This window comes from Hemiscyllium ocellatum, chromosome 46 (assembly GCF_020745735.1).
Source record: "Hemiscyllium ocellatum isolate sHemOce1 chromosome 46, sHemOce1.pat.X.cur, whole genome shotgun sequence".
Classification (NCBI taxonomy): Eukaryota; Metazoa; Chordata; class Chondrichthyes; order Orectolobiformes; family Hemiscylliidae; genus Hemiscyllium; species Hemiscyllium ocellatum.
The window spans coordinates 13,076,542-13,203,319 of NC_083446.1; the positions used below are offsets into that span (position 1 = coordinate 13,076,542).

At 43.7% G+C, this 126,778-nt stretch overlaps 6 protein-coding genes across 21 annotated transcripts in view; 3 read left to right on the top strand and 3 right to left on the bottom strand.

Moving 5' to 3' along the window:
* LOC132836125 (zinc finger protein 239-like) overlaps nt 1–3,352 on the top strand; it is a 20,491-nt gene extending 17,139 nt beyond the window's left edge. Inside the window, exon 2 of the mRNA XM_060855430.1 lies at nt 663–3,352. Coding sequence (XP_060711413.1) covers nt 1,049–1,975 — 927 coding nt within the window. The 5' untranslated portion in view covers nt 663–1,048 and the 3' untranslated portion in view covers nt 1,976–3,352. The remainder of the gene's footprint in view (nt 1–662) is intronic.
* Nucleotides 3,353–13,966: 10,614 nt separating this feature from the next.
* Nucleotides 13,967–26,790, top strand: LOC132836204 (zinc finger protein 229-like; the record flags this gene model as incomplete). The annotated part of the gene is made up of 3 exons (XM_060855533.1): nt 13,967–16,238; nt 24,111–24,225; nt 26,553–26,790. A coding segment is annotated over one exon (1,218 nt), but the record flags the coding sequence as incomplete, so codon positions are not given.
* Nucleotides 26,791–28,655: 1,865 nt separating this feature from the next.
* Nucleotides 28,656–51,517, bottom strand: LOC132836118 (zinc finger protein 239-like). Of its 10 annotated transcripts, none has more exons than XM_060855406.1 (5): nt 51,438–51,490; nt 45,542–45,615; nt 43,017–43,235; nt 31,163–31,236; nt 28,656–29,947 (listed from the first exon to the last, which is right to left on the bottom strand). In XM_060855406.1, the coding sequence occupies exon 5, from the start codon at nt 29,920–29,922 to the stop codon at nt 28,795–28,797; it is 1,128 nt and encodes a 375-aa protein (XP_060711389.1). In that variant the 5' UTR covers nt 29,923–29,947; nt 31,163–31,236; nt 43,017–43,235; nt 45,542–45,615; nt 51,438–51,490; the 3' UTR covers nt 28,656–28,794. The 10 variants fall into 10 exon arrangements, with proteins under 10 accessions (XP_060711389.1, XP_060711380.1, XP_060711381.1 ...); XM_060855397.1 differs by having other exon boundaries at nt 31,054–31,236; XM_060855398.1 differs by lacking the exon at nt 45,542–45,615 and having other exon boundaries at nt 31,054–31,236; nt 51,438–51,516.
* A 10,633-nt stretch (nt 51,518–62,150) lies between these two features.
* LOC132836121 (gastrula zinc finger protein XlCGF8.2DB-like) lies at nt 62,151–102,599 on the bottom strand. 5 transcript variants are annotated; one of them, XM_060855422.1, is made up of 4 exons: nt 102,465–102,599; nt 94,924–95,089; nt 92,882–93,918; nt 62,151–63,764 (listed from the first exon to the last, which is right to left on the bottom strand). In XM_060855422.1, exon 4 carries the CDS (start codon nt 63,432–63,434, stop codon nt 62,364–62,366), a length of 1,071 nt encoding a protein of 356 aa, XP_060711405.1. In that variant the 5' UTR covers nt 63,435–63,764; nt 92,882–93,918; nt 94,924–95,089; nt 102,465–102,599; the 3' UTR covers nt 62,151–62,363. The 5 variants fall into 5 exon arrangements, with proteins under 5 accessions (XP_060711405.1, XP_060711407.1, XP_060711409.1 ...); XM_060855424.1 differs by lacking the exon at nt 94,924–95,089 and having other exon boundaries at nt 102,465–102,520; XM_060855426.1 differs by lacking the exons at nt 92,882–93,918; nt 94,924–95,089; nt 102,465–102,599 and adding an exon at nt 88,125–88,186.
* A 4,582-nt stretch (nt 102,600–107,181) lies between these two features.
* LOC132836289 (zinc finger protein 383-like) lies at nt 107,182–113,230 on the bottom strand. 3 transcript variants are annotated; one of them, XM_060855683.1, is made up of 2 exons: nt 113,131–113,230; nt 107,182–109,263 (listed from the first exon to the last, which is right to left on the bottom strand). In XM_060855683.1, exon 2 carries the CDS (start codon nt 108,956–108,958, stop codon nt 108,200–108,202), a length of 759 nt encoding a protein of 252 aa, XP_060711666.1. In that variant the 5' UTR covers nt 108,959–109,263; nt 113,131–113,230; the 3' UTR covers nt 107,182–108,199. The 3 variants fall into 3 exon arrangements, with proteins under 3 accessions (XP_060711666.1, XP_060711665.1, XP_060711664.1); XM_060855682.1 differs by having other exon boundaries at nt 111,991–113,230; XM_060855681.1 differs by having other exon boundaries at nt 111,898–113,230.
* LOC132836290 (zinc finger protein 239-like) lies at nt 112,992–115,601 on the top strand. Its single transcript, XM_060855684.1, has 2 exons — nt 112,992–113,351; nt 113,534–115,601. Exon 2 carries the CDS (start codon nt 113,872–113,874, stop codon nt 114,460–114,462), a length of 591 nt encoding a protein of 196 aa, XP_060711667.1. The 5' UTR covers nt 112,992–113,351; nt 113,534–113,871; the 3' UTR covers nt 114,463–115,601.
* Nucleotides 115,602–126,778: the final 11,177 nt, after the last annotated feature.

The window sequence follows — 126,778 nt, forward strand, 5'->3', positions numbered from 1 at the left end:
CTGGTTTCCCCCAGGAGATTGTGAATAACCATAATTGCACTGAAAGGCAGAACAGATTTTATGAGCCAACTGGCCGACTTCTGCCCCTACATGTTATCGTCCAGTCATTGAGACATTCTCACACCAAAAGACCCCTTCAGCAACTGACTCTTTGTATGGGGGTCCAGTCTCAGTAATCCATTCCCCTGCTCTGTATCCCCATTGCCCTGCAATCAGTTTTTCCTTGAAGTGAGTAACTAAATTACTAATTGGCACACCTTGAATGCTACATGTTCATGACTTCTCACAACCTGTGTGAAGTTCTTCCTCTTGTCTCTCTGTATATTTGATCAAGCATTTCAGTCCTGTGAATTATGTTTTGTCCATTAAAAGTGAAAATATATGGCTAGCAGCCTACATGAAAAATATTCAGGTCTGTGTCTGAGAGGTGAAATGGTAAGAATGAATTTGTTAGTCGGCATGAGCCAGTTGTGTCGGTGAATTGTGAAGGTATATCTCTACATCAGTCATGGCAGAATGAGAATTAAGGCAGACTGTTTCATGTGGAGAACTATAGCTTTCGGGGAAACAAAGAGGAATAAATGTTCTACAGAATCAAGAAGTGTCACTTCCACATTGCTACTCTCTATTTAAAGTACTTACCTTTGTAATACCTTTCACAGGTCATCAGAAGGGAACAGTTTTCAGACAGGAATCTCAAACCAAACATCACGAGGACTGACAGAATTCATCAGGATCTGAATATAATCAAGCCTGTAATTTGAAAAACAATTATTTAATCTGTTTTGTCAGCTTAAAACATCAGCAGGACTGGGACAGCACTACATCTGAGTTAAAGTATTCCAGTGCACTGCTTTAACCAGTTACACAGCATGATTGAGAATGTTCCAATGAACTCATTGTGGGAAAAGCTTTAACCAGTTACGCATCCTGGAAAAAAACATTGTACTGTTCACATCATTGACTGAACAAGTGTCCTATGTGAACAAGGCTTTGATTGGCTTCTGTCCAAGCCAGAGAGATTCAAAGACTTAAGTTCATCCACACTATGGAGAAACCATGGAAATGTAGAGTCTGTGGGAAGGGATTTTCTACACCATCTGCACTGGAAACTCATCAACGCAGTCACACGGGGGAAAGGCCATTCACCTGCTCTGAGTGTGGAAAGGCATTCACTCAGTCATCTTCCCTTCTGAAACACAGGCAAGTTCACACTGGGGAGAGACCATTCACATGTTCGGAGTGTGGGAAGAGATTTAGTAATTCATCTCACCTGCTGACACACCAGAGGGTTCATACTGGAGAAAGGCCATTCATCTGCTCTGAGTGTGGGAAGGCATTCACTCAGTCATCCAACTTGCTGATGCATCAGCGGGTTCACACTGGGGAGAGACCATTCACTTGCTGTGAGTGTGGGAAGGGATTCAGTGACTCATCTGCCCTGCTGACTCACCAGCATATTCACACTGGAGAGAGGCCATTCATATGCTCTGAGTGTGGGAAGGGATTCACTCAGTCATCCAATCTGCTGACACACCAGCGGGTTCACACTGGGGAGAGACCGTTCACATGTTCTGAATGTGGGAAGGGATTCACTCAGTTAGCTCACCTGCTGACACACCAGCATGTACACAGTGGGAAGAGGCCATTCACCTGTCCAGTGTGTGGAAAGGGGTTCATTCAGTCCTGCAACTTGGTGATGCACCAGCGAGTTCACACTGGGGAGAGGCCATCTATCTGCTCTGAGTGTGGGAAGGCATTCAGAGATTCATCCACTCTGCTGACTCATCAGCGAATTCACACTGGGGAGAGGCCATTCATCTGCTCTGTTTGTGGGAAGGGATTCAGTCAATCAACCAGTCTGCAGAGACACTGGCGAGTTCACACCAGGGAGAAACTGTTTACCTGCTCTGAGTGTGGGAACGGATTCTCTCATTTATCTAGCCTGCTGAGACACCAGCGAGTTCACGAATGATTACAGGGAGTGGATTCTGATGAAGCTGTTAATCACATCTGGGATTGAACCATGTTCATTCTGACAGTGAGTGAAGCGAGAGACTCAAAGGATTTCCTTCAGCTGGACTTCAGTAAGATTGGTCTTACTGCTTTACTTCTACTGGGGCTATTTGAGTTGGGGGTGCACCTTTCCACTGAACTGATTCGCAAAAGCTGAAGAACTACATGCATTTTGTCCTGGAGATAAAATAGTGTTTTTGCAATCTCTACAAGTAAATATAGACTTTTGTCCCTGAGTTATTGACTTTGCAATTTGGGGTCAGGCCAGTCTAGTCAGCTCCTTTGGTCTATGTCAGTATTTATGTTCCACCTGAGTCTCCAGGAACACATTCCCATCAGCATATCTATCTATTCCTTTCTCCCTCATGTACAGGGTGTTCTGGTATAATGTGACAGTTGCGTTCCTCTGCAGCCTCGTGCTATAGAAGATCACATTACAGAAAATCACATTGTAGAAGTATGTTATAGAAAATCACTATATCCGCTCAAACAGCATCCACAATTCGTTGATTGCATTATAGCCAATTCATGCTGATGCAACATGCATTATACCAGAATGACCTGTATCTAGCTTCAGCTATAATGTGCTAATTGTATTCAATGTCACTACTGGCTGATCAGCAATATCCACATTCCCACCACTCACTGCGAAAGAGACTTTTTCTCTCAAATTTCCTACTGTACTCATTTATAATCTTAAACACTGCCATCAAGACACCTGTCAATCTTCTCTTTTCTCGAGACATATGTCCCAGTCTATTCAACTTTTCTTGAGTTGCATGTTAATGCACTCAATTAATGCGAATCAGTGTTGCACCTTCTTCAATGTCTGTTTTCTTTTTCTCAGTTCGGCTCTTACAAATGTAGATAGTACTCCATGTGTAGGCTAAAATGTAGTTAAGACCAATGAGACACAGAAGCTGAAGTGGGATAATCAAATCTGGGATCATCAAGTGTAATCGGGGGTAATCTGATAATCCGGAACTCCATTTTCCTGCCTCTACTTTCCTCCCTTTAACCCTCGATTCCCTTACTGATTAAAAATCTGTGCATCTCAGTCTTGAATATACCTAATGACCCAGCCTCAATAGCCCTCTGCAGTAAAGAATTCCACAGATTCACTGAGCTCTGAGAAGAAGTTCCTCCTCTTTCTTAAATACATGACACCCTATTATGTCCCCTAGTCCTAAACTCTCCCACAAGGGAAACTACTTTCCCATACCCGCCCTGTCCAGCCTTCTACATAAATTGTCTATTTCAATAAGATTGCCTCTCATGCATCTAATGAAATGTTTGCTGATGCCATTCAGAATTGCTGACTGCACATATTCACCTCCATTTTAAAAAAAAATTCTATGTATGTGCATAGAAATAAAAAAGCCAATTTAAGAAAAGTTAACAAAAGAACCTAGTTGGCTTTACACTTTTTTGACATGTACAAATATATGGTTTACTTATATTCTTTTCATTTTTGTTTCCAAGCTTGTTATCATTTTTCAACTCTAGTTGATGTTTATTACTACCGTGGTGAATACTGTTGGGTGAAAGTGGATACAACCCTCTTCTAAGTGCCAGTCAGTACAGGCACAACCAGCTCAACCTCTCCTCATAAGACTAATATATTACATCCACTGGTTTCCTTTATCTATCCTGCTTGTTACCTCTTCAAAAATGCTAATAAATTTATGAGTCATGGTTTCCCCTTCAAGAAGCCATGCTGAGTGCTTGATTATATTGTAAGTTTCTAACTAATTATAATATCCTTTATAATAGATTTGAACATTGCTCTAAAAGCAGATGTTAAGCTCACTGGCCTACAGTTACCTGATTTTTCTTTTGTCTCCGTTCCTTTTTGAATAAAGGTCTTGCATTGGCAGTTTTCCAATTCTCTGGCACTTTTCTAGAATCCAAGGATTTTGGTGCATCTGTTATTTCGGCAGCTACTTCTTTTAACATTGTAAGATGTATCCCATGAGGTTCAGGGGATTTATTGGCAGTCCCATTAGTTTCCCAAGAGACGTCGATTGAGTGTAGTTAGTGTGTATTTCTTGTTTGGCCAAAGAAATATTTAGGATTGTTATCCTCTCCCGTGAAGTATTTATTCAACTCCTCTGTCATTTCCTTGTTCCCCATTATTTCCCCAGCCTTGTTCTCTATATTCACTTTGGCCTCTCTCTTCTTTGTTATATGTTTAAAGAAGGTCTTACTGAACATCTTGATATTTCTTGCAAGTTTACCCTCAGTTTATTTTCTCCTTTTTTTTCTGGTCATAATTGGTTGGTTTTGAATTATAGAATACCTACAGTATGGAAGCAGGTCATTCAGCCCATCCAGTCCACTCCAAAGAACATCCCACCACCCTACCCATGCATTTCCATGGTTAACTATGAGGCAATTTAGCATGGCCAATCCATCCCCTGCACATCTTTGGATTGTGGGAGGAAAATGGAGCACCCAGAGGAAACTTACATTGGGAGCATGCCCCAATGTCACACAAACAATCAACCAAGGCTGGGATTGAACCCAGGTCCCTGGCACTGTGAGGTAACAGTGCTGAACCACCAAGTTGCCCTATTTGAGCTTTGTGGTTCAAGGTCTGGTTTGAGAAATGGGTTCAAATTCATGGGACTTTCGTACCAGTCCTAGGGAAGGAGGGATCAGTCCCAATGGGATGGGCTCCATCCATATCATGCTGAGACCAGAGTCCTGGTGAATCACTTAGCCAGGGCTGGAGGTAGGGCTTTAAAAGAAATAGTTGAGGCGTGGATTTCAGTTGCATGGAAAATAATGGAAAAAGTTCAATGGAGGAAAGCTTGGAAAAGATTATGAAAATTTTCAGAACAAGTGATAGGACAGAGAGTTTGTTAACAGTCAGGAAGCTAATTTCATGCACAGCAGACTAGGGACAACAATGAGAAGGGATTGGTTAATGTAAGATTGAGGGCATTCTAATTAAATAGTGCACTATACAATATCTTGAGCAGTTTTGGACGTCATATCAAAGGAAGGATGTACCTGGCATTGGAGGGGGTCCAGAGGACATTTACATGAATGATCCTGGGAATGAAGGGCTTGTCATATGAGGAGGGGTTGAGGACCCTTGGTCTGTACTCGGAGTTTAGAAGGATGAAGGGGGAATGTCATTACCTGCAGAATACTGAGAGGTCTGAATAGGGTGGACATGAGGATGTTTCCATCAGTAGGAAAGAGGTTGAAGGGTAACGTTATAGAGGTTTATAAAATCATAAGGGACTTGGATAGGGTGAATAGCCAAGGTATTTTTTCCCAGGAAAGGGGAGTCCAAAGCTAAAGGCCATAGGTTTAATGTGAGAAGGGAAAGATTTTTAAAATGAACCTGAGAGGTAATCTTTTCATGCAGAGATTGGTGCTTGAATGGGATGAGCGGTCAGAGAAAGTGGAGGAGGCTGGTACAATTACAGCATTTAAAAGGCATTTTAATGGATATATGAATAGGAAGAGTTTAGAGGGATATGGGCCAAATGCTGGTGAATAGGACTCGGTCAGCGTGGACATGTTGGACAGAAGGGTCTGTTTCTGTGTTGTGTGACTAGGACTCAAACACATAGCCTCAGAGTGAAGGGACGAGAACTGAAATGAGGAGGAATTTCTTCAGCCAGAGGGTAGTGACTCTGGGGAACTCGTTGCTGTGGAAGCCAAATTGCTGAGTGTCTTTAAGATAGAGAGATAGGTTCTGATTAGTAAGGGGATCAAAGGTTACAGGGGATAGGCAGGAGAAATGGTTTGAGAAACATAACAGCCATGATAGAATGGTGAAGCAGTCATAATGGACCAAATGGCCGAATTAGAACATTGAACGTTACAGCGCAGTACAGGACCTTCGCCCCTCGATGTTGCGCTGACCTGCAAAATTAGTCCGATGCCCATCTAACCTATACCTTTCCATTATTATCCATATGTATGTCCAATGCCCATTTAAATGCCCTTAACGTCAGTGAGTCTACTACTACTGTTGCAAGCAGGTCATTCCACATCCCTACTATTCTCTGAGAAAATAAACTACCCCTGATATCTGTCCTAAATCTATCACCCCTCAATTTGAAGCTATATACCCTCATGCTAGCCTTCATCCAAGGAAAAAGGTTCTCATTTTCCACCATACCTAATCCTCTGATTATCTATACGTCTCGATTAAGTCACCCCTCAACCTTCTCTCCAATGAAAACAGCCTCAATTCCCCCAGGCTTTCCTCGTAAAACCTTCCTTCCATCCCAGGCAACATCCTAGTACATCTCTGAACCCTTTCCAAGTTTCCACGTCCTTCCTATAATGCGGTGACCAGAATGGCATGCAGTACTCCAGGTGCGGCCTTATCAGAATCTTATACAGCTGAAGCCCTTGGCTCCAAAACTCAATCCCCCACCAATAAATGCCAACACACCATATGCCTTCTTAACAACCCTATCAACCTGGGTGGCATCTTTCAGGGATTTATGCACCTGGATACCGAAAGCTCTCTGTTCATCTACACTGCCAAGAATTTTACCATTAGCCCAGTTCTCTGCATTCCTGTTACTCCTTCTGAAGTGAACTACCTCACACATTTCCGCATTAAACTCCATTTGCCACTTCTCAGTCCAGCTCTGCATCTTATTTATGTCCCGCTGTAACCCACAACATCCTTCGGCACTATCCACAACTCTGTCTACCTTAGTGTTATCTGCAAATTTGCTAACCTATCCTTCTACACCCTCATCCAGATCATTTATAAAAATGACAAACAGCAGTGGCCCCAAAACAGATACTTGTGGCACACCTCTAGTAACTGAGTGCCAGGATGAACATTTCCCATCAACCACCACCCTTTGTCTTCTTTCAGCTAAACAATTTCTGATCCAAACTGCTAAATCACCTTCAATCTGGAACTCCTTGGTTAGAAGCCATGTGCATTCTGCTTGAGTATATCATATATTTCGAAATGCAGCTTCGATTGGTTGGCTGTGCTACGTTGCCCTATAGTGTCCAGGAATGTGCAAGTGAGGTGGGTTAGCCATGTCGAATATGGGATAGGATGTGGGGTTTGGTCTGGGTGGGATGCTCTTTGGAGGGTCAGTGCAAATTCGATGGGCTGAGTGGCATCTTTATGCACTGTAAGGATTCAATGATTCATAAGGATTCTACACTTTCCAATCCAAGATCATTTCTTGCTAGCGTACTTATTCTAAATGGTACTAACAAAGCTCTCCACATTTTCCTTTCTGCTGTCCTTTTCAAAAGTCTAATTCCTCTGAATATTTAGTTTCCAGCTTTGATCTTTTTAGAATCATAGAATCCCCGCAGTGTGGATACAAGCCAGTCGGCTTATCGACTCCACACCAACTTTCCGGGGAGCATCCCAACTCAACCAGAACCCCTTTCCGGTAACCCTGCATCCCCCGTGGCTAATCCACTTAGAATGCACATCTTTGGACTATGGGAGGAAAACCAGAGCACCTGGAGGGGAGCCACACAGATACAGGGAGAATGTGCAAACTCCACACAAATGGTTGCCTCTGACTGGAATCGAATGCAGGTCCCTGGTGCTGTGAGGCAGCAGTGCTAAGCACTGAATCACCATGCCACCCCTTTGTAATCATGTCTATTGTTGTTCTATTAGTTTATCCATTTCATTCCAAAATTTGTGGGTGGCACAGTGGTTAGCACTGCTGCCTCACAGCGCCAGAGACCCGGGTTCAATTCCCGCCTCAGGCGACTGACTATGTGGAATTTGCACATTCTCCCTGTGTCTGCGTGGGTTTCCTCCAGGTGCTCCGGTTTCCTCCCACAGTCCAAAGATGTGTGGGTCAGGTGAATTGGTCATGCTAAATTGCCCGTAGTGTTAGGTAAGGGGTAAATGTAGGGGTATGGGTGGGTTGTGCTTCGGCGGGTGGGTGTGGACTTGTTGGGCCGAAGGGCCTGTTCCCACACTGTAAGTAATCTAATCTAATCTAGTACATGCATTCACATAATTGAAATTCAACTCTAAATTTGTCTTTTCAACATTTTTCCACCTTTAACCCAGTTTCCTGCTAAATTTCTGCTTGTAACCTCTGTGCTTTTCTGTTTATTCTGGGTATAATCCAATAGCTTCCCTGTAATACTGCTGTATCCTCCCACCCTGTAATCGTCTTCCAACTATTCACAACATCCACCCCCCTCAATACCCACCACCCAGTTAGTTAAAGCCCACTCCATTCTTGTTATTCAATTATCCAATACTATAATCCAAGCATGGTAGAAGTGAAGCTGAAAATGTGTTGCTGGTTAAAGCACAGCAGGTTAGGCAGCATCCAAGGAACAGGAAATTCGACGTTTCGGGCCAGAGCCCTTCATCAGCTAACCTGCTGTGCTTTAACCAGCAACACATTTTCAGCTCTGATCTCCAGCATCTGCAGACCTCACTTTTTACTAATGGTAGAAGTGAAGCATATCCCACCGAAACTCCCCCTCTACCCTAGTACTGGTGGTACTTTGCCATGAACTGAAACTCATTCCCCCTACAGTTACCAGGCAGGACAATAAATCATCTATGGCAACACCAGAAATATCTATGTTGTTATGCTCCCTGTGCAGAATAATAATCTCAAAAGTAACAAATTTACATTAACCCCAGTGAGATGAACTGAATGACAGGGTTAATTTTCTCAAATATTTGACTGTAATGGTTAAACTGAAACATTCATTGTTATGATCCCAACTGATGTTATTACTGGGAAAGTTAGATTCCAGAGAGAAATCCAGCTTAGGATCAGAGATGTACAGCCCAGAAAAAAAGGGTCCTTTGACTCATCACATCACGCTGGTTGAAAACATCCATCGAACTATTCTAATCCCATTTCCCAGCACTTGGCCCACAGCCTTGACATCTTAAATACGTCTTAAATGTTATGAGAGTTTCTGCTTCTTCTGCCTTTATAGGTAGAGAGTTCCAGATTTCTACCACCCTCTGGGTAAAAAAACAAAATTAAAAATCTGTCCTGGTTCACCCACTTGACACTACCGTCAAGAAAACACAGCAATGCCTCTACTTTATAGATGCACTATAGAAAGCATCCTATCTGGATGTATTATAGTGTATGGCATTTGCTCGTCCCAAGACTGAAAGACACTACAGAGAGTCATGAACATAGTGCAGTCAATCACAGGAACCAGCCTTCCATTTATTGATGCCACCAATACTTCCTGCTGCTTTGGGAAGGAAGCCAACAAAACCAAAGATCCCTCCCACCCCAGTTACATTCTCTTTCACTCTCTTGCGTTGCACAGAAGATATAAAAGTTTGTATATATGTATGAACAGATTTAAGAATAGCTACTTCCCTATTGTTGACAATTTTGAATGGACCTCTTTAATGTTAATGTCAATCTCTCTCTGCACCTTCTTGGCAGCTGTAACATTGTAACCTGCACTCTATTCTGTTCCTTTGATGCATGGAGTCATAGAGTCCCACAGCACGGAGACTGGCCCTTCGGCCCAAACTGGTTCATGCCAATGAAAATGTCCATCCACGCTAACCCCATTTCCCTGCACTTGGCCCATATCCTTCTAAACCTTTCCTATCCATGTATTTGTCCAAATGCCTTTTAAATGTTGTTAATGAACCCACCTCAACCACTTCTGCTGGCAGCTCATTCCATATGTGTACAACCCTCTGTGTAAAAACGTTGCCCCTCAGGTTCCCTTTTATTCTTCCTCCTCTAACCTTAAACTGATGCCCTCTAGTTCTCGATTCCCCAACCCTGGGAAAAAGACTTAGTGCACTCACCTATCCATGCCCCTCACTATCTTATACACTTCCATAAGATTCCCCCTCAGTCTTCTAACCTCTGAAGTAAAAAGTTTGAGCTTGTCCAACCTCTCCCTATAACTCAGACCATTGAGTCCTGGGAATATCTTTATAAATTTCTTCTGCACTCTTTCCAGTTACTGAACATAATACTCCAAGTGCGGTCTCACTAACATCCTGTACAACTGCAACATAACTTCCCAACTTCGATAATCAATGCCCTGACTGATCAAGGCCAGTGTGCCAAAAGCCTTCTTCACTGCTCTGTCTACCTGTGACTCCACTTTCAGAGAACTGTGCACCCAAACTGCAAGGTCCCTATGTTCCACTACACACCGAATGGCCCTACCATTCACCATGAAACTTCGACCTTGATTTGACTTTCCAAAATGCAAGATCTTACACTCACCTATATTAAACACCATTTGCCATTTCTTGGCCCACTTCCCCAACTGATCATGGTCCTGCTGCAATTTGTGATAAACCCCCTTACTGTCCATGATACCATCTATTTTTGTGTCATCTGCAAACTTACTAATCATGCTTTGTACATTCTAATCCAAATCATTGATATAGATAACAAACAGTAATGCACCCTGCACCAACCCCTGAGGCACTTCACTAGTCACAGGCTTCCAGTCCAAGCATCCTTACACTATTTCTGTCTGTTTCCTACCATCAGGCTAATTGTGTATCCAATTTGCCAGCTTCTCTTGGATTCCAGAGCAGCCTACCATATAGAACCTTATCAAAGGCCTTACTGAAATACATATAGAATTTTTCTACTGCCCTGCCCTCGTCAATCTTCCTGGTCACTTCATCAACGAACTCTAACAAACTTGTGAGATATGATCTCCCACGCACAAAGCCATGTTGACTGCTCCTAATCAAACCTGTCTTTTCAAATGCATATATATCTTATCTCTCAGAACCTTCTCAAGTAAATTATCTACCACAGATGTTAGGCTGACTGGTCTATAGTTCCCAGGTTTCTCTTTGGAGCCCTTCTTGAAAGGGGACAACATTCGCTACCCTCCAGTCTTCCAGGACCTTACTCGTGGCCAGCGATGATGCAGAAATATCAGCCAGGGCCCCTCCAATTCCTTCTCTAGCCTTTTGCTGTGTTCTTGGTTATATCTGGTCGGGACTAGGAGATTTATCTGTCTTCACATATTCTAAGACATCCTATACCTCCTCCATTGTGATATGGACTGTCCACAAGATATCACCGTTAACCTCCACAAACTCCCAGGTCTTCATATCTTTCTCCACATCTCCGTACACACAGACAAAAATGGACACCAGTTCAACTGGGACAATACATCCACCCTGGGACAGGCTAAACAAAGATATGCATGGGAATTCCTAGAGGCCTGGCATTCAAACAGGAACTCCATTAACAAATATGTAAATTTGGACCCCATTTACCAACCTCTCAGAAACAGAACCAGAAATGATATCACCCACCACAACAAACTGAGACAGATAAATAGCAAGTGGGGAAGAACACCCGTGCTTCACCGGAGGCTAACTGATGAAACCTAACATGGTGTCAAAACACCTGAGAACAAATGACCAACTATCACTGGTATCCATACACGCAGTGTTGGACTGCGGTGGACAAAGTTAAAAATCACACAACACCAGTTTTTCATCCTACAGGTTTATTTGGAAGTACAAGTTTTGGAGCATTGCTCCTTCATCAAGCAGCTAGTGTGGCAAGATCACAGGATACAGAATTTCTGATGAGACAGCAGCTGGTAGATCTACACTCTTGCCTTTATCAATGAAGCATGTATTTGGAGTAGATCAGTCAGTATGGGTTTCAGTGTCAGTCCTTGGTCACATAATCAGCAGCACTTCACCAAACCCCCACCCAGAGAATGGACCTCATTCCAGCTCCAGATCCTGCATACCTCTCTCTCCCTCCTTCCTGGGGGAGGAGGAAATGACACAAATGGTAGAGCGCTCACTTAGCACACGAGATAGCGTGATCGATGCCCACATTCTTATTTAAAAGTGGGACTGTGGCTGAGTGGTTAGCACTGCTGCCTCAAACACTAAGTAGGCAGTTTCAATTCCTCTGGGTGCTCCAGTTCCTCGCACACACAGTCCAGAAATAGGCAGGTTCGCCGCATTAACCAAGTGAAATGAAACTTGACGGGATGAGGTGCACTTCACAAGTCCGGTACAAACGTGATGAGCCGAATAGCCTCTATTTGCGCTGTAGGGAATCTATGTTGGACACAAAAGGGAGGTTCAGTGTTGATGGAGCTCCTGTGCTGTTTAAAGTCAAACTGCCTGACCTTGCAGCAAGCTGAAGGGAAATGCATTGAACAAAATCACTCTCTGAACTTCTCGCCTGACTACAGCGAGTCAGCGCAGCCCAGAACACGCGCGTTGCATGAGGCGGAGCCAGAGCCCGGTTGCCTGGAAACCCTTGCTCGAGATGGGAGGGAGCCTCATTCCTATTAGCTGCTTCAGACAGGGTCCTATTGTGACGTCGCAATAGAACTGATGCCTGGAGCATCAGATTGAAACTTCCTCCTTTGAGCAGCTTCCGGAAGGAAGGCAATGTTTATCCCCTTTCTTGGGTCTGACCTCAGCATGTGGTTAAATTCTTCACTTGAAGGAAGAGGAAGTGAATCCAGGGAAGCTGCAGAATCTGAAAAGGTTGGTCCAAGTCTCTCTCTTGTCATTCCTTTCTACTCTCTCAGCTTGACGCATCTATTTAGCTGGTGAAAATGATGGGGCCCTCTTCCTGAAATTCACGAATAAAGGAACGGTTCCCCGCATTTAAGGGGGCATAGTGTAGACTCATAGAGATGTGCAGCACAGTGATATTATAGGACATATTATTTACGGTTCCTACATAAAGTAGATTTGCTTTTATTTCAGGCCCTTGTAATATGGCCCTGCATATACTTCATAGAACCCCGAGAGTGCAGGCAGAGGCCATTTGGCTCATCGAGCCTGTGGCAACCCTCAGAAAAGCATTCAACTCAGACCCACACCCGCATTTACCATGGCTAATTCACACATCTGTGAACATAAAAGTGTGATTTAGCATGGCCAGTTCACTGAACCAGTTATAGTGTTATTTCCAGGTTACAGCACTGTTTCCACTTGTAGTTAAGACACAGGAGAAACCTAAATGGTGACATAAGTTCATGCTAAGCTCATGTAGAGCGATCCAATCAGTCCTATTCGCTCTCTAAATCCCCATAGCCTTGCACATTTATTTAAGTACCTGAGTAATTTTGTTTTGAAATCATTGATCATCTCTGCTTCCACCAGCTTTGTAGGCAGTGTTCCAGGTCATGACAACTCATTGCCTAAATAAAGTTCTTCTTTATAATCCTCATGTACCTCTAAATTGAGTAGTACAGTATTGTGGGAGAAAGTGAGGACTGCACATGTTGGAGATCAGAGTCGAAAAGTGTGGTGCTGGAAAAGCACAGCAGGTTAGGCAGCATCCGAGAAGCAAGAGAATCGATGTTTTGGGCATAAGCCCTTCATCAGTATTGTGTGTGGCACACAGTTTTAGTCTGGTACTACGAATATATGAGCTTCATATCTCTATGTATTGCATGGAGATGGTAACCATAGATCTGTCGATCAACTTGGGTTGTAATATTCAAGACACTTGAGACTAGGTGCAGGGAGTAAGAATTCAGGGAGAGTATGTGGTATGGAGACTTATAGCTAGGAGAATGAGAGAGGAAAGAATATTTAAAAGGATAAAGAACTGTATGCTGTAAATTTCTGTCCTGGACTAACAGCAATGACTTTTAATTAATTTTACAGAACATTAAAAGGGAAGGATTTGCAAACAAATCTCACACCAAACATCACCTGGAGATCTGATAGAGTCACTTGATTCATTGGGACTTGATGATCACCGGTCTTTAAGTTGGGAAGGAGAACTGATTGTATATTCACTCTTCAAAAAATTTTCGACATCAGAGTGGCTGTAAAATCAGTGAGGCACACAGACAAACACCTTCATGCACTCTTAAGTGAAAGTGCTCCAATGAAGCGACTGTGGAAAGAGCTTTAACCAGTTACGCATGCTTAAAACACATCGCACTGTTTACAGCAGTGTGAATCCATACACACACTGTGTGTCATCAAGGCTTCAACTGACAGTCCAACCTGGAGAGACACAAAGATACCAGCGCCACAGAGAAGCCATGGAAATGTGGGGACTGTGGGAAGGGATTCAAAGCCCCATCACAGCTAGAAACACATCGACGTGGTCACACTGGGGAAAGACCGTTCAGCTGTTCTGATTGTGGGAAGGGATTCACTCAGTTATCCAACTTGCATTTACACCAGCGAGTTCACATACGAGAGCAGCAATTCTCAGGCTCTGCGTGTGGGAAAGTATTAACGAAGGCACCTGACCTGCTGACACATGGATGGGTTCACACTGGGGAGAGACCTTTTACCTGCTCTGAGTGTGGAAAGGGTTTTGGTGCTTCATCCAGTCTCCAGAGACACCAGCGAGTTCACACTGGGGAGAGGCCATTCATCTGCTCCATGTGTGGAAAGGAATTTACTGTTTCATCCAACTTGCGGAGACACCAGCGATTACATGACAGGGAAAAGCTGTTCACCTGCTCTGAGTGTGGGAGGGGATTCAATTATTCATCTAGCTTGTGGAAGCACCAGCGAGTTCATACTGGGGAGAGGCCATTCAACTGTTCTGAGTGTGGGAAGAGATTCACTGATTCGTCAAGCTTGTGCAAACACCAACAAATTCACTCGGAGGAGAGGCCATTGACCTGTTCGGAGTGTGGGAAGGGATTTGCTCACTTATCCCATCTGCTGACTCACCAGCGCGTTCATACTGGGGAGAGGCCATTCATCTGCTCCATATGTGGGAAGGGATTCACTCAGTCATCCCACCTGCTGACACACCAGCGTGTTCACACTGGGGAGAGGCCATTCATCTGCTCCATCTGTGGGAAGGGATTCACTCAGTTGTCAAGCCTGTTGCGACACCAGATGGCTCACACGGGAGAGAAGCCATTCCCCTGTTCCATGTGTGGCAAGGAATTTACTCGATCGACCAGTCTGCTGAGGCACCAGCGAGTTCACACTGGAGAGAGGCCGTTCACCTGCGCCGCGTGTGGGAAAGGATTCACTGAGTCATCAAGTTTGTTGATACACCAACGCGTTCACACTGGAGAGAGGCCGTTCACCTGCTCAGAGTGCGGGAGGGGATTCATTGATTCATCCAGCCTGCGGAAACACAGGCATGCTCATACTGGAGAGAGGCCATTCATTTGTTTTGTGTGTGGGAAGGGCTTCAGTGAGTCATCCACATTGCTCCGACACCGTGGCAGCCACACTGAGTAGAAACCTTTTCAAGGCAGTGACCATGGGTGTTAGTTGTATCAACTGAGGTGAAGTATACACTAGTGGAGTGCATTGATTGGATGGTTACATGAGTGCATATAAAAGGACACTTAATGACACAATAGAATGAAGTCAGGAGAGAGATACCTCCAAAATTCCACTCTGTAAATAAATTGATTCCAAGTAAAGATTGGCTCCAGTTTCTTCCTCCCCCTAAAGTCTTTCAGGATCCCAACAGAAAGTGCTAGCTGAATGTTGAAGCTTGGAAATTAAAAGAAAGCAAAATCTCAGACAGAAATCCAAGCTGATTTGGAGAGAAATGGTTGATGAGCAGAAATTTTCAGGAGCTGATTGTTTGTGGAATCAGAGCAAATGAGTTAAATGTTAATCTCTGTGGCACATCTGCATAGATAATAGGGCTTAAAACTGGAAAAACATGCAGTAAATTTAGACACAATGTGAAACATTTTAAATCACGTCTTTTTCAATGCCAGATATTGTATTTTAAGAGTGAGTTTCTGATCAAGAAGAGGCAAGAGCACCATCAGTTCTAGAGTATCCTGCTGCAATACAAACAGTTGTTAGCAATTCAGAGTGAAGCAAGGCTGCCGAACTCCAGGTAAGTGGTCCAGTTATCAAATTGTTGTGGACAGCTAGTAACACCTTTCCCAATGGTCAAGAGAGAGCTGAGGGGTTTCCCAGAAGGAATTGGGACTTAGTTAGGAGTTTGCATTGCGTACATATGAACGTGCAGACATGAATTAAAAGCAGGATGGACCACTTGGCCCTTTTCAGCCTGTTCCACCATTCAATAAGCTTATAACTGAAGTGATTTTTGTATATTTCCATCTACCTCTGCGGTTTCATCTCCCTGCTGATTAAAACACTCTCTGCTTCTGCCTTAAATATGCTCACTGCCTTTTGAGGAAGACAATTCCAAACATTGACAATCTTCTGACAGAACAAACTTCTCCTCCTCTCTCTTCAAATGGGCAACCCATTATTTTGAAACCGTGACCCTCCGGCTTGAAGAGAACCTCCTGGGATTAGTCAGGTAAATCTTCTCTGAGCTGCTTCCAATGCATTTATATTCTCCATTAAATAAAGTGACTAATACCGTACACAATAGGACATTGGTGAGGCCACTTTTAAAATACCGTGTACAATTCTGGTGGCCTTTCTTTGGAAAGGATGTTGTCAAACCTGAGAGGGTGCAGAAATGATTTACAAGGACATTGCCAGGATTGGATAGTTTGAGCTACAGGAAGAGGCTGAATAGGCCAGGACTTTTTCCCCTGGAGCGTCAGAAGCTGAGAGGTGACCATATGGAGGTTTATAAAATCATGAGGATCATGAATAGTATGAATAACCAAAGTTTTTCTTCCCCAGGATAGGGGAGTCCAAAACTAGGGGGCATAGGTTTAGGTGAGAGGGAAAAACCTTACAAAGTACCTGAGGGGTAACCTTTTCATGTAGAGGGTGGTGTGTGTGCATAGAACAAGCTATCAGAGGAAGTGGTGGAGATGGGTACAATTACAACATTTAAATGGCATCTGGATGGGTATATGTTTAGAAAAGGCTTAGAGGAACATGGGTCAAATGCTGGAAAATGGACTAGATCAGATTGGGATGTCTGTTTGGTACAAATGAGTTGGACTGAAGGATCTGTTTCCATGCTGAATGATTCTCTAGTCCGGGTGTGATTTCACTAATACCTGTATATCTGATGCACAACCTCTTTAAATTTATCATTAGGCATAAACAAGCCAGCCGAATAGCAACCATGGTAACCACTGTTAATTGCCATAAAAACTTGTTTGGTTCACTAAAGCCCTTTAGGGAAGGAAATCTGACAGTTTTGTCTGGTGTGGCCTCCAGTTGACTCCAGACCAACGGCTATATGGTTGACTCTTCCTAGCCAACAGCTCTGTCATTCAATGATTTGAATTTGGAAAGAAATTCAAATCTTCTCAATGTTCTCTTATTCCATTGACATTCCCAATTACTTGCTGTGACTGCATACTGACCATCTGCAATTCATACACTAGGACATGCAGATTCACAGAACTGTAATATCTCATTATTTCAATGTTTTTAATACAATTCTCTTTGCTAAAATGGACAATTTCTAATTTTCCTAAATTTATTCTCCATTTTCCCACTCACTTAACCCATATATCCCTTCACAGCCTCTTCTTATCCCCTTCACAACTTATTTTCCCAACAATCCTTGAGTTGTCAGCAAATTTAGCAACTGTACCTTTTGTCCCTTCATCAAAGTCTTTTATTAGATTGTGAATTTCCTTTTTAAGTGCAGCACGTTACTTTTCCAAAAGGCTACCCTGGAAACTGGTTCAACACAACTTCTTTCACAGAACAATGTTGACTCTGCCTCACTATCTTGGACTAGTTTAACATCTTTCCTCTGTTTATTTTGAATAAGGAAAATCATTGTTCTTCATGGAAACCTCCTCAAATCTACAGAAATCTGGAAAATTAGAACCAACTCGTCAATTATCTCACCCGCCACATCTTTGAAGTCCCAGGGATGAAATCGATCAACACCTTGTTAACTGTGGTTTCAATGATTTCTCAGTTCCCTGGCGAATGCATTCTTCTTGAGTTCCTCCTTTTCATTTCCTAATCTACAACTATTTCTGGAACCTTGTATCCTCTGTAGTGAAGACCAAAGCAAAATGCCTGTTCACCTGCCTTTTTCTACGTTCCAGTATTAATACCCCAGACTTGCATTGAAAAGGACCAATGCTCACCTTGTTAATTCTTCCTTCTAAATTATCTATAAAAACCATATTTAAGCAAAAATTCTAACTAACTTTTTTTCATAATCTTAGCTGGTGATGTGGTGTCTGTAAAGCCTGCATACAATTCAAATTAAATAAAATACATTCAGCAAACCTTTGAATGTCAGGTTAAAGACAGCCCAGAGCAGGCATTCTCATCATGAAGCTGGGTGTAATTTAAGATTCTCTGGTTTTTGATTTATCTTGATGTGTGTTTGCTGAGAGAAATTAGTTGCAGTTTGGAGCTGAGTGTGTGCTGAGGTGGAAAATGTGCCTTCAGGCTATTATGAGAGGACCCATGAAGTGATAACTCAATGCCTAGGAAAACAGTTACGTACATCAAAAAGAAGCCCTGGGAACCATTGATTGCTCTGCGCAGTTGAAAGAAGCCCACAAGCAGTGTCTGCAGCTGAAAAAGATTGGATCTTCCAGAAATACATCAGCAGCTCACTGAAGCTAGACATTTCTTAAAGCTGAAATTGTGCTGATAAATACTTAGGATCAGTCTCAACAGTCCTGGGGAACCCATTGTCTGGGTAAGAAACTGACTGACCCAAGCAAGAGCAGTCCTTCAGCTTGTCCTAATCAGAGAGGCTCTGAGTGTATTTCAATGCCAGATTTTCAAAAGTGAAGATTTTAGAATTCCTTGTGAAGGAGATAAGACTTTTATTTAAATTAGGTGACCTACAGTATCACTTAAATCAGGGTGGAATCGGTCTTGACTGTATTGGCTAATTAACAAAGGGTGCTCAACCACAGTTGACCTGTTAACTTGCGTTCTCCTCATGTTGATATAAAATGTATATAGAATGTGAATGGCTTAGAATAATTATCTCACAGAATCATTGTACCTATTTTGCTTGTCTTAGTTTTCAGTGTGCATAGTAAAATTTCTTTTGTTTCCAATTAATCCTAGAGTCCTGTTGCTTATTTTCTTGAATTTAATTGAATTTTTTTACACATTATTTTCTTTGGAGAAATGGGATCTACCAAACCAAATCCTAAAAAAAAACCCAACTAGACTGTTCAGTATTCTTACAACACGGAATAGTCTTTGCTTGGAAGCTGTTTTCAGCAGCGAGAAATAAACACAAAAGCAGCAGTCAGTCGTTGAATAGTGAATGAATATGAGAGTGGATGAGGAATGGTTTTGGAATTCTGGGGCAGATAGAGACTGTACAAGGAGGACAAGTACTTTAGCAGGACTGGGACTAATATCCTGTTGGAAGGATTTGCCAGTGCTTATGGGAAATTATAAATGAGCTAGTCAGGGGGATGGAAATCTAAGAGGGAATTCAGATGGCATAAAAACAAAGCTGGAAGTAGAAAATCTGTAATTGAACTTCTTGAATCAAATAAAAGAATATTGTTAAAAAAGACAGAATTAAAAGCATTCTGTCTAAATACACATACATAGAACATAGAACATTACAGCGTAGTACAAGCCCTTCAGCCCTCGATGTTGTGTCGGCCTGTCATACCAATCTGAAGCCCATCTAACCTACACTATTCCATATACGTCCATATGCTTGTCCAATGACAACATAAATGTACTTAAAGTTGGCGAATGTACTACATACAATTTGAATCATATAGTGATTGGTGCTAGTAGAAGTAAATGGGTATGATTTTAATTGTCATGTGGCTGTGGCATGACCAAATCTGAGAAATTAGTATTAATGGGTATCTACGTTTAGAAAACTGGCAGAAAAAGCAAAGGAGGTAGGGTATCACTGGTAAGTTAAGGGGAACGGGGGTTGGGCGGGGGGGGGGAGATGCTCAGTGTATTAGTGAGAGAAGTTCTCTGATCAGGAGTGAAGTATATAGCAGGTAGAGCTAAGGAACAGCAAAGGACAGCAACATTGGTAATAGTGGTTTATAGGACACCAACCATGGCAATAATTTAGGACACTGTACAATTAAGAAATTAGTTGTAGGAAGGAGATTATAGTAACCAGGATGATGTCAATCTGCAACCAACTGACTAAAGGTAAACAGCACCAATGCTGTGGAGAAAATTCTTCCGGTATGTTCAAGATAGTTTTTCTGGAGCAATATGCTGAGAAGCCACAGACAAATTTAGTTCTCCTGTTATGCCACGAGAAAGGGCTTATTAATAATCTTGTTGAAGAAGAAACTTAAAGAAATAGTGACCAAGGTACAATGGAATTTTTGCACAAGTTTGAAAAAAAAAGTTCAATCTGAAACTAGAGTATTAAATCTAAACAGACAGTTATGAAAGTATGGCTAATGTGGATTGGAAAAAAATCATTACATGGTTTCACAGCAGATAAACAATGAATATTTTTAAAAGAAAGTTCAACAAAAATCACCAATGTGATCTGATGGGAGTCCCAAAACCAATATTAGCAAATGAGAAATCAATGATTTTGACCAAGTTAATTTTTAGAACTGATTTTGTCCAACATTGTTCAGTGCAAATTATATCTCCGAATAAGTTTTCCTTTTTTCATGTTTCAGCTGTTTGTTTTTAACTGCAGTAAATCCTAGCTGATTGAATGAATGTCTTTCGATGACATGAGAGATTTTGTGGGCGGCACGGTGGCACAGTGGTTAGTACTGCTGTCTCACAGCGCCTGAGACCCGGGTTCAATTCCCGACTCAGGCGACTGACTGTGTGGAGTTTGCATGTTCTCCCCGTGTCTGCGTGGGTTTCCTCCCACAGTCCAAAGATGTGCGGGTCAGGTGTATTGGCCATGCTAAATTGCCCGTAATGTTAGATAAGGGGTAAATATAGGGGTATGGGTGGGTTGCGCTTTGGCAGGTCGGTGTGGACTTGTTGGGCCGAAGGGCCTGTTTCCACACTGTAAGTAATCTAATTTTCTCATTTTGAAAATGATTATGGGTCAAGTTAACACAGGGAGCAGAAAACACTCCAAATGTTGCAAATCTTAAATAATAAAAATGGAGAACATTGAAATACTCAGCAGATCAGGCAGTAGTTGTAGAGTTATTTCCGCACAGAGACCTAGGAAAACTTGGAGAAATAGTGATATTTTGGGAGGTATCCATATTACAGAGGAGGTGGTGCTGGACGTCTTAAAATGCATAAAGGTGGATAAATCCCTGGACCTGATCAGGTGTATCCTAGACCTTTGTGGGAAGCTGGGAAAGAGATTTCTGGATCCCTTGCTGAGATATTTGTATCATTGATAGCCACAGGTGAGGTACTGGAAGACTGCAGGGTGGCTACTGGGTGCCATTATTTAAGAAAGGTGGTAAGATAAAGCCAAGGAACTAAAGACTGATGAGCCTGACATCAGAGATGGGTAGGTTATTGGAAGGGAATCTGAGGGACAGGATTTACATGTATTTGGAAGGGCAAGAACTGATTAGGGATAGTCAACATGGCTTTGTGCATGGTAAATCATGTCTCATCAATTTGAGTATTTTTAAGAAGTGGCAAGGAAGATTTATGAAGGCAGAGTGGTGGACATTATCTATATGGACTTCAGCAAGGTGTTCAACAAAGTTCAACATGGTGTACTGGGGTGAGCAAGGTTGGAGCATATGGAATCCAGGGAGAGCTAGCCATTTTTGGATAAAAAAATTGGCTTCAGTGTAGGACACAGAGGGTGGTGGTTGACGGTTGTCTTTTGAACAGGAGGCATGTGATCAATGGTGTACTACAAGGATCCGTGCTTGGTCCACTGCTTTTTGTTATCTATATAAATAGTTTAAATGTGAATATAGAAGAAATGGTTAGTAAGTTTGCAGATGATACTAAAATTGGTGATGTAGTGGACAGTGAAGAAGGTTTTCTCAGAATACAATGGGACCTTGATCAGATGGGCCGATGAGTGGCAGATGGAGCTTAAGATTTGTGAGGTGCTGCATTTTGGTAAGGCAAATCAGGGCAGGACTTACACACATAATGATACAATCTTGGGGAGTGTTGCTGAACAAAGAGATTTTGGGGTGCATGTTCATAGTTTCTTGAAGGTGGAGTCACAGGTAGATAGGGTGGTGAAGAAGGTGTTTAGTAAGCTTGCCTTTTATTGGTCAGTGCATTGAGTATAAGAGTTGAGATGTCGTATTGTGGCTGTAAGGACATTAGTTAGGCCGCTTTTGGAATACTGCATTCAATCCTGGTCTCCTGCTATAGGAAGGATGGGAAAGTTGAAAGGGTGTAGAAAAGATTTACAAGGATGTTGCCAGGATTGGAGAGTTTGAGCTATAGGGAGAGGCTGAATTGGACCTGTCTTCCCTGGAGCATTGGAGGCTGAGGGGGTGACCTTATAGAGGTTTATAAAATCATATGGGGTATGATAGGTGAATAGTCAAGGTCTTTTTCCCAGGGGGGAGAGGAGTCCAAAACTAGAGAGTAGTTCCTGTGTGGAATGAACTGCCAGCTGAAGTAGTGAATGCAGGTACAGTTATAAGTTAAAAAGCATTTGGATAAGCACATGAATAGGAAACATTTGGTGAGATATGGACCAAACAAAGGCAAAAAAAGTAGGACTAGTTTAGGTTGGAATCACTGTCGGATTGACTCATTATCCATGCTGTATAACAGGCCTAACGCAGACAGAGCAATAAATAGGTTCTTCTCAGGATGGCATGCTAATGAAGTGCAACAAGGATTGGTACATGAGCCCCAGCTCTTCACTATCTATGTTAATTATTTGGATGTGTCTCTCCCTCATCTTGGTAGTCAGCAATATTTTGCATGTAAAAGAATCAACTGGAAAACATGGGTGATTTAATGGTATTGCTTAAGAAGTGAAAATTATCACAGATGATTTGGTGGTGGAAATAGTTGTTCAGTTGTAAGTGATTAGCATTTCTAGATATATAAGAAAGAAAGATGAATGAAGGGAACAGAGGGCTGTTGTGGTGGAGTGGTAGTGTCCCTACTTCCGAGCCAAAAGACCAAGTCCTAGCAGCTCCAAAGGAATGTCATAATATTGTAATGCAAACTTAGTGGGAATGTGAGCATGAAAGACTTCAAGGCAACTTAAGATAGGCTAATTGGACAACAGCGCAGCACGGCAATGTGGAGGTGTGTGAGATTGTCCACTTTGGTAGGAGGAACAAAAGAGCACAGTGGCTGGAATGATGGCGCAGAGGTTAGCACTGTTGCCTCACAGCACCAGCGACCTGAGTTTGATTCTACACTCATGCCGGTCTATGTGGAGTATGCACATTCTCCCCCTGTCTGTGTGGGAGTCCTCCCACAGTCCAAAGATGTGTAGGTTAGGTGGATTAGCCATTGGAAATGCAGGATTACGGGGCTGGAAGTTGGGGGGGGGGGGTGCTGGGGATTAGTTGCTCTGGGTGGGATGCTCTTCGGAGGATTGGTGTGACTTGGATAGCCAGCTTCCACACTGTAGGGAGATCGGAGATTGATAAGTGTTGAAGTCCAAAGCGACCACTGGAAGGTGCAGATACAGCAAGCAAGGAAATGGAATATTGGTCTTTAAGGCAAGAGGATGTGAGTACAGCAGCTAAGAATTAAGATTCCTACAGTGTGGAAACAGGTCCTTCGGCCCAACAAGTCCACACCGACCCACCGAAGAGTAACCCACCCAGACCCATTCCCTTATCTGAAATTTACTTCTGAATAATGGACCTAATCTACACATCCCTGCATACTATGAGCAATTTAGCATGGCCAATTCACCCTAACCTACACATCTTTGCACTGTGGGAGGAAACCAGATCACCCAGAGGGAACCCATGCAGACATGGGGAGAATGTGCAAACTCCACACAGACGGTCACCCGAGGATGGAATCAAATCGGGGACACTGCGCTGTGAGGCAGCAGTGCTAACCACTGAGCTACCATGCTGCAGAAGCTTCAAATTGAGTAGAATACTCATGAGGGACTCTTGTGACACTGACACTATCCCTACCTTTGAGCTAAAAGACCTGAGCTCAGTCCCACCTGTTCCAGTGTAATAAAATCTCTAAACAGGTTGCTTAAAAAATATCTGGAACACTGGTGTGACTGTACCTGGATAATTGTTTGCAGATCTGTCTCCTTGCCTTAGGAACGTTATACTTGCCATTGAAGGAGTGCAGCGATGGTTCACCAATTCACTCAGCTTTCCTCACAATTCTACCTGGCCCCACCCTTCTCTCTTTCTCTCCAACACCCCAGGCCCCTACTCCCACTTGGGGGAACAGGCTTCAACTAGCCACACAATCACCAGAGATGATGGGCAGCCTGTCTAAAGGATGTTAGAGGAAATCCAAGCAACTTCAGGAACAGAATGGTAAGGGACTGCAAGGAGCAGAGGCAGCTGTTCAGATTGTCTCAATCTTAGCCAGAAAGAAACTCCGTGAGCTATTTGCACTTATTGTTGAAGGGGAGTCAGGGATAGCCCTTGAAATTGGGGTCTCGGGTCTGTGATCTGAACTAGTTTAGACAGATTTGAATAGATTTGGGGTTATGAAAATTCCCAGCAGATTTAAACACTTGCAGATTAGTGTCCGAGATCTTTAAATAAAATGTAGGTGAGGCAATTTGTTTAATTTTGGGGACTTGTGGTTGATTTTAAAATTGCTAACGAGATTCTGGGAGTTGAAGACGATTCTCAAATTTGCCAAGAAAGTTTAGAAGGAAAGGAAGGTCATACTTTTAGAATTAGCAAATAAGTTAGATTTGGGTTTAAACAAGAACAAAAGTAAAGTTGAAATTGTAAGGGAATTACACAAACATTTAGGTGTGTCAGAGAAACAGACAAGTGCAGTAGAGGTAGAAAATCTTAAATTACAATTGAGGAAATTGGAGTTAGAAGATAAACGTAGGGAAAGAGAGAGAGAGATGGTTCTTAGCTGAGCAAAGAGAGAGAGAAGAAAGGGAGAGAGAGAGATAAGAGAGAGAGAATTTGAACTTGAGAAGTTGTGACTTAGTCAGCAAAGTCAAGTTAACAGGATGGAGATTAAAAACGGTAGTGATGTGTGTGTGTGTTTGTCAAAACTCTGTCACATTTTAATGAGAAAGATGTTGAAGCCTTCTTTATTTCATATGAAAAATTGGCTAGGCAGATGGAGTGGTCCAAGGATTTATGGGTAATGCTAGTTCAGACTAAATTGGTAGGCAGAGTTAGTGCCGTATTGTCAGATGAGATGTCAAGAGATTATGAAGAGGTTAAACAGGATATTTTAAATGCTTATAAATTGGTACCAGAAGCATATCGACAGCAGTTCAGAAACACAAAGAAGGAACCAGGCCAGACTTATGTTGAGTTTGAAAGAATTAAACATAGTCAATTTGATCGATGTTTGTGTGATTTGAAAATAGATAGGACATTGGAGGCTCTAAGAGAGATTATTCTGCTGGAGGAGTTTAAAAACTCACTTCAAGAGATGGTAAGAATTCATGTAGAGGAACAGAAAGTTCAGGAAGTGAGAAGGATAGCAGAATTCACAGATGAGTACATCTGTGCATAAAACAAGCTTCCAGCCAGATTTCATCCTGTGAGGGATGAAAGTTGGGAGGAGGGGAGATCCTACACTACAAAACAAAGAGTAGAGCTCACTGGTAATTGTTTTCCACAGGCTAAAAAAGAAGCACAAGTGGGTGGAAAGGAAGTAAAAGCCACAAGTGTTTCCACTGTGGTAAAGTGGGACATGTAAAGACACAGTGCTGGTCGTTAAAGAAAAGCACTGTGGTAAAAGAAGCCAAGCTAGTGGCATTGTTGAAGGTAATAAAGGAGACCCCAAGAAGAGCTGAGGAGCTGCAGGACAGTACACAGTCTAGGCAGGGGCTGGGTATGGAGTTAGTATCTGATCTCTACAAAGAATTCACCTCTGTGGGTAAAGTTTATTCAGAAAGAACAGGGGGAGGACAAGAAGTTATTATTTTGAGCGATACAGGATCTAATCAGTCGCTGATAGTATGGGATGAGTATGCACGGTTTCTGATCTATTACCTGACAGTGTAGTAGTTTGTGGGATACTTGGACAGAAATTTGGCATTTCCTTCTGTAAGGTCAGGTTGGAGTGCCAACTTCAGACTGGGAAAGTTACATTGGGAGTGATTGACAAAGTGTCAGTTTGAGGAATTCGGGTTTTTCTTGGGAATAATTTGGCAGGATCCAAGGTGGGAGTGTTTTCCCAAGGGGATAACGTGTCAGTACTGTTACCAATGGTAGGAGATCCATTCCAAGCCAGGTTTAGTGGTCCCTATCAAACTGAGAAAATGTTGAGTCAGGTGAACTATTTAGTAAAGATGCCAGATAGAAAAGAAAGGTATTGGGTATGTCATGTGGACATGTTGAAACCGTATGATACTAGATAGAAAGAACTGGAGAAACAGATGTTAGTTACTGCCCCACAGAGTGAAGAATCAAATCCAGAGGATATGGATTTTGAGGTGCCTCAACAGAGATTAAAAAATGAAGAAATCCTTGAGGAATGGGTAGATTAGTAAGCTACCTGTCTCAGGAACATAGAATAGAGTTGAAAGATTTGTTTCTATAGTACAAGGACATATGTAAGAATCAGGTGGGGAGGACTAATGCTATTGTACATGAAGTAGATGTAAGGAATACTGTTCCAATAAAACATTACTCCTATCAGCTTAATCCTGTCAAAGCCACACAGGTCCATATGGAGGTGGAGGCCATACGCATGGAGGACATCATTGAACAAGCCACAGCACGTGGAGTTTGCTGATCAGCTTAGTTCCAAAACGCGATGGGACTCAACGATTCTGCGTGGATTATCGGAAGATCAACACCGTTACAAAATCAGACTCCTATCCAATTCCTGGATTGGAGGACTGCATTGAGAAAGTTGGACAAGCCAGTTACATCAGCAAGTTGGACTTAATGCGTGGTTACTGTCAGGTAAATGACAGGTGAATGAAATTTCTGCGTTTAATCAAAACGCGCTATATCAGTTTAAAGTAATGCCCTTTGGAATGAAGAACGCACCCGTCACATTCCAAAGACTCATGAAAAGAGTTGTGACTGGGTTAACAAACTGTGCAGTCTAATTGGACGATGTAGTGATCTTTAGTAAGTGCTGGAAGGATCACTTAGTACAGTTGGCAGAGCTCTTTGAACAACTATGAGAAGCTAAACTGGTGATAAACTCAAATAAAACGGAATTTGTGAAAGCAGAGGTGACGTTCTTGGGACATAACATCAGTCATGGAAGGTTGACCCCAAGGAATGAAAAGACTAAGGCCATCGAGGAATTTCCATGACCAACATAGAATAAAGAGGTGCTTCAACTCTTAGGACTCAACGGATTCTATTGGACGTTTGTTCCAAACTTCAGCAGTGTAGTGGCACCGTTAACCTATTTGCTGAAGAAGTTTCGGTGGACAGAACAATGCCAGGAGGCATTCGACCATTTGAAATCGATATTAACCATCAAACCAGTTTTAGCTATACCAAACTTTTCAAAACCTTTTCAAGTTACCATCGATGTTAGTGACATAGGAATTTGAGCTGTACTCCTACAGGACGATGAGGATGGGATTGAACTGCCAGTTGGTTACTTTTCGAAGAAGATCAACATCCACCAGAGGAAATACTCCACAATCAAAAAGGAACTATTGAGTTTGGTACAGGCCTTACAGAATTTTAATGTGTCTGTCAAGAATGACGTGTCGGACCCAACGTGTACACTGACCACAATCCCCCTACATTGTTAGAGCATTTTAAAGATAAGAATATGAGACTATTTCGTTGGAGTCTTATGTTACAGACTTTTAATTTTAAAATCATACATGTTGTGGGTCAGAAGAATGTAATCACAGATGCATTATCGTGGATTTAACTGATAGAATTTAGATAAGATTTTTTTATTTAATGTTTTATGTTCATATAGTTATATGGGAAGAAGTTAAGGTGAAATTATATGAAAGTTTTTGGTATGTTGGAGTAATGTATTTAAAAAGTTAAAAAAAAGCCATCATTTCATTATGATGGTTCATTTTTTCTTAAGGGGGGAGGTTTTATGAAGATGTGGGTATTCCTTCAAGAGAGTTAAAAGTAGCAAAACTATCAGACCCAGCATCAACTGTACTCAAAAATGGTAACAATGTAACACTGGGTCAAACAACTTGATGAGTTTGTTGCTTGGAGACAAAAACAAATTTGAATTTGGCCAATCAATTTAAATTAAACCCGAAACGTAACAAACTCCAATCAAGTTTGAATTGAGTATATTGGCTTTTAAGATGGTCAATGATACAATTTGATGTTCTGGAGTATAACAGTGGGGAACATTGAAGATTTGGGAGGAGAACTGCCATGGCCCAGCATGTAAACAGACTGCTTGAAAACAGGTCTCTCTTAAAAGTACCTTTTCGATCAGTAACCTGTGATGGAGAAATTCCAAAGAAGAAAAGACACAGTAAGTTCTGAAGACAAGAGCTTACAGCTGCCTGGTTTTGAGATAAGAAGTGTTGTTTTGTAAATATTAATTGGGAGTTTTATCCGACTAGTATAGAAGGGAGGGTAACAGATTAGAAAAAGAAATTGTAAATAATGATTAGTTAATTATTCTCTGTTATACTTTAAGAAATAAAGTTATTAATTTTTAATTTAAATAATTTTTGGCCACTCGATTTTTACAGATTACTACATGGGATTAACCTTTTCTGTGCTGCTGGTTTTAAATTAAGCAGAAGGATTTACTGATGTCGTAACAAAAATGCATGAGAGAAATTAAGAAAACTGTATACTTTTTGTGCGTAAGACAAAGGTTATTTATTTCATTTACACAGTATTATCACCCAGATTGGGTTGAGTTTATTTGCCTCAGGAGAATTAGAGTCCATTGAACATAGTTCAAGCCTGGATGTGATTGAGAGCAAACTTCAATCACTGTGGTTCCTCGTGAATTCGCTGGTGTGTCAGCAAGTTGGATGAACGAGCAAATCTCTTCCCACACTTGATGCAGATGAATGGCCGTTCCCCAGTGTGAACTCGCTGGTGTGTCAGCAGGTTGGATGACTGACTGAATCCCTTCCCACAATCGGGGCAGGTGAATGGCCTCTCCCCTGTGTGAACGCGCTGGTGATTTAGCAACGTGGAAGAGGTGGTGAATCCCTTGCCGCACTCAGAGCACGAGAATGGCCTCTCCCCAGTGTGAACCCGCTGGTGGGCCAGCAGATTGGATAACTGACTGAAGCCCTTCCCGCACTGGGAGCAAGTGAACGGCCTCTCCCCGGTGTGAATGCGCTGGTGATTCAGGAGGGTGGAGGAAGTTGTGAATCCCTTCCCACATTTGGAGCAGGTGAATGGTCTCTCCCCATTGTGAACTCGCTGGTGTATCAGCAGGGTAGACGACCGAATGAAACCCTTACCACACTCGGTGCAGGTGAACGGTCTCTCCCCAGTGTGAACTCGCTGGTGTGTCAACAGATGGGACGACTCAGTGAATCCCTTCCCACACTTGGGACAGGTGAACGGCCTCTCCCCAGTGTGAATTCGCTGGTGTCTCAGCAGGGTCGATAGCTGAGTAAATCCCTGCCCACACTCGGGGCAAGTGAATGGTCTCTCTCCGGTGTGAATTCGCTGATGCGTCAGAAGGTGCGACGACTGAGAGAATCCCTTCCCACACTCTGTGCAGGTGAACGGCCTCTTCCCAGTGTGAACTCGCTGGTGTCTCAGCAGGTCAGATGATTGAGTGAACCCCTTCCCGCAGTCGGGGCAGGTGAATGGTCTCTCCCCAGTGTGACTGCGCCAGTGAGTTTCCAGGTCAGATGGGCAATTGAATCCCTTCCCACAGTCCCCACATTTCCATGGTTTTTCCCTGTTGTGACCACACTGGTGTTTGGACAGGTCAGATGACTGGCTGAAGCCTCGTCTACACACAGAGCATGCATACAGTTTCTTTTCACTGTCAATGCTACTTTCTCCTTCCATGTTCAAAGGCCGACGATATTCATCTGATGAACTGAGCTCATCTGTCAGGTCTTGAGCTGATGTTTGGTTTGAGCTTTCCATTTGTAAACCCTCCCTTTCAAATTCTCTGGAAAATGAATTTAGAACAGGAAACAGTGAGCATAAAGGCTGCTGGATTATCAACAAAAATCAACTGGATCGGTAACATCCTTCAGCGAGGGAACATGCTGGTATCCATGGAGACGAATATGATGGATGAACAGAAAAAGGAAATGGACTTCCCCAGCTCAACTAGATCTTTGACAGAATCTCCCAAACCCACAACCCACAACCCACCTTGGCCATTTGGGCAAAAGCAGCTGGTGCACAGGATAAAACATCACTTATTCAAGAAATATAAGTGGGTTCACACTGGACAGAGACTGTTCACATGCGCCATGCATCTAATGGTAGGGCCTTGGGTAGCATTGTAGAACAGAGGGACCTACGGGTTCAGGTACATAATTCTTTGATGTTTGCCTCATGTATAGATAAAGTGGTTAAAATGACACTTCACACACTTGCCTCCATTGTTCAGTTCTCAAATATGGGAGTTGGGAAGTCATGTTGAGGTTGTACAGGACATTGGTGAAGCCTCTTCTGGCATACTGTGTTCAGTTCTAGTGCCCAATTAAAGGAAGGATATTAATAAGCTGGAGAGGATTCAGAAGAGAATGATCAGATGTTGTTGTGTGTGGAAGGTTTGAGTTGTAAAGAAACGCTGAATAGGTGGAGACATTTTTCACTGGAGCATAGGAGGTTGAAAGGTGACCTTATAGAGGTTTATAAAATCATGAGGGGTTATAGATAAGGTTAATGGTAGGGTGTCCTTTCCCTAGGATGGGGAATGTGAAGTGTACAGGGCACATTTTTAAGGTGAAAGGAGAAAGATTTTAAAAAAGGCATGAGCAATTTTTGTTTTTATTTCACACAGAGGATAGTTCGTGTGTGGGAGTGGTGGATATGGACACAGTTACAATGTTAAAAGACACTTGGATAAGTTCATGAATTGGAAAGGTTTGGAGGCGTATAGGCCAAAATCAGGAGTTGGTATAGTTTAGTTTAGAATTAATGTTTGACATGAATTGGTTGGACCGAAGGGTCTGTTTCCATGCTGTATGGTTCTAATCTCCCAAACTCGCACCGGTCAGAAGGTCAAGAGCTACTGGTGCACAGATTAAAAACATCACTTACACGAGAAACATAAGTGGGTTCACACTGAAGAGAGACTGTTCACATGCACCATGCATCTGAGAAGGGATTTGATCCATCGTCTGATCTGCTGAAAAAGCAGAGAGCTCACCAGTGTCTGCTAGACTTGGAGTCTGCTGTTAAAAACATCCAGGACTGAACCACTTCCAACCTTGACAGTTTCTGCTGATATATAAAAAAAAACCTGTAACTGGAATAGAGTTTAATATTCTGGCAATCAGTCAGTTTGCTTGATTTTGTACCCCTTACATTCCACGATTTAAAAAAAAAACTTTCTGGGATGCTGTTTCTAAGATTTTCAGAGATTAATTCAAGTATGTTTTGCTGTTTAGATCCTGTGGTCTCCTCTATATTAAGAACAGCAAAAAACTTTTATGGTACAACCTCCAGTCAGATTGCAAGCTGCCTCTAAGCTTCCAGTCACTTGCGATATTTGTCCTCCACCTCACTCTCACTTTGACCTCGGTCTCCTGCACTGTTCCAGTGAAGCTCAATGGGAGCTTGGAGGACAGCAACCCACCTTCCAGTTCAGTGTTTTACAACCTTCCAGACTCAGCATGGAGTTTAACAGTTTCTGCACCAACTGAAAATTGATAGGATCTGGAATACGCAACTTAAAAAAGATAATGAAAGTTGACTCGAAAAGGAATTCTGGAAGGGAGTTGACAGATTTCTGAGCCTGCGGCACTTACTGTATTACAACCAGCAGCTGGGTGTGTGTGACTATACAAAGTTGATCTTTCAAAGAGACAGCAAAAGCCAAAAGGATCAAATGATCTCCCTTCTGTGCTGCACATTTCTGCAAATTTAGCTCCTCAAGCTAGTTTCAACATGAAATGACATCCGCGAGCTGTGACCAAACTTTATGATACTGTCTTTGCCCCATGTAGAATCATACAGAATGGAACCAGATCCTTTGGTCCAACCAGTCTATGCTGATCATAATCCCAAACTGAACTAATCTCACCTTCCAGAGCTTGGCCCCTATACCCTCCCAAATATCTGTTATTCAAGTGCTTATCCAGCAGATTGGGAATGCAATTTGCAAAATATATTGCATTTGAAGCCTCCAGAGACACTGAAACAAAAGTAGGAAACATATGGTAGGTCAGAAGATTGCATAGATTGTTGGAAACAGCAAAGCTACTCAAGGAAAAAAGGATAAATCAGAGTATGAAAGAAAGGCACTGATGTCATGGTATTGCCATTGGACTGGTCTTGGTCAACCCCCACCACAGCAAGTTATTTAAAAATATTTGGAACAGAGAGCTAGTCATATAGAAGACTAATTGACTGTCATAAACTAATCTTGTTCCCCCATTTCCTTTAGGGAAGGAAGTCTGACCCCTGCAGCCACACAAACTGATTCGGCATGTTGTTGTGTTTAACAGTAGGGATGTTTTGCTGCAGTTGTGGGGAGTACTGGTAAGATCACAGCTGGAGTATAATACAGTACCAGACTTCTTATTTAAAAAAGGATATTATTGTTTTAGAAGCAGTTCACAGAAGATTCACTCAGTTGATTTCAAAGTTGAGGGGGTACCTCCTGAGAAAATTTTGTACAAGTTATACCAGTATACAGCAGAGTTTCAAGAATGAGGTGACTTTATCGTAAGATCCTGAGTAGATTTGACAGGGTGGATGAGGAGGAAACATTTCCAATTGTGTGTGTGTATATGTGTCAGGAGGGAGTCTTTAGAAATATTCAATTTTAAAATAAGTGGTCTCCTTTTAAGATCCAGTTTCCTTTGCTCTCAGGCTGCCATGAGTCTCCTACGCTCCCAGTGAAAAAGGTCCCGCCTATCCAGCCTCTCCTTATAATGCAAACCCTCCATTCCCAGCAACATTCTGGTCAATTTCTTCTGAACCTCTCCAGCTTCACAATATCCTTCCAATAGCAAGGCAACCAGAACGGGACACAGTACTCCAAATGAGGCTTCACCAATGTCCCATACAACCTCAAGATATTGTCTCAACTCCTATACTTAAACATCTGAGCGACAAATGCAAGGATGCTAAATACCTTCATAACCACCCTGTCTACATGTGATGCAAACTTCAAAGAATTCTGTACCTGGACCCAAAGTGCAGCAGGATCTTGATCAGATGGGCCGAAGAGTAGCAGATGGAGTTTAATTTACATAAATATGAGGTACTACATTTCAGGAAGGCAAATCAGGGCACTTAATGGTGAGGTCCTGGGGTGTGTTGCTGATCATGGAGACCTTGGATTGCAGGTTCAAAGTGGAGTCGCAGATAAACAGGATAGTGAAGGCGGCGTTTAGAAGGGGGGGGGGGTTGGGAGGGTGTTTTTCTGTCTTGCAGGCAGGATATGACAATCTAATCATACTCTGTAAACATTGAAGTTTAAGGAATAACCTAATCACACACTGTTTTAAAAGAATAACTTAACCACACATTGTTTTTGGGTGACATTTGACTATGGGGCAGGGGGTTGTGTCTTAGGTGCATGACTGACTGTGATGTAAAATCCTGTATAATGGGAGGACAGTTCCCTTGTTCAGAGAGCCTCGCTTGACACACTCCACAAACATCACGAAGAGTGTTAAGTGATCCTCCAAAAACTTGTACGTGCTTGGTGGCTGTTCCCAAAAGTTGGTTTATTGCAGTTGCATCAAGCATGAAACCTAACATTGGGAAAATCAGAGTTAGAGTGACCCACCGAAAGTGTAAGTAAAAAATTGAAACAAAAGTAGTAGTTAGCCTAACACAAATGATAGCACAGTCTAAGTAAATATTAATATCATATATTTTAATGAAATAATACAATAAATCTAGCACAAAGGGATTTTGGAGATTGCTGAGTTACAGTACTGTATTAAGAAAGGGGCTGAGAGTAATCAGCAGCATCATTACTTTCAGGTACAGGGTTACGACAAAAGAAAATATTTAGTCCAGAAGTGGATGGCTGTGATTCACTGTCCTCAGACTGTTTCTTGGAGGTTGGCTTAAAAAAGGCATCTAGTTTTTGCAGTTTTGTCATGTGTCTTCTATTGTGAAGGAGCTGTTCAGAGTGCCAGACAAGATTTTATGCCATGAGCTGCTATCCTACTGCATTCTGCATTGTAGTCATTGCCTTCTAAGAAGAGCTGTAACAGCTTCTCAACTTCCCTCAGAAGACAAAAGGGAAGTGGAAAGTTCTCGTGGTGCTGCATCCTGGACTTCACTGTCTCCATCTCGAGCTTCAATTTCTCCTGCAGCAACAAGTTGTTGGAGATCAGGCTCCGTTTCTTCAAATCCAACTTGCTTTGCAAGAGCGACACAATGTTCTTTGAACTGTCAGAGGAGCTTCCAGCAATTAACGCCTTTAAAATCATGAAGAAAATCTGGGAGAGGCCTGTGCCAGAATGCATGCAAGCAGTCCTTACTGACATCCCAATGATGTCCATAAGACATAGGAGCAGAAATTAGGCCATTCGGCCAATCAAATGTGCTCTGGTATTCAATCATAGCTGATAAGTTCTTGATTGCTAAGGGATCAAAGGTTACAGGGAGAAAGCAGGAAGATGAAAAACCTATCTGTCTCTGTTTTAAATATACTCAATGATCTGGCCTCCACAGCCTTCTGTGGCAATGAATTCCACAGATTCACCACTCTCTGATGAAAAATCTTTCTCCATATCTCCATTCTGAAAGGTCTTCCCTTTACTCATAAGGCTGTGCCCTCAAGCCCCCGTCTCTCCTACCAATGGAAACATCTTCCCAATGTCTACGGTCCAGGTCATTCAGTATTCTGTAAGTTTCCCCTGCTTCAATCTTCTAAACTCCATTGAGTATAGTCCCAGAGTCCTCATGTGTTAAGCCTTTCATTCCAGGGATCATTCTCGTGAACCTCCTCTGGACCCGATCCATACTTCCTGAGCTATTGGGCCCAAACTTGCTCACAGTACTGTAAATATGGTCTGACCAGAGCTTTATAAAGCCTTAGAAGTACATCCTTGCTTTTATGTTCTAGACCTCTTAAAATGAATGACAGCATTGTATTTGCCTTCCAAACCTCCAACTCAACCTGCAAGTTTGCTGTAACAGAAACCTGGACTAGGACTCCCAAGTCTCTTTGCACTTCAGATTTCTGAATTTTTTCCCCCATTTCAAAAATAGTTCGTGTCTCTATTCTCCCTACCAAAGTGTCTGCCACTTTCCCACGTTGTATTTCATCTGCCACTTCTTTGCCCACTCTCCTATACTGTCGAAATCTTTCAACAGCCTTCCTGCCTCCTCAACCTATCTTTGTATCATCTGCAAACCTAATCAGAATGCCCTCAGTTCTTTCATCCAGATCATTAAAATGTATAAAGTGAAAAGTTATGGTTCCAGCACTGACCCTTGTGGAACACCACAAGTCACTGGCTTCCATTCTGAGAAGAACCCTTTTATCCCCACTCTCTGCCTTCTGCCAGACAGCCAATCTTCTAACCATGCTAGTACCTTGTCTCTAACACTATGGGCCCTTATGTTACTCAGCAGCCGCCTGTGCAGCACCTTATCAATGGCCTTCTGTCAATAGCATTCTTAAACGTTCCTAAAAACATCAAAAATAAGGTCAAAAAAATTTGCCCCATCATCCAACCTCTTTTGCTTGCCCTGAAACAGACTGGACTTAAGTGGAATTGCATAATAGCCAATGGGAATTAATGTTTTAAAAAGTCGTCCCCCAATCTACCAATCGCCTTACAGCCAAATCACATCGATGAAATGCACGGTATAGGAGAATAAGGTGTAATTAGGGTAAATCTGCGCTGCTGTCCCAGGGATGTTCACACAGTACTGGTCTGAGGTAACACATGAGCTCCTCAGTGACTGCTTGGAGTCCATGGACTGGTCTATAATCAAGAAGTCAGCCGCCAATCTAAATGAGTACGCCACTACCATCAGATACTTCATCAGTAAGGTCTGCGTTCCAAACAAATTCATCCCAGTGTTCCCAACTGGAAACCACTGATGAGCCAGGAGATCCACTCCCTACTGAAGTCTAGGCCTCAGGCATTCAAGTTGGGTGACCCTGACCTTTACAGAAAACCTAGGTAGGATCTTTGCAAAGCCACCAGGAATGCCAAGAAACAATACCAGATTAAACTGGAGTCGCAGACTAGCCACAGCACCACACGTCGACTGTGGCAAGGTTTAATGATAGAATGGGCTACAAAGGGAGGTTGAGTAGAATTGCTGACAATAGTGCTTCCCTCCCCAATGAGTTCAATGCATTCAATGCTCATTTTGAACAGAAGGTGATTGAAATGATGTCACCTGTCCTGACAGCCTTGAGTGCACCTGTACCCACAGTCACCACCGCAGACTTCAGATTGGCCTTTTCGAGAGTGAACCCTTGGAAGCAATTGGCCTCGATGTCCCCAGTCATGCACTCAGATTCTGCGCGGACCAACTGGTGGGAGTATTCACAGACATCTTTAATCTCCCCCTACTCCGATATGAGATTCCCACCTGATTCAAGAAGACCATGATCATCCCCATGCCAAAGAGAAATCAGGCAATGTGCCTTTCATGAGTACTACCCGGTGGCTCTGACAGCCATCTTTATGATGTGCTTCGAGAGGTTAGTAATGGCATCAACTGCAGTCTCCCAGATTGCCTTGGTCTATTACAAATCGTCTACCACCACAGTAGACCCATGGCAGACGCCATCACCCTGGCCCTACACTCATCTCTGGAACATTTGGATAACAAGGACATCCACATCAGATTCTTATTTATTGACTTTAGCTCTACCTTGAAACACCATAATTCCAAACAAACTCATCTCCAAACTCCAAGACCTGGAACTCTGTTCCCCACGCTGCAGCTGGATCCTTGACTTGCTGACCCGCAGACCACAATCAGTTAGGATAAGGAACAAGACCTCCTCCATGATAATCCTCAACGCCCGTGCCCCTCAAGGCTGCATACTCAGCACCTTACTGTACATACTTATACACTTATGACTGTTTGGCCAAATTCAGCTCAAACTCCACTGACAAATTTGTTGATGACACCACTATAGTAGATTAGATTAGATTACTTACAGCGTGGAAACAGGCCCTTCAGCCCAACAAGTCCACACTGACCCTCCGAAGAGCAACCCACCCAGGCCCGTTCCGTAACAGAGTTTTACGTGATCTTCAAAATGACAGGGTGGCTGATAGTGCAAAACCAACCAGGAGTGTGTTAGGATTGTTTATGTTGAGAGATGACAAGAGTTTCAGCAGTTGATGAACTGAGACTAGGGGGACACTTTGCAATAATATTGAGGTGGAAAAGATGGTCTTGGTGATGACTGGAATATGTGGTTAAAGCTTATAGAGTCATACAGCACTGGTTCAGTCCAACCAGTCCATGCAGACCATAATCCCAAACTGAACTAGATTCACCTGCCTGTGTTTGGCTCATATCCCTCCAAATATTTCCTATTCCTATAGCTATTGCAGATGTTTTAAATGTTATAACTGTACCTGCATCCACTACTTCCTCTGGCAGTTCATACCACACACTATCCACTCTGCAAAAAAGACATGGAGGCAATTATTTGAAAAAAAATCTTTCTCTTCTCACCTTAAAAATATGCCCCCTATTGAAATCCCCCATCCGAGGGAAAAGACACCTGTCATTCACATTTTTAATACCCTTCATGATTTTATAAACCTCTATGGGGTCATCCCTCAACCTCCCAGCCAGTGAAAAAAGTCCCAGCCAATCCAGCCTTCCTTATAACTGAAACCCTCTATTTCCAGCAACACACTGGCAAATCTCTTCTGAACTCTCTCCAGGTTAATAATATCCTTCCTATAACAGGGAGACCAGAACTAGATACAGTATTTCAAAAGAGGCCTCACCAATGTCCTGTACAACCTCAATATAACATCCCAATACTTATATTCAAAGGCCTGAGCAATAAAGGTAAGCATGCTAAATGCCTTCTTAACTACCCTGTCTACCTGTGACACAAACTTCAAAAAACTAGGTACCTGAACTCGAGTTGAAATGCTGTGCACTCCGGTTCAATTTCAGACAAGGGTGGATGGAGTTGGTGGTGGGGAATTGGAGTCTATAGTGGGGTGTGAAGTAGATTGCTTCCGTTTACCCAATATTTAAATGAAGTGAATTTCTAATACTGGATATGAAGGAAATGTCCAATACTGGATGGGAGACAAAGAAGTCAGAACAGTCTATGACTTGTTGGGAGACTTAGAGGAATGGTCTTCAGAGATGCGGTTATCTAATCCTTCCAATGTCATGGAGGTTGAGGATTTGGGAGAGGATAAAAGATTTTTTGGCAGAGTTGTGCATCTAAAAAATCCCTCACCTTCATGTCTCTCCCACTTCTCTCTCTCTCTCTGTGTTTATGCCACCATACTCTTACGTAGATCCAAATTAGGTGGTAAGTTCACTTCACTGAAAGACCAGTTAAATTTTTTTAAAAAATCGATTCAGCACTTTCACGATCAATGTTTCCTTTGTCACAGCTCCACAAATGACCAGGTTCATTCAGCTCCATTTCACAACCTGCCTTTGTGTTTCTGTGAGTTTGCTCCTGCATTTTGTCTGTTTTAAATCAATGTTATAGAATATTAGAAGAGGAGAATTTGCAGTTGGGAATCAATTATCAGGGCCTGAACAAAACTGGATTTTAAGCATAGAAGGAAACATCACCGTTTACAGGTGGAGTCACACAGGGAAGAAACTGGAAACGTGGGCACTGTGAGGATGAATTCAGTTACCATCTGAGCTGGAAACCCATCGACACACTCACACTGGGGACAGGCCATCCATCTGCTCAGTGTGGGAAGGGATTCACTCAGTTATCCCATCTGTTGACCCATCATGAGTGAGAGACCAATCACGCTGCCAGTGTGGAAAAGGATTTACTTGTTCATCTCAACTGCTGACTCTGGGACGTGTTATAAAAGCTCCTGTGAACTGATGTGGCATAGATGTGCTCACACTGACGAGAGACCTTTTTAAATGATCAGACTGTGGGAAGTGCTATAAAAGTTCCAGCAATCTGATGCACCATCAACTTGTTCACACTGACGAGGAACTGTTCAGGTGCTCTCAGTGTGGGACAGGGTTCAAAAGATCATCTCAACTCACCATGCACCAGCCAACTCATATTGGGGAAAGGCTGTTCATCTGCTCAGTGTGGCAAGGGATTCATTCAGTTATCTGACGTCTCAATACACAGGCAAATTCACACTGGGGAGAGACCTTTTCAATGCTTGGACTGTGGGAAGTGTTATTAAAGCTATGGAGAATTGATGCTCCAACGATGTGCTCACACTGGGGAGAGACTCTTTCAATGCCTAACCTGCGAGAAATGTTTTAAAAGTTCCAGCGACCTGATGTCCCATTAATGTGTTCACACTGATGAGAGACCTTTTAAATGCCAAGACTGTGGGAACAGCTATAAAAGTTCTGCCGAACTGATGTGACATCAACATGTTCACACTGAGGAAAGACCGTTCAGATGCTGTCACTGTGGGACTGAGTTTAGACCATCTTCGCAACTCATTGTACACCAGCAAATTGACACTAGGGAGAGGCCGTTCACTTGCTCAGTGTGTGGGAAGGGATTCACTCTACCGTCAAATTTGCTCATGCACCAACGAGTTCATACTAGAGAAAGACCTTTCAAATGCACAGATTGTGGGAAGTGCTATAAAAGTTCCAGCGAACTAATGCATCAACACACTCCCTCTCAAGAGACCTTTTAAATGCTCAGACTGTGGGAAATGCTTTAAAAAGTCTGGGGACCTGATGTACCATCAGCGTGTTCACACCACTGAGACACCGTTCAGGTGCTCTCACTGCGGTACTGGGTTCAGGCAATTATCTCATCTCACTACACACCAGAGAACTCTCACTGGGGAGAGGCCGTTCACCTACTTCCAATGTAGGAAGGGATTTAGTCAGAAATCCAACCTGCTGAGACACCAGCAAGTTCACAAGTTACAGTGATTGCGTTCTGCTGCTCGTTACATCCTGAACCAAACACACAGTGGTCTATTGATGATGACAGACTGGCAGTCTAATTCTCAAGATTAATGTTTTTGTGAGCAGTCTTTCAATTAATCTTTTCCGTCCTTCAATGAAAAATGCAGTGAGTCCAGGGAGCTGCTTCCTTAGTCGTGTTTAGACAATGTGATTAGCTGCCTCTGCAGTTTGCCTCCTGTCTGAGACCTCACCGGGTCAAACTGTTGCTGAAGTCAGAACCTTGGCTGAGCCCTGAACCTGCACCTTTCTGCAGTATTCTCCACTCTCCCGTCATGCTCAGTGACAGCTCCTCTCGTCCAAAAGCCCCATGTTCCAGTCCCTTGACCTTCTTCCCAATAAACCTCCAACTTCATCACGTTAACTGATATTATTAGCTTGTCTTTTGAAATAAGTTTTATTTCTAACTGGTGAACTCTGATTATTAGGAAGACTATCAGGAGAAGCAAGGTTTATTGGTTGCAAGATTAATCATATTTGAAAAGCTTTGGTCAGTGGGCTAAAGAGTAGCAAATGGAGTTTAATTTGGATAAATGTAAGATATTACATGTTTGTAAAACAAGCAGGGCAGGACTTGGACAATGAAAAGCAGTGTCTTGGGGTTCACGTACATAATCCTTTGAAGCTTTAAAGCAAAAATTGGCCGTATAGTGGAAAGTGTAGAGAGTAGCTGTAAATCCAAAATGATAAAGATGTGTTGGTGGAGTGGGCAGGAAAATGGCAGATGGAGGACAACTCCAAGTGTGAGGTAAACAGTAAAAGAGAATTCAGGAGTAGGAATATACTGAGAGGGGTAGATGAAGTGAGAGATCCTGGTGTGCAAGTGCACAGGTCCATAAAGGTAGAGTTAAGGTAGATAACGTTGTAAAGAAGGCACAAGCTGTGCTATCATTCATTGGGAGCAAGTGAACGGCCTCTCCCCAGGTGCAGAATACAAAAGTAGAGATATAACAATGAAACTGTAGAAGACACTGGTAGAGGCAACAACTGGAGTATTGTGTGCAGTTCTGATCACATTACAAGAAAGACTTAATTGCTCTGGCGAGAGTGCAGAGAAGATTTACTCGAATGTTGCCACAGCTGGAAAGCTGGAGCTATGAGGAGAGTTTGGGGATGTGTTGCTTGGAACAGAGAAAGCTAGGATTGAGATATACAAAATTGTGTCAAAATAGAAGAACCTGTTTCCCATGGCAGATAGTTCAAAACCGAGTGATCACAGATTCAAGCTCAGTGACAGAACAATCAGAGGGGATGTGTCAAAAAGCTTTATTTTTTAAAACAAATCTGTCTGGAATTCGCTGCCTGAGTTGGTGGAGGCAGATACTTTTCAATAAAAACGTTTTAGAGTACCTGGATCTGCACCTGTATGTTACAGGGCTATGGGCTGTGTGCAGGAAGATAGGATTCAAAAGGGCATCTCAGTTGGCATGGACATGATGGGCCAAATAGGCCCCCTTCTACGTTGTATTATTTCTATTGTTTCTATGGTACAGCAGTATGTTTCCAGTCCAATGATAGTTTTTGAAAATGAGATAGGCCAAATGGATTAAAGGACTGATTCCTGATGAAGGGCTCTTGCCCAAAACATTGATTCTCCTGCTCCTCGGACGCTGCCTGGCCTGCTGTGCTTTTCCAGCACCCCACTGAAAATGGGAAACATTGAAGAGATTGTGATCATTGTATCATAGTTTTAGGATGACAGTTGAAAAGTATAATGAACAATCCAGTGTATGAATAACTAACAGGTGGAATGGGGAAGGAATAGTTTAAGTTGGTGTCAGAGGTTCACAGGAAAACCAGCAGCTGAACAGTGAGCTATGTTTTTAAAGAAGAATGTGTTTGATTGGGCACAGTCAAGGTATGAAAAATGTGCTGCTGGAAAAGCACAGCAGGTCAGGCAGCATCAAAGGAGCAGGAGAATCGACGTTTCAGGCATAAGCCCTTCTTCAGGAATGAGGAGGGTGTGCCAAGCAGGCTAAGATAAAAGGTAGGGAGGAGGGACTTGTGGGGGGGGGCGTTGGGAGTGCGATAGATGGAAGGAGGTTAAGGTGAGGGTGATAGGCCAGGGAGGGGGTGGGGGCAGAGAGGTCAGGAAGATGATTGCAGGTCAAGAAGGTGGTGCTGAGTCCGAGGGTTGGGACTGAGAAAAGGTGGGGGGAGGGGAAATGAGGAAGCTGGAGAAATCTGCATTCATCCCTTGTGGTTGGAGGGTTCCTTCGTCATTTCCACCACCTCCAAACAGACCCCACCCACTAAGGATATATTTCCCTCCCCTCCCCTATCAGCGTTCCGGAAAGACCACTCCCTCTGCGACTCCCTCGTCAGGTCCACACCCCCCACCAACCCAACCTCCACTCCTGGCACCTTGCCCTGCAACCGCAAGAAATGCAAAACTTGCGCCCACACCACCCCTCTCACTTCCCTCCAAGGCCCCAAGGGATCCTTCCATATCTGTCACAAATTCACCTGCACCTCACACACACATCATTTACTGCACCCGATGTAGCCTCCTATACATTGAAGAGACAGGCCGCCTACTTGCGGAACATTTCAGAGAACACCTCTGAGACACCCGCACCAACCAACCCAACCGCCCCGTGGCTGAACACTTTAACTCCCCCTCCCACTCCGCCAAGGGCATGCAGGTCCTTGGCCTCCTCCATCGCCAGACCATGACAACACGACGCCTCGAGGATGAGCGCTCATCTTCCGCCTAGGAACCCTCCAACCACAAGGGATGAATGCAGATTTCTCCAGCTTCCTCATTTCCTCTCCACCAACCTTTTCTCAGTCCCAACCCTCAGACTCAGCACCGCCTTCTTGACCTGCAATCTTCTTCCCGACCTCTCCGCCACCACCCCCTCTTTGGCCTATCACCCTCACCTTAACCTCCTTCCACCTATCGCATTCCCAGCGCCCTTTCCCCAGTCCCTCCTCCCTACCTTTTATCTTAGCCTGCTTGGCACACCCTCCTCATTCCTGAAGAAGGGCTCATGCCCGAAACGTCGATTCTCCTGCTCCTTTGATGCTGCCTGACCTGCTGCGTTTTTCCAGCAACACATTTTTCAGCTCTGACCTCCAGCATCTGCAGCCCTCACTTTCTCACAGTCAAGGTATATTTCCTTCAGAGGGAAAAGTATGGCAATCAACTCTAGCGTTCCCTGGATGAAATATAAAAGGAAGAAATTATGACAATGAAAGGAAACCATGCCTACGATGGATATCAGGTCAAAAATATGATTGTTTTTTCAGCCTGGTTTTCAATGTTCAGAGATGTGTAACCTGACATAAGAGGCACCAAGGAGGAGTATGAACAAAGTCTGGTGAATAACATAAAAGAATTTCTACAGACACAGGACATTTTAAGGAAATTAATTCCAGGGTGAGGTCATCGGTGGCTAGGCCAGCATTTCGTGCCCATCCCTAACTGCCCAGTCAACTATATTGTTGTGGGTTTGAAATCTCATGTAGGCCAGATCAAGTAAGGATGGCAGTTTCCTTCCCTGAGTTTTTCCAACAATTGACAACAGTTTCCCGCTCATCAATGGACTCTTAATTCCAGATTTAGTGGTGAAACAAGGAATGGGGCTGGTTTGGAGCCAAAAAAGGAGGATTTATATACGGAGGTACTTGGCATGGCTGAATTAGAGTCATAGAGATGTACAGCATGGAAACAGACCCTTCGGTCCAACCCGTCCATACCGATCAGATATCCCAACCCAATCTAGTCCGACCTGCCAGCACCCAACCCAATTCCCTCCAAACCCTTTCTATTCATATACCCATCCAAATGCCCTTTAAATGTTGCAATTGTACCAGCCTCCACCACTTCCTCTGGCAGCTCATTCCACATAAGCACCACTCTCTGTGTGAAAAAGCTGCCCCTTCGGTCTCTTTTATATCTTTCCCCTCTCACCCTAAACCTATGCCCTCTAGTTCTGGACTCACCCCACCCCACGGAAAAGGCTTTGTCTATTTATCCTATCCATGCCCCTCCACTTTGTAAACCTCTATAAGGTCACCCCTCAGCCTCCAACGCTCCAGGGAAAACAGCCCCAGCCTGTTCAGCCCTCCCTGTAGCTCAAATCCTCCAACCCTGGTAACATCCTTGTAAATCTTTTCTGAACCCTTTCAAGTTTCACAACATCTTTCCAATAGGAAGGAGACCAGAACTGCACGCAATATTCCAAAAGTGGCTGAACCAATATCTTGTACAGTCATAACATGACCTCCCAACTCCTATACTCTATACTCTCACCAATAAAGGAAAGCAAACCAAACGCCTCCTACACTATCCTAAACACATACTTTTATATCTATCTTTAATAAGGAGGAAGAAGCTACCCAGCTGAGAAATGATAGCTAGAATAGTTAAAATTGATAAGACGGAGCTATTCGATGAGCTATTTGTGCTGAAAGTGGCTAAGACACCAGGACCAGATGAGAACACTGAGGGAAGTGAGAACAGAAATTGCAGATGCAATGGTCATAGTTTTTCAGCCTTTCTTAGACTTTCAGGTGGTGCCAGAAGATTGATTAGGAACAAAATAAACATCCACAAGGACACCTGTAGATTAATTGAGGACAGCCAACATGAATTTATTAAAGGCCCATGTCTTTCACTATCTGACCAGATTGTTTTGGTGAGATCACAGTTATCATTATCAGGACAATGCTGAAGGAAGGTAGTGTAGAACCAAACAAGGCATTGATGAATTGGCAGATGACGTTCAATGCACCAAAGTATGAGGTGATATATTTTGGTAGGAAGAATATTGACGGAGGACAAAACAAAGGGTACTACTGTGAAGGAGCAGAAAGGCATGGATATATATGTACAAAAGTCATTAAAGGTGGGAGAACATATTGTGAGAGTAGTTAATAAAACATAATTATCCTACACTTTAATAGGGGCGTAGAGTACAAGAGGAAGGAGGTTCTGTTGAAAAAGAGCTGAAAATGTGTTGCTGGAAAAGCGCAGGTCAGGCAGCATCCAAGGAGCAGGAGAATCGATATTTCGGGCATGAAAGTTCTGGACACATGAAGACATCAGAGAGATTGCAGAAGAGGTTTAGAAGAATGAATGGTTCCAGTGATGATAAATTTAAGTAATGAAGATGGATTGGAGGTGTTGGAGCTGCTTTCCTTGGAGAAGAGAAAGCTATGGCAACTATTCTGCCCAGGACCATAATAAGAAACTACAGGGAGTTGTGAACACAGCCCAGTCCATCTTGCAAGCTAACCTTCCATCCATTGACTCTGTCTATACTTCTTACTGCCTTGGGAAGGCAGCCATCATCATCGAAGACTCTTCTCACCCTGGTTATAACTCTTCGGTCAGGAAGAAGATACAAAAGCCTAAACACGTTCCAACAGACTTAGGAACATCATCTTCCTTGCTGTTATCAGGCTTCTGAAATGGATCCCTCAAACTTTAAATCTAGTGTTGATCTTGCTGTTTGTGCACCTTCTCTGCAGCCATAACATTGTATTCCTCGTTCTGTTCTCGGACCCTAATACATTTTGTATGGTATGATCAGCCTGTAATGCACACAAAACAAAATTTTTCACTGTTCCTATGTACAAGTGACATTAATAAACCAAATCAAAATAATGAAATGACTGATCACATTAAAAGGGAGAAAACTATCTCACTCACGAAATTTACAAAGACAGGACACAGATTTAAAGTAATTAGTAACATAAAAATAGGAGTGTCTGGCCTTTCAAATGTGTTTGCATTCAATATGATCTAGTTGATCATCTAACTACCCTGTTCCTCCTTTTACCCCATACCCTTTCATCTCTTTAATCTAGGGATCAAGGTGAATGTAGTCCTAACCGATCCAGTCTCTCTTTGTACATCAGTTCCACAATCACAGGAATCAGACTAGTAACTCTCTGTGGGAGAAAGTGAGGACTGAAGATCAGAGTTGAAAAGTGTGGCGCTGGAAAAGTACAGCCATTCAGACAGCATCCAAGGAGGTGGGGAATCTATCTTTCGGGCATAAGTCCTTCATCAGGAATGTGGGGGTGGAGGAAGGGAGCTGAGATACAAGTAGGAGTGTGGTGGTGAAGCTGGTGGGGGAAGGTGATGGTGATAGGTCAGAGGGGAGGGTAGAGTGGATAGGTGATAAGTCTGTGCCACAGTCTCCAGCCAGAACATCCTTCCTCAGATAAGACAACCAAAACTGCACATACTACTCCAGTTTTAATCTCATCAACACCCTGTAAAATTCCAGTAAGACATCCCTGTTCCTGTACTCAAAACCTCTCGCTAAAGGCCAACATACCATCTGCCTTCTTCACCACTTGCCTGCTTACTTTAAGCAATTGGTATGCAAGGACACCCAGGTTTTGTTGTTCCTCCCTCTCGCCCAGTCTATCATTCAGATAATAGTCTGCTTGCCTGGTTTTGCTATCAAAATGGATAACCTCATTCATCCATATTATACCTCATTACTGTCCATCTGCCCACTCACATAATTGTCCATGTCATAGCTCAGAGTAAAAAGTGAGGTCTGCAGATGCTGGAGATCAGAGCTGAAAATGTGTTGCTGGTTAAAGCACAGCAGGTTAGCCCCTGATGAAGGGCTCTGGCCCGAAACGTCGAATTTCCTGTTCCTTGGATGCTGCCTAACCTGCTGTGCTTTAACCAGCAACACATTTTCAGCCCATGTCATAGCTCACCCAGCTTAGTGTCATAAATTGGTAAAAAGACAGAAAGGTGATAGGAGGAAAAGATGTTTCACGTTGAGAATGGTTGAGATCAGCAGTGCGCTACCTGATGGTATGGCGAAGCCAGGTTTAATCAGAAGGCAGGAGAATGGCATTAAGGGAAATAGTTGTTCACAAAGCACAGCCCGAAGGGCCAACGGCTTCCTTCTGAACATAAGACATAGGAGCAGAAATAGGCCATTCAGCCCAGAGTCTGTTCAGCTGTTTATTGGCTGATTTGATAACCTGCAACTACATTTTCCTACTTTCTCCCCATAACCCTCAAATTCTTCACTTATTAAAAATGTGTATTTTAAATGTACTCCATGATCCAGCCTCAACAGATCTCTGTGGTAAAGAATTTTAAAGCATTTGCTACTCCCTGGAGAGAAGTCAATTCTCCTCATACGTGTCTTAAATGCGGACCCTTTACTGAGATTTTGCTCACTGGTGTTGAACTCTTCCACAAGGAGTAACCACCACCTATCCATATCTGTCCTCTCAAGTCCCCTAAGAACCTCGTGTGTTTCAATAATGTCACCTCTCATTCTTCTAAACTCCAATCAGTAGAGGCTCAAATGTACTCAACCTCTCTAACCTATGCATCAAACAAATGAACATTCTCTGGACTACCTTTACAGTACTATATCATTTCTTGGATAGGGGATAATAACTGTATTCCAGGTGTGGATGAGTAGAAATATCCTCCAATACAAACCAGTATTCCAGTTTTCCACATTGTAAATTTTTGTGATTCAATATTAACTGTTACCCCACTTTCAGCTTTTAATCTCACCTTTAGATCAATTGTCATCATGTGCTGGGAAAGAAAAACCCTTGACCCCACCATACTTTCAAACTGCAGACCCATCTCCAACCTTCCTTTCCTCTCCAAAGTTTATAGAATCCCTACAGTGTGGAAACAGGCCATTAGGCCCAACAAGTCCACACCAACTCTCCGAAGAGCACCTCACCCAGACTCACTCCCCCAACCTTGTTCCTGTAACACCACACCTCCCATGGTAAATCCACCTCACCTACACTTTCCAAGACACTATGGGCAAGTTAGCATGGCCAATCTACTTAAGCTGCACACCTTTGGACCGTGGGAGAAAACCGGAGCACCCAGAGGAAACCCATGCAGACATGGGGAGAATGTGCACACTCCACACAGCCAAGATGTCGAAAGCTGGAATTGAACTCGCATCCCCGGCACTGTGCTGCCCTTGTTTACTTTTGCATACCCTATCCTGATCTATCCTCGGCCCTCCTATACTCAACTACATGCAGTTACTGCACGTAAACTGACAAGACCCGTTCTACCACACTACCATCTCTCTTCATTCTTCCACTATTGCTAAATTTTCAGTGACTATTCAGTACTGAATGAGTGGAAACACCCTTGAATCACAAATTTAGAAGACCATCGTTTTCTGTTGCTACAATAAATTCTGTTGCCCAGAGTCCATCCCTCTCCTGAATTGAAACTGAACACACTGTTCACAACCTTGGTCTCATACCCACACCATCACTAATACCACACATTTAGATTTCTGTAACATTGCTTGCCTTTACCCCACCTCATCTGCTGCTAAAACCCTCACTATGTCACTACTACCTTCAGACTTGACGATTCCAATACACTGCTGAGCATAAAGTCAGAGATGTACAGCAAGGAAACAGATCCTTCGGTCCAACTAGTCCATGCCGACCAGCTATCCTAACATAATCTGGGAGAAAGTGAGGACTGCAGATGCTGGAGATCAGAGCTGAAAATGTGTTGCTGGAAAAGCGCAGCAGGTCAGGCAGCATCCAAGGAGCAGGAGAATTGACATTTCGGGCATGAGCCCTTCTTCAGGAACTTAATCTAGTCCCATTTGCTAGCACTTGGCCCATATCCCTCTAAATCCTTCCTATTCATACATCCATCTAGATTCCTTTTTAAATGCTGCAATTGTACCAGCCTCCACCACTTCCTCTGGTAGCTCATTCCATACACGCACCACCCTCTGAAAACTTTGCCCCTTCGGTCACTTCCATATTTTTCCCTCTCACCCTAAACCTATGGCCTCTAGTTCTGGACTCCCCCACCTCAGGAGAAAGACTGTCTGTTTATCCTATCCACGCCCCTCATGATTTTATAAACCTCGTTAAGGTCACCCCTCAGCCTCTGACACTCCAGGGAAAACAGCCTCAGCCTATTCAGCCTCTCCCTGTAGCTCAAATCCTCCAACTCTGGCAACTTCCTTGTAAATCTTTTCTGAACCCTTTCAGGTTTCACAACATCTTTCTGATAGGAAGGAGACCAGAATTGTACGCAATATTCCAACAGTGGCCTAACCAATGTCCTGTATAGCCGCAACATGACCTCCCAAGCCCTATAGTCAATACTCTGACCAATAAAGGAAAGCATACCAAACACCTTCTTCACTATCCTATCTACCTGCGACTCTACTTTCAAGGAGCTATGAACCTGCACTCCAAGGTCTCTGTTCAGCAAACCTTGGACCTTACAATTAATTGAATCAGTGCTGCTAAGATTTGCATTTCCAAAATGCACACCTCACATTTATCTAAATTAAACTCCATCTGCCACTCCTCAGCTCACTGGCCCATCTGATCAAGATTCCATTGTAACCAGAATTAATGGGGAGAATAAGACCGTTAGACATAGGAGTGGAAGTAAGGCCATTCGGCCCATCGAGTCCACTCCGCCATTCAATCATGGCTGATGGGCATTTCAACTCCACTTACCAGCATTCTCCCAGTAGCTCTTAATTCCTTGTGACATCAAGAATTTATCAATCTCTGCCTTGAAGACATTTAGCGTCGCGGCCTCCACTGCACTCTGCGGCAATGAATTCCACAGGCCCACCACTCTCTGGCTGAAGAAATGTCTCCGCATTTCTGTTCTGAATTGACCCCCTCTATTTCTAAGGCTGTGTCACGGGTCCTAGACTCCTCGCCTAACGTAAAAAATTTCCTAGCGTCCACCCTTTCCAAGCCCTGTATTATCTTGTAAGTTTCTATTAAATCTCCCCTTAATCTTCTAAACTCCAATGAATACAATCCCAGGATCCTCAGCCATTCCTCGTATGTTAGACCTACCATTCCAAGGATCATCCGTGTGAATCTCTGTTGGACACGCTCCAGTGCCAGTATGTCCTTCCTGAGGTGTGGGGACCAAACCTGGACACAGTACTCCAAATGGGGCCTAACCAGAGCTTTATAAAATCTCAGTAGCACAACAGTGCTTTTACATTCCAACCCTCTTGAGATAAGTGACAACATTGCATTCGTTTTCTTAATCACGGACTCAACCTGCATGTTTACCTTTAGAGAATCCTCGACTAGCACTCCCAGATCCGCTTGTACTTTGGCTTTACGAATTTTCTCGCCGTTTAGAAAGTAGTCTATGCTTTTATTCTTTTTGCCAAAGTGCAAGACCTCGTATTTGCTCACGTTGAATTCCATCAGCCATTTCCTGGACCACTCTCCCAAACTGTCTAGATCCTTCTGCAGCCTCCCCACTTCCTCTATACTACCTGCCTGTCCACCTAACTTCGTATCATCGGCAAACTTCACTAGAATGCCCCCAGTCCTTTCATCCAGATCATTAATATGTAATGTGAACCCTGTGGGACACCACTTGTCACTGGCTTCCATTCCGAAAAAGTACCTTTTATCCCAACTCTCTGCCTTCTGTCAGACAGCCAATCCTCAATACATACCAGTAGCTCACCTTGAACACCATGGGCCCTCACCTTGCTCAGCAGCCTCCCGTGTGGCACCTTATCAAAGGCCTTTTGGAAGTTAGATAGACCACATCCACTGGGTTTCCCTGGTCTAACCTACTTGTCACATCTTCAAAGAATTCCAACAGGTTTGTCAGACACGACCTCCCCTTACTAAATCCATGCTGACTTGTTCTAATCAGACTCTGCTCTTCCACGAATTTAGAAACCTCATCCTTAATGATGGATTCTAGAATTTTACCAACAACCAAGGTTAGGCTAATTGGCCTATCATTTTCCATCTTTTGTCTTGACCCTTTCTTGAACAAGGGGGTTACAACAGCGATCTTCCAATCATCCAGGACTTTCCCTGACTCCAGTGACTTTTGAAAGATCTTAACCAATGCCTCCGTTATTTCCTCAGCCACCTCTCTCAGAACTCTAGGATGTATCCCATCGGGGCCAGGAGATTTATCAATTTTAGGACGTTTAAGAATGCTGGTAAGTGGAGTTGAAATGCCCATCAGCCATGACTGAATGGCAGAGTGGACTCGATGGGCCGAATGACCTTACTTCCACTCCTATGTCTTATGGTCTTATTTCTGTGGTTTGATTTGGCTGTGTGTAAAATCATTCTTCCTCACTTTGTGGCAAAAGGAAGATTGCACATGCGCAGTACTGCACCTAGCCCCATATAAACATGGCCGTTGCGCACACGTCTCACTGAATCCTGTCCCCCAACAAAGATGGCGACAGAGGCTTGTTTTCACCCCCCAAGAGACCCGCAACCAACTCCCGATTTCTGTCGAATATGGAATCTGCAGTCTCTAATTCGGGTTTAGAAGACTTCCAGGGGCTCGTGAAACCTCCGGATTCACAATAGCTCCATTACTATACTCATTAATCTCTCACCTCTCCGCTTCGCCCTTCCAAAGCTTCGCGCTGTCAACCCCTCTCGATCACGGGAACACTGCGCCTGCACGGCCCTCCTGGATCATGTGATTTTGTACGCGTTCCGATTGGTTGGAGGACCAACCAAGCCGACATGGTCCTCCAAACCCGCCCCTTATTTCTATTGGTCTGGATTCACTGTCAATCACGAACGCCGCCATTTTGTCAAGAGTCGATGGGCAATTGGGATCTGGAAGTAGGAAGAGAAGCTGTCAACATACAGGAATGTTTTGCGAGCTTCATTAAAGTAGGATTCTCATTCGGAAAAGTAAATCATTTACTTTGAGAGATGTTTTAGTGGGGTTGTGTGGGGTAAACGCAGGAGGTTGACATTAGGTAATGATACTTATTTGAAGAGCCAGTTCCGCTGTGATAGGCCAATAGCCTCTTGAGCACTTGTGTAATTCTGACTTTGTACGAACCCTCTCTCATATTATCCCAGTAATGTAAGCATGGGAGAAGTAATGAAGCATGTCTAACACAGAGATAATAGGATACATATAACTGAATTGAATTAGCTTTCCTGTCAAATGAACTCAGGCGAGTACACAGAAAAGTTCATCTTGCCATTAACAGGGCAAAAGTGAGGACTGTAGATGCTGGAAATCAGAGTCTACATTAGAGTGGGGTTGGAAAAGCACAGCAGGTCAGGCAGCATCCGAGGAGCAGGAAAATTGACGTTTCGGGCAAAGCCCTGCCACTAACAGTGCCATTTTAAGCTCAAAGGTATCCTGGTAAAAATCAATGTGTTTAACACAAATTTGACCATATTAAATTTCTGATACAGATTTGACCCTTTTGCCACGACCTCCCATTCACCTGTCTCCAGTCTAACCTCCAAGAGCATGTACACGGAGCTGGTAAAATTCTTTGTCGGTATAATTGGGACTATCATTTGTCCCTGCCACATTCCTTTCTTCCACTGAGCCAAATTGCCTCCAAATTCTTTTGTGTCTGCTTGAGTTTGTATCTTTCTCTTTCCCTAATTGCCATCCTGCACTTCAGACCTCATCTTGTTCTTGAGACCCACCTCCCTATCCATCAACCATATTCTTGTTAAACTACTGGGCATTCAACCTCCCCACGTTAGCTGATGTTGCTAACGGTGCTCCCTCCTCTGGTTCTAGCATTCTTGTCTTTAAATCCACTGTCATCTCACATCCTGAAGAAAACCCACTTGTAATCATATCATCCTCAGATAGATGATTCATTGGCTGGCTGGCAAAAAAATCAGCGAATGCATAAATTGGTCTTTGGCAGGAGTGGAGTCTCACAAGGATCTGTACTGGAATCTCAACTTTTTAAAAATTATATCAATTACTTAAATCAATTACCAAGCAATAGCATGGTAGCTAAATTTGCTGATGACAGTTTCCTACCTGTGGTGCTATGTTGTGACATAAGGGAGTTTTTAATTCACAGGATATGGACATTGCTGGCTGAGATTGTCCATCCCTAGCTGCCCTTGAAACGGTGGTTCTTGACAGTGGTCCTAGATTCTTGTGCAACCAACCCCTGGGTTATTGAGGGTGGATGGCAAAAAGCAACAGCTCAACAATGATCTTACTGAATGGCTTAAGTGACCAAATGTTTCAGTTACCATTTTCAGTGTTCATATGTAGGATTGGGATGCATTCCACAGAGTATGTTTCTGTGAAAATTGTGGAGAAAAACAAGGGTTTTAGAGGGAATTGTAACAACTGCTAGGGCATCTCTCTCCTTGCCGTCACAGGGAAGATCTTCACTAGGGTCATGTTTAAAAGACTCCATCTATTTGCAGCCTCAGTGTATTGAGAAGCACAGCATGGTTTCTGTGCTGGCAGATTGACAATGTCCAGGATTTTCCCTGTACACAATCTGCATGGAAAGTTTACAGTTCGTATTCAATGTCAAATTCTGCTGGTTTCTAAAAAAAATGTTCAAAATGTACTAAAATACTGTATTTGATTCCCACAGATAAGATTTAGCTTGAGGTTACCATGAAAAGATGAGAAACTTCATCCTCTTTAACTCTTTCCAGTCTAAGGAGGTCTGTTTTGTTTCCTTGTAGAATCAAACCTTCTTAATTTTAGAGTCACCGATGACAATGATACCCTTTTTGGACATTTATGAATCTCAGACTTTATAATTTTCCAAGAGAGTAAGAAAACATGTGGGAACTGAAATAATCAAGAGTAATTATTTCTTCTCTGAATCTGAAGGTTGAGCATTTAAATCCACAACCACGACCATGGACAGAACATCTAGGGTGATATTGTGATGCAGTAGTTATGAGCACTGCACTATCAGAGGTCCTGTCTTTCAGAGATGTTCAAATATGGCCCCATCAGCTATGTTGGCTGTTAAAGTTCTCATGAGGTTATTAATCTGAAGGGCAAGCGAGTTTCCCCTGGTGAACTAGGAAGCTGATGAAGAGTCTCCAAACTCAAATGTTAACTGTGTTTTCTCCCCAGAGATGCTGAGTCTTGCCAGCAATTTCTGTTTTTCTTTCACCAGGATGTTGCACTTTAGCTGTGGAAAGAGACTGGATGAGCTAGTTTATGAAGCTTATGAAGGGTTTATGCCTGAAACATTGATTCTTCTGCACGCATTACTGATGAAGAGTTTATGCCCAAAACATCGATTCTCCTGCTCCTCAGATGCTGCCTGACCTCCTGTTTTTTTTTCCCAGTGCCACACTTTTTGACTCTGGATGAGCTAGTAGTTTTCTTTGGAGCAGAGAAGGATGAAGGGGACCTGATAGAGATGTTTAACATTATGAGGGCATAGACAGGGTGAATTGAAAGCAGTTGTTCCCCTTAACTGAAGGGTCAATAACAAGGTGGCTTACTTTTAAAGTGGAAACAGAAGGTTTAGAGGGGACTTTTCACACAGATGATGGTGGAGGTTTGGAATGCACAACCTAGGAGGGTAGCCTCACACTCTTTATAAATTACTTGGGTGTCATAACATTCAAGGCTATGGGCTTAGTGCAGGAAAGTTGGACTACTAGAGTCTTGGTGGTACAGACTTGATGCGTCAAAGGGCTTCTTCTGTACTATATGATTCTATGAACTGCTCAATATTTATCCCTCAACAAACATCACTGAGCAGATTATCTGGTGAGAATCACATTTCAATTTGTGGGAGCTACATTTCCAACATTGCAAATGCTTTCACTGTTATAAAGAATGTCATTCGATGTAAAACACCATGGGGCATCCTGAAGATGTAACAAGCACTATATAAATACAAGTCATAGTGATGTACAGCATGGAAAAAGATCCTTTGGTCCAACTCAGACATGCCAACAAGATTTCCTAAATTAATCTAGTTCCATTTGCCAACATGAGGTCCTGTATCCCTCAAAACCCTTCCTATTCTTGTACCCATCCAGGTGCCTTTTAAATATCGTAATTGTAACAGCCTCCACCACCTCCTCTGGCAGCTCATTCCATATGGGCACCACCCTCTGCATGAAGACGTTGCCTCTTAGGCCTTTTTAAATCTTTCCCCTCTTACCTTAAACCTATGTCCTCTAGTTTTGGATTCCCTCACCCTGGAAAAAAGACCTTGTCTATTTATCCTACCCATGACTCTCATGACTTTATAAATGACCCCTCAGCCTCTGACACTCCAGGGAAAATACTCCAGCCTATTCAGCCTCTTCCAATAGCTCAAACCCTCCATCCCTTCTAGAGTTTAACTTGATCGTCCCAATAGTAGAAGAAAAAAATTTAACCACTTTGAACTCAGCACTCCTGCTCCATCCTGACTACAAGAGAGTCTTTCAGTTGAGTTGTTCCTTTCCAGTTCCGAATGAGGAGAAGATGAACTGAGAAAAGACCCAACAATACAACAACCAGTAATAGGACACCAGTCATATTGAGTATAAAGGAAGATGGTTGGAGTTGTCTCAGCTCCAAGTTATCACTGCATGGAGTATCTCAGAATATTGTCCTAGGCCCAGTCATCTTGAGCTGCTTCATCAATAACCATACCTCCAGCATTCAGTCAAACGTGGAGATGTTTGCCAATGATTGCACAATATGCAGCGCTGTTCATGACTCCACAGATACTGCAGCAGTACATATTCAGATGTGACAAAATCTGAACAATGGCCAGGCTTGGGGAGATAATTGGCAGTATTGTTTGCACGATAGGTGACGGCCTTGTGTATTACTGTTGGACTGTTAATCTAGTGACCCAGGTAATGTTCTGGGGACCTGGGTTTGAATCATGTAATGGCAGATGGTGGAATTTGAATGCAATAAAAATTTGGGATTAAGAAACTAATGATGACCATGAATCTGTTGTTGGTTGTTGGTCTATTGTGTTTAGGGGACTCTCTAGTCAGAGGCACAGACAGATATTTCTGTGGCCAGCAGCAAAAATTCAGAATGATGTGTTGCTCAGAGAAGGTGCAGAATGTTCTCAAAGAGGACAGGGACCAGCAGGAGGTCATTGTACACATCGAACCAATGACATAGGAAGGGAAAAGGATAAGATTCTGAAGGGACAATATAGAAAGTTAGGCAGGAATTTAAAAAGGATGGTAATAATATCTGGATTACTCCTGGTGCTACGAGCTAGTGAGGGTAGGAATACAACGATAGAGCAGATGAATGCATGGCTGAGGAGCTGGTGTATGGGAGAAGGATTCACATTTTTGGATCATTGGAAACTTTTCTGGGTTAGAAGTGATCTGTACAAGAAGGGATTGCACCTGAATTGGAAGGGATTAATATACTGGCAGGGAGATTTGCTTAAACTGCTTGGGAGGATTTAAACTAGTAAGGTGGGGAAGTGGGACCCAGGGAGATAGTGAGGAAAGAGATCAATCTGAGACTGGTACGGTTGAGAACAGAAGTGAGTCAAGCGGTCAGGGCAGGCAGGGGGAAGGTAGGACTAATAAATTGAACTGCATTCATTTCAATGCAAGGGGCCTAACAGGGAAGGCAGATGAACTCAGGGCATGGTTAGGAACATGGGACTGGGATATCATAGCAATTACAGAAACATGGCTCAGGGATGGGCAGGACTGGCAGCTGAATGTTCCAGGATACAAATGCTACAGGAAGGATAGAAAGGGAGGCAAGGGAGGAGGGGGAGTGGCATTTTTGGTAAGGGATAGCATCACAGCTGTGCTGAGGGAGGATATTCCCGGAAATACATCCAGGGAAGTTATTTGGGTGGAACTGAGAAATAAGAAAGGGATGATCATCTTATTGGGATTGTATCATAGACGCCCTAATAGTCAGCAGGAAATTGAGAAACAGATTTGTAAAGAGATTTCAGTTATCTGTAAGAATAATAGGGTGATTATTGTAGGGGATTTTAGCTTTCCAAACATAGATTGGGACTGCCATGGTGTTAAGGGTTTAGATGGAGAGGAATTTGTTAAGTGTGTACAAGAAAATTTTCTGATTTGGTATGTGGATGTACCTACTAGAGAAGGCACAAACCTGACCTCTTAGGAAATAAGGCAGGGCAGGTGATTCAAGTGTCAGTGGGGGAGCAGTTTGGGGCCAGTGACCATAATTCTATTAGTTTTAAAATAGTGATGGAAAAGATCAGATCTAAAACTTTAAAAGTTCTAAATTGGAAGAAGTCTAATTTTGACAGTATTAGGCAAAAACTTTCAAAAGCTGATTGGGGACAGATGTTCGAAGGTAAAGAGATGGCTGGAAAATGGGAAGCCTTCAGAAATGGGATAATGAGAGTCCTGAGTCAGTATCTTCCTGTTCGGGTGAAAGGAAAGGCTGGTAGCTGAAGGGAATGCTGGATGTCTAGAGAAATTGAGGATTTAGTTAAGAAAAAGGAGGAAGCTTATTCAACGCAAGGAGTATCGGAAATAAGGTGGGTGAACTTAAGGTGTGGATCGGTACTTGGGACTACGATGTTGTGGCCATCACGGAAACATGGATAGAAGACGGACAGGAATGGTTGTTGGAGGTTCCTGGTTACAGATGTTTCAGTAAGATTAGGGAGGGTGGTAAAAAAAAGGGGGGGGGAGGCAGGGGAGCGTGGCGTTGCTAATTACAAATGATATAATGGCAGAAAGGCAGTTCGAGGGGGATCTGCCTTAGGAGGTAGTATGGGCTGAAGTCAGAAATAGGAAAGGAGCAGTCACCTTGTTGGGTGTTTACTATAGGCCCCCCAATAGCAGCAGAGATGTGGAGAAACAGATTTTGGAAAGGTGCAGAAGCCACAGGGTAGTAGTCATGGGCGATTTCAACTTCCCGAATATTGATTGGAAGCTCTTTAGACCAAGTAGATTGGACTGGGCGGTGTTTGTGCAGTGTGTCCAGGAAGCTTTTCTAACTCAGTATGTAGATTGTCCGACCAGAGGGGAGGCCATATTGGATTTGGTACTTGGTAACGAACCGGGACAAGTGATGGGCTTGTTAGTGGGTGAGCATTTTGGTGATGGTGACCACAATTCTGTGACTTCCACCTTGGTTATGGAGAGAGATAGGTGCGCACAACAGGGCAGGTTTTACAATTGGGGGAAGGGTAAATACGATGCTGCAAGACAGGATCTGAGGAGCATAAGTTGGGAGCATAGGCTGTCAGGGAAGGATGTTGTTAAAATGTGGAACTTTTTCAAGGAACAGATATGACGTGTCCTTGATATGTATGTACCTGTCAGGCAGGAAAGAGATGGTCATGTGAGGGAATCTTGGTTGACGAGGGAGGTTGAATGTCTAGTAAAGAGGAAGAAAGGAGGCTTACATAAGGTTGAGGAAACAAGGTTCAGACGGAGCATTGGAGGGATACAGGATAGCCAGGAGGGAGCTGAAGAAAAGGATTAGGAGAGCTAAGAGAAGGCATGAAAAATCTTCGGCGGGTAGGATCAAGGATAACCCCAAGGCCTTTTATGCGTATGTGAGAAACATGAGAATGATGAGAACGAGGGTAGGTCCGATCAAGGACAGTAGTGGGAGACTGTGTATTGAGTCGGAAGAGATAGGAGAGGTTTTGAATGTGTACTTTTCTTCAGTATTTACAAATGAGAGGGACCGTATTGTTGAAGAGGAGAGTATGAAACGGACTGGTAAGCTAGAAGAGATACTTGTTAGGAAGGAAGATGTGTTGGGCATTTTGAAAAACTTGAGGATAGACAAGTCCCCTGGGCCTGACAGGATATATCCTAGGATTATGTGGGAAGTAAGAGAGGAAATTGCAGAGCCGTTGGCAATAATCTTTTCGTCTTCACTGTCAACGGGGGTGGTACCAGGGGACTGGAGAGTGGCGAATGTTGTGCCTCTGTTCAAAAAAGGGAATAGGGATAACCCCGGGAATTACAGGCCAGTTAGTCTTACTTCGGTGGTGGGCAAAGTAATGGAAAGGGTATTGAGGGATAGGATTTATGAGTATCTGGAAAGACACTGCTTGATTAGGGACAGCCAGCACGGATTTGTGAGGGGTAGGTCTTGCCTTCCGAGTCTTATTGAATTCTTTGAGGAGGTGACCAAGCATGTGGATGAGGGTAGAGCAGTGGATGGAGTGTACGTGGATTTTAGTAAGGCATTTGATAAGGTTCCCCATGGTAGGCTTACGTGGAAAGCCAGGAGGCATGGGATAGTGGGAAATTTGGCCAGTTGGATAGAGAACTGGCTAACCGGTCGAAGTCAGAGAGTGGTGGTAGATGGTAAATATTCAGCCTGGAGCCCAGTTACAAGTGGAGTTCCGCAGTGATCAGTTCTGGGCCCTCTGCTGTTTGTAATTTTTATTAATGACTTGGAAGAGGGAGTCGAAGGGTGGGTCAGTAAATTTGCAGACGATACAAAGATTGGTGGAGTTGTGGATAGTGAGGAGGGCTGTTGTCGGCTGCAAAGGAACTTAGATATGATGCAGAGCTGGGCTGAGGAGTGGCAGATGGAGTTCAACCCTGCCAAGTGTGAGGTTGTCCATTTTGGAAGGACAAATAAGAATGCGGAATACAGGGTTAACAGTAGGGTTCTTAGTAAGGTGGAGGAGCAGAGGGATCTTGGGGTCTATGTTCATAGCTCTTTGAAAGTTGCCATTCAGATGGATAGAGCTTGTAAGAAGGCCTATGGTGTATTAGCATTCATTAGCAGAGGGATTGAATTCAAGAGTCGTGAGGTGGTGTTGCAGCTGTACAGGACCTTGGTAAGGCCATATTTGGAGTACTGTGTGCAGTTCTGGTCGCCTCACTTTAGGAAAGATGTGGAAGCTTTGGAGAGGATGCAGAGGAGATTTACCAGGATGTTGCCTGGAATGGAGATAAGTCGTACGAGGATAGGTTGAGAGTGCTAGGCCTTTTCTCATTGGAACGGTGAAGGATGAGGGGTGACTTGATAGAGGTTTATAAGATGATCAGGGGAATAGATAGACAGTCAGAGACTTTTTTCCCCAGGTACAACAGAGTGTTACAAGGGGACATAAATTTTAAGGTGAAGGGTGGAAGGTATGGGGGGATGTCAGGGGTAGGTTCTTTACCCAGAGAGTGGTTGGGGCATGGAATGCACTGCCTCTGGGAGTGGCAGAGTCAGAATCATTGGTGACCTTTAAGCGGCAATTGGATAGGTACATGCATAGGTGCTTAAGCTAAGACAAATGTTCGGCACAACATCGTGGGCCGAAGGGCCTATTCTGTGCTGTATTGTTCTATGTTCTTATGTCAGGAAGAGACAAGATATTTCGAGTGAATCCTTAGAAGAGTAGAAAGGCAGTAGGAGTATACTTAAGAAGGAAATCAGGAAGGCAAGAAGGGGACATGAGATAGCTTTGGCAAATAGGGTTAAGGAGAATCCAGAGGGCTTTTACAAATATATTAAGAACAATAGGGTAACTAGGGAGAGAATAGAGCCCCTCAAAGATCAGCAAAATTATGTTTGTGTGGAGCTGCAGGAGATGGGGGAGATGCTAAACGAGTATTTTGCATCAGTGTTTACTGTGGAGAAGGACGAGGAAGTTAGAAAATGTCAGGAAATGGATGGTGACATCTTGAAAATGTCCATATTACAGATGAGGAAGTGCTGGATGTCTTAAAACACATAAACATGAATAAATCCCCAGAACCTGATCAATTGTACCCTCAAACTCTGTGGGAAGCTAGAGAAGTGATTGCTGGGCCCCTTGCTGAGATATTTGTACCATTAATAGTCACAGGTGAAGTCTCAAGGTTGGCTAACATGGTGCCATTGTTTAAGAAAGGTGGTAAGGACAAGCCAGGGAATTATAGACCAGTGAGCCTGATGTCAGTGGTGGGCAAGTTGTTGGAGGGAATCCTGAAGGACAGGATTTACATGTATTTGAAAAGGCAAGAACTGATTAGGGATGGTCAACATGGTTTTGTGTGTGGGAAATCATGACTCATGAATTTGATTGAGTTTTTTGAAGAAGTAACAAAGAGGACTGATGAGGGCAGAAATGGTGGACATGGTCTAAATAGACTTCAGTAAGGCATTTGCAAGGTTCCCCATGGAGACTGGTTAGCAAGCTTAGATCTCATGGAATACAGGGAGAACTAGCCATTTGGATAGAGAATTGGCTCAAGGTAGAAGACAGAGGATGGTGGTGAAGGGTTGTTTATCAGACTGGAGGCCTGTGACCAGTGGAGTGCCACAAGAATTGGTGCTGGGTCCACTACTTTTTATTTATATAAATGACTTGGATGTGAACAAAGAAGGTAAGTTTGCAGATGACACCAAAATTGGAGGTGTGGTGGACAACGAAGAAGGTTATCTCAGATTATAATTGGATCTTGATCAGATGGGCCAGTGGGCAGAGGAGTGACAGATGGAGTTTAATTTAGATAAATGCGAGGTGTTGCATTTTGGGAAAGCAAATCTTATTCACATAATGGTAAGATCCTAGGGAGTGTTGCTGAACAAAGAGACCTTAGAGTGCAGGTTCATAGCTCCTTGAAAGTAGAGTTGTAGGTAGATAGGATAATGAAGAAGGCGTTTGGTATGCTTTCCTTTATTGGTCAGAGTATTGATTTATAGGAGTTGGGTGGTCATGTTGCGGTTGTACAGGACGTTGGTTAGACCACTTTTGGAATATTGTGTGCAATTCTGGTCTCCTTCCTATTGGAAGGATATTGTGTAACTTGAAAGGGTTCAGAAATGATTTACAATGATGTTGCCAGGATCGGTGGATTTGAGCGATAGGGAGAGGTTGACTAAGCCTGTGGCTGTTTTCCCTGGAGTGTTGGAGGGTTGGTGGTGACCTTATAGGGGTTTATATAATCATGAAGGGCATGATAGGGTAAATAGACAAGGTATTTTCCTTGGGTGGGGGAGTCCAGAATTAGAGGGCATAGGTTTAAGGCGAGAGGGGAAAGATATAAAAGAGACCTAAGTGGCAACTTTTTCATGCAGAGGGTGGTGCATGTATGGAATGAGCTGCCAGAGGAAGTGGTGGAGACTAGTACAAATGCAGCATTTAAAAGGCATCTGGATGGGTATATGAATAGGAAGGGTTTGGAGGGATATGGGCTGGGTGCTGGCAGGTGGGACTAGATTGGGTTGGGATACCTGGTCAGCATGGACGGGTTGGACTGAAGGGTCTGTTTCCATGCTGTACATCTCTATGACTCTAAGTGGATTTTTAAAAACTTTGTGTCCTCTTAATTTGGAGAAGGCAAGAAATTTAGCAGTGTGCTTGACAAAAAGCTTATTTATTTAACCTATAATCCAGCATATTAAACTCCAGCCCAGTAACAGAGATGATTAACGTAAACTGAAATAGCAGCCAAGTGTCAAAATGAATATAGTTCAGTCTGGATGTGACTAATAGCAGCAAAAACAGCAGAATCCAACCCCTGGAATCACTTGTGGACTTGCTGCAATTTCTATAGGATGAATGAGTGAGTGAATCCTTCCTACACACACGGTTGACAAACGGATCACTCCACAATGTGAACTAGCTGTTCTCTCAGCCAGAGGGATGGGTGAATGAATCCCTTCCCACACTCACAGTAAGAGAATGCTTCCCTCCAGTGTGAACCTGCTGGTGAGTCAGCATATTCTGTTTGCTTTTAAAACTCTTCTCGCAGTCCAAACACTGAAAAGGTCTCATGTCAGAGTGAACGCGTTGATGTGAAGTGAGGTGGGTGAGCTGAGTGAATCCCTTCCCACAGTTCGAACAAGTAAACGGTTTGGCCCCCGTGTGAACTCGCTGGTGTGCCAGTAGGCTGGATGACTGAGTGAATCTCTTCCCACATTGTGAGCAGGTGAATGGCCTCTCCCCGGTGTGAACTCGCTGGTGAGTTAACAGATCCATTTTAGTTTTAAAGTTTTTCTCACATTCAGAACATTGAAAAGATCTTGTCTCAGAGTGAACACGTTGGTGTGATGTGAGGTGGGTGAGTTGAGTGAATTGCTTCCCACATATGGAACAGATGAATGGCCGCTCACCAGAGTGAATTCTCCGATGTTTGCATAAGCTGGAAGACTGAGTGAATTCCTTGCCACACTCTGTACAGATGAATGGTCTCTCCCCAGTGTGAACCCGCTGGTGATCGAACAGATTGCACAACTGAGTGAACCCAGTCCCACATTCGGAACAGATGAATGGTTTCTCCCCAGTGTGAACTCGCTGGTGTGTCAGCAGACTGGACAGCTGAGTGAATCCTTTCCCACATTCAGGGCAGGTGAATGGCCTCTCTCCAGTGTGAACCCGCTGGTGTGTCAATAGATTCTTCTTGCTTTTAAAGCTCTTGTCACAGGCAGAACATTGAAAAGGTCTCATGTCAGAGTGCACAACTTTGTGTGAGGTGAGGTGGGTGAGTTGAGTGAATTCCTTTCCACACTCAGAGCAGGTGAATGGCCGCTCCCCAGTATGAGTTTTCTGGTGCTTGTGTAAGCTGGATGACTGAGTGAATCCCTTCCCACAATCAGAGCAGGTGAACGGCCTCTCTCCGGTGTGACAGCGTCGATGAATTTCCAGCACAGATGGAGATCTGAATCCCTTCCCACAATCCCCACATTTCCACGGTTTCTCCATGGTGCTGATTATCGTTCAGATTCTGTAGGTCAGATGATCAGTTAAAACCTTGAACACAGAGCACATGTAAGGTTTCTCCTTGCTGTGAATGGTGCATTGCTTTGCAGGCCGAGTAACTGGTTAAAATTCTTTCCACACAGTCAGCGTACTGGAATATCTGCTTTCAGGTGTGTGTGTGTTTTGGTGCCTTTTCCAGTCACACTGATGTTTTTAGTATTTACCCACAAATAGACAGACAAGCATATCTCCCTCCATATTCAAAATCGAATGATATTCAGTGATTTGAATGGCACATCACATGTTGATCTGATGTCTGATTTGAGTTTCTGCCTGTAAAAGGAATTGACAGTGTCAGTATCACTATCAGGCCTAGACAGAAATTCACAACTGACCACTCTAATTATCATGAACTGCCTTTCCCTCCTTGTTCCAATAAACGTGTGGTTCAATCAAACTAAAGTAAGCCAATATCAGCAACTAATCCTGAAATAAGAAAATTAAACATTACCAGCTGAACTAGAATTTGTTCCCAGTATCCACGAGTCACTCTGACTCCCTCCACCCAAGGTGCCCTCCAGCTGTGGAAGGAGCATACCAGTGAACTCTATACACTTGACTCCAGGGGCACCTGGCCATGAGATGAATCATGGAAAACAGACCACCAGCCAGAGCAATCCCAAACTACACCCCACTCTCCCAGCACTCACCTACTTTGGCAAACACTGATCCTGGATTTACAAATGGCTGGGTGAACCATGACCAAGAGCGTGGTCCGGGAGAAGAAACTCTAATGTAACCCAGTCCCCTCCACATTTTACTGCTCCTCGGATGCTGCTTGAACTGCTGGGCTCTTCCAGCATCACTAATCCAGAATCTGGTTTCCAGCATCTGCTGTCATTGTTTTTTACCCCCTCCCCATCAGCCGGAAACAAGGTGTCACCAGCGTCGAGCAGCAGCTCCTTTGAGCAACAGGACAGGGGCTTCAGCTTCTCAAACTGAAAGAAAATATGGTCCCAGGGACAACCCGTTTTTTGGGGGAAATTTTTCAATTAAATTGAAAGAAAGATTGCTAAAACAAAATCTAACGACCGTCTACAAATATTTTTTAAAACTATCCATGAAGGGAAAATAATCAATCAAGTAGGTTTATTCTTTGCTTGCATATAACAGAGCGCTAAAATGCGCATTGTGTTGCTTCATCTGGAGTCAAAAAGAACTGACACCTTGTACCTTGCAGATTCAGCATTGAATTTCAAATATGTTAACGCAAGTGTTAAATACCTAACTAAAAGTTGAAAATAACCAAAGGAAACATTGCTTATTACAAAAAATATTGAATTTTTTTTGCATATTTTAATACTTTTTTAAACATGCCTGCGCTGACTGGGAAACCAAAGGCAGCCCCCTGTGTGAAAAAAAATCCCTCACCAAGATGGCAGGCGGCCGGTGACCAGGGTCATTCCTTTACCAAGATGACGGCCGGTTGCCTGGGTAACCCGGTCTCACCCCGGGAGGAAGCCCCGCCTTCCCCGATTCCCTCTCATAAGATGGCGGTCAGTGAGACCGCTCGCAGGATAAACGCAGGGCCTATTGGGTAGTCAGGTTCCCCCACCCCTGCCAGCCGGTAATTGATAAATCTGCCAGGCCGCAGCGCCGCGGTTTCCATTCCTACCATGCCTCCTCCCGCCACCCGAAATGTCCGCTCTTCCTCGAGCTGACCCCGTGGCGGATACTGAGCTTGCTCCGAGCACATGCCATTCCTGCGCCTGCGCTCTGGGCACCAGAACAATAGCAAGGGAGGGACTGGATGAAAAAGCCACCATTGACCTCATATGCTCAGTCACAGAGGGGTGTACAGCGAGCGTAATCCTAAATTGGTCAATGTTTTATAAACCTTTCATCTGTGGAATGAATCTAGTGAACGTTCTCTGATCTGCCTGCAATGCAATTATATCCTTGGGGATCAAAACTATACACAGTACTCCAGCTGCAGAATCAGAAATGTCCTATACAGCTGCAACAACAGGGGCGGTGCGGTGGCTCAGTGGTTAGCACTGCTGCCTGACAGGAGTTTGCACGTTTCTGCCGAGTGCTCTCGTTTCCTCCCACAATCCAAAGATGTGCAGCTTCGGTGAATTGGCCATGCTAAATCGCCTACAGTGTTCAGGGATGTGTAGGATAGGGGCGTTAGTCAGGGGTAAATGTAGAGGAATAGGTGAATAGGTCTGAGTGAGTTACACATCGGAGGGTCAGTGTGAACTTGTTGGGCTGAAGGGTATGTTTCCACACTGTAGGGATTCTATAATTCTACTTTTGTACTGAAGCATATTGTAGTTTCTCTCCAACAAATTAAATAAATGTGATTTCCCTCTGACAAAAACACGTTTCATGTGTCTGATTATCTTGATCTTATCCAAGTGCCTTATCATCATGCCTTAGGGATAGCTTCTAACATTTTTCCTGTGACAGATGTAAAATTAGCTGGCCTGTAGTTTCCTACTTTCTGCCTCACTTTTTGAATGAAGAAGGTACATTAGTTATATTCCATTTTAACTGTACCTTCCTCAAATATCATGCGTTTTATAAAAGTATAACTCATATATCAACTATCTCACCAGCTACTTATTTTAAGACCCTAGGATGAAATCCATCAGGATCTGCTGATTTATCGACTACTGTTCCAATGATTTACAGAGTATTGCTTCTATGGTAATTGTAATTTTCTTGAACTCATGGTTCAAGAGAAAAGAGCTGACGTTTTGAGTCTAACTGACCCTTTGTCAAAGCTTTGACAAAGGGTCAGTTAGACTCGAAATGTCAGCTCTTTTCTCTCTTATAGATGCTGTCAGACCTGCTGAGATTTTCCAGCATTTTCTCTTTTGAGTGCAAACTATCTGCTCAATTTGACCGCCATTTCTTTGTCCTCCATTACTAAGTTCAAGACTCATTTTCTACAGGGTAAAAAGTGAGGTCTGCAGATGCTGGAGATCAGAGCTGAAAATTTGTTGCTGGTTAAAGCACAGCAGGTCAGGCAGCATCCAAGGAACAGGAAATTCGACGTTTCGGGCCAGAGCCCTTCATCAGGAAATGATTTCCTGATGAAGGGCTCTGGCCCGAAACGTCGAATTTCCTGTTCCTTGGATGCTGCCTGACCTGCTGTGCTTTAACCAGCAACAAATTTTCAGCTCATTTTCTACAGGACCAATATTTACTTTGTTAATTCTCCTTTCTGAAGAAACTTTTCCTCATTGTTTTTATAATTTTTTGCTAACTTTTGTAATCTGATTTCTACCCTAGGTATTAATCTTTTAATAATGTTTTTTTTTTCTTAAGATCTTTTATATTCTGTCCAATCTTCTGACCTTTCATCTATCTTTACACATTGCATATTTTCTTTTACTTTGATTCTATCTTTAACTTTGTTATTTAACCACAGGTAATGGGTCTGTCCCTTAGAATTTTCTGTGCATATTCTGTGCTTTCTGGAATATACCTTTAAATATGTACCATTGCATCTTTATTGATCTAAGCCAAAACTTAAATTTCCAATTCACTTTCACTAGCTCTGCTTTCAAAGCCTCATAATTGCCCTTGCTTAAATTCAAAATAATAGTCTTGTACCCACACTTTTTACCCTTAAACTGTAAGTAATAATCAACCATACTATGGTTACTGCTATCCAGAGGTGTTTTCACTATGAGGTCAGTTGCAAATCCTATCTCCTTGGTCGAAACCAGGTATAGTTTAGCCTGATGTCTGGTTAGTGATATACAATGCTGGTCTTAGAAATTGATCTGACAATATTTAATGAATTCCTCATCTGGATTATATGTTTCCATCTGAATGTTCCAGTCTATATTTACATTAATTTACCCCATAATTGTTGCTCCCATTATTTCTTCTTTGAAACCTTGTCCTACCATGTAGTTATTGTGAGGGGACAGTACACAACTCCCATAATTTACCTCTTGCCTTGATCATTCCTCACATCTATCCAGACCGCTTCTATAACCTGGTTTCCTGAATTTAGGTCATCCCTTTCTATTGTGCTCGTTTATCTTTTAAAAGAGCCACTCCTCCAAGCATTCTCAGCTCCCTATCCTTCTGAAATATCATATATTCTTCAGAAGCTCTTGAGATCCCAATCCATGTCATCAAGCAGCCACAACCCAGTAACAGCTGATTTTAATCTTAATTTGTACTACTAATTCATCTGTTTGTTTCAAATGCTATATGAATTCAAATACAATACCTTAAGTGTTGTCCTTTATTCATTTTATAACCTCTAGCCTTATCTGCTGATTTGCTCTTAGACCTGTCCATTCTTGTGATTATCTATTTACAATTTCCCACATTAATTCCTTCCTCTATTACTTTCTTCCCTATTCTTTTGAACAGGGAAAGCTTCCCAAATATGGGTCTTTGCCTCCACTAATTTATTAAAAATGCAATCAAGTTCCAAGATTCCAGACCCCAAGCCCCAGAGGGATACAAGCCAGTCCAAATCAGACTTGTTAACACTTGATTCACAACCCTGTGAAATGGAATCACTTGACAACCCTAAAAATTGGCCAACTGTTTCTAGTCAGACTTTACAAATGACTAATCATGGACATCAAGTTTGTGACTTAAAACAAAAACTAACAATTTATTATCAATAATGTTTCTCTAAAGAACTCAAATGAACGTCAAGGCAATCTAATTAATATCCATAATCTAAGCTTTTTTCATCACCAACCACTACTTTCACAAAGACAGACATTTTAAAAATTTAGGAATATATTTTTAAAAAGAATCATAATTCACCAGTTTGATAATCATTTCAACAATGCCAAGCTTTCACAAAATGTATTAGGTTATATTACATGTTATATTAAGATGTCTTGTTTGAATTCTGAAGTCACCAGTCAATACAAACAGCTTGTGCAAACTTCCAAAAGCTTTTCCTGATTTTTTTTACAGACTGGGATTCTTTTCTCAGGACTTTGAAAAAGTCAATAACTGGAGAATAACTGAAGAGAGCAAAAAAAAATTGCAGCTTCCTAAGCAAGACTGCCTCCTGCTGAAAAACAAGTCAAAATCCAGACCCCCTTTGGCTTTTCTCTATGGTTGGCTGGCCAGCAGTGGTCCTCCCTTGATTGAATAATTCAACATCCCTGGGGCATATCAATATCTTGGTACTGGTATATCTACAGTATTCTGAAAGCAGTGTGTTCATTATCTTTCCAGGCCAGTTCCCAACAGCAAACACCGGTCTTGCGCTCTCTCCTTTAAACTAAAACAATTTGCTGTTCAAAATCAATTCTTAACTATAGTTCCAAACCAAAAATGAGAAATAAAGAAAAATAATTATGGTTTCAACATGTACAACTTCATCTCAACTTCATGATGCACTTCTACCTCAGTAAAATATCCTGCAAACAATATTGCAGAGTCACAAAAAGGAAAAATAGGGCATAAGCATGATTAAAAGATACATTTTAAGGGACATCTTAAGAAGGACATAGAGAGGTAGACAGGTAAAGTTCTTTAAGAAGGGAATTACACTGCAACACGATTTCAGCAGCTGATAGTACAGCTACCAATGGTGTAGCTAAAATATTGGTTGTGCTAGAGTTAGTGTTAGGACAGATATCTTAGAGGGCTGGGAGCTGGAGGATTTCACAAACACTGGGAGTGAGAAGGACCATACAGAAATTGAAAACAGCGATGATAACATTAAATCTGAGATGTTGTTAGGAGACTTGAAGAGCACGAGGGTGATATGCAAATAGGATAGAATATTGAAGGTCTATCCTGTCAATTCCTTTTCTTGTCTCCCCTTTTTCTCTCTCCTGTCTTTTTTCCTCTTTGGCCAGCAGTCCATGGCATAGTGGGGACAGTGGCCAATGGGCCTGCAGCAGTGCAGGGACAGCAGTGGCACGGAGCGGGGATGGCAGCCTGAGGGCAGCAGCAAATCGGGGGCAGCCAGTGGCCCAGAGCAGAGCAGAGCAGGAATGGCAGCCTGCATCCTGAAGTGAAGGTAGCTTTTGGTTGGGCAATAGTGGAGCCCGGTCAGACCACATGAAAGTGTTTATAGAAAGAGTGTAATGACTATCTCTATAGCCTTATTTCTTATTTTCCTAATTTATCTTATACTATGTATGTGTGTAATGTAGTATAACCTTTTTTCTTTATTTTCTCTATCTTTTTTGTGCCAAGGTACTTTACACCCATAATGACGCTGTGTGCCATGTTGTCTCACTGTACTCATGTTGTTTTGTAACTTCAGTACACAATAAACCTAATTCTAATATTATCTGTGTTAGGATTTGGGCAACAGATCTTTTGATGAGTTCAAGAAACTGGTGGGTCAAATATGAGAGGTGGCCAGGACTGCCTGGCGATGGCCCAGTCAACAGGGAACAAGGGGGTCCAGAATCTCCATGTTTTAAATTCTCATCTGTGTTTTTCTCCAAGGATGTGGTCACCCCTCCGGTCCCACAGTACTCTGAGATCTCTGTGCTCATAGAATTCAAGCTTCTGGAGCTTTCCTGACTTTAATCACTACACCATAGGTGGTTGTTCTTTCAGACTCAACAATGTGGTGCTGGAAAAGCACAGCAGGTCCTGCATCCAAGGAGCAGGAGAATCAATGTTTCAGACATCAGGAATCTATTTTGTTCCTGATGAAGGGCTTATGCCCGAAACATTGATTCTCCTGCTCCTCGGATGCTGCCTGACCTGCTGTGCTTTGCCAGCACTACACTCTTAACTCTGATCTCCAGTATCTGTAGTCCTCACTTTCTGCTGGCTGTTCTTTCAGCCCAAGTTGTGGAATTTTTCTCCTTAATCTTTCCACCTCACTTTCCTTTAAGGTACTCATTAAAACTTCCCTCCATGACCAACCACTTAGTCTGCTTATATATATTCTTACATGGCTCATTGTCCAACATTGCTTTGTAAAATTCCTGTGAAAGCCTTCAGGCCATTATATTCCATTAAAATTGTGATAGAAATACAAATTAGTTCTGTTGAGTTTGATGTATACTTCTGTTCCATCATCATCATGCTGAAAATCACAGCATCACACGCCAGAGGTGAGGTGAGAGTGACAGCCCTTGACATCAAGGCTGCATTCAACAGAGTGTGGTATCAAGGAGCCCTGGCAAAACTATAATCAATGGGTTTCAGAGAGCAAACTCTTTGATGGTTAGAGTCATACAAGGAAGATGGACGTGGTTGTTGCAGGTCAATCATCTCAGTTCCAGGGCATCTCTGCAGGAGTTATTTAGGGTACTTTCCTAGGTCCAACCATCTTTAGCTGCTTCATCAATGACCTTCCCTCCATCATAAGGCCAGAAGTGGGGATGTTTGCTGATGACTGCAAAAATATTTGTATTGTCTGTAAACATGGGTGAGGCGCTGAATGACTGGAGTGTGATTAATGTTTAAGAAGAGATTCAAAGAAAACCTATGAACTATAGACCTGTGAGTCTGACTTTGGTGATGGTTCTTAAATATCATAGAATCTCTACAATGTGGAAACAGGCCCTTCAGTCCAACAAGTCCACACCTGCCCTCCAAAGAGTACCCACTCAGACCCATTCCCCACCCCATTATTCTACATTTACTCCTAATTAATGCACCTAAGCTACACATTTTTGGATTGTGGGAGGAAACCCACAGGGACAATGTGAAAACTCCACACAGACAGTCACCTGAGGCTGGATGCAAACCCAGGTCTCTCGCGCTGTGTGACAGCAATGCTAACCACTAAACCACTGTGCTGCCCCAGATGTTGTTAGAAGTGATTCTGAAATATAAGATTTATATGCATATGGAGATGTAAGGAATGATTAGGGATAGTATGCATGGTCCATGTAAGGGAAATCATGTCTCACAAATTTGATTGAGCTTTTTGAGGAAGAAACTACAAAGATTGACAAGGGCAGAGTGGTGGACATTGTTTACTTGGACTTTAGTAAAGCCTTTGACAAAGTTCTGCATGATAGATTAATTAGTAAAGTTAGATCATGTGGGATTAATGGTGAACTTGCTAATCGAATACAAAATTGGTTAAATGACAGGAGAGTGACAGTGGAGGATTGTTTTACTGGTGGGAAACCAGTAACGAGCTATGTACTGCAGGGATCAGTGCTGAGTCCATTTTTGTTTGTCAATTATATAAATGATTCAGATGAGAATATAGAAGACATGGTTAGTAAGCTTGCGGACGACACCAGGATTGGTGGTATAGTGGACAGTGGAGAAGATTAGTGAGTTTTGAGAAGAAGATTATTTAAGATTACAAAGAAATTGTGAACAATTGGGTCTATGGGCTGAAGAGTGGGAGATAGAGTTTAATTTGGATGTATGTGAGGTATTATGTTTTGGTAATACGAATAAAGGCAAGGTGCCTCAGTGGTTAGCACTGCTGCCTCACAGCACCAGGGTACCAGGTTCAATTCCAGCCTCAGGCGACTGTCTGTGTAGAGTTTGCACATTCTCCCCATGTCTGCTCCGGTTTCCTCCCACAGTCCAAAAAATGTGCAGGTCAGGTGAATTGACCATACTAAATTGCCCATAGTATTAGGTGCATTAGTCAGAGGGAACACGGTGGCACAGTGGTCAGCACTGCTGCCTCACGGCACCAGAGACCCAGGTTAACTTCCCGCCTCAGGCGACTCTCTGTGTGGAGTTTGCACATTCTCCCAGTGTCTGCGTGGGTTTCCTACGGGTGCTCCGGTTTCCTCCCACAATCCAAAAATGTGCAGGTTAGGTGAATTGACCATACTAAATTGCCCATAGTATTAGGTGCATTAGTCAGAGGGAACACGGTGGCACAGTGGTCAGCACTGCTGCCTCACGGCACCAGAGACCCAGGTTAACTTCCCGCCTCAGGCGACTCTCTGTGTGGAGTTTGCACATTCTCCCAGTGTCTGCGTGGGTTTCCTACGGGTGCTCCGGTTTCCTCCCACAATCCAAAAATGTGCAGGTTAGGTGAATTAGCTATGCTAAATTGCCCATAGTGTTAGGTGAAGGGGTAAATATAGGGGAATGGGTCTGGGTGGGTTGCGCTTCAGTGGGTCGATGTGGACTTGTTGGGCCGAAGGGCCTGTTTCCACACTGTAAGTAATCTAATCACGTCTGGAAATGGGTCTGAATGGGTTACTCTTCGGAGGGTTGGTGTGGACTGGTTGGGTCGAAGGGGCTGTTTCACACTGTAGGGAATCTACAAAAAAGACTTATACAATTAAAAGTACAGCTTGGGAAATGCTGCAGAACAGAGACACCTAGTGGTTCTGGTACATAATTCTTTGATTGTATGACAGATAGATAAGGTGGTCAAGAAGGCATTTAGCATACTTGCCTTCATTGCTCAGACCTCTGAATATAGGAGTTGAGGTTGTACAGGATATTGGTGAGGTATCTTCCGGAGTACTGTTTCCAGTTCTGGTTGCCCTGTTATGGGAAGGATATTAATATGGAGAGGGTTTAGAAGAGATTTACCAGGAAAGGACGGTTTGAGTGAGGCTGGATCGACTGGGACTTTTTTCACTGGAGTGTAGGAGATTGAGAGGTGATCTTATTGAGGTTTATAAAATAATGAGGGATATAGATAAGGTGAAAGGCAGGGGGCATATTTTTAAGATGAGAGGAGAAAGATTTTAAGAAAATGGGTACGTGTATGGAATGAGCTGTCAGAGGAAGTGGTGGAGGCTGGTACAATTGCAACATTTAACAGGCATTTGCGGGGGGATCTAAGATGGCGGCGATCTGAGAAGATCACACTGCAGAGCTTCGCATCACAGCAGGAGCAGGACGGTCCTTTAACCCACCCAACCCAGGTCATCAGGATTTCTTGGGGCATTGGAAAGATTGTGGAGCCCCAAGAATCATTTAAAAATTGACTTACCTGTATTTTCAGCTGTCCAGAAATGCCTAAAAAGGGAGGAGGAGCATCTGAGGCCAGGCCTGCAGCTCAGCTTGCAGCAGCCTCGGAGCCGATTACTCTCCAGGACCTGGTGAACCAGCTCTCGAAATCTTGCGAGATGTTGGGGAAAGAGATTGAAGAGAAGCTGGCTCCAGTCTCTCTCATGCTGCAGAAACATGAGCAGCAGCTGGGAGACCTGGAGAAGAGGACGGATGAAGTGGAGCACAGGGTCATAGTGGTGGATGCTGATGCCAGTTCATTCAAGGAAGAGATCCAAGCCCTAAAGACGCAGGTTCATAATTTGCATGGCCAAGTGGATGATCTTGAAAACAGGGGCAGGAGAAAAAACATTCGGATCATCGGTCTGCCTGAGGGTAAGGAAGGTGAGCGGCCTGCGGAATTTGTTGAAGATTGGCTTCCAAAATTCCTTGACTTGGAGACTGGCATGAGAGGATTGAAGATAGAGAGGGCTCATCGGGTCGCAGCACGGAGGTCGGGTCTGGGTCAACGCCCTCATCCTTTCCTGGTGCGGTTCCATCATTACCGGGATAAGGAGAGAGTCATGGAGGCTTCCAGACTTCAGGGGAAGGATCCAAAGGCCCTAATTTATGAGGGGTCTAAGATCATGTTTTTTCAGGACTTTTCAGCGGCGGTGATCCAGAAATGAAAATCGTATGGTGGTGTCAAGAGAAGATTGAAGGAGCTTGGGATTCAGTATTCCCTGAGATATCTCCCTGAGCAAGTGCTTCGGATCACCTTAGATGGATCCATGCATCTCTTTGACACATCGGAGAAGGCAAGAGACTTTGTGGACAAACTAACCTAATTTAAACAATTGTAGTATGTATAAATATTGTTGCTTGGGTATGCTTTTATCATTCTGTAAAAGGAGTGGAGGAAATCTGGTTGGAGCTTTGTTTTTCCCCTTTTTTTTCCTCTATTGATAATAATTTGGTTCAAACTATGTCTGGTGGTGGTTAAGATGTACATTTTAAATTTCTAAGTTAGGACATACCAAAGGATGGGTGGGGTATTTATTTCCCCCCCCCCCCTCCTTTTTTATAAAAGAATTTTTTTTATTCAGATTGATATTCTATGGGATGTTTATTCTTTTTAGCTTGTGCTTGCGATGTGGCTCTAACTGGGAGAAGTGAAGGTGGTTGAGATGGTTAGATGCCTATTTATGGGCAGTTCGGGACAGGTAGTTGCCCCCTCTGGGCAGGGGGTGAGTTCCTCTGCTCAGCGCGATTGACGCTTTATATGTTGGTTTGTTTTCTGGTTTTTGTTGTTTTTTATTTTTAATAGTTTTGTATGTTTGTTAAATGTAGTGGTTTTAGTTTATGTAGTTTTTATATTTGGTGGACCATGTGACACTAAGACTCAGCAATTTGTGGTTCGGGTTCCTCCTCTCTGGAATTTGAAAGTAATTGCAGAAAATTATGGCTAATGATTTGCTTAAATGGTGTACCTGGAATATCAAGGGAAATCACTCACCAATTAAGAGGAAGAAGGTACTCCTGAGTTTTAGAAAGGAGAAGGTGGATATTGCTTTGTTACAGGAGACACATTTGGATGACAAGGAGCATCTGAAATTACAGCAGAATGGCTTTGACCGAGTTTATTTTTCATCATTTAATACCAGAAGTAGGGGAGTGGCTATATTGGTAAGGAAAAATCTCTCATTTAAATTGTTGGAATGTGTTAAAGACACATACGGGAGGTTTGTAATTCTTAAAGCCTTAATAAATGGGAAAGAATATGGCATTTTAAATGTTTATTGTCCCCCAGCTCATCCTCTTAAATTCTTGGTAGATGCTTTTTCTAAACTGATAAGTTTCAAGTCTCGGCACATCATTATAGGAGGAGATTTTAATTGCCTCATGGACCACAGTGGACAGGTTGCCTAAAGGTCCCTTGATATCCTCTGCACAAACTAAACAGTTATTAGGTTTGTGTGGGAAATTAGGATTGGTGGACGTCTGGAGGTGTCTCCACCCTACAGGTAGGAATTTCACGTTTTTCTCCAATCTGCACAGATGTCACATGAGGATTGATTTTTTTTCTGACCCCTGCAGTAACCCTGGATCTGGTGGCATCCTGTACGATTGGTAATATTGCCATCTCTGATCATGCTCCAGTGTACTTCATGGTTAAAGTTAAGGATGTTATAGTGGATTCAAGGTACTGGCGAATGGACCCCTTTATTCTCATGGACAGCAAGTTTGTGGAGTATTTCTCTAGGGAATTTCAGGCATTCCTAGACATCAACATAGGCTCGGTTGATAGCTCATCTGTTCTCTGAGAAACTGCCAAAGCTTATGCCAGAGGGTTAGTTATTTCATATTCCACAAGTAGGAAGCAGCAGGAGGGTGAGCAGCAACGTCTCCTTGAAGCACAGTTGAAGGCAGCCGAGAAGGTCTATTTTGACAGACCCTCGTTGGTCAAACTACAGAGGATTACGGCACAGCAGTCTGCACTAAATCTCATGCTCACGCAGACGGCAAAGAAGGAGCTGGCTTTTGCAAAGCAAAGGTTATACGAGCATGGTGACAAGCCAGGCAAATACTTAGCATACCTTGCCAGAAAGCGATTAGGGAAGGGTCTGGGAACCTAACATGCGATTCTAAAAAGATTAATGTGGCGTTCCAGAGATTCTACTCTAAGTTATATCAGTCTGAGAATTGTGAGGAGGGGCAGGCCAAAATGGAATCCTGTTTTAGAGATCTGAAGCTCCCGGGTGTAACGCCCGAACAACAGACCTTTCTCAATGCCCCATTATCAGAGCAAGAAGTGCAGGAAGCGGTGAGGCAGCTTCAGGGTGGAAAGGCGTGCAGTCCTGATGGACTTCCCACTGATTTCTATAAGGAATTTATAAGTATACTGTCAGGCCTGATGCTGAATATGTTTAATGGTTCACACAGTCATGTTTGTCTCCCACCATCTCTGAGAGAGGCCAATATTTCACTCATCCTTAAAAAAGGGAAGGATCCGGAAGACTGTGCTTCATACAGGCCCATCTCGCTCTTAAATGTGGACTTTAAGATCCTCTCTAAGGCTCTTGCATTAAGGCTGGAGACTGTGTTACCCTCTATTATTAAAGAGGATCAGACGGACTTCATAAAGGGTCACAGATCCACCAATAACGTTAGGAGGATACTTAACGTAATTCAAGTATGCCAACAGCTGTCAAGACAGGGATTGGTGATTTCTTCAGATGCAGAGAAGGCGTTTGACCGAGTTAAGTGCCTGTACCTTTTCTATACTCTAGATCAGTTTGGTCTGGGCAAAGTTTTCATAAGATGGGTAAAGGTTCTCTACAGTGTACCTCTCGCTGCCGTCATTACCAACGGGGTACGATCAAGCAATTTTAATATTTCTAGGGGCAGCCGGCAGGGCTGTCCCCTTTCACCATTAGTTTTTACGTTGGTGATTGAACCGTTGGCAGAGGCCATTCGTGGGGATCTCAATATATCAGCTCCAGAAGTCGGGTCAAAATTACATAAGATCTCGCTTTATGCAGATGATGTTCTAATTTTCTTGACAAATCCAGCAGTCTCAGTGCCTTGCCTGATACAATGCATTCACACGTTTGGCACTTTTTCAGGGTATGATATTAATTTTGCTAAATCAGAGGCTATGCCTATGGGTGATCTTACGAAAAAGTTGGCTCTTGAGACTGACTATAGATTCCCATTTAGGTGGTAACAGGGGGTTTTTGTGTATTTGGGCATATTCATTACTCCAGTTCTGGATTGGCTGTTCAAAGCCAATTTTACTCAATTATTTGAAAAAATTAAACAAGATCGCCAAAGATGGGAGGCACTTCCAGTCTCATGGTTGGGTTGGATAGCGCTTATTAAGATGAATATTCTCCCTCGCTTGCTATACCCTATGCGGATGCTCCCCCTGATTTTCAATAAACAAACACTCAGGAGACTGAACAGTTGGTTCAGCTCCTTTATCTGGCACCGTAAACGGCCCCTCATTAAATTAGCCAAACTGCAGTTGCCTCACAGATTGGGGGGAGTAGAGCTTCCAGCTATTAAAAATTACCAATTAAGCTCGCTTTTGACCTACGTAAGTGATTGGGTTTGGGGGGAACCTTCTTTCATTATGGCTAGATATCGAAGTATCCCAGGCAAGGTGCCCCCTGACCAGTTTGCTGCTTTTGGACAAGGTGAGGACAGTTAGGGAATATTGGCATTACCCAATAGTCATCAATACTGTTAAAGCATGGAGGGCAATTCGGCAGAGGGAAGGTAATATTGGCAAAACATCTTTGATTCCACCTTTAGTGGGTATGCCGAGTTTTCAACCAGGTATGATAGATTCAGGATTTAAACGTTGGGCAGCTAGGGTATATCTTGCATGGGTGATTTATTTGAGGGAGATGTAATGATGTCCTTCAATCAGTTAGTACGGAAGTACGAGTTACCTAATAGACACCTCTTTTGTTTTTTTTCAAGTTAGGGATTTTATTAGAAAAAGGACCACACTTTTGACTGATCCCTACAAATCTGACATAGCCCCTAGTACCTCTCTTTCTAAGAGTACACTCTCTGTCAGTACTCTATATCACCAATTGGGGGGGTGCCACCTCAGATGAATCTGATTGACTCTGCAAGATGTGGGAAAGAGAGCTGGGTTTTGAAGTTTCTTCAGAGGCATGGGAGAATATTTTGGAGAATGCAAGGAAGATATCAATTTGCAATAGGACCCATGCTTTACAGTTCAAGATTCTCCACAGGGTCCACTTAGCCCCAGACCGTTTGTCAAAATTTAAACCAGGGATATCTTCAGCATGCCCCAAGTGCAAGGTCTGTACGGGTACTCTTACCCATTGTCTTTGGTCTTGTGACAGACTTCAAACATATTGGAGTGCTGTGTTGAGTGCAATGGAGAGGATTTTAGGTGTAGGGGTGGAGAAGGATCCTGTCTCGCTCCTTTTGGGCCTACCCATTGTATTTCCTGCAGACTCGCATAAGGCAAAACTTTTCAATATTCTTACGTTCTGTGCAAGGAAGAATATCTTGCTAGGTTGGATATTAGAAATTCCCCCACGCCTGTCGGGTTGGCAGAAGATTGTTATGGAGCATATTCCCCTGGATTTTCTCACAAATATGGTACACCACAAAACTGAGAATTTTTACAAGACATGGCAACCCTTTTTGAAATACCTGGACACAGATTTACCTGCCACACTAACAAGAGCTTTTATATAGCTGTAACGATTGTGTTTCATGAGTCCAATATCCAGGGAGGAGGAACTGTGAATGTATGAGTGTTTTGTTTGGCTGAGCTGAGTTATTACTATTTATTTGTTTGTTGTTAGGTATTTATTTAGTTAGTTAAATAGCTAGTTTAGGTTTTTTAAAATCTTATACTTCTTGATATATGTTAATACATTTGTATTGGAGGGTGGGTTGGGGAATTTTTTTTATTATTTGCATTTAGTTTTGTACTATTTTTGTACTGTTTTGAATTGCATTGTTTTGTATTTGTTGTAATATTTTAAAAATCTATTTTTTCTTAATAAAAATATATTATATAAAAAAGGCATTTGGACAGATATATGAATTAGGAAGGGTTTGGAGGGATATGGGCCAGGTGCTGGCCGGTGGGACTAGACTGGGTTGGAATATCTGGTCAGCATGGATAGGTTGGACCAAAGGGTCTGTTTCCATGCTGTACATGTCTATGACTAGTCATAGCAGTCATTGATTGCTGAAAAAAGCAGTTGATTCACTCATATCCTTTAGGAAACAAAATCTGTCAAATGTCAACGTCTCCACCTCCTGATGCTGTTTGTCTTGCTGTGTTCTTCCAGCCTCCTGCCTGTCTTACTCAGTCTGGCCAACTGTAACCCCACACCTGCAGTGATGTGCTTGACTTGTAAATGCTGTCAGAAATGGCCTGGCAAACCAGTCAAGGGCAACCGGAGATGGAGAATACATACTGGCCATACCAAGACCACCCTTATATAAAGGAAGGTTTGTGTAAGAGTAGGGCAGTCCGAATGAAACAGTACAAGCTGCTGGTGAGTCCAATGTGCGCAGTTTTGGTCCCCTTATTTAAAGAAAGGTATCACGTAATTGGAGGCAGCTTTGCTAGAGTGATCTTGGAATGGAGGCAAAGGTTAAACAGGTTGGGACTCATTAGAATTTAGAAGAATGAGGGATGATCTTATTGAAACATAAAGGATTTTTAAGGGGCTTGACAAGGTAAATGCGAAGAGGATGTTTCCCCTCATGGGAGAGTTTAGGACTAGAGGGCATAGTCACAGGATAAAGGAGCAACAATTCAAGATGGCGACGTTCACTGAGGGCTGACAGTCTTTGGAACTCTTGCACAGACAGCTGTAGAGGCAGAGTCCTTGTCTATATTTGAGACTGAGATAGATCATTCTTAATCAGTCAGGGAATCAAGGTGACGGGGAAAGCTAAGGAAAGTAGACTTGAGGAGTGTCAGATCAGCTTGATCCCATTAAATGAAGGCTCAAGAGGTTGAATGGCCTACTCCTATTCCTATTTCTTACAACGCATATCCCAGGAAGGGATAAGACAATGTAAAATATCCAGAGGGGGGATGGTCCTGACTGTTGGGGCAGCACGGAGCACCAAGGACCCAGGTTCGATTCCCACCTCAAGCGACTCTGTGTGGAGTTTGCACATTCTCCCTGTGCCTGCAAGGGTTTGCTCCAGTTTCCAAACATGTGCAGGTCAGGTGAATTGGTTATGCTAAATCAGGGGTAAATATAGGGTAGGGGAATGGGTCTGGGTGGGTTACTCCTTGGAGGGTCGGTGTGGACTTGGGCTGAAGGGCGTGTTTCCATACAGTAGGGAATCCAGAAGAAGAAAAAAATTATTCTAGGATCTCTCCTGCCATGGAACTTCAACACTGACCCTACTAAAGATTTTATACTCAGTGTGTGGTTTCCTGGATGGACTGGAAGAAAACAGGATTTCAGAATCCTGACTAATATTTGACAAGGAACCAGAGGACTCATCACTTAAGAACCATCTACAGTTTTACCTGTCATGCAGATCTAGAAGTGAATGAAACCTGACTCCCTGAACTGTTGTGACACTGACCCCCGTCGGGATCAAACATAGAGAAAGCTGGAGAGACTCTGTCGGCCTGGCACCATCCGTTGAGAGAGCAACAGAGTGAATGCTTCAAATCTGTATGACTCTTTGTCAGAACTCCTCCTGGACTCTAAGTGGAACTCTTCCTCTGTCTGCAGATGCGGTCAGACCAGCTAAGTTTATCTACTGTTCTGTGTTTGTTTCAGAATTCCAGCATCTGAGCTACTTGTTTGGAGGCAGACTCCAGGACAATGTAATCCAATAATAAGTTATACTCACAAGGAGGGTTGCATGGTTTGAGGAGTTGGGAGAGACTCTGTGGATTCGGCTGACATTACTGATGTCATGGGAGGGTCTGATGAGATATCCTGATGCTGACTGAGGTCATATTCAGCAGCACTTATTAAAATATAGATACAGGTATTCAATATTTACAGGCTGGAAATGAGCTCTCCAGTTCTAAGCTCACTGTCCTGCTTGGTCTGTAGCCCCAGGGTCATAGCACCTCAATTGCAGAGCAGAGTATTTGTTAAATATGTCGAGGGTTTCTGCCTCTATGACGCTTTAAGACAGCAAGTTCCAGACCACCCACCACGCTCCAGATGAAAACCTTCCACCCTCATTCCTCTCTAATCCTATCAACAATTACTTTAAACTCATGACTCTGGTTATTAATTTGTGAATGAAATCGGCCCTTCCTATCGACTCTGTCTGGATCCCAATCCCCTCAACTTCTTCAATCCCACAGAAAACAAATGCAGCCGATCCAATCTTTCCTCATCACTAAAGTTCACCAGTTCTGTTGATAGCCAGATAAATATCTGCTGTGCTCTCTGAAGTGTCATGGCATAGTGCCTGTAATGCAGTGACCAGAGCTGTGACCCAAACTGTTTTTTTTAAAGCAATGAGTGATTGCTCTGTCTAAATAACAGAAACTGACAGTTGGAACGCAGTCACATATGCAAGATATTTACCAATGATTCAAGGGTTTCTTAGAGAAGGGACTGTCTTCTAATCTGGATCAGTGGTGCTGGAAGAGCACAGCAGTTCAGGCAGCATCCAACGAGCAGTGAAATCGCACCACTGATCCAGAATCTGGTTTCCAGCATCTGCAGTCATTGTTTTTACCTCATTGTCTTCTAGTCTGCCTACTAGAGGATTTAGATAACAGACTGTCTCTTTTGAGTATTGAGCTGGACGGCTGGGCCATGATGTGTTTCTTTGTTCACCTTATTCACTCGAAATACTGAATCTAATGACATCAGGTAATCAAGCCTCCAATAACCAACTGTATTTTAGTGACCTTATTAACAGCACTTCAATAATAGAGGACCGTTACTCGTATAGAGAACAGGGATAATACCAAGGATTCAGAACTCTCAGCTCAAACGATACAGACAGAGGAGAGTTAACCATCCTAAAAACAGGGATGGTAATATGGATTTAGAGCCTTCAGCTTAGTACAATGGAAGGTACATAGCCCATGCAGAAAACAGAGATAACACTAGGGAATTTAAAGTTCTCAGCACATCAATGATACAGACAGATAACAGGGATAATACAACAAATTCAAAGCTTTGGGTTCTGTACTAATATGGACAGAAAATAGTTCACCTAGCCTAAGAAGGGAGTTCTCTTCTCCCAAGGTATGAGCTAACAAGCTGCAGCCACACTCAAAACAGTTATCTTTAATTTGTTCACTACATCTGCACGGTGGCTCAGTGGTTAGCACTGCTGCCTCACAGCAGTCCCAGGTTCAATTCCAGCCTCGGGCGACTGTACGGAGTTTGTGCACTTCCCCCCGTGTCTGTGTGGGTTTCCTCTGGGTGCTCCGGTTTCCTCCCAAAGTCCAAAGATGGGCAGGTCAGGTGAATTGGCCATGCTAAATTGCCCGTAGTGTTAGGTGAGGGGAACGGGTCTGAGTAGGTTACTCTGCGGAGGGTCGGTGTGAACTGGTTGGGCTGCTTACACACTGTAGAGAGTCTTAAAAAATCTAATCTAATCTAAATTTGATCCTGTGCAAACCAAAAGCACAAGAAGAGCTGTGCACTGTTGAGGGGAAGCACAAGGCTCTGTTTCTCCACAGGAAAGACCAGCCCTTTTCACATCTCCTTTCCACACAAGTGCAGCTGACATTGAGCAAGGATGGCAGCCTCATTGATGCACACCCATGTGTCAGAACAGCAAAAGGTCCTACTGTGCCAAGAGTATTCAGGCAGTTTCCATTACAGGCAAAACACAGAGAAGCCATGTTCATTTATGCAGTGCCTATCAAACCTTTTTAGGATGTCCCAAAGTGCTTCACAGCTAAGAAGTACTTTTGCAGTGAAATCACTGTTGGGAATCACAACGAATGGTCCACAGCAATTTTTAAAAGTTCACGTACAGGAACGAGAGCATCACTGGTTAGGCCAGAATTTACTGTCCACTCCGAACTGCCCAGGGCAGGTATGAGTTAACCACAATGCTGTGCACTAGACGAGCTTAAGGCTGGCAGTTTCCTTCGCTAAAATACATTAGTGAAGCAGTTGTTTCTCCTTCCTGACAATTCAGAGAATTCCCACAGTGTGGAAGCAGACAATCCAGCCCATGGAATTCACACCAACTCTCCAAACAGCATCCCAGCCAGACTGGATCTATCGCTGTAACTCTGCGTTTCCCATTAGCTAATCCACCTAGCCTGCACATCTGTGGACACTATGGGCGATTTAGCATGGCCAACCCACCTAACCTGCACGTCTTTCGACTGTGGAAGGAAACCAGACACGGAGAAAGTCTGAGTGGAGTTTGCACAGTTGCCCGAGGCTGGAATTGAACCTGGGTTCTGCAAGGCAGCAGTGCTAACCACTGAGCATTGACAATGGTTTCACGGTCAACATCAGACTCTTAAATCCAGATTGTTTTTATTGAATTCAAAAGTTCACCATCTGCCATTTTGGGTACCCAGAACATTTCCAAGGTTTCTGGATTAATAGTCTGGGAATCAGGCCATCGCCAGGTGACCAGAGCCATCAAATCCTTGTTGGATAGGATATCAGGAAGAATCCTTTGATTTCCTTCAGAATCACAGCCATTGTATTTGTTACATCCAACTGAACAACCAGACAGGGTTGAAATATAGTACCTCTGATAGGGAGGCATGCCCTAGGGACTGCACTGAAACATGAACCTGGATTGTTCTATGAAGTGGAAAATCAACCGCACCTTTTGGTTTCAAGGTGAAGTTGTTACTCAGTGACTGACAGCTACCGTAGCACTGCCTCATCATTTACCGTGTTTCATTAAACAGAATCCTTACAGGATGGAAGCAGGCCATTCAGCCCAAGTCCACACCGACGCTCTGAAGAATATGCCACACAGACCCCCTCCCCCAACCCGATTCCTGTAGCCCAGCATATCCCACGGCCAATGCACGTAACTTGCATATCCTTGGTCATTACGGGCAATTTAATGTGGCCAGTCCACCTAACCTGCACAACGTTCGGCCTGAGTGGCTTGAAATTTAAACCTGGTCTGTAGTACACTGTTTTACTCAAATTCCAAAGGAATGAGAGATACTGTGGGATACACATTAAGTCCAGTGTCTGATTATGACGAAAAGCCTGGGTTTGGTCTTTAATAATCCCAGTGAGTTACTGATACCTTTCCTGAACCCCAAAGCTGGGGACATTTTCTGGAAAGTATGAGAATCTGGGGCTCGTTCCTGAGAGCAAACAAGAACAGAGATAAAGCAAATTTGGGAAGGAGAGAAGGTTTAGTCCTGGATGTGACCCTTAGCCAAACAAAGAAGAAAATCCAATGTTGCTGGTGACTTTCGAACAACACTGTGTCTCAGCAGATGGTGCAAAACAGAAACCCCTTTGGCACAGACCGAGCAGCTGAATGGCTTCTCACCGTATGAACTCACTGGTGCCTCCGCAGGCTGCCTGAGTGAGTCAATGCCTTCCCACAAACACGAACAACTTCTTCCAAGTGTGAATTTGCACCTGTAGAGTCAGTTCAGATGATTTCTTGAATCCTGCCCTTCAGTATAAGCACCTGAATGATCTCTTTTCAGTGTGAACGCCGTGGTGAGAGATCAAATCCTCGAAGGTTTTACAGCATTTCCCACAGTCCAGGCATTTGAAAGGTCCCTCCTCAGTGTGAATTTGCTGGTGTCTTCCCAGTTGGGTCGACTGCATGAAACTCTTCCCGCACTTGGAACAGGTGAACAGCTTCTCCTTGCTGTGAGCTCGCCAGTGTGTCAGCAGGTTGGCTGACTGAGTAAACCTCTTCCTACATCCAGTGCAGATGAATGGCCTCTCCCAGTACAGGTACGCCAGTATTTCACCACATCAGTAAACAAATCGCTTCCCATATTCAGAGCAGTATGAACACGCTGGTGTGTCAGCAGGTCACCGTTCCTTTTAAAGGTCTTATCACATTCAGAACATATCAAATTTTCCTTACTTGAGTGAGTACGTCGGTGTTCAATGCATTGAGAATCTCCCTTGTGATGCATATAGCAGGATAATGGCTTCTCCCCAGTGTGAACAGGCTTCAACAGGAGCTGGAAAGAAGTAAGTCTCTTCCCACACCGAGCAGGTGAATAGTCTCTCCCCAGTGTGAATCCACTGGTGTATCAGTAAATGATTTCTGACACTTTGAGCAACTGAATGGCCTCCCCACAGTGAGAGTTCGTTGGTGTGTCACAAGGTGTAGTAACCGAGTAAATCCCATTCCACACATGGAGCAGATAAACAGTCTCTCCCCAGTGTGAATGCCCTAGTGCTTCCGAAGGTGGATTGAATGGGTGAATGTCTTCCAGCACAAGGAGCAACTGAAAGGCCTCTCCCACCTGTCTGAGCACTCATGGCTCAGTACCTCACTATATCTTTTAAAGACCTTCTTCTTGCACTCAGGTAAGTTATCTTACTGAAGTGAACCAGTTGGTGGTCAACTAAGTGGTAGGACTGAGTGAATGTCTTCCCACAGTGGAAGCAGCTGAATGGCCTGTCCTTGCTGTGAATTTACTGGTGCTCAGAGATGAGCTGATTTGCTAAAACTCTCCCCACAGTGAAGACAGCTGAATGGTCTCTCGTGGGTGTGGGGGAGCTAGTGCTCCCTGAGGCAGGACTGTTTGAATCTCTTCCCACAATGGGAACAACTGAACGGTCTCCCATTACCATGAAATTGCAGCTCCGGGACCACTTCTTTGACTGTTTCACAGCTGTACTCGGAAGCAGAACACTGAAGAAGTCCCTCATCATCGTGATCGTGTTGGTGTGCCCGCAGATTGGATGAACAGGTAAATTGCTTCCCACACTCTGAGTAGGTGAACACCCTTTCACTATTGCAAGTGTTTCCCAGCTGTGCAAATCCCTTCCAATAGTCAAAGCAGATGAATGCCCTCTCAACAGCTTCCAACAGAGATGATCAGAATCCGATGTACCGAGACACCATCTCGGCGAGAGGTCTGGCTTGATTTTCCTGACTATGAATCTGCTAATGGCCTATATAAGGAATTAACAAAGAATAACATAAAATATAGAATTCGCAATGGCCCATTTTGTCTGTACTGGAGATTCTGCTGCAGATGAGTCTTTTAATTTGGCTGACATAATTTCAGCCTTTCAGCTTATATTTCTCACCCAGTTTTTTTCCTGACATTCCCATCATTTTTCTTTTAAATACTAAGGATGAGCAATACATGTTGGTCTAGTCACAACATCCACATTCCAGGAGTGAATTTTTACAAAAAATTTACATAATCACATCTTTTCATTGCAAAGTCCACATTCTATTAAACAGAATACTAGCTCTGAAGGAGAGTCATACCAGACGGTGTGTCTTTTGCCACAGATGCTACCAGCTCTGCTGTAGTCTCTCAAGCAACTTTAGGTTTTTATTCCCCATTCTACCAACAGAATGAGAAAACAAATATTCTGAATTATTCTATGACTAATAGAATTCGCGGACCACAAAGTGGAAAACTTGTGTAACCGATGCAGAATTTTAAAGCTGTATTGTAGAAGGAACAATCGTTTCCCTTGGCTTGTCTACATTTGTTGCTTCCAAGTCGCCTGTAAAATCCAAAACCTATCCCGGTCAGTCCACAAGAAGCAATCTGATACAAAAACAGAAATTGCTGGAAAAGCTCAAAGGTCTGGCAGTCCCTGTGGACTGAAATCAAGAGTTGACGTTTCGGGTCGAGTGACCCTTCCCCAGAATTGTGTCAGTTCTGAGGAAGGGTCATGAGACCTGAAACATTAACTCCGATTTCTCTCCACAGATCTGCCCGACCTGCTGAGCTTTTCCAGCAGCTTTTCTGCTTTAGTTTCTCATTTACCACACCCACTGCTTTTTTTTTTAAACAGTTTTTGGAAGAAAGCTCAGGATGGGTTTGTATGTGCTCTTCAGCACATTGTCCCTCAACAAAAAAAGATTACTTCAGCGCAAGTGCCCTTCCATACACTGCCATCAATTAAGATGGCAGCTGTCCACATCAACCTAATAAAGTGAGAACAACATGCTTTTCCTCCCTGTCATGCAGACAGCCCTCCACCATACCACCTCTACTCCCTGTTCCATTGCTCTCAACCACAACCCCCCAGTGCAATAAAGACAGAGTCCCCATTGTCCTTGCCTTCCATCCTACCAGGCTCTGCATCAAATGCATCATCCTTAAATACTTCCACCAACTCCAACTACATCCCACCACTCAGGACATCTTCCCCTCCCCACCCCTTTCTGCCTTCCGCAAAGACTGCTCCCTTTGACAATACATGGTTTGTGCCACACTCTCTACTCAAACCTCCAGGTACCTTCCCCTGCCACTGGAAAAGATACAAAACCTGCAGGTACACCACCCCCTCACTTCCATCCAGGGCCCCAAACAGTCGTTCCATGTGAGACAGAGGTTCACCTGCCTCTCTTCCAACCTAGTTTATTGCATCTGGCGCTCCTGATGTGGACTTCTCTACATCAGGGAGACTACCAGGGTCCCAGGTTCGATTCCACCCTCTGGTGACAGTCTGTGTGGAGTTTGCACATTCTCCCCATGTCTGCGTGGGTTTCCTCCGGGTGCTTCGGTTTCCTCCCACATTCTAAAGATGTGTAGGTTAGGGTGGATTGGCTATGCTAAATTGCCCATAGGTTAGGTGCGTTAGCCAAAGGGTCTGGGTGGGTTATTCTTCAGAGGGTCGGTGTGGACTTGTTGGGCTGAAGGGCCTGTTTCCACACTGTCAGGAATGTAATCTAATCTAAACATAAACTTAAGTAACGGTTCGCCAAGCATCTCAGCCAGGCCCCCAGGGGCCAAACGGACCTCCCAGTTACTGCCCATTGTAAATCCCCCTCCCACTCCCTTTCAGATATGACCATCCTCAGTCTCCTCCATGGCCAAGATGGACCAAAGCCCAAACTGGAGGAACAACACCTCATCTTCTGCTGGTGCAGCCTACAGCCCAGAGGACTCAACATTGCGAGTTCTCCAATTTCCAATAACCTCCCTCCCCCTCCTGTCCACCAATGGTTTCATTCCTCCCATTGACCAGCCAGGTTGTACCCTCCTCCTGTCTTCACCTAGCCCCACTTCACCAGCCTGTCCTCGCCAACCCCTTTATCTGCAGCTCCCCTTACACCAGTTCCTACCCCCCGATTCCCCTAAAGACCTGAAGAAGGGTTACACCCGAAACATTGACTTCTCACCCTCCTGACGCTGCCTGGCTTGCTGGGTTCTTCTGGCCTCCTGCCTTTCAGACACACACCCCCCAATGCGCCTGCGCAGCGTGAGCGCAGGTGAGCGCATATGCTCCAAGGGCCGGTGCGCCTGGTTGATTGATGGCGGACCCGACCCAATAGGAAGAGAGAACGGTGCTGATTGAACAAAGCGTGGCGATTCTTGTTTCGGCCAATCAGAGTGAATGAGAGGGCTGGACCGAGTCTGGACGAGGGGCATGAACCCTTCCAGTGCAGATTCAGATTGCAAGAGAACAACTCACAGCAGACCATCCCTTGCAGTGTGAGAGAAAGGGATGTGCCTTAATTAGATTCAATTTAAAATAAAATCTTATTAAAATTTACTCGGATGGGAAAAATTTGGCTCAGTGCATTACTCCAGGAAGCCATAACACAATCAGCATGAGAGTATTTAAGAACTGATTCCCTTGCAGCAATTCCATTGATATCGGTTGGTAAGATTGATGGAAGTTTGAAAGTGGAAGCTGTAGTGTTATTGAAGAATGATGTACACACAAGGGATTGGTGACTGGAGGAGAATGGTCAGAAGATGGGAAAGGATCTGGAAAGTATCAGATCCTTTGTATTGTTTTAGGAGAAGTGTAGTCTGTTTGGGTAGATGTCAGATTTTATACAGCATTGATCAGACTCTGGCTTCATTCTTCAGTGAAAAATCTCGACATTGTAGCGAGAAACTTTATTACACGTTTCTCTACAGTATAGAACGTACACCCATGACAATGAAGGATCTATAGCACACATATCAAGGTGGTCAGAATTATTACCTGTGAACATATAGGCATACATTGTTAACTGAAAGGATTGACGATGTATATTTTTGTCTCTAAGCCAGGAGTTCAAGTGAAGGACTAAATATAAAGATGTCATTAAATCTCTCAGGGAGATGAGATAGCATTTTACAAACCATGAGAAAATGACCATTGTTCAGATTCCCGAAAGAATGGGCTACATAATTTGCAAGATTCTTCAATGGGTCAATGTGTTCCATTTTGATAAATAACAAGATGGAGTGGGTGTAATTAATTTTGTAAGCCCTAAAGTCAAAAAGGATGAATACACAAAAGCTCTGGGAGTTTGACCTGGTCCAACTTTGACCAGACCAACTGGGTTAGAATGACGTATTCATTAATTTTTCACACGAGTTCTTGAGTCTCAAGTAGTCTTTTGAACTTGTGTAATGGGTCACGTAAATGAAATTTAAAACATCTCACCAGTACTTATTGTTGTCTAGTTTGAGCTTGTTTAAAGAGAACTTCACACATATTTCTGTAAAATTACAATGCACATTTAGCCTTTAAGAGGCAACAAAGGTAAATGTACCTATTATCAGAAATGTTTCCAAAGCATGTGTACAGCCTCTCTCCACTTTGATTTCAGCTTTTTTGAGTAATGGTGTTAATTGAATTCTTTTGAATATAGACAGACACACAAAACATACTTTGGGGTTATTTGTACATGGGTGTTGCTCGCTTATTTCATGCACATCCTTAACTGCCCAAGAAGATATTTAAGAGTCACCCATATTTGCAGTGGGCCTAGTCACTTGTAGGCCAGATCATAAAAGAATGACAGATTCGCTTCCCTAAAGGCCACAAGTGAGCCAGATGGGTTTTTACAACTATTGGCAAAGATTACGTGGTCATTATTAGGCTCGTTCTTTATTCTGAATGTTGCACTGAATTCAAATTTCACCATCTGCCACAACAGAATTCGCCTACATTCCAAAAGCACTGGCCTGGGATTCTGGATTGCTAATAATTTCACTATTACTATGCCACCACCTCCACAAATGTGGTTTAAACTCCGTGATATGTTGGATGTTTAAAAAACTGAGTAAATTCCTTCCCAAACACTGAGCAGTGAACAGCCCCTTCCCAGTGAGAGCTCTCTATGGACATTAGACAATCCATTCTGATGTTAAAGGTCTTCTCACTGTTCAAATATGTAAAGGTCTCTCATCATGAAGAACAAGCTGATGTTGAGGAAAAAAATATTTGTATGTGAACACAGGAGGTATAGTTAGTAAATTTGCAGATAACACCAAAATTGGAGGTGAAGTGGACAGTGAAGGTAATTACCTCAAGTGCACAACAGGCTCTTGATCAGATGGACCAGTGGGCCTGGGAGTGGCAGATGGAATTTAATATAGATAAGTGTGAGGTGCTGCATTTTGGAAAGGCAAATCAGGGCAGGACTTGTACACTTAATGGTAAGGTCTTGGAGAGTGTTGCTGAACAAAGATCTTGGAATGCACATTCTTAGTTCCTTGAAAGTAGAGTCTCAGTTAGAGAGGATAATGAAGAAAGCGTTTGGTATGCTTTCCTTCATTGGCAGAGTATAGGAGTTGGGAGGTCATGTTGCAGCTGTAACATGAGGCCACTTTTGGAATATTGTGTGCAATTCTGGTTTCCTTCTTATCCAAAGGATGTTGTGAAACTTGAAAGGGTTCAGCAAAGATTTATAAATACATAGCCAGGGTTGGAGGGTTTGAGCTATAGGGAGAGGCTAAATAGGCTGGACTATTATCCCTGGAGTGGAGACTGAAGGGTGACCTTTTAGAGGTTTATAAAATCATGAGGGGCATGGATAGGGTAAATAGACAAGGTCTTTTTCCTGAGTTGGGGGAGTCCAGAACTGGAGGGCATAGGTTTAAAGTGAGAGGGGAAAGATTGAAAAGAGACTTAAGGGGCAACCCTTTCACCCAGAGGGTGGTGAGTGTATGGAATGAGCTGCCAGAGGAAGTGATGGAGGCTGGTACAATTACAACATTTAAAAGACATCTGGAGGAGTATGTGAATAGGAAGTGCGGAGAGAGATATGGGCTAAGTGCTGGCAAATGGGACTAGATTAATTTAGGATATCTGGTTGGCATGGACGAGTTGGACCAAAGGGTCTGTTTCCGTGCTGTATTGGTGATGGATATATCCCTTTCTTCATGTGGAGCAGGTGAATGGCTTCTCCTCAGTATGAACATTTGGTATGCAAACAAGTTAGATGTTGCTTGGAAGCCTCTATGAAACAACAAAGATACAATGAAAGGTCATCCCATATGGTGAACCCACTGGTGTGCCTGCCTGAGTTAAGTAACAGAATCCGTCTCCACACATACACAGATGGTGAACAGTTTCTCCCCTTCATGACTGCACTGAAGAAATTCCAGCTGGGACAGAAAAGCAAAGCCCTTAGCAAAATGCTTATGTTCGTGGAAGCAGGCCATTCGGCCCATTGAGGCCATACTATCCCTCCAAACAGCATCCCATCCAGATCCACACCCACAATCTATCGTTATAATCTATATTCCCTCTGGGTTACCAACTTACTGACATATCCCTGGACACAGTGGTCAGTTTAACATGGCCAATGCACCTAACTTGCTCATCTTTGTGCCGTGCAACATCCAGAGGAAACCCACGTAGACACAGGGAGAATGTCTGTGTGGAGCTTCCACAGTTACCCCAGGGTGGAATTGAACCAGGTGTGTGTGTTGTTCCTCTAGCTTGATTAGTCATAGTTTCTACAACACGAAGAGAGGCCCTTTAGCCCATAGTGTGTGCACCTACCATCAAACATCCATGGACTCTAATTCCGTTTCACTAGGCTTGTAGCCTTGTATGCAATGGAACTTCAAGGGTTAATAGTTCATAAATGCCTGGACGGTTTCCTTATCATTACTACCCTAATTACGAGGATATGGGGAGGAAAGAGTTTTTTTTGTGGGGGGGGGGGGGGTGGAGTTGGTAGTTTGCAAACACAGTGGAGTCTCTCTTTCTCTCCAAAAATTAACAATATTGTTAAACATGAACAGAAAAGGTTTACAAGGATGCTGCCAGAGTTGGAGGATTTGAGCTATAGGGAGACACTATTAGGCTGGGGCATCAAGAGGCTGAGGGGTGACCGTCTAGACATTTATAAAATCATGGAGAGGCATGGATAGGGTGAATCTTAGGGTGGGGAATCCAGAACTGGAGGGCATCAGTTTAAGGAGGGAGAGGAAAGATTTAAAAGGGACCTAAGGGGCAACGTTTTCACGCATGTATGGAATGAGCTGCGACAGGAAATGTTGGAGGCTGGTACAATTACAACATTTAAAAGGCATCTGGATGGGTAGAAAAGGGTTTAAGCGGGATATGGACCAAATGCTCGCCAATAGTAATAGTCTTAAAGGGCATCTGGTTAGCATGAATGAGTTGGGCTGAAGGGTCTGTTTCCACGCTGTACTGTTCTACGACTCTATGGAGAAGTTCAGCAATTTCTGCTTTGTGACAATAGGATCAAGGTGGGTCTCATGAACCATGAGGGCATGAAGTAACATAACAGAGAAACCAAAGAAAGCTGTGGGTTCAGGGCTTGTATAAGGGATTTTAGAGGCAGTTTGGCCCAGTGTCTGAGAAAGGAAGGGAAGCAGCAGAGGCTGATCAGATTATCTCTATCTTAGTGACAAACACATCCCTGGGCTGTTCGTACTTGTTGAGGTGAGAGTGGAGGAGACAGGAGGAGGGAGAACCCTGCAAAAGGAACGAGCCTGCATTGGAGAGATTAAGAAGCATCAACACGTAGCCTACAAGATAAAGCTAGTTTATTTAATTGTTATGCAGAATATTAACATTTATAAAAGGGGTAATGTTCACAAAAATTGGCAAAAACAGACCTCAATGAACACGGTCAAGGTCAGCAAAAAGCAAAATCCAATCATTGTAGTTACTTACGGACAAGTCAGTGTTTCAGCTGGCTGGCTGACTGACTGAATCCTCTCCCACACTCAGGGCAAGTGAATGGTTTCTCCCGTGTGAACCCGTTGGTGTGTCAGCAGGTGGGACAACTGAGTAAATCCCTTTCCACACGGTGCAGGTGAACGGTCTCTCCACAGTGTGAGTTCACTGGTGCACAGTCAGTTGAGATGATTTCCTGAACCCATTCCCACAGTGAGCACACTGGAATGGTCTCTTGCCAGTGTGGATACACTGGTGGGCAATTAAGTCTCCAGAAGTTTTATAGCACTTCTCACAGTCTTGACATTTAAAAAGATTTTTCCTCAGTATGAACATGCCGGTGATTCAGCAGGGTGGATTGACAAATAAATCCCTTCCCACATCCAGAGCAGATGAATGGTCTATCTCCCTTATGCACTCACCAGTGCCTCCGCAGGTGGGATGATGTGCTAAACCCCTTCCCACAATTACAGCAGGCGAATGGCTTCTCCCGTGTGAACGTGTTGGTGTACGGTGAGGTCAGATGATCTTCTGAACCCAGTTCCACAATGAGGGCACCTGAATGGTCTCTCCCCCAGTGTGAACACATTGATGGGCGATCAGTTCCCGTGAACTTTTATAACGCTTTCCTCAGACTGGACATGCAAAAGGTCTGTCTTCAGTGTGAACATGCTGGTGATTCAGCAGAGTGGACGAACAAGTGAATCCCTTCCCACACTTTGAGCAGGTGAAAGGCCGCTTACCAGTTTGAATGCGCTGATGGTTTTCCAGCGTTGATGGGGAATTAAATCCCTTCCCAGAGTTTGCACATTTCAAAGATATCTTCCTGTTGTGACAGCATCCATGTTCTGACAGGCAGAAGCTTCGTCCACACAGAACACGTGTATGGTCTCTCCCCACCGTGAATGATGCTTTTTCCTTCCATGTCCAAAATCCTTTGAGATTCAAGTTGTGACATGTGGGCGATTCTGTCAGATCCTGATGGGAATGTTTGGTTGCAGTTTCCTTTCTGCAAACCCTCCCCTTCTAATAATCTGTAAAATTGATTTAAAACAAGAAAAATAAAATAAAAAAGTGGGGAGTGTGAGAGAGTCCAAAAAAAAACCACAAAGGCTGGATATGAAATGGAAACTGAAAGAGAAGTGGATGCTGTCAATCAGAAACAAAAAAAAAGTTGCTGGAAAAGCTCTGGAGGTCTGCCAGCATCCGTGAAGAGAAATCAGAGTTAACATTTTGGGTCCAGTGACTCTTCGTCAGGATACGAAATGGACCTGAATGAATCTGACAATGACTGGGGCAGGCACGAACAAACAAAGTCACCATGAAAGCTGCTGGATTGTCATAACCCAAAAAATACTCCACATGGAATGCCCGGAGAGCGACTTTACAAAAGTCACCCAGTTATGTCCAGTCCTCAAAAATCAGACCAAATACAATCCAGGAAGCTACCACCCTAACAGCCCCAGTACCTCAGGCTAGTGTCTGAGGGTGCAACCATCTTCAGCTGCTTCATCAGAGGACAGTCAGTCAATCATCAGATAAGTGATAGAAGAGAGTGTAGACAGTGCTATTAAGCATCTGCTCAGCAATAACCAGTTCAGTGAGGTGACAGATGCTGCCTTGTTGTCAAGTGCAGTCACTAAGGGAGTGGTATTGAGCAGCAAGCAAAACCAGACTCAAATGAGAATTGAGGGGAATATTGTCCCTTTGTTGTAGTAATAACTAGCACAAAGAAAGATAGTTGTGTTCTTTGGAGATTAATCATCTCAGTCATCACTGCACCCAGCACCTCAGTAGATATTTCCAATCAATTGATCAGACATGTATGGCACACATCTGGAGCCGGTGGCTCAGGCCTTTTGGCTCAGAGGGAGGGACACTACCATGGCGCCACAAGAGCCCAGTACCTCAGGGTATCTACTTTCTCAACTATTTGTTCGGATATGTTGTGGCACACATCTGGAACAGGTGGAACTTGAACCCTGGTTTCCTGCCTCAGAAGTATGGACACTACCATCGCACCGCAAGAGCCCCAGTACCTCAGGATAGTGTCCTAGGGCCCGACCATCTTCAGCTGCTTCATCAGTGAATGGCCTTCCATAACAGTGGCTGTTTGCTAACGGTTGCACAATATTCTGCATCACTCCTTTCGGTACTGAATCTGCCTGTGTCTGTTTGGTGAGACCTGGGCACCATCTAGATAAACTGACAAAGAAAATGTCAAAAATAGAGGGTCTAACTATCCCCAACTAACAATGGAACCACTGCATCCCCCACGATCACCATACTTGGGTTATGGGTGACTGGAAACTGAAATATGGGCGTGGTGCCCATACCGTACAAATATTGTAGTTACATGAGGCTGGGAGTTCTGAATGAAGTCACACACTTCCTGATTTCCTAGTACTTGTCTTCCAATCACACGATACAAATCAGGGGTGTGATAGCATATTACAAACATACAAATAAGGAATAAGAGTAGGCCACTTGGCCCTTTGAATGGCAGAGCAGGCTCAAGTACGATAATGCTAATGTGGTCTCTGATGTGATCTCCTCCAAATCAGAGAGGCAGGACGCCAAATTGCGGATCGTTTCAGAGAACATCTCTGGGACACCCGCATCCACCAACCCCACCGCCTTGTAGCTGAACACTTAAACTCTCCCTCCCACTCCACCAAGGACTTGCAGGTCCTGGGCCTCCTCCATTGCCAAACCCTGATCACCTAACGCCTGGAGGAAGAACGCCTCACATTCCGCCTTGGGACCGTGCAACCACACGGGATCAATGTGGATTTCACTAGTTTCCTCATTTCCCCTCCTCCACATTATCCCAGTGCCAAGCCTCCAACTCGGCACTGCTCTTTTGACCTGTCCATTACCTTTCCCATCTGTCCGCTCTCCCCAACCCACTGCCCTCCCATTTATCTCTCAGCACCCCCAGCCCACAAGCCTCATTCCTGATGAAGGGCTGGTGCCTGAAAAGTCAACTCTCCTGCTGCTCGACTGCTGCCTGGCTTGCTGTGCTTTTCCAGCACCACACTCTCGACTCTGATCTCCAACATCTGCAGTCCTCACTTTCTCCTAATCTGATTTTAAGCTAGCTTTACCTTTCTGCAAATTCCTAAAAATTTTTAATCTTCTTGGTGATCCAGAATCTACCTCGGTCTTAAAAATATTTAAAGATTCCGCACCTACTGCCTTTCGAGGAAAAGAATTCCAAAGACACTCAATCCTCCGAGAAAAACAAGTTTCCTCATTTTTTAAAAATTATGATCCACCATTTGAGGATCTAATACAAGAGGGAACATCCTTTCCCCATTCACCCAGTCAAGTCCGCTCAGGATCTTATATGGTTCAATTAGATTAGATTCCCTACAATATGGAAACAGGCCCTTCGGCCCAGCCAGTCCACACTGACCCTCCGAAGAGTAACCCACCCAGACCCATTTCACTCTAACCAATGCACCTAACACTATGGGCAATTTAGCATGGCCAATTCACCTGACCAGCACATTTTTGGACTGTGGGAGGAAACCGGAGCACCCGGAGGAAACCCACGCAGAAACAGAGAGAATGTGCAAACTCCACACAGACAGACAGTCACCCGAGGCCAGAATCGAACCTGGGACCCTGGTGCTGTGAGGCAGCAGTGCTAACCACTGAGCCACCGTGTCGTCACTGATTGTTCTAAAGTAAACTGGACTGTAGCTGATACAGGCCTACCCAATCCAGCCTTACTTCAAAAGACAATATGCACATTCCGGGTTTTGGTTAGCAAATCCTTTGAACTTCTTTCAAACATATTTTAAACATGTTTGGATGAATGCAGCTCCAAAACACTCAAAAGCTTGACATCATCCAACAACACTTCAAAAAGAACTTGGTGGCATAATGGTAATTTCACTGGGATAGTAATCCAGAGACTCCAGGCTAGTGGGCTGGGATGGGGGTTTGATTCCCAGACTGGCCGGCACAGTGGCTCAGTGTTATCTCACAGCACCAGGGACCTGGGTTCGATTCCCACTTTGGGCAGCTGTCTGTGTTGAGTTTGCACATTCTTCCTGTGTCTGCGTGAGTTTCCTCCAGGTGATCCGGTTTCCTCCCACAATCCAAAGATGTGCAGGTCAGGTGAATTGGCCATGTTAAATTGCCCATAGTGTTAAGTGCATTCGTCAGAGGGAAATATAGGGTAGGGGACTGGGTCTGGGTGGGGTTCTCTTCAGAGGGTCGATTATAGACTTGTTGGGCTGAAGGGCCCGTTTCCATACTGTTGGGAATCTAAAATACTCTTGCCACATCAATGCACAGAGTGTACCATCTACAGGATGCACTGCAGCAACTCTCCCAGGCTCCTTAGACAGAACCTTCCAAACCTGCGAGTTATACCATGTAGAACACCACTACCTGCAAGTTCCCCTCCAAGCCACTCACCATCCTGAGTGGAAAATAAACTTACCATTCCTTCAGCATTGCTGGATCAAAAACCTGGAAATTCTCCCCTAATAGCATTTTGGATGCGCCTGCATGCCAAGGTCTGCAGTAGTTCACCACCACCTACTGAAGAGCAACCAGTGATGGGTAACAAATGCTGGGCCAGCTAGAGACACTGAAATGGTGTTAAATAAGAAATAAATAAAGGGCAGCACAGCAGCCAGTACTCTGCCTCTCAGCGCCACTGACCCAGGTTCAATTCCAGCCTCAGGCTGTGTGGAGTTTGCACATCCCCAGTGTGTCTCTGTGTGGGTTTCCTCCAGGTGCTCTGGTAAGGTGGATTGGCCAGGCTAAATTGCCCACTGTGTCCAGGGTTTGAAACATGCTGCTTCCGCTGCCTCTACTGACCACGTCCCCTCTGCAATTGCCACTGAGCACACTGCCTCTGCCAACCACATCACTCCGTGCGACTGCCGACGTCACTTGCGCTGACATCGTTCACCTGACTGCTGATGTCACTGCCAATCACATGATCGTTCTCACACACACCCCCACCCGGAGACAATCCCCACCTCCGCTCCAACTCAACATGAGGCCCCGGCCCCAAGCCCTGCTAGGTATTTATCACACCTCCCAGACCTCCCCCTCACTGAGGGAAAATGGTCAGTCCTCAAAAAGGACTAACCTCTATTCCACTGTGCCCACATATCAACACATTCCACACATTTCCAGATACTGAACACTTTTTCTGCTGACTCCAACTCTGTGCCTACTTCTTTGAATGTGAATCCCACCCACTCTCCTCCTGGACACACTCCATCCTCCCTGACACCCAGTCCTGGCCTCCTACCCTCTCCCCTGACCTCTTCGTCTCCAAATGCCATTGTGACATCAACTGCCTGAATCTCTCCACAGGTCTCACCCTCTCCCCCTCGCAACAGGCAGCCCTCTGCTCCAACCCCAACCTCACCATCAAACCAGCTGACAAGGGAGGCATGGTGGTAGTTTGGCACACTGATCTCTACCTCGCCAAAGCAAGATGCCAACTCGCTGACACCTCCTCCTACTGTCCCCCTCATCACCAAACCATCATCTCCAAGACCATTCACAATCTCATTGCTTCAAAAAACCTCCCATTCACAGCCTCTGACGTCATAGAATCGGGCAGTGCGAGGTTGGGAACTTTATTTCCCTAAAATTCATAAACCTGACTGCCTCGGTTGACCTGTCGCTCCTACCCTACTGAACTCCTCTCCTCTAATCTCGAGTCCCTCCTGTCCCCTTTGGAATTCCTCACCTATGTTCGGGATACCACACATACCCTCCACTTTCTCCATGACTTTCAGTTCACTGGCCTCCAACACCTCATCATCGCCATGGACATCCAGTCTCTCTATAACTGTAACCCGCGAGAAGAGCCTTGAAGCACTCTCTCATCCACTCCAGTGGACCCAACCAGTCCCCCTCCACTGACACTCTCATCCACTTGGCAGAACTGGTCCTCACCCTGAACAACTTTTTCTTTCGATCCTCCCACTTCCTCCAAACCAGAGGGGTGGCCACGGATACCCATATGGGCTCGTGCTATGCTGCCTCTTTATAGATACGTGGAACAGTCCCTCTTCTGCAGCTACACTGGCACTATTCCCCACCCTTTCCTCCACTGCATCGATGGCTGTATTGGCACTGCCTCATGCTCCTCTGAGGAGCTTAAATAGTTCATGCACTTCTCCCACACCTTCCACCCTGACCTCAAATTCACCTGGACAATCTCTGACACTTCCCTCCCCTTCTAGGAACCTCTCTGTCTCCACCTCCACTAGCTCACTCAGCACTAACATCTATGACAAACCCACTGACTCCCAGAGCTACCACAACTACACCTCCTCCCATCCACCCCCATATTCCCAATCCCCTCTGCTATCAGGAGAAGCAATTCCACTCCAGGACATCCCAGATGTCCTCCTGCTTCAACAACTGCAATTTCCCCTCCCCTGTGATCAACAATGTCCTCAACTGCATCTTCTCCATTTCTCACACCTTTGCCCTCAAACAAACCCTGCCGCCAACCACAAGGATAGCACACCCCTGGTCTTCACATTCAACCCCACTAATCGTCAAGTCTAACACACCTAACTCTGCCACCTGTAGTCTGACCCCATCACAAAATGATATTTCCCACCCTACCCACATCCACTTTTCACAGGGACCGTTCCTTCCGTGACCCCCTTGTTAGGTCCACACTCCTCACTAATCCCTCCTCCAACCTGGAACCTTCCCCTGCAGCTGCAGAAGGTGCAAAACCTGTCCCCACACTTCCCCTCTCACCTTCATCCAAGGCCCCAAAGAAGCGTTCCAATCCAGCAGAGATTCACTTGCATTTCATCTAACCTGAATTATTGCATCCTTTGCCTCCCCCTCCCACTCCCACCCCCCTGACAACCAGGCAGCATGGTGGCACAGTGATTTGCACTGCTGCCTCACAGCACCAGGGTCCCAGGTTCGATTCCAGCCTCGGGCAGCTGTCTGAGTGGAGTTTGCATATCCTCCCAGTGTCTGCATGAGTTTCCTCCGGGTACTCCTGTTTCCATGCTAAATTGTTCATAGTGTTGATGGGAAATGGGTCTAGGTGGTTACTCTTCAGAGGGTCGATGTGGACTTGTTGGGCCGAAGGGCCTGTTTCCAGACTGCAGGGAATCTAATCTAATCAAACATGTCTCTCCTGGGCCTCCTCCACCTTCAAAATAAGGCCACATGCAAACTAGAGGAAGAATGCCTCATCTTCCATCTCAGGAGCTGACAATCATAAATCCCTCACATAGACCTCACCAGCTTCCGAATCTTCCCATGCCCACCTCATTGCAAGCCCAGCTCTCCCTCTCCACCCCATCCCCTTAACCTGTCCATCTTCCTTCCCACCTATCAGCCCCTCTCTTCCCACTGACTAATCACAGCCACTCCTACCTACATCCACCTATCATCATCCCACCAACCTTTCCCCCCTCAGCCCCACCTCCCTCCCTCTATTTCTCAGCCTCCTTCCCCTCCCTCAGTCCTGATGAAAGGTTCTGACCTGAAACATCAAGTCCCTTCTCCTCTGATGATGCTTGATCTGCTGTGCTTTTTCCAGCTTCACTCGGGACTAGCCATGGGAAATGCAGGGATAGGGTAGGATGGTGTGTCTGGGTGGGATGCTTATAAAGAGTCGGTGTGGACTTGTTGGGCTGAATGGCCCATTTCCACACTGTACAGATTCTGTGCTATTCTAAATAGCAAACGGAGGAGTCATTCACAGGCAATGTTTCCCCATTAAGGTCCTGATTCAAGAGGCAGCGCATGCATTTCACCTATCTTAAAAAGAGATGACATTGGGCATATACTGTTTAGTAAGGTAAAAACAATGACTGCAGATGCTGGAAACCAGATTCTGGATTAGTGGTGCTGGAAGAGCACAGCAGTTCAGGCAGCAGCCAAAGTGCAGCGAAATCGATGTTTCGGGCAAAAGCCCTTCATCAGGAATAAAGGCAGTGAGCCTGAAGCGTGGAGACATAAGCTAGAGGAGGGTGGGGGTGGGGAGAAAGTAGCATAGAGTACAATGGGTGAGTGGGGGAGGGGATGAAGGTGATAGGTCAGGGAGGAGAAGGTGGAGTGGATAGGTGGAAAAGAAGATAGGCAGGTAGGACAAGTCTGGATAAGTCATAGGGACAGCGCTGAACTGGAAATTTGGAACTAGGGTGAGGTGGGGGGGGGGGGGGGGGGAGGGAGGGGAAATGAGGAAACTGTTGAAGTCCACATTGATGCCCTGGGGTTGAAGTGTTCCGAGGCGGAAGATGAGGTGTTCTTCCTCCAGGCGTCTGGTGGTGAGGGAGCGGCGGTGAAGGAGGCCCAGGACCTCCATGTCCTCGGCAGAGTGGGAGGGGGAGTTGAAATGTTGGGCCACAGGGCGGTGTGGTTGATTGGTGCGGGTGTCCCGGAGATGTTTCCTAAAGCGCTCTGTTAGGAGGCGCCCAGTCTCCCCAGTGTAGAGGAGACCCCATCGGGAGCAACAGATACAATAAATGATATTAGTGGATGTGCAGGTAAAACTTTGATGGATGTGGAAGGCTCCTTTAGGGCCTTGTATAGAGGTGAGGGAGAAGGTGTGGGCGCAGGTTTTACAGTTCCTGCGGTGGCAGGGGAAAGTGCCAGGATGAATGGGTTGTAGGGGGGCGTGGACCTGACCAGGTAGTCACGGAGGGAACGGTCTTTCAGGAAGGTGGAAAGGGGTGGGGAGGGAAATATATCCCTGGTGGTGGTGTCGTTTTGGAGGTGGCGGAAATGTCAGCAGATGATTTGGTTTATGCGAAGGTTTGTAGGGTGGAAGGTGAGCACCGGGGCGTTCTGTCCTTGTTTCTGTTTGGAGAGGTGGGGTCTGAGGGCGGAGGTGCGGGATGTGGACGAGATGCATTGGAGGGCATCTTTAACCACGTGGGAAGGGAAATTGCGGTCTCTAAAGGAGGCCATCTGGTTTGTTCTGTGGTGGAACTGGTCCTCCTGGGAGCAGATACAGTGGAGGCGGAGGAATTGGGAATACGGGATGGCATTTTTGCAAGAGGTAGGGTGGGAAGAGGTGTCATCCAGGTAGCTGTGGGAGTCGTTGGGTTTGTAAAAAATGTCAGTGTCAAGTCGGTCGCCATTAATGGAGATGGAGAGGTCCAGGAAGGGGAGGGAGGTGTCAGAGATGGTCCAGGTAAATTTAAGGTCAGGGTGGAATGTGTTGGTGAAGTTGATGAATTGCTCAACCTCCTCGCGGGAGCACGAGATGGCGCCAATGCACTCATCAATGTAGCGGAGGAAGAGGTGGGGAGTGGTGCCGGTGTAATTATGAAAGATCAACTGTTCTACGTAGCCAACAAAGAGACAGGCATAGCTGGGGCCCATACGTGTGCCCATAGTATATCCAGACCAAAGGGGTAGCTGTTTTGTAATTTACCTGATGGAGGGCTTATGCCCGAAACAGTCGACTTTCCTGCTCCTCAGATGCTGCCTGACCTGCCCGCCCTGCTTTTCAGCGCCACACTTTACATTTCTGACTCTCCAGCATCTACAGTCCTCACTTTCTCCCAGTCACTGAAAACCTCACTGCAAAACCTCTTCCAAGGATGCTCACCGTGAGGAAGTTCTTCTCCTCCACCTGCTTCCACAAGGAGCTCAGTGGACATTCCTGATGAAGGACTTGTGCCCAAAACGTCGAATCTCCTGTTCCTCGGATGCTGCCTAACCTGCTGTGCTTTTCCAGCGCCACGTTGTTAGTCTCTGACTCTCCAACATCTACAATCCTCACTTTCTTCTTTGTGAAGTACACCTTGCAGAGGCAATGACGCATGCGCACTATGGCATCTTGCCCCCTAAAAAGATGGCTGCTGCAAATGTGCATCACTCCTGAGGGAACGCGGCCCTTCTCCCACGCGCTGTCCAAAACAAAAGGTAGCTGGAACGATTTATGATTTAAAGTTAGAGGTCTCATATTATTTAGGAAGAGTTCCTACGTTAACTCACCCCATCGGATATATCGCACACTTACCTGGCAAAGTCTCTACCACCGCATCACGACCGGAGCTTCAGCCCAACACTGCGCATGCTCCACCCTCTGGGTGATTGATGGTGACTTCCAACCAATAGGAAGAGGGAGCGGTCAGGCTAACCCTGGGAGAGGTTGGTCCTACAACCAATAGGTGTGAACGGAATCTGGCTCCCCCTCATTGGCTGAAAGTCTCCCTTATTTGGAAACCAGAATCGTTCTGTTTATGGCTTTAAACAAATGGCATCCTGTGGGACTGGAGTAAACATTAATTACCAGAATGAGGGAAACGTAATTGAAGTGTTTCAATCGTGTATCTCACTCGGGAATATAGGAAGAGGAGTAGGCTTTTCAGCCCATCAAGCCTGTTCCACAATTCAATGTGGTCATAGCTGATCGTGGCCTAACTCCATAAACCTGCCTTTGGCTCATATCTCTCAATAATTTTGCTTAACAAAAGGAAACCTCTCAGATTTAAAATTATCAGCCAATCCTGCTTTCATTGCCATATGTGAACTAGGATTCCAAACATCTACCACCCTTTCTCACTTGAGGGGTAACTGGTCAGAAATTATTTTGTTGTTACATGTTACTTTACAAATTTACAATTTGCTCGATTATAAGTCTTGAAAAAAAAATTCCATAAAATCAGAAGGACTATGACTCAGAAGAGGTGACACAAAGTGGAATAAGTTCTACACATTTTCAGTCACTGTACTAACTTCTTTGTTCTCCACTCACCTACAACAGACAGTAATGACCCCAAAGGTGCAGATTAACAGATACTCATTGCTTAGACAGCCGTGAACTCCAGCAAGGCAAACAAACGATTCTGTAACCAACTGAGGAAATGCAGGACAGGCTGCAAAATCACTGCTTGACAGAGGAAGAGCAAAAACCGAGGCCCAGTGTGAAACCCCTCTGTGGGATATAGGTGGATTGGTGTTACTTCTGCAATTATAATTTCTGATACAAGGTGAATGAACTCACATCGGTGTGTGGTTGTTTCGGCCAGGGGCTGGGTCGGCAGGGATGGGGGCTGTGTGGAGCAGATGCATGATTTTTTTTTGTATTAGCTAAAAATGTATGCAAGAAAGGAACGGGACTGTAAAACAATGGTAAGATGCTGTGAAGACAGACAGTTAAACTCAATATGCTTGTATAAACAATAGGTATAAACATCTGTTTCCCACTTTTACAGAAACATAGGAACAAACCCCAATTAAAAGGGCTTAGTGATAAGATGCTGCGAAGGGCAGCACAGATGGAGGGAGTAAATAATGGTAAGGCAAGGATGTGCCCACAGTAGGAGGAGGTCAAATGGCCTTGAGAACAGGAATGAGCATTTTTGTCACAGACAAGGCCGGATAAGACATGAGATAAACAGGAGTAATGGGTACTGGTCTTAGGGAAGTGGAGGATGTAAACAGGGGGGGAAACAATGAAATAAGAAAAAAAAATGTAGGAACCAGATTATATAAATATCGAGTATTTGTTGAATTCAGTGTGTTTTGTCCCTGCCTTGTGGACATCACACCCACTTGCAAGTGTGAAATAAAGGGTACTACTGATTCAGATCTTGTCTTGGACTGAAATTATTGCAGTGAGTGAGCTTTGTTTCTCACATCCTCCTTTCTTATTCAGTTGGAAAAGCAGAGATATGAAAAAGACTGAGGCAGCAAAATGACTGACAATTAGAATACAGCCTACTCTCTGAAGCATAAGCAAGGGGTTGTTTTAATTGGGGGAAATTCAGAGGCTAATTACATGGGTAAAATTGCTCTAAAACTTGTTTTCATTTCCTCCATGTAAGTTGCTGTGATCTATTTGCTGCAATAACTCCTTAGGTCCTCTAATCCACTCCAGAATTCAGCAAATCCTGTAGTCTTGAGTGGAAGAATTTTGTTTTTAAAAAAGAACTGGTGTCTTCAACTGCAAGAAACAACACAGGAGGGCTCATCGTATACTGCAATTCACTAAGTAAAAGAAAAATCAGAGCCTGAACCCAAACAGCCATACACCAAATTCTAATTCACAATGCATATATCATTCAGCGACTGCTGAAAAACTGATCAGCATCAGATGCTACCTGATCTGCTGAGTTTCTCCAGCAATTTCTGTTTTTGTTCAGATTTTCTATCATAGTCATTCTGTCAGAGCTGCCAATGCTGATCACCCATCATTGTAGACAGCTGCAGTCAATGACACAAAATCAATGCTGCTGTAGACATCACTATGAAGATGCAAAGGCTGAATGACCTTTCATGAGAACTGGGAGACATTAGTAATACAATAAGTGATAATCTGAAAAAAGATAGAAAATAAGCTTTAAAAATGCTGCAAGCACGATAGAGTTTATGGAGTATGACTAGACAGAAAGAGACAGGTGAACTCACTGCCAAAAGATACGGAAAGAGAAATTGCTGGAAAATCTTTAGTAGGTCTGGGTGCGTGTGTGGAAAGAAGGCAGGATTAACATTTTTGGTCCAGTGACTTGTCCAACTTCTTCAGAATTTACCAGTTTCTCACTCAATCTAGTCTACTGTATTCATTATTCACCATGTGGTCTCCTCTACACTGGGGAGATCTAATACAGACTGAGCAACCACTTTGCAGAACACCTACATTCTGTTTGTAAAAATGGCCCTGAGCTTCTAATTGCCTGCCACCTCAACACACCAGCATGTTCCTGGGTGTGTGGAGTGCTTCAGCAAGGTTCAATGCAAGCTGGAGGAACTGCATCTTATCTTCTGCTTGCAGACCTTGTAGCTGTCATGACTCAATTTCAAGTTTAATAATTTTAGAGCTTAATCACCTTCTTCTATGTCTATGACCCACCTCCATACCTGAAGTCCTGTCATAAGATGGGTTGTTTTCAGAACAGCCAATGCATTTTCACTCACTCATAGCCCACATTATCGTCTATTTAGCTTATCTCCTTTCCTGGCTTACTAATAGCAATCACTTTATCTGCTTTACATTTCCCCTCTCTCTCTCTCTCTCTCTCTCTATCTCTGGGCTTTGTCTCCACTATCTGTGCACACTTCCCAACACCACATCTTCCAACACTGCTACCAAGTCATCAGCATATATACCGACTTTTCTTGCTGCTTCTCATTGTGATGGAGGGTCACTGGATTTGAAACATCAAGTTTGTTTTCCCAGTACATGCTGCCAGACCTGCTGAGCTTCTCCAGCAATTTCTGTGTTTGTTGTGTATGAAGGAAGATTGGGATATGGATAATGAGATGCTAAGCATATAAGCATAAATCAACTCTCTGTACGCTTCACAGTTTAGCTTCAGTCTAGTAACTGAGATAGATCTCCCCTTGCATTGCTTGAATAAATCAACTGTAAAAAAACTTATAATCAGGCTCCAGCAGTGGAATATTTAAAATCAAGGCAACACATCATCTCCAAACAGTTGAGTAACTGCTGCTATATCTGTTTGTACAGGGGTTTTACTCCAAGTTCTGACTTTGTAGACGACTGTGCAATGTTGAATATAAAGTTTTTTTAATCCTGAGAAATCTCCATCATTTCACATTTGAGACTGTTGGAAATGGATTTCAATTCTGGGTGGATTTGTAGTTCAACATCAGAGATTGGTGAGAACATAAGAATTGAAGAGCAAGGGGTGGGAACAAGCATCTCAGCCCCTCTCGAGCCTGAACCAATATTTAATACAATTGTGGCTGATCTCAGCACAGCCCCACTTTCACGTCCTTGCCCACTCTCTATTATTCTTCAACTCATTACTAATTAAAAATCTGTCTATCTCCTCCTTAATATTATCAAATGTCACAGCTTCCACCACACTTTGGGTGAACAAATTCTACAGATTCACAACGCTTTGAGAGAAGTGATTCCTCCTCATCTCTGTTTTAAATCTGCTAACCTTTTCTCTAAAATTGTGATAATTGTAGATTGCCCCACAAAAGGAAACACCTTCTCTGTGTCAATCCCCTTTAGCATCTTATATACCTCAATTAGATCTCCTCTCATTCTCTTGAGATTATAGGCCTAAACTGCCCAATCTCTCCTCATAAAAAGGGGTTTTATTTCTGGAATGAATCATGTGAACAATCAATGAATCATCCAATAATCAACAACGGTTTTCAGTAGATTGTTAATTCCAGTTTCTTTTTTTACATCGAATTCAAATTCCACCACGTGTGGAATCTGGATCTAAGTCCCCAAAACATTAGCTGAATTTATGGATTAATGCAATGACAATGTCACTCAGCCAACACCCCCCCCCCCACTCCCCCCCCACACCCCCATACTGGTGGCATGGAGACAATGTCAGTGGGATGGTAATATGGGCCCCTGGTCAATATTTTGTGATCCGTGTGTTCAAATCCCACATTTGCAGATCGTGAAATTTGAATTCAATCAAACAATCTGGAATTAAAAGCAACCCAAATGGGAGTCAATATTAATCATATTGTCAACTGCCGTGAAAAACTATCTGGTTCACTTATATCCTTTAGCAAAGAAAATCTGCCATTCTTATCTAGTCTGGCCTGCATGTGACTCCAGACCTGCAGCAATGTGGTTGACTCTTAACTGCCCTGTGAAATGCAGAGGCAACATCTTGATGGTATTATCGTTAGATTGTTAATCTGAAGACACAGGTAATGTCCTGGGGACTAGGATTCAAATCCCACCACAGATGGTGGAATTTGATTCAATAAAAATCTGGAATTAAGAGTCTAATGATGATCATGAAGCCATTGTCGATTGTCATTAAAAGCTCACTAATGCCCTATAGGGAGGGAAACTGCCAGCCTAACCTGGTCTGGCCAACACGTGACTCCAGACCCACAGCAATATGGTTGACTCTTAACTGCCCTCTGGGCAATTAGGGATGGGCAATAAATGCAAGCCTAGCCAGAGACACCCTCGATCCATCAAGGAACAAAAAAAAAGCTGAGAGTGTCAAGGCTATTCAGAATGGGTAACAAATGCTGGCCTAACCAGAAATGTCCACAGCTCATGCAAAAATACTCAAATAAATACATTGCTTCTGTCCCAGGATTTACAGAAATTTGGGAAATCACAAGCAGTGCATTCACCCCCATCTATCCATGATCATAGGAAGCTACAGGACATTTGCCAGCTTTCTATCCCAAAAGTGGAGTAGTCAATAAGAGGGCAATTGTTCTCTATTCTGGACAGTTGGCATATGACATTAGAGACAAATATAATTTATTGGACAACAAGCCCCAAGTGCAGGAAGTCAGAATACTGCAAAAACAAACACAGTCACGTCTCAGACTGTACAAACAGCAGCAAAAGCAGGAGAATCCTAACTCCTGGAGTCACTTGTGAACTTGCTGGTGTCTCAGCAGGTGGGATGACTGAGTGAATCCCTTTCCACACTGGGAGCAGGGGAACGGTTTCTCTCCAGTGTGAATGCGTTGATGTCTTTGCAGTGTGGATAAACGACTGAATCCCTTCCCACACAAGCAGCAGGAGAATGGTCTCTCCCCACTGTGAACAGCCTGGTGTGTGAGATGCTGGGATGACGTGGTGAATCCCTTCCCGCACATGGAGCAGACAAATGGCTTCTCCCCAGTGTGAACCCGCTTGTGCTCTGTCAGGTGGGATGAACAAGTAAATCCCTTTCCACACTCAGAGCAGACAAACGGTCTCTCTCCAGTATGAACACGCAGATGTTCAGTCAGATTAGATGAACACCTGAACCTCTTCCCACACTGTGAGCAAGTGAATGGTCTTTCTCCTGTGTGCACACGTAGGTGCTTTGAGAGTTGAGATGAAGTCCTGAACCTCTTGCTGCATTTGCCACAGACGAATGGCCTCTCCTCCGTGTGAAGTCGCTGATGTTGAATTAAACACCCAGAGCTCTTAAAGCTTCTCCCACACTCAGAACATTTAAAGGGTTTCTCATCAGTGTGAATTCGCTGGTGTGACACTAGGCTAGATGGCTGAGTGAATCCCTTCCCACACAGAGAGCAGATGAACGGTCTCTCCCCAGTGTGAGTACGTAGATGAGTTTCCAGGTGAGATGGACAGCTGAATCCCTTCCCACAGTTCCCACACTTCCACGGTTTCTCCATGGCATGGGTGCACTTGTGACTTTTCAGATTGGATAGTCAGTTGGATCGTCCTCCACATACAGGCATCTCCGCGCATTGAATGATGCAATGTTTCTTACACACTGTGTAACTGGTTAAAGCTTTTACCACAGTCACTTCACCAAAGCATGCTCACTCAGCACGTTTTCAGTCACACTGATGTTTGAAACCTTTTCCCAAACAAAAATACCTTTTCTTCCACGTTCAAAGGATAATGATATTCTGGTCCTGATGTTTCAAATAACTGTCTAATATGGATGTATAGTTTATCCTCCTCTTCTAACACCCTACAAAGGGAAATTAGAAAAGCCATTACTGTCAGTCCAAGATAGGAATTTGTAACAAGCAATTCTAATTCCTGTGGATTAATTTTCCTTTCTTGTTTGCCTGAAGTTGTAAATCCCTGGCCTCCACATTCTTCCTCTTGCCTGGGCTGAAGTCATAATCCATCACTACTTCTTTCCTGCATAAGAGTAAGAGTAGAAATAGGCCATTCAACTCATCAAGTCTGCTTTGCCATTTAGATTAGATACCCCACAGTGTGGAAATAGGTCCTTCAGCCCCAACAAGTCCACATCAACCTTCCGTAGAGTAGACCCATTCCCCTACATTCATCCCCTGTCTAATGCACCTAACACTACTGGCAATTTAGCACAGCCAATTCATCTAACCTGCACATCTTTGGACTGTGGGAGCACCCATAGGAATCTCACGCAGACATGGGGAGAACATGCAAACTCCACACACAGTTGCCCGTGGCGGGAATTGAACCCAGGTCCCCAATGCTGTGAGGCAGCAATGCTAACCACTGAGCCACCGTGCCACCCATTTAGTGAGACCACATCTGATATGATAATCCTAAACTCTCTTTTCCTGCCTTTGCCCCTGAACACTGGATTCCCTTAACGATTCAAAATTTGGGGATGGATAATGGATAAGAGATATCTTATGAAATGCTTTTTAAAAATATCATTATAATGTTCTGGAGGTGGGTGGTGGGAGGGTTTGGCAATCTGGCACATCAGAATAGCTAAACTCAAGGTGATGTTTCTCATCGCCATTGGCAATAGTCTGGGATTCTTGATTTAAGCTGGGAGCACCTAAACTCTGATGAAGGGTTAACATCAATCTGAAATATTAACTCTGTCTCTCTTTCCATGAATCTGCTTCTAGTTTTTATCCTTCCTTCTACACTGGCTGGGTTCAGTTCTCTAGCATCAGTGCAGAGTGAGAATGAAATGAATGAGTAGCAAGATGTTGTGAAACTTGAAAGGGTTCAGAAAAGATTTACAAGGATGTTGCCAGGGTTGGAGTATGTGAGCTTTAGGGAGAGGCTGAACAGGCTGGGGCTGTTTTCCCTGGAGCGTCAGAGGCTGAGGGGTGACCTTATAGAGGTTTACAAAATTATGAGGGGCATGGATAGGATAAATAGAAAAAGTCTTTTCCCTGGGGTCAGGGAGTCCATAACTAGAGGGCATAGGTTTAGGGTGAGAGGGGAAAGATATAAAAGAGACCTAAGGGACAACGTTTTCACACAGAGGGTGGTAGGTGTATGGAATGAGCTGCCAGAGGGTGTGGTGGAGGCTGGTACAATTGCAACATTTAAGAGGCATTTGGATGGGTATATGAAAAGGAAGGGTTTGGAGGAATATGGGCCGGGTGCAGGCAGGTGGGACTAGATTGGGTTGGGATATCTGGTCGGCATGGATGGGTTGGACTGAAGGGTCTGTTTCCATATTGTACATCTCTATGACTCTATAACTCATTTTCTCTACTGGTCACAGGGACCCAGAAGTCTGTTTGCATTCTTTTGCATCCACAAGTTGGCCATATTGATGACCCGTTCCCACCGAATGAAAATGAGTGCTATTAATTTAGACCTGTTGTCATGAAAAAAGCAGCCCCAGAACGTAAATGTGGTACCTGCAGGTTCTTAGTTCGGGTTTGCGGGCTACATTAGGTGTTTCTGAAGCCTGTCCACCCACCTCCTAGGACTTGCTGCCTGACTAGAGATCAGAAGCCTCATCAGAGCTCCAAATGTAACCTTATTTATTGCCCCTTCACCTACACCCTCTTATGTAACTGGTAAAAGGTTAATCTAATGATTCTATCCATTTTACATTCTCTAGTGACACCATTAATAAAATATAAAGTTAAGAGAGTCTCACAAACACTGGGGCAGACGGTTTATGGAATTATAAAGATGTTAATATCCTTTAACCTCCCTGGGATGTTAACATAGAACAAAAAAGCACAGGAACAGATGTTTCAGCACATGATGTTGTGCCAAACATGACACCAAATTAAACTAATCCCTTTTGTCAGCCCATGGTCCATATCATTCTATTCCTTGCTTATTCATCTTCTTATCTAAAAATCCTTAAACACCCCCAATGTATCTGCCTCTATGACAACCCCTGACAGTGCGCTCCAGATTCCTACCACACTCTGTATAAAAAAGCCTGTGTCTCACAACCTCCTATGAACTTCCTCCCCTGACATGTCCTCTCATATTAGATTTATATATTTTTAGATTTGATTTAGATGTTATTGTTACACGTACTCAAGTAAGAAGAACAGGAGTATAATCAAAAGTATATAAATCACAAGGTGCCATCTTAGGTACAAATTAGTAAGAGAAACAGAGTCAAAAAGTTAAGCATTACTTCATAGAATAAGTAGAAAAATAAATAAGATAATAGTTAACATTGAAGTCTTTCTTAATTTAAACTAGGAAAATAAAGGGATCAGTGAAATGTTCACATATTGTGATGTGAAGAAGCCCCATGTTCCTGCCGATAGAAGAGGCAGTGTCCAGCGAAAAAGAGTGACTACTCATGCTGGTGGATGGAGCGTCAAGTGAGTGGGCTGCTTTATCTTGGACGGTCTCAAATCTCAAGTGTTGTTGGAGTTGCACCCACCCAGGCAACTTCTGATGTACGTCTTGTGGACGGTGGACACGCTTTGAGAAGTCAAGAAGTGAATTATTTCCCATAGAATTCATAGTCTCTGACCTATTCGTGTAGCAATGCTTGGCTGGTCCACTTCAGTATCTGATCAATTGTAAGCCATAGGATATTGAAAATGATGGTGAATGTGATTGAACTTCGATAGTTTGAACCTCCTTTGGTGAAGGTGGCTATTGGCTGGAAATTTATGGTGAAGATGGTACTTGCCATTTGTCATACTCAGTCAAATATTCTCTTGATGCTAGGAGTAGTCAATCTCTCAGCTCTCCTCTTGATGTCAATGCTTTTATCCATCTTTGAACCATGTTCATAATGAGATCAAAAGCTCTGTTTTGGTGGAACCCAAACTGCGTATCAGTGAGCTGGTTATTCATTTGCAAATACCACTTCAAAGCACTGTCAGAGACCCCACGTGCAACTTTCTTGATGCCATACAGTAAGGGTGGTAACTGGTCAGGTGGATTTGTTCTGCTTTTTGTGGACATAACATACCTGGTCAATTTTCTAGAAGGTGGATACCAATGAGCAGTTAAAAATAGCAATAAATGTTGGCATTGCGAGTGACATGCACATTCCGTAGTGACTGCTAAAGAACAGTTCTGCAGCCTATTTCCAGGAATTGCCCATTGTTAATGAACGTCAGCAGAATAAATCAAATTACACAAACCAAAGCAGACTCAATATTGTTGTCTTAACCACAACTTACTGGAAAAATTAAGTCAGTCACTCATCTATGTTTGGATTCCGTTGTTGTTGCTGTCAATTTCCCACCAATTCCAAATACCATTCTGCCTAATGGATAATGGAGAGTCTGTACACTTGGTTTTCTGTATAACATGTGTTTTATTGAGTGCCTGTCCCTTACGTTACTTCCCCCAGAGAGTTCTCCACTTAGTAGCAAAACAAGTGGCAGTGTGTAAAACGGATGCTCAATGGTGGCGTAAATACCCGGCATACAATGCGATGGAGCATCTCATCTGTCTACATTATAGGAAAGCAGTACACATGCGCACTACGGAACAGCCTTTGGAGCATGCGCAGGGCGATCGACGGTGACGTGTGAGCGATGTTCGTTGGGTCTGAGGCCGATAAAGATGCGGATTCGCGGAGGGAGCCACGGAGTCGGCGGCTGGGCGGGGAGGGTTCCTAAATACTTGGGGAATGCCTGACTCCTTGAATACGAACCTGCAGGTCTCGTGTTTTCCGATCCGAGTCTTTGACCAAGCAAACGCCCCGATGAACGGCAGCCATCTTTGTTCAGCGGGAACAGAACGCATGCGCAAGTCTTCTGGGGACGTGAGGGGTGGGTGGGGCCTCGCAGCTTGTTTCTCAACCAGGTCCTAGTGCTTGGCATTGAACCTCACTCACCAAACCAGGATTGTGTTCGGCTGGATGGGAACTAGCAGGTGGGCTGAATGTTCCCGAACATTTGCTACTCTTGTTAGGGTAGTTCGTTTTTGGTTCTTTTAGTTTCACTTGACCACGTGTGTTGGAAATGAGGGGAAAGAATGTTTCACAGAAGGTGGAACCTTCTGTTCTTTACTTCTATCCTGGATTGATATTGACACTAACACTCTTCCTTTTACAGGATATTAGAAAAGCATGATGTACAGACAGGAAACTCAAATTGAGCGTAGCTACAGGATCAGAGCTACAACTAGAGACAGAACTACTCGATTCCTCAGGGCCTGAATATCACCTGTCTTTGAATGTGGGAAGAGAAGTGTTTTTCTGGTCTTGTTGTGTGGGAAGTGTTTTCTAATATCACTGTGACTGGGAAAACACAGAGATGCTCACAGCCGAGTGAGTGTGCCGACTGTGGAAATCCTGAAGCAACATTATATTCACAGCAGGAAGACATTAGTACAGGTGTTCTGTGTGGTCCAGCCTTCAACAGATCATTCAACGTGAAGCAACACTGACACTATGGAGAAACCATGGAAATGTGCAGACTGTGGGAAGGGATTCAGTTCTCCGTCCCAGCTGGAAGCTCATCGGCGCAGTCACACTGGAGAGAGGCCGTTTACATGTTCTGAGTGTGGAAGGGGATTCACACTGTCATCCAGCCTTCAGTTACACCGGCGGGTTCACACCGATGAGAGGCCTTTTAAATGCTTTGACTGTGGGAACTGCTTTAAAATCTCACCAGATCTAATTAAACATCAGCTTGTTCACAGTGATGAGAGACCGTTTGGTTGCTCTCGCTGTGAGAAGAGATTCAGACAATCATCTCACCTCATTCAACACCAAAGAGTTCACACTGGGGAGAGGCCATACATCTGCTCTATGTGTGGGAAGGGCTTCACTTCGTCGTCCAACCTGGTAACACACCAACGGGTTCACACAGGGGAGAAGGTGTTCATTTGCTCTGAGTGTGGTAAGGGGTTTTCTCAGTCATCCAATCTGCGGTCCCACCAGCGGGTTCACACTGGGGAGAGGCCATTCATCTGCTCTGTGTGTGGGAGGAGATTTGCTCGTTCAGCTCACTTGCTGACACACCAGCGAGTTCACAATTGACTACTAGGATTGGAATCTGCAGTGTGTTATCGAAAATGAGAGAGAGAAACAGGAGTGGGCCATACCATTCTGCAATTCAGTATAATCCTGGTTAATCATCAGACCTTTTTGCCTGTTCCTATATCCCTCAATTCTCTGGCAAACCAATACTCTGTTTACCTTAGTTAACCAGAAGGAGGAAATGAACACTTACCTGATGAGGCAGCCCTATGGTCCATCAAGTCTGTGCCAGCCCAATCTCCCTTTCCAGCTCCTGCTCTGTGACCTGACACAGGTCAAGTGTAAATCCAGCACTTTTCAAATGTGAGGAAACTTTCTGCTTCTCCTGCCCAATCAGGCAGTGATTGGGCATACAAGTCCATTCACAATGAAAATGTTTCTCAAATCTCTTCTATTCCAATTACGTTAAATTTGCCATCTATTAGTTGTTGATCTCTCTCTCTGCTCAAGAAGGATGAATGGACAGGAAAACTGATGTCAGGCCCTATTGGTTGTATTCACATCTTCCCAGAGTTAAAGAGCTGAACCCATCATTCTCCACAAACTCTGTAGTACTGGCAAACTTCTTAATAACACTCCACTGACCACTTTCCTGTGATCACATTATAACTGGAGCATGGTGATTGGAACTGGATGCTGTCATCTGATATGGTCTGAAAATGGCTATGACTGAATAGAATCATTAAGATCCCTACAGTGTGGAAGTAGGCCATTCGGTCCATCAAGGCCCACACTGATCCTCTGAAGAGCATCCCAGCCAGACCCACCACCCTACCCTATTCCTGTAACCCTGCTTTTCCCATGGCCAATCCATCTAACTTGCACATTTTTGTACTTTTGGGTGGGGGTGGGGGGGGTTGAAGGAAGGACATGGAACACCTGGAGAAGACCCACACAGACACTAGGAGAATGTGCAAACTTCACACACACAGTCGCTCGAGGGTGGAATCAAATCCACGTCCCTAGGCTGTGAAGCAGCAGAGCGAACAATTGACTTAGAATGAGGAACCAATGATGTGTATACATTATATATAAAGTGTTTAATAATTGTATAAATATAGGAAGCTAACAATCAAGAGGGTGAGAGTTCTATGGAGTGTGGCTAACTGAAATAAAGCTCTCAGAAGTTTCAACTTGAAGTCTGTTTAAGTATAGTGTCTTTTTGATGTATAAAATTGATAACAGAAAACGGTTGAGTCAAAATGTAAATGTTTAAAGGTAAGATTACCCATCCCTCCCTTCTGAAAATGAACCTTTTGATTAGTAGAAGCATATAGTTACAATTTGGAGTTGAGCTACTTTTAGAATCAGAGTCACATAGCACAGAAACAGAGCTTTCAGTCCAATTAGTCCACACTACCATGTTTCCCAAACTAAAATAATCCCATTTGCCTGCATTTGGCCGATATCCCTCCAAACCTCTCCTATTCATGTACTTATTCCAAATGTCTTTTAAATGCTGTAGCTGTAACCACGCCCACCACTCTTTAAAAAAGTTGCCCCCTTTATAAAACTTTTTCCTCTCGCCTTAAAAATTCCCTTCTTGTTTTGAACTTAGCCACCCAAGGGAAAAGACCTTAGCTATTCTTCTTATCTATACCCCTCAATTTTATAAACTTCTAATGTCACCCTCAATATCCTATGCTCCAGTGAAAAATGACCCAGCATATCAAGCCTATATTTATAATTTAAACGTCCATCCCCAGTATTATGAAGCTGAGGTAGTCATCCCTCTGATAATTAAAACTGGAACACCCAGAAAAGATCACCTCACCTTAGAATCTGATAATACAAGTGTGAAAAGTGGTATAACCTATACCTCTTACTCTGAATCTGTTACAAAGGGGTGGTTAAATGAAATGGAATCCTTTTACCCACTCTAACTAACAATTTATTTATCTAACTCCAAAAGTGAACAAATTAACAGAACATATTAAAACAGAATAAATCTCTCTGACTATTATCTAATTCCCTTACTGAACTAAGTTCCAGCAATTATGCTGTTTCAGTGACACAAACCCACTTATACCAGTTAACAAGAACAATAAGTTAAAACTTAGTCTCTACACATAGAATGAATCCTCCAGACTGCTCCTCTTCCACTCCACTGATTCTGCTGTTGTGGATGTTTTTGTTATAATTCTTCTGTTCTGAACACCTCTCTGTGTTGAATTCTTCATGTCTAAAATGCCTTCTCAGTCATTTTCTCATATCAAGAATATTCACGAAAGATTTACATTTATAGATAGATTGTGCTTTTTTTCAAAGAGAGGGCATGGAACTTTCTTATAGGAGTCTGGAAGTTCTTTCTCCGATAACAATTTGCTCTCTCTTCCCTTCAGAGGGTAGTTGGCTCTTCCTGTCTGTCCAATCCCTCTATTAGATACCCTTCATGCCACATCAGATTCTTATAATATGATTGGTTTCAGATTGTCAACCCCATCAGATTTGAATTTAATTGGTCATTAGTCTCCAAGTGCACCTCTAAATTAATTGGCTGAATTTAAACTGATGTCTGGGTAAAAATACTGCTTGGGCCTGCTAACTGAATGGCTTTTTGATATATTATGTTAAATGGAACATCTACAGCTGCTTACCTATAGACGTTCATTTTTAAATCTTGTAGCATAACAAGCACTTTATCTTAAAGAGATGACATCATGCTTTCCCCCATTTTACAATTTTAGCATTTTTGCACACCAACTTTGTGACACCGGTAACATCCTTTAAATCTTTCCTGAACCCTCTCCAATTTAACAATATCCTTCCTATAGCAGGCTGACCAGAATTGTAACAGTCTTCAGGAAGACCTCACCAATGTCCTGTATAACTTCAACATGACGTCCCAACTATTGTACTCAAAGATCTGAGCAGTGAAAACAAGTGTGGTAAATGCCTTTTAACCACCCTGTCTATCTATGATGGAGATTTGTAAGAATTACGTATCTGTACCTCTAGGTCTCTGTTCTACAACACTAGCCAGCGATCTACCGTTAATTGTATCAGTCATGCCCTTGTTTGTTTTACTAAGATGAATTTGGTTACTACTTCAATGTTGGAGGAGTCATGAATGGTGCTGAACATTGTGCAATCATGGGTGAACATCCCTACTTCCGACCTTACAAGGTCATTGATGAAAATGGTTGGGCTGAGGACATTAACCTGAGGAAAGGACTCTTTGGGTGCAATGGTAGTCTCCCTACCTCTGAGCCAGGAGGAATAGCTGCTAGTCCCATCTGCTCCAGGGCTGTGTCATAACACATCATAGAGTCATTGAGATGTCTCCAAATAGGTTAATTTGAAAATATCTACCCTGAGGAATTTCTTTAGAAATGTCCTGAAAGTGTATGAGCAAGTTGTTGGAGGGAATCCTGAGGGACAGGATTTGGAAAGGCAAGGACTGATTAGCGAGAGTTAACATGGCTTTGTGCGTGGGAAATCATGTCTAATGAACTTGATTGAGTTTTTTGAAGAAGTAACAAAGAGGATTGATGAGGGCAGAACAATGGACGTGATCTAAATGGACTTCAGTAAGGCATTCGATTAGGTTCCCCATGAGGGATTGGTTAGATCACATGGAATACCGGGAGAACTAGCCATTTGGATACAGAGCTGGCTCGTAGGTAGAAGACAGAGGATGGTGGTGAAGGGCTGTTTTTCAGACTGGAGGCCTGTGCCTCAAGGATCGGTGCTGGATCCACTACGTTTCATCATTTGTATAAATGATTTGGATGTGAACATAGGAGGGATTGCTAGTAAGTTTCAGATGACACCTAAATTGGAGGTGTGGTGGACAGCGAAGAAGGTTACCTCAGATTACAATGGCATCTTGGGCCAATGGGCTGAGGAGTTGCAGATGGAGTTTGATTTAAATAAATACGAGGTGCTGCATTTTGGAAAAGTAAATCTGAGCAGGACTTATACACTTAATGGTAAGGTCCTGGGGAGTGTTGCTGAACAAAGAGACCTTAGAGCGCAGGTTCATAGTTCCTTGAAAGTAGAGTCGCAGGTAGCTAGGATAGTGAAGAAGGCATTTGGTATGCTTTACTTTATTGGTCAGAGTATTGAGTACAGGAGGTGGGAGGTCATGTTGCAGCTGTACAGGACATTGGTTTGGCCACTTTTGGAATATTGCGTGCAATTCTGGTCTCGTTCCTATCAGAAAGATATTGTGAAACTTGAAAGGGTTCAGAAAAGATTAGAAGGATGTTGTCAGGGTTGGAGAATTTGAGCGATAGGGAGAGACTGAATAGGCTGGGGCTGTTTTCCCTGGATCGTCGGAAGCTGTTGGGTGACCTGATAGAGATTAATAAGATCATGAAGGACATGGATAGGATAACTAGACAAGGTCTTTTCCCTGGTGTGGGGGGAGTCCAGAACTAGAGGGGATGGGTTTAGGATGAGAGGGGAAAGATATAAAAGAAACCTAAGGAGCAGCTTTTTCACACAGAGTGTGGTGCGTGTATGGAATGAGCTGCCAGAGGAAGTGGTGGAGGCTGGTACAATTACAGCATTTAAAAGGCATCTGGATGAGCATACGAATAAGAAGGGCTTGGAGGGATATGGGCCAGGTGCTGGGAAATGGCTCTAGACTAGGTTGGGATATCTGGTCGGCATGGACGAGTTGGACTGAAGGGTCTGTTTCCATGCTGTATATCTCTGTGATTCAATGACTCCAATCTATTAAAACCTGAACTATGATCCTGCGTGCCAGATGTAGAGTCAGAGAGATGTACAGCATGGAAACAGACCCTTCGGTCTAACCCATCCATGCTGACCAGATATCCTAAATGAATCTAATACCACTTATCAGCATTTGGCCAGTCTCAATTTAAACCCTTCCGATTAATATACTCATCCAGATGTTCTTGTTTTTGTAACTGTACCAGCCTCCACCACTTCGTCTGGCAGCTCATTCTATACAACTACCATCCTCTGTGTGAAAAAGTTGTTCCTTAGGTCCCTTTTATGTCTTTCCCCTCTCACCCTAAACCTATGCTCTTTAGTTCTGGACTCCCCCCAACTCAGGGAAAATACCTTGTCTATTTAGCCTATCCGTGCCCCACATGATTTTATAAACCTTTATAAAGTCATCCCTCAGCCTCAGACGCTCCAGGGAAAACAGCCCCAACCTATTCAGCCTCTCTCTATAGCTCAAATCCTCCAACCCTGGCAACAAGCTTGCAAATCTTTTCTGTATCCTTTCAAGTTTCACAACATCCTTCCTACAACATAGAGACCAAAATTGAATGCAGTATTCCAAAGTAGCCTAACCAATATCCTGTATACCCACAACATGACCTCCCAATTCCTATATTCAATGGTCTGACCAATAAAGGAACGCATACCAAACACCTTCTTCACTATCCTGACAATCTGCGACTCCACTTTCATGAAATGATGAACCTGCATTCCAAGGTCTCTTTGTTCAGCAACACTCCCTAGGACCTTACGATTAAGTGTATAACTCCATACCTCATTTATGCTTCCAAAATGCAGCACCTTGCATAGATCTAAATTTAACTCCATCGCCACTCCTCAGCCCATTGGCCCACCTGATCAAGATCCCATTGTAATCTGAGGTAACCTTCTTTGCTGTCCACTAGACCTCCAATTTTGGTGTCATCTGCAAACTTACTCACTGTACCTCGTGTGTTCAAATCCAAATCATTTAGGTAAATGACAAAAAGCAGTGGACCCAGCACCAATCCTTGTGGCACTCCACTGGTCACAGGACTCCAGTCTGAAAAGTAACCCTCCACCACCACCCTCTGACTTCTACCTTCGAGCCAGTTCTGTTTCCAAATGGTTAGTTCTCCCTGCATTCCTTGTGATGTAACCTTGCTAACCAGTCAACCTTATTGACTGCCTCACTGAAATCCATATAGTTCGTGTCAACCGCTCTGTCCTCATCAATCCTCTTCATAACTTCTTCAAAAAACTCAATCAAGTAAGTGAGATATGCTTTCCTGTGCACGAAGCCATGTAGACTATCCCTAAGCAGTCCTTTCCTTTCCAAATACATGTAAATCCTATCCCTCAAGCTTCCCTCCAACAGCTTGTCCACCACCAATGTCAGGCTCATTGATCTATATTCCCTGGCTTTTCCTTAACACCTTTCTTAAATAGAGGCACCACGTTAGCCAGCCTCCAGTCTTCCAACACCCTACCTGTGACTATCGATGCTACAAACATCTCAGCGAGAGGCCCAGCAATCACTCCCCTAACTTCCCACAGAATTCTTGGGTACACCTGATCAGATTAGGGGGATTTATCCAGCTTTATGCATTTTAAGACATCCAGCACTACCTCCTCTGTAATATGGACATTTTTCAAGATGTCGTCATCTATTTCCCAACATTCTGTATCTTCCATGTCCTTCTCCACAGTAAATACTGATGCAAATATTTGTTTTGTATCTCCTGCAGCTCCATGCATAGGCTGCCTATTCCACACACTCACCACCCTCTGCATGAAAAAGTTGTCCCTCAGGTCTCTTTTCTATCTTTCCCCTCTTACCCTAAACCTATGTCCTCTAGTTCTGGACTCCCCCACCCCAGGGAAAACACTTTGTCTCTTTACTCTATCCATGCCCCTCATGATTTTAGAAACCTCTATAAGGTCACCCCTCAGCCTCAGACAGTCTAGGAAAAACAGCCCTAGCCTAGTCAACCTGTCCCTAGCCTCCAACCCCGGCAACATCTTTGTAAATCTTTCCTGAACCCTTTCAACTTTCACAACATCCTTCTGATAGGAAGGAGACCAGAATTGCACACAATATTCCAATAATCAATGTCCTGTACAGCTGCAACATGACTTCCCAACTCCTGTACTCAGTACTCTGACCAATAAAGGAAAGCATACCAAACACCTTCTTCACTATCCTATCTACCTGCGACTCCACTTTCAAGGAGTTTTGAACTTGCACTCCAAGATCTCTTTGTTCAGCAACACTCCCTAGGACCTTACCATTCGGTGTATAAGTCCTGCTAAAAATTACTTTCCCAAAATGAGGCACCTCATATTTATGTAAATTAAACTCCTTCTGCCACTCCTCAGCCTGTTGGCCCATCTGATCAAGATCCGATTGTAATCCAAAGTAACCTTCTTCGTTGTCCAGTTTTGGCGTCATCTGCAAACTTACTAACTCTTTGAGGGACCCTAGTTACCCTTTTGTCTTTAATGTATTTATAAAATCTCCTTGGATTCTTCTAACCCTATTTGTCAAAGCTATCTCATGTTCCCTTTTTGCTCTCCTGTTATCTCTCTTAATTATACTCCTACTGCCTTTATACTCTTCGAAGGATTCACTCTATCTCTGCTGTCTATAGCTGACATATACTTCCTTCTTTTTATTGATCAAAACTTTAATTTCTCTTGCGATCCAGCATTCCCCACATCTGTCAGTCTTGCCTTTCACTCTAACAGGAACATACTGTCTCTTGACTCTCAATGTCTTATGTTTGAGGGCTTCCCGTTTTCCAGCTGTCCCTTTACCTGAGAACATCTGCCCCCAATCAACTTCTGAAAGCTCTTGCCTAATACCATCAAAATTAGCCTTCCTCCAATTTAGAACTTCAACTTTTAGACCCGGTCTATCCTTGCTCATCACTGTTTTTAAAACTAATAGAATTATGGTCGCTGGCCCCAAAGTGCTCCCCCAATGACACCTCAGTCACCTGCCCTGCCTTGTTTCCCAAGAGTAAATCAGGGTTTGCACCTTCTTTAGTAAGTATGTCCACATACTGAATCAGAAAAGTTTCTTGTACACATCTAACAAATTCCTCTCTATCTGAACCCTGAATACTGTGGCAGTCCCAGTCTATGTTTGGAAAGTTAAAATCCCCTGCCATTACCACTCTATTATTCTTACAGATAGCTAAGATCTCCTTACAAATTTGTTTCTCAATTTCCCACTGACTATTGGGGGTATTTAGTGCAATCCCATAAGATGATCATCCCTTTCTTATTTCTCAGTTCCACCCAAATAACTTTCTTGGAATTTTCCCAGGAGTATTCTCCCCAAGTACATCCGTTTTGTTATCCTGTATCAAAAACACCACTCCCCCTCTTTTCTTGCCCCAATTTCTATTATTTGTATCGTATTTGTACGCTGGAAATTAAGCCGCCAGTCATGTCTATCTCTGAGCCACATTTCTGTATTTGCTATGATATCGCAGTTTCATGTTCCTAACCATGCCCTGAGTTCATCTACCTTCCCTGTTAGACCTCTTGCATTGAAATAAATGCAGTTCAATTAATCAGTCCTACCTTGTTCTCTGCTTTGTCCCTGACTGCTTGACTCCCTTCTTTTCTCAACTGTACCAGTCTCAAATTGATTTCTTTCCTCACTATCTCCCTGGGTCCCACCCTCCCACCTTACTAGTTTAAATCATCCCAAGCAGTTCCAGCAAATCTCCCTGCCACTATATTAGTCCCCGTCCAATTCAGGTGCAATCCATCCTCCTTTTACAGGTCACTTCTGCCCCAGATGAGATTCCAATGATCCAAAAATGTGAACCCTTCTCCCATACACCAGCTCCTCAGCCATCCATTCATCTGCTCTATCCTCCTTCACTAGCTCAAAGCACCAGGTGTAATCCAGATATTACAACCCTTGAGGACGTCCTTCGATCAGCGAAGCGTTTCCCCCATAATCCTATTGACTCCAGATTTCTGAGAGCTTCTTGATTCCATACTCAGTCAAAATGGCCTTGATAGAAACATTGAATATAGGTGTAGGCACGGGCCTTTGAGCCTGCCTCACCATTCAATATGATCATGGCTGATCATCCAGCTCAGCATTCCATTCCCACTTTTTCCTCATATCCCCAGATCCTTTCTTTAAAGTCTTCGGCATTTTGACCTTATCAGTTTCCTGTGGCAGAGAATTCCACAGGCTCACCAGCCTCTGTGTTGAAGAAATACCATCTAAAACACCTACCCCATTTCCTTTGACTATGATACCTTGTTCTGAACTCTCTGATCAGAGACCATCCCTCCTGCATTTACCATGTCTAATCCTATTCGATGCTAGGGGCTCCCAATGTCATCTCATCGCTGGAATTCAGCTTTTTTTTGTTCATGTTGGAGACAAGGCTGTAAGCAGTCTGGAACTTAGTGGCCCTGGTAGACTCCAACCTGGGTTTTAGTGAGCAGGTTATTGCTGATTAGGTGTTGCACAATGGCACTATCGAAGACACCTTCCATGACTTTACTGTTGACCAAGTGTACAGTGATAGGATGGCAATTGGCTGGGTTGGATTTGTCCTGCTTTGTTGTGTATGCTACATTCACTTTCCTCAACCAAGTCATTAATATATAAATTATAAATAACAGTGCTCCAGCACTGATCTCTGTGACAAACCACTTGGTACAGTTTGCCATCCTGAAAGTGCTCCTTGTTTTTCCAACACTGACTTCTATTAGTTAGCCAATCCTCGATCCATGCTAAATATACTACATCCAACTCCATCTTATTACATTACCTAATGTGCAAGTTTTGAAAGTCTCCTGAAAATTAATATCTTCAGGTAAGGCAAGAACTGCAGATTTCCTTCCTGATGAGCTATTCACGAATTATGTGAATTTTTAATAGCAATTGAGGAAAGTTTCATGATCATCATTACAGAAACTATCATTTGATTTCAGATTTATTAATTGAATTTTAATCCTGACTGCTTCCATTGTGGGATTTGAATTCATATTATCACATTGTTGGCCTGGTCTTCTGGCTTATTAGTTAAATCGCCTTATCACAGCACCAACATCTTCTCTACTCTCAGGTTAAACATAGCCTTCATGAAATTTAAGCTAAATCTCCTTAAATGATGCACCTCAAGAGAGTAAAGTAGCCTTGCGATTGCTGAAGATCTGAAACAAGACAGAATAGGACAGATGGCAGAGGTAGGGTCTTTACTCAGGGACCAGTATGGGTGTGGAACGTCCTGCCTGCAATAGTATTAAACTCATCAACATTAAGGGCATTTAAATGATCATTGGATAAATATATGGGTGATAATGGAATAGTATAGGTTCGATCGACTTCAGATCAGTTTCACAGGTCAGCACAACATCGAGGGCCAAAGGGCTGTATTGCGTTGTATTGTTCTATATTCTATATATTCTATAAATTGCGGGAGAAACTCAGCAGGTCTGACAGCATCCATGGAGAAAGAAAGCAAGAGTTGTTCCTCAAGAGAGTGCCCACTTGCACCATCTCTGGGAATTCTTATCCTGCAACAGCCATACTATACAGGCACACACTTGTGGAACTATAATGTTGTTTTATGTGAATTAGAACCAACACGTGCTGAATTATGGCGATGTAGTGGAGTGTGTCCATACTCTCTGAGAAGGGGCCTACAGTGCTTTCCAGAGCGAGAGTGGCACTCCCTTATCATGAGTCTTGGGATCCTCAGCTTGTTGAAGTAGGAAAGAGAAGCTTTCATGTCGGGTTTCCGGTGGTACGAATTTTCCAGGCAGGTGAAAGTTGACTTACTCTTGCCACTGCAGCAACCCCTTCCATGTTGAACCCCTGCTCAGGGCTGGCACTGTCATGTTGCTGAGGGCAGTGCCTGGCTGCTCGTCAGTTTCCCTTTCAAATCGCAATGCAGCCGATGCCACCAAGACAATTCCTGACTGGCGAGAGCTCCTGCTTTAATCTTGACTTCAAACGTCATTCTAAAATATCCCAGGAATGCTTTGAACAACTACCGGGAGATTAATAGTGGTCATTCCAGGAGGTTTAGTAAGCTTTGGAAGTGCTCTGGCATCAGCCCTTTCTTTATCATGGAGAAGCAGGATGAGTGATTTAAGCACACTTGAAGGTTTAGATAGTTTGTTAACTTCTGTGAAGAATATTTATCAAAAGGTTGACTCTTTATGAGGTGTGATCAGATTTTGACAAATTTAGAAACACAGGACAATATAATGGAAGAGCACATAATGGAAATCAATAAGGTGTCTGCAAGACTGCAAAAATTTCATTTGGAAATTTCTCAGCCTTGTGCTGGCATCTAAGTTATCAAAGTATCAATTGTAGACAGACTTCTGGTTTTGACAGGAGTTACACTATTGATACAAGAATAAATGTCAGAAGCAATGAAACAGTTCTGAGGAAAGCATTCTTTCTGAGCAATTTTGTCACACAGAGGAACGATCAGTGTTATGACGGAAAATGAACGATACAATGTTATCAAATTGGTGAGACCATCTACATACAAGTCGCAGATGACAGGATGAAAAGTGAAGTGAAACTACTAGAAATGGAGCAGAAATACTATTGATAATTTGAGAAGGAAAGAGAATTTGGGATTTATAATATGCGAATGAAGCCCAGAAATGGTCAGGGTGTGGTCAATCAATGTCTCAGTATTTCAAAGTGTCACCATACCAAGAACCCTTGAAAACAGTTGCAAACTTCAAAAGTATTCAAACTGGGAATTTGGAGAAAGATTTGGAGATACAGATCAAAGAGTGAATATTGTATTGGTCAGCGACGGTGGCTGTCTTTCTGCTGTTCCTTATTGGACAGTAGGTGCACATCTATTGTAGAAGTTTTAAGATCCTAGATAATTCAAACTCAAATCGCAATATTAATTTGTTCATTTGAGACTTTAAGCAATAAGGCAACTTAAGACAGTCTGGTGCAGTCAGGAAGGTAACTTTACTCGGGTTATGAGGGTAAATTTTAAAGCAGGGTGGTGACTTTCTATGCAGGCTACAGCTCTTGCATTCCGGTTCAAGTGCCACTCAACTCTCAGTTTCTCCAATGCCTTGAGAGCATTTCACTCCTGATTGGAAGCAGGATAACTTCAAACTTTCTCTCATGCATATTTATTCCCAAAAGCTATTGCTTAACTCCAGGTCACAGCCTACAGCATGATCAATTACACCCTTATATTCGCATTGACCTAGATTAGGTGAGACGTATAGCTAATTGGATTAAGGGGCACATGATCAATCTCTAATTGGCTTTTTGAGGTGATGGACATCGACTGATTTCACCTCCCACTACCTCCTTTTTGGTTTCTTATCCATAAGTCTTCTTTTCAATACACATTGACATTATCTCCTTATTCAGATAAGAGACTAGTGTGAAAGCTTTTGACCTCTTTGTTAAAGAAAAAGGGAGGCATTTTCAAAAAAGGACCAGAGATTGGTATTCTTTAGCCCATGTCTTAGTGTTCACTTGTGTTGAAGTTCCCATTAAATCAGATATTTAGTTACCATTGACCATTTTTGTTTCCTGAGAGCCATTTGTGCTAATTGTTCTTGTTTTGCTGTGTTTGAACGCTCGGAAACAGTCCATGTT

Bases quoted from the DNA above. Each gene is read 5' to 3' on its own strand.
- LOC132836118 (XM_060855400.1), bottom strand. From the start codon at position 31,130: ATGGATCAAATCCCTTCTCAGATGCATGGTGCATGTGAACAGTCTCTC. The intron at 29,948-31,053 runs GTAAGTGATGTT...TTCATTTTCCAG, and splicing joins AACCCACTTATGTTTCTCGT to AGAATTTGAAAGGGAGGGTT.
- LOC132836289 (XM_060855683.1), bottom strand. From the start codon at position 108,958: ATGGAGAAACCGTGGAAGTGTGGGAACTGTGGGAAGGGATTCAGCTGT.
- LOC132836290 (XM_060855684.1), top strand. From the start codon at position 113,872: ATGGAGAAACCATGGAAATGTGCAGACTGTGGGAAGGGATTCAGTTCT.
- LOC132836121 (XM_060855422.1), bottom strand. From the start codon at position 63,434: ATGGAGAAACCGTGGAAATGTGGGGATTGTGGGAAGGGATTCAGATCT.